Source organism: Vicugna pacos, chromosome 7 (assembly GCF_048564905.1).
Source record: "Vicugna pacos chromosome 7, VicPac4, whole genome shotgun sequence".
Taxonomy (NCBI): domain Eukaryota; kingdom Metazoa; phylum Chordata; class Mammalia; order Artiodactyla; family Camelidae; genus Vicugna; species Vicugna pacos.
Genome location: NC_132993.1, coordinates 43,960,290 through 44,095,201, shown reverse-complemented (window position 1 = coordinate 44,095,201; position 134,912 = coordinate 43,960,290). Strand labels below are relative to the sequence as shown.

Sequence of the window (134,912 nt, the reverse complement as noted above, 5' to 3'; positions counted from 1 at the left end):
AGAAAGTCTGCCCATCAAAAGACTATAATCTAACCAAAAAACCAAAATATTGAACCAAAATACGGATTAATAGGCAAAAGTAGCCTTTTGATAAAAAGATCAGAGTTTGAAAATGAACTAGTCCTAGATATGGCATTTGAAATGAAAACTCAAGGATATTAACAGTAAACAGGAAAGTTAATTTTCTGAAGATAACTTTTTAGTCTAATTTTAGAACTAAAAGAATCAAGGTTGTCAGATGTAGTATCACAAATCGAAATACTCTTTTGCTCCAGAAACACAGCATATGTATCTTTATCTTTTCCATTTTAAATTGGGTGTAAGAGTTTCAAACCCTAGATTTTGCTAGTAAAATGCTGACCAGTTTTGTACAATGGCCCCTTTTTAAATGTTGATAGGCTTTTTACAAGCACACCTCAGATGTCATGTTCTAAATAGAGCTCCAAGGCACATGAGAAATATAAAATGCTACAGAACCAAGTATCATTGGCTCACTTTGAGTACCTGCTCTTTGACTCTGCATTCTCCCCCAAACCCTGCACACACAAGAAAGTAAGATCAACTGGGCAAGAAAAGAGGCACACAGTGCAGAGCCGGGACTCATCACAACTGAAATGTAAACACTTTTTAAGTATAGAAGATATTTGCTGCATTGTAACCAAAGGTCAATGAACGCATTTTTCATCAGCCAGTTTTATCTCATCAGCGTTTTCTCTCATTTCCATTGGCTAGTTTCTTGACAATTATTTCACACAAAATTCACTGGGCTTGCATACAAACTGAAGCTGTGGAAATCTCACACCAAGCTCCCTATTTACAAATTAAGATAAACTGAGATTGACTAAACCAGTTTTTGTGGGTCCAGTGGCCTTAAAATAATATGCCATGTTTTACCATGAGTTGAAAGGAATAGGTGGAGTGTTGAGAAAAGACTTTGATTTTTATATACATTTTATTGTGTGGAACAAAGCTGTTAGGTGTCTGACCCATTACTTAAACATCAGTCTTCAGTTAATGTGAACAAGATATGGATCTAAATTGAGAACCAGCTTCATCAAAGGGTTAGGGGCAGGGGAAGACAGATTGTCTCCAAGTATTTGTCATGGGGTTTAAAGTCATAAACCTTGAGACCAATAGAACTGGACACTTAGGAACGATCAGTAATGTTTTACTCACTTACCTGATAGTTTGTATGTTCAAGTCTTTAACCTCTTGAAAGTACTTTCTTCTAGGCATCACTTACCCTCCTGAGTTCACCGTGAATTGGCCCAAATTTACATTCCATTTTGAAATGCTTAAAATAGTCTTACCTTCCTCAGCTACAGAAAATACTTACTCTTGGAATTGTTCGTAAAATTACATCAGCTGAAAAATCAAAATCTGGTTCAACAACCAGATGGAGCTTATCCTTTCCCCATTAAAACCTTATTCCTTTTGGTAGCCATCAACAGGCCATGTTGGAATATCCTCACAGGTGAAATGAGATCTATTATATGTCATCTCCAAGCAATGTACACTGAACAAAAACATCTGGGTGTTTGGGTTCCATTTCAAGGCTAGCTCCAGACCAGCAGTGACCTTTAGAATGTAGGAAGTCAGACCAACTTCTAAAATTCCAAACTCTCAACAGTCACCCTATGGAGTAATATTTTATAAATTATTTTTCATTTATTTTACTTTAAATAGCTGGAATCATTTTCCCCCTTCCCCATCATCTTCAAAGATCTGAATATATTCCTTTATTTGCAGTAACAGCAGTGTTGCATTAAGATCATATTCTGTGTATCACCCGAGAACATCATTTCCAAACTTTAAAGACTAATAAAAGTAAGCCAAAATGCACAAGTACTTTAGGTATAGTGTTTTCTACCTTTTGCAAAGGCACACACCCACACAGTATTAACAAGCTTTCATTCCTAGGGAACTGAAACACGATTCTTTCAAAGCTTCCCTCAATTGGCTCTCAGTGCTTTTCAATATTTGACCCAAACAGGAGTTATAATCAAAGTTTAGACCAACTGACTTGTATTCATTCACCTAACTGGGCTACTGAAAACCACACAGAATCCATTTCAAAACCTTTCACAAGAACAAATGCCAGGTATGGGAACCAGCCTCCGTGATGACACCCAAATGCTTGTCTTTTGGATCATATAAAAACCTCCCCTTCCCCACATCGTGACAAGACAGCAACCTTCACACCCTGGTTATATTTTGAAGATTTTGTCGCTTCAACTATGGGTGAAGGAAATAGCACCAACCTGCCAGTCCTGTCAGTAGGCCATTTCAGATGCAATTTTTTCCCAGCCCCAGTCAAGTTTTCTGATTCTTCAACCCTGAGCTTCAGCTAGAATCACACAGCTAAGCTGCAGTTGCTGACCTATGAGTAACAAGTTTACCACGCTCTACACTGCTCTAAGTATTGGGGTAAATGTGTTAATGCAGCAGTAAAGGGTTAAGTCCAACATAAAAACCGTAAAATGCTTTAAAGTATTTCTTTTTAGAAAAAAATTTCCTTAAACCTCAATTTCTAAAATTAGTAGCTCAACACACAACATACATAAAATTATTCAACATCTATGTTTCAATAAACCATTTCAGCCGATCATGTATTAACAGATGTTTCCCCTCATTTGTGCTGGTGTTAAAAGGCTATTTTGGCTTGTATTATATCAATTTGATTTGACTTCTTCCAAGTTCAACTTCTTAGTAGAGCTGGACATTTTTAAAACCTTAATTAGTTTTTCCTAGTAAACCCACATCCAAGTTCATAGCTGGTAATGGACAGTTAAAATTTTAAAACAAAAAAGCTCATCTTCTGTTAGTCATTAGTCTGACTTACCTGTGATAGATAGCCTTGTTATCAAAACCAAAAGTTAAAACAAGTATGTTTACTATTATTTTTCTGGTTTCTTTCATTGTTTCAGGTTAACATCCAAGTAAGAAAGTTGCTGCTTGCTATTTAATTGTATCCACCATGTCTAACCCTTTAATGACAACCACTTCATACTAAGTGTAAAACAAAAGAGCTAATTTACATTTGTGAAACTAATGACAGATTTTGTTTCAGTGCTCTGCATAGCCACTTAATTTAGACCACTCTAGCTGGTTAAAATCCATGACTTTAAAAACACCACCAGCAATGTTAAACATATAAAGCAAAGCCAGAAATCTGTAGCATTATTCAAACGCTGAATATACAATGTATAAAGAATGGCATTTTATTAGGGACAGCCAATAATGTCCACAATGCTTTTCTCATTTGTCTACCAATATTGAAAGGAAAATGGCAAGATGCATTGCTTTGTGAAACTGCTTTAAAATTCTAGGGGATGGCAATCCTTTAGACAGCTTAATGTTCATAGAACAAGATTCACACATTTTATGTGTAAACATTACACCAAGTATTTGAATACAAAAGTATTTATTTTATAAACTTTATATTTAAAATAGAATTTTAATCTGTCTACTCACAAAACCTAATTTAAAACATGATACATTTTCTCTCTAGCTGATTTGATGTTACTCTTTTACAAACAATGCTCAATTTGTAATTGTTTTATATTAAGAACCTGTACTAAATGAAGTCTATTATTTTATCAGAAAACATTTCCCTTTAATCTTAAAAGAGTGCTTTTTTAAATGAAGGCACCAACAAGAACTACTTTCAGATGGTACAGAATTTCTTATTTCTTGAAGACTCTGTGGTTGACCACTTCTTCATTAGTTACCTGCAGCAAGACACCTTCCTGCCAAAGGAAAAAAAAAGTATCTGAAGAAGTTTATCATGTTTGTCCAAAGAACCTAAATAACTTCAGTGGTGGTCTTAGGATCAAAGAAGACTCACAGGTGCATACAGTAGAATATGCCCTGGTTATCACATTCCTGAAAAGGCAATAAAGCCAGGCAATCAATTAGACATCTATGAAAGGAAATTTCAGCAGCCAACCTATATCTCTCCTATAGGGTAGGGGATTGGGAAAGAATTACCACATTTAAACCCATGTGTTTAGTACTGGATACATACAGGATTTATAATGTAGACACTTTATTCATAAATATAAGTTATCTGAAAATAGATTCAACCATCTTGCCCTACCTTCTCCTTAGCCTGATCCTGGATAAGCATGTAAAGCTAGAACCTTATCAAATAACAGAAGAACAAAATGTTTTTATTTTTAATAAAAACCCCCAGTTCACTCAAAATTCTTGATCCAAGAAATGTGAATACACAAGGGTGTAACGACTGGAAATTGCATGATTTATTGAACTTGCAGCCTAACTTTTACCTACCATTTTACTACCAACACCACTGAAGGAACCAAGAAAAGCTTTATTAATGATCACTTGGCTTGCCTCAGCTGTTGAAATGAAGCACTTTACAGTCTTTGTGGCAGCAGAATATACTTGTCCATGGTTCATATCAATGCTAAAATTCCAGCAGGGAAAAAAATGATATGTTAAGAACCTGAATCTTCATAGAAGGGGAGGGGGATGGGAAAGAAGGAAAAAAAGGGGGGAAAAAACAACCAAAATAATTTAAGTAAACGACAGATTGGAAAACAGGGTTTATAAAATTATTCTCTTGAGTTTATAAATTGTTAAACTCAATTTATAGCTATGTTAAACTACATGAGACCCACTATACTGAAAGACCATTGAAGAGTATTAGTTAATCTTTTGGGGAGGAAAATTAAGAAAGGAAAAGTAAATAAGATCTTACCTAAAGAAGTTTAACTGAAGCTTAGAACTATTTTGCTCTACACCCTCAGCTTTCGTTGGCATCCTTATAAACTACTGTAGTTAAAGCTTTGTAGAAACAGCACAGTTTCTTAAGACTGGCTGAACTTAGTAGCCGCCAAGAGTTCTCTTGTACTAGACCTGTATCCCTGAAGAGTACCTCGCTGGGGTTATTTCCTTTCCTTGCATTGAAGCAGCAGCATCTAAAAGATCTAAAAAGGTGTTTCTCCTTGCAGAGATATCCCTTAAGTTATCTAGGTAATTTAATCCTGATGAATTGCAGACAACACACTTATATCTGACCAGCATTTATCTTATACAAATATAACAACAGCTTTGCAATGGACCTTAATTATACTACCCACTCCTTAACTTATTTAAAATAAAAAGTCTATAATTACACAATTTCCTTTAGAATTATTTTATTAAATCATAAATGTACAACAGCTTCTTAACTCTACACACGCACTTAAATTTTTTTAAAGGAAAAACGTTATGTCTTATTACACCATGATCCTGGCTAATAGCTTTTCAAAACTTTGAGAAAAATCTTAAAAAAGGTTTCACATGTCACCTGAAACTTACAAATTTAACATTATCAAAGAAGGAATGCTTCTACACTCTTACAAAGACCACTAGAAAGAAACAACAATTAAAAAGCTAAGAAACTGTCTCAAAGGCATTTTTTTTTACAATCCTTCCTCCACAGTAAGGTAATGTTATTAAATAATCCAATCCATTCACAAAATGGCTCTCTGCATCTGCTCTGGTGTCTTCTGCCATATCACTGCATATTTATGCATGACTGAGATAAGAGTTTCCTTAACATTGTTATTTCGATAACCTGAAGCTGTTCTGTTACCTCTGGGCTCTCATCCTCTCCTATTTATACAGTGAAGCCTGTTTCAACAGAAGTAAAGAGTAAAAAAAAAATAGGTTATGAAATTATCCATCTAACCAGATTTTAAGGAAAGATAACATGATCCTAAAAAGCTTTTAACTCCTGGCAGCTAGGTCTCCCAAGATAATAATAATGTGAAACTTAAAAGCTACTTACCCATGGCAAATAGGAAGAAGCTCAGTATCGGCTTCTCCCTCCATAACCCCCACTTCCTCCACTGCCTCCTGGACCATAATTTCCTAGAATGTTGAAGCAAGAGAAAGCAAACTTACTTTAATTTCCCACGATAAGCCTAATTCTATAGCTGATTTTATTTTTGTAGCGATACACTACAACAAGCAGATTATTTGACAAGTTAACCTAAGTATTCAGGAGATAAATTATCCAGATTCAGAGATACTACACTTTTGTCCTTTAAACTTGAAAACATATTGCTGCTTTTTTAAGGAATCTCTTCCATAATTACCTGAACTTAGATTGGTATTTTGTTTTTAAAAAGTATACCAAGCATAACTGGTCCTCTTAAGAATAACAATGGTTTGAACGAAAGCTCAGATTTACTAAATTTGCTTTCAAAGACAACTCGTAAGACTCAAAAATGTGTATCACTTGCAATCCACTGAGCAATTTAATTTGGCTCTCCCTTAATCAGCCAAAGGGGGAAAACACCCACTGAAAGTATCTAATCCATTTTGCCACTGAAAATTCCACCTCCACCACAATCCCCCAATATATATTTGCTGAAATATTTTCCCCAAATTTATTCTTAGTAACACTGTATATTTCATGGGAAGTGTTACACAAGCATTAATTAACAATGTTATGTTCCTTCAAGTCATGGAATACTAATTTTCAAATCACACAAATTTGAAGAATCTAATAAATTACCTCCACCATATGGTCCCCCCATGTTTCTGCTACCACCAAAGTTTCCACTCTTCATTGGACCGTAGTTAGAAGGTTGCTGGTTATAATTTCCAAAATCATTATAATTTCCACTTCCATAATTTCCTATAAAAAATTGGTCATTTTTGCACAATGAACCTCAACACAAATATTAAACCAGTGATACATGTTAAGTATTTAGCACAAATCTCCCATAAAAATAAATCAGAACAAATGCAAAACACCTATCTACAGTTCTACAGTTTTTAAAGGCAACTATTGACAACATTGAAATGAAAAAAACCTCATGTGTTAAAAGTCATTAATTGCAATCCAAATTCCCACATAAAGGTTGCAGGTGAATTACCTCCTCCATAGTTGTCATAACCACCTCCGTAGCCCCCACCCTGGTTGCCATATCCAGGTCCTCCACCACCATATCCTCCTCTTCCTCCTCCATAACCAGGGCTACCTCCAAAATTGCCACCTATTATAAAATAAGCCTTTAAGTAATTACTTAGTATTTTCAATGCCATTTGAACTGTCTTATCAAACTCATTTCCAGCTTTCTGAAACACACATATTTATAAGTAAAATACTTGTTCTATAAAATCTCTAGAATAGCCTCAAGGGCAGATTCTGAGTATCTCTCATTGGTAAACAGTTGGGGGTGGGGAGTACCTACCCATATCCAACTGGATAAAACCTTTAGAAACAAATACCTGTAATGCCACAGACCTCCCCTAATACTAAAGATATTAACGATTTTCTTGAAGATTATCTTGAAATATTATTTATATTTTGTGTAAGGTTGCGGGGGGTGGGCAGATAAGGTGTATAGGCTAACGGGACAAAGTAGAAGTGCCACATCTTACTACTGGTCCAAAAGATTATTCCCAACTCATGTTTCCCTGTGAATTACAATTCTCTCAAATAAAATGCCCACCACCCTTCTCCTGAGTAGAAATGGGGGGGAGGACCAGAAATTAGCAAACTTGCACGTAATTCACAATCTTAAATTGGTAGTTAGTCTCAGATTACTTGCAACAAGCACAAAAACTAATCTTTATCATAAAACCAAATCAGTATTTGGATTTCAAAGCAAAGTTGGAAATAGTGAGGTGTAGGAGTAACTTAGTCATGCCCAATGAGTGCAAAACCAGAAGTAAAGTCTATTATTTGGTCAGTTTTTAATGTCCTGTTTCCTTCTTAGGACATTGGTCAGCAAGTATCAATCTTTTCTGTACTCCAACAGAACGTACACCTGATACATCACTTGATATTTAACAGTGGCTCACAACCTTAGCTAGACACAGGAGCACACTTTTTGAAAAGTTCCCTTCAAGACTTTTGGGACATTATCCTGGGGGACTTGTAAGAGCTAAGACAATGCAATGCTTACATATTGATATTGGTCATATCCACTGTTCTCTACTTTTTCATAAAAAACACAGGATACAAAATATCACATGTCCAATTGTTTTGCTTGAGAAACAACCAGATATGATGGCATCTTAAAATTTCTCATTTAAAATCTACCCAATTGATTTTGCAAAGTATACTAACACCTACAAGTATACTTTTCTCAAGCTATACAACAGCTAAGATGAAAATTATGAAACGAAAAACAAATAATTCAACCACCATCAGGTGATCACTTTATAAAAGGTTTTTTTAAAATAAAGTAAAACATTAAAAAAAATCTCACGTACAATTGAATGGACAACATGCACCAGTGTGATTAAATCTAAAGACACATAAACCAAAATGTAGAAGAAACTGACCTCCAGGTCCTCCTCCATACCCATTATAGCCATCCCCAAATCCACGACCACTTCCATATCCATCTGTTAGGGACAGGAAAAGATTATGATTATTTTACCGTGATTCAGGCTACTCATTTTTTACCCTCCTTTCCCCACCCCCTTATGCTGTAACACGTGTTACTCGCTTATTCTTAAAAAACAAACATTACTAACAGGTAGTTAAACCTCATCAGGGTAACTGCCTGATTTGGGGGCTTTGAATTCGCAAGCCTCATCTTAAAATATTCCATTTATTAATACATAGGAATGATACTGGAAAGGGGCAGTGATTTTCCTGTTGGCACCTCACTACAGTAATTAACATACATAAACTGTAAACCACAAACTTAAAAAATATAAACCTTTTCAAGTCTACAGGTGAAGGTGCTACAGGATTTCCACCCACTATTCAGGAACATCTCATAAATGAGATGGTTGCAATGTCTTTTTAACTTTTAGACCACAAAAGCATCTCTACATTTGACCTTGATTAGTTACAAGACTAGGTAAGTAATACCTCTTGCCTAACTGAATCAGAATATCCCACCAGAAGAGAGCCTACTTTAAAAAGTTTTAAGGATAACTTTTAAAAATTAGATTGGATTTCTCCAATTCTAATAAAAACTTACTCATTGCTTTCAAGCACATTCACCCTTCTAAACTTAGAAAGAAGGTGGACTGACTTACCAGATCCTCCTCTAAAGTTACTTCCTGGTCCTGGTCCAAAATTTCCACCACCACCACGAGAATCTCCAAAACCAAAGTTGCCTACAATAAATACTCTGGTTAGCAACCAACACTGACACAGATGAATCTTAAGAATAAATGAAACTGAAGTTACCTCCTCTTCCACTTCTAGAACTTTGGACTTCCTGCATTTCTTGTCTAGACAAAGCCTTTCGTACTTCTGCATTATGACCATTGATGGTATGGTATTTCTGCACTGGAATGAAAAGTTCAGACTCCATGAATTCCCCATTCTATGCTGGCCAACTTAAAAGTTTACTTTTTACTTAAAACTTACTTTGTGAAAGACCCACAACACTTAACATTTATTAGACACTTACACACAATCTTATCCACAGGATCATGGTCATCGAAAGTAACAAATCCAAAGCCTCTTTTCTTCCCAGACTGCCTGTCAGTAATTATCTCAATGGTATCAATTTTCCCATATTCTTCAAAGTAATCTCTAAGATGATGTTCCTCAGTATCTTCTTTAATTCCACCAACAAACAGCTTCTTCACAGTTACATGAGCCCCAGGCTTTCCAGATTCCTGAAAGAGAAAAAAAGTCACCCTGACAGAAGAAACCACAAACACAGATGGCTTCTACCTATGATCAAATACTAAGTAAGGCAACAGCTTATAACAGCCTAGTCTTTGAAATAAGCTAGCCTTGAAAACTAAAAATACACAGAAACCCAACACAGCTTTCGTAACTGAAAAACTCAGAGCTGAATACAAATAACTTTCAAAATTCACTTTTCTAAACAGAATTTTCCTCAAATTATTTACTGTACAGTATGTACTTGCTCACCTCTCTTGCAACAGCACGTTTTGGCTCAACCACTCTCCCATCAATTGAATGAGGTCTTGCAGCCATGGCAGCATCAACCTCAGCCATGGATGAAAAAGTTACAAAACCAAATCCTCTTGATCTTTTGCTTGCAGGATCCCTCATTACCTTTAAATCCAAAGGGGTATGGTTACCATTTAATCTCAGTACTTCACAGCATTTTAATATAATGAACATACTTAAAAGTGATTTTCTCCACCATTCACTTAACATCTTAAAACAGAGAAACCCAACAGTTGAAGGACTACCCGTAAACACGTTCACATTTAACGTACCACACAGTCTGTAAGTTTTCCCCATTGCTCGTAGTAGTTCCTCAAACTTTCTTCTGTAGTTTCAAAGCTCAAGCCACCAATAAAGAGTTTACGGAATTGTTCCTTTTCTCTCTGCAAAGGAAAACATCATTTCAATTTTTATTTACATTTTCTCTTTGTATGCAGGAAATTAAATTCTTAAATATGAGGTGACCTGCTGGCAGAGTACCTTTTTCCTCTCCAAAGGAACAGTTTCTAAAGTTTTCTGGGGGGGAAAAAAAAAACTTACATCAAATTTAAACCATATGTTAAACTGCATATTAGTTGTGTTACACCAAAAAAATTGCCTCAGCTGAACTACACAAGTTTCAAAGTCATTAATGCTTGATCTAAATTTCCTCGACATTAAATTATTTTAAACAAATCTAGTATCATTTAGTTAAAAACACTTTCTGAAGAAAAAGGAGCAAATTCATTCCCTGGTAATTGAAAAGTTAATGGACTCTTACAAAATCTGCATTCAATCCTACATCGTAGAACAGAGAAGTTAACTTTTGAATATTCATTTTAAATATACTTTTAAAACATAAAAACTGTTAGCTTCTTACTTATACCCAATACTTGCCATTTTTTTCAGGATTCAGTATTTGAAAAGTGACATTTTCTCTTCATTGCTCCCTCTGGTGGTGATTGTAATGTAACTCAATGTTTTAAAAAATGTTAAGAACCTAGTTATGTTTGCCTACATGTCCACATTGTCCATTAGAGAAAAACTTTAAATGTCCACTATATGTACTAAAATATCCTTAAAGTTTACTTCTGACCAAGGCAGAATGATTTCTGTGACTGTCTAAAGCTTAAAAAGTTTTAATGCATCCGGGTTTTGGCATTTGGATGACAACACTGATATAATCTTAATTGTTACTGAGCTAAAAAAGCAGTAAAAGACACTATAATCATCTCACTTTTCAAAAACCATAAAAACATTTCAATGATCACTGTGACTAACCAATAGCTACATACTATTACCACATACACTTCATGTTGAACTTGGTGACCTTCTGGCAAATTACACTGTATAAACATTTTTACACGTGAAAAGAAAAAATCTAGGCTGAAATCTCAATCCTTATAAACTAGCGAGTAACTAAACTGCATTCCAGCTCTGCATTTTGCACTATCAGTTAAAGGCTGAGTTTCAAGTTACTAGGTTTTCAGTTGACTAAGTTAAAAAGCCAAAAATATTCAAAAACGAAAATGTCTTAATTTCCTAGACCAACCGCTATAAACATAATATAAAAGGAATGATCACATGTAATTTTTGAGACAGCAGGTATTTTATCCCCTGCAAATAACATTACAACTCTCAACCCATAATTATATTGAAGTTTCTCCCTCCATGCATCTTCTCCCAACAGGTCAAAAAATAGGTGAGCAATTCAGACTTCCTTGCAGTTAACTTTTCAAGATTCTCAATATGTAAAATACATGCCCGAACTAGTTCCTGAGACATTTTCACTCCTCTGACAAATTTTTATAACAATCTGTTAAAACGGTTACATTTAAGTTTTTAAGCAAATTTTATTTACTCCAAAGTCAATAAAAAGCCCTTTTAAAACCCAAATAAAGAGATTTAAAAGACATCTACAACAAATTTTACAAATCACTAACAAAAGGCAAAAACTCGTTACTTACCTCAGTATTTTTCCAAACTTACCCGCTGTCCACTATCGATTACAAAGTTATTTAATAAGCGTGCTTAGGGTCAAAGAAAATACCCAGGTAGACCCCCTTCGCTTGACACTTTATGCTTATCAATGTAATCATCAACCATGATTGCAAACATAAATGAGAAAAGCAAGTGACAAAGTTCAAACACATAGTGGCCCAGCCTAAAACAGTTCTGTATACAGTAATACACGCATTTAAGGACTGAGCCACGTTTTAACCAGAGTACAATTAAACTCATCTTTATTTCACTTTCATCATAATTTCTAGCTTATCACTTACAAAGATCCGTGGCCTTGTCGAATAAAGATTAAATTTCCGAGTAAAAACAGTATTTTAAAAAACGAATGCATTTTACGATTCAAAAGGAATCCACGAAAATAAAGGATTCGAACCGGAATACCGGCCCCGTAAAGACCTCTTTACCCATGGCCTCCCACATAGTTGGTAGTAATCTGATCGCTCCAAATTTTGCTTTTTCATTTCTTAAGTTTCCTAAGTTCCAACTGCCTTTTTAATCACCCCAGATCCAGAAAAAAATCGTTACTCAGAAGGGGGGGGCCCAGAAAACAAAATGTTTTCTTTATACTATGGCTCGCCTTAAAACCCGGCCCGACTCCCTAAAGCATTTGTTTTACCTCTTCTTAAGCCATGAGAACCAGCCCCGGAGCCCGCCGCCCCCAACCCCCCCGCCCTTCGGTGTGGCTCCTGAACGCAATGGCGCCATTTCATCGAGGGGACGGGAGCGAGCCTCTAATGAGGTGCGCAGGACTTTAAAGATCCAAGCTCACAAAATACTCGGAATCCACCTCGAAACGGCATGAAAACAGCCCGAAAAGGAAAAAACATGGTTAACCACTTCTACTTTATCTCAAACGGGTCAAACTAGTTGAATTTAGAGAGTTAAAAGGAAAACGCTGCGAGGAAGGAGAGAAACGAAAATGGCGGCCGCCAAATCCGGTTCCCGGGAGAGGGGGGAGGGGAAGCTCCGCAGCCTCGCTCGCGAGGACCCGAAACCCGCCGAAACGCTCAAACGCCGGGACGCCGGGGCCCCCAAACCGGCGTGCTGTCAAAGGGGAGTAAAAATTCCCGCCTCCGCGCCCCACTTTCACTAAAGCGGGGCTGCGTCCGCCATGTGGAAGTTTCCCATCCCCCACCCCCAGCAAAGGGAAATGGCGCCGGGAGGCTGAGGGTGGGGATGGCGCTATACAACCAGGCCTCCGCTAACAACCCTTCCTCAAAAACATCCCGAGACCAACCGCTTCTGAAGTGGCCCCATTTCGCTGCCTCTCTCCCACAGAGGCAGGCGGCCGACTTCCAATAAGGCGCCAACGGCCTCGCCATGCCCTTTCCAACAACTCATTGATTTCAAACCCGTTACCTCCATCGCGGACTCAGTCGCTTCAGCCCGATTTCCCGCAGCCGAGCGAGATGAGAGAGATCTCCGCGGACGAACACGAACCGGACTCGTCCTGGCGCTGTAGTGAGAACTGCCGCTGCTCGAGAAACAACACCGCTAGGAGCACCTCCACTCCAGACCCCGCGCTGCTGCTACTGCCGCTAGAGCCGCTGCCGCCGCTTTTCTAGAACCTTCCCCCCGACTAACGCGTCTTCCCCTACGTCAGGCCGTTACGTAAACGCCCTAACCGCCGCCAATGGCGGGAACGCTCTACACCCTCCTTACGCCAAGTGCGTGCCCCTCCCCGCCTTGCGGCCAACACTGGTATTAGACGCCACTTGCGTAAAAGGGCTCTGTGAATTGCGGAAGGCTCGAGTCCTGCATATCTGTCTCTCGGAATTGGGTCCAGCCCCCGCCGTAGCGCAGGGCAGGTGAGAAACGGTCGCGCAGTTTGAAATTAACGCTGTCGGGAGGAGCTTAATCCTCAACCCTAAGGCCCAGCCCCTCAACCCGGGAGGTGGTCCTTATGGCAACACTGTGATAATCTCCCCTTGGCCCAGGTTCTCCAGCTATAAAAAAAAGTCTGTTGTCTCCTCCTGCGTTTTCCCTCCCCCACCCTTTCCCTCTCGCGCTGAGGACTGACTCGGCCCCTTCCGGAAACACCCGAAGCGACCTGTAGTCCACAAATAATTACACTTAACACTCCACCAACCTAACAGTGGCCAGTGCCTTTGGGGTCGACCTCTAGGGTTCAGGAGAGGTCTGAAGAGGGCAGCCGAAAGGGCACTCGTTCTTAGTTCCCCATTTCCCCGCCCAAACGTTAGGAGGCCCACAACCCAGGGGCGAGGAAGTGGGCGGAGTCTGGTTTTGGCGCCAGCCGCTACTGCTGCAAAGCAGAAACGCCTCCGCTAAGGAGACTCTGGTCACGGTCCTCGCCCCTCCTCTCTCCCTCCCCTCCTGGGACCACCAGGCGCCACGGCGCGAACGGTAAGTGCCGTTGTCGCCGCCGCCTCCTCCCTCCGCCCTTCTCCCTCCCTTCTCCCCCCGCCCCCCGGACCCGGGCTCCCGGCGGGCACAGCGCGGCCCGCGGTCCCTCCCCCCACGGGGCGCGCGCCCGTCCCGCCCCTTGCAGCCGCCCGTCGTGGGCGGTGCCACCTGCCCCTCTCCCCCCGGCGGCGGCCCCGCGCGCAGCTCCCCAGCCCCCTCCCCCTCGGATGTGGCTCGAGCTTGAGGCGCACAGGGCCGGAGACGCCGCAGACTCGGGACGCGGAGCAGCTCGGAGGCGGTGAAGTCTGTGTCTTTCTTTCTCTCTAGCTTTCACTCGGTGGTGTTGCTTAAGATGCCACATGCGCCCCAGAGAAACCCCAGTTCCCCGCTTCCCATCCTTTCCCGCCCGACCCCGAGTCGGGAGCTGGTGGGAAGAAAAGGAGAGGCGAAAGGAGACCCCGCTACAGGCCTGGCCCTGGGCCGGTGCCTGTAGTTGGTTAAGGGATCGAGACTGTTCTCGACAAGGCTGAGAGCTATGGCGACAGCCGCCTTAATTTAGACAAAGCGTATTTCTTTTCTCCCTTCCCCCATCCCAGACCTAGATGAGGGGCCCTCCTCCCCCTCCCGGCCTTGGTGGACGACTTGGGCCTCCAGGGAGGGCGGTGCATTCTCCCGCATCCGCGAGACCCGATTTCGGGAGACTGCGGCGGGCGCTCCGTTACGTGGCCGCCCCGGGGTGGTGGGAGGCCCGGTCCCCGTGGCGCAGTGCCCTTGAGCCCCCGCGCAGCGGCCTTTGTTTCTCCCCGCGGATGCGCTGACCACGAGGCCCGCGCTCCCGTGTGGGGGGCGGGGGCCGGGCGCTAAGGCCTCATTAAGCCGGGTAGAGCCTGAGGTTTAAGGGGAGCGGAAGAACGTGCAGAAACAGGTGATTTGTTTTCAGAAGTGGCACAAAATGGGATTGGAGCATCTCGGTGTGTTTTGCCTTTAGTTTTATAACTAGTGATTGGAAAGAGGGAGGTTTCTAAGACGAAACCGAGTTGTGATTACATAGGCGTCTCTTGGGACTGTTAAAAGATACAGAGGAAAAATTCAAAATAATTTATTGTTGTGATCCTTTAGGCAATTGTTTGATTTGGAACCAAAATATTTGGCCATTTCTTAAAAATGCTAAATACAGTATAAATGGGATTTGGATTGTAAAAACACTTGTCTACTGTTTGTTACCCTATAAAGCTTTCTCGGGTACCAGTTTCCCCAGTAAGGTTTTCTAGATACACGTGGTTACAACACATATATTCTCAGACGTATATCACCAATTTACGCAGAAATTCACATCTGCTTCTCTTTGGATTGGTATACATGTTTGATAACGAGCTCTTAGGTGGGGGTTGGAATGCAAACTAAACTGTTTGCTACCTTTTTTGTGTGTCTTGCAAACTTCTTTTTTAACTGTCATGCGTTTTTCTAGTAATAGCTCTTCAAGTCTGCAATAAAAAATGGCCTCCAATAAAACTACATTGGTAAGTTAATGAAAAGCTAAAAATATGTAAAGATCTAACTCAAACTTTCTTTCCAAAAATTATAACTTTGCATCTCTGGTTGAAAAATATACATCCCTACAGTTATTATGGGGAGAATTAGGGGCAGAGGCAAAACTATTACTTTGAGATACTTATTGATTTGGCTTGTGTCTTAATTCATTTAAGAAACCTATTCTTGGGAGGATATCACAATATGAATTTTACCAAGTGTTTTCATCTTGAAATAAAGATACACAAATGTTATGTGACATGGAGGAATGTTAACAAGCAGAGACACACAAAACAATAAAGCTCTTGTTGATTGGTATACTATTCCTAAATCACTCTACTGAATTCTAAAGAAAGCAAGTATTTTCACTATTGCCCAGGTTAAAGAATGGGTACCTTGCACACTTAGATTGAGACAAGTCATTGAATCTTTCAAATTACTTTGGTCACTATCATATTTCAAGCTTGCTTATTCTAAAATACAGAAGGGCCTTTAAATCATTGCAGTGTGTTGTTGTTGTTGTTTTAATATATACACAAACTGAAAAAAAAAAATCACACATGTCCACAAGAGAAGACTGGATCTTTTGAGGAGTTAAATTTTTTCTCTCCAGAAGTTTCTTAAACCCACAGTTTGCATTCTTAGGCTTCTTTAAAAGTTCTACAAATACGCATTCGCACAAAATACAAGTGTGTATTCATTCATGTTAAGTTATAAGTTTCAGTGTAACCACTGAAATAATCACATAAAAATTGTGAAATTCAAAGTTATGGTTCTCACAGTATTTAATTCTAACACATTGTGTTAATTGCAAATATATAAAGGTGTTAACATCTAAGTAAAGTAGAACGTTTGGTTTTGGTTTGTATATTCTCCTCTTGGGTTTCAACACTAAAAAGGGCAGATTGGTGATTTTTAATTTGTTCCATCATTAGGTTGCACTTTTTAAGTCAAATATACTGGGAAACACTGAAATAAGACATAAAAAGCCTGTCTGATGAGTCTCATAAATTATTCCTATCAAAGCCATCAATGGAAAAAGCACAAAGCATCTTCTGTGCTCCCTCAGGATTGAACTGTCCTTCAAATTCCAAAATCAGTAAGCCAAAGTGTAGATAATTAAATTGGCTTTACAGTCCCAGTACCCTTAAAGTATTGAATGGGGAAGAACTTAGCTGTCCATGAGGATCCTGGATATAGATAAAGAAAGCAAACAGATTCTTCTAAAACAATTCTTTTGCATATAGTTTGTTTTCAGTAGCTAAGATTCCATTTTAAAGTAATTTTGCTAATGAGATAATGTGTACTGTAATTTAAATGGGAAAGTGGGTGGGTTTTCTTTTAAAAAGGAAAAGATAAGCATTTGAAACTAGCTTATGAATGGCATAGTAGTAAATACTGCATTTTTTTCTCTTTCATTTTCTGTGTTTATTTTGTCATCTTGTTTACTCTTTTAGCCTCTTTCACAGACATAGTTACTTTGTTTTTCATTTGGGATTGGTATTTAATAAGCTTTTGTCTACAGCAATTTTGCTTTGCTCTTCCCACTACTATGCTTACCTCCTTGTACTGTACAGAGGCAGAAAGCTATTTAACTGGGTGCAATACCCAAGTATCAACTAGTAAAAGTTGTAAGGCCTGACTTGGAGATGATGGTATCCAACAAAATGAGATGTTTCATTTTAAAATGAACATAACGTGTTCCCCCATTAGTCTCTTTTAATTAACCATTTCAGCTTTTTGAAAATTTATCCATTTTCAATCCTTATAACCAGTCTGTTTTGAGTTACCAGAAAATAGGTTGAGCTTGGTATCCTGCTCTCTCAAATAGTGTTCTACCAGAAAAAAAAAATACCTAGCCTAAAAACTTGTTTAAAGTGAGTTTCATTTGCTATCAGTTTAGATTCTTTCTCTTGAAAAACCAAGAAAGAAGGATTTTTTTCACATTGGAGAATTAAAATGATCCAGTATTTTGTCCTCTTGAAGTGGCAACATTCTAGGTTTGTTCCAAGTGGTCAGAAATATTATCTACAAAGATTATGAGAATATGATCTTGTCCTTTTTAACCTATACATGGTCTCCTTGGTTGACCCTGCAATTGATATCAGGATTCTGAACCAGGTTTTCATTCTGTAGTTATCTTTTTTTCTGTATTGTTGAGGCTTTTTTTTTTTTAACAGTGTTTGTTTGAATTGGGAAAGGGGGTCTTAGTGTTTGAGGGCTGTAGTTTTAATGGGTCTGTGATTTTCACTTAAATCTGTCACTGCTAGTTACTCCCCTCTGTATCATTCTCTAACAGCTTCTAGTTGTTTGTTGCTGTGTTGTAGTTAAAATGAGTGAAAACTACTAAATTTGGTCTTGTAGACTATATAAAAATAAGACCAGGAAAAGATAAAAGAGTTCTCCAAATAATGTTTTTAATTTTATTATCTCACTGAAGGATGGTGGGTGATAGGTTTGAACTAAACCCACAGTATCAAGCATTTTTTAAAATATTTTATTGGTTATCAACTTTTATGTTTTCAAAGGGCGTCTGCCTTAGGATACATAAGTGAAAATTCAGGTGGGGGAGAATATAGCTCAGTGGTAGACTGCATGCTTAGCATGCACCAGGTCCTGGGTTAAGCCCCAGTACTTCCATTAAATAAATAAGTAAATAAATAAATCTAATTATCTCTCCCCAAAACAAAAAGAAAGAAACAAAAATAAAAATTTTGGTGTTGAATGCAACAATAATATAAGGAATTTACCCTTTAAACTGTACTTACAATTTTTTTTAATTTCTTAAATCTCTTTTTTGTTTTAGCAAAAAATGGGAAAGAAACAGAATGGAAAGAGTAAAAAAGTCGAAGAGGCAGAGCCTGAGGAATTTGTGGTGGAAAAAGTGTTGGACCGTCGTGTAGTGAATGGGAAGGTGGAGTATTTCCTGAAGTGGAAGGGATTTACAGAGTAAGAAATCTCAGTGCTTTTATCATACGTTTAACTGCACTTAAGTAATACTTAAAATCTGTTTAGTCTGAGATGTTTTTATCAGTTTTCCCATAAGTTCTTTAAAGACACCTTTATTTAATCCAGGGTTATCTTGTTTGAGATCTACTTAAAAAGAGCCCAGTGTTTGGCCTACAGTTGTAACCTAGCATGTTTGAGACTGGTTGATTACCTTGGAGAGCCAAATTTATAGAATTACAGAGTGCGGTTTACTTTTTAATGTAGTTGGATACTGTACCAATGAGAATATACCTAATCTACATTATTTCCTTGTGTACAGAGGACATTAAAAAATATTGAAGCTATCTAATGTATACTGGTCAGTTTGATGCAGAAGTGCTCATAAATTCAGTATCCAGGTCCTACACTCGGTTTACTGTATTGTGATCTCTAAGAAGTAGAGCCTGGGCATTTTTTAAGCTCCCTGGTTCCTCCTGTTCCGTGATAACTAATTGCTCTCATAATCACTCTTTATAATGCTACTGTTCTGTGAATAACTTACACGCAGAAATTATACTCAAACATGTTTATTGTGTACAATCTACTTGGATTCTTCTGTCTTACACCACAAAAACAGCAAGGCTCCATGGACAGTGACTATTGAAAATGGATAGGTGGAGATGGACAACAATTTTCTGAGCATGGTAGAGATGGGAGAGTATGATAGTCAAATAATTAGGCTTCAAGCATCTCTTAACCTACTACTCTCACCATTCACATTTAAAGCTATCTTCATAGCAATTTGGGAATTATGAGTTGAATAGAAGATTTAGGTTTCTCTCTCACCCTTCTAGGACCCTTAGTTGACCTTAAGTATATAAGTTCATAATTTACCACTAGAAAAAAAAAAATTCCTACGTTAAGGAGAATCAAGCAAGATAAATCAGTTATTTTAAATAAGATTTCACCAGTTTGCCAAAGAATTGATTACTTTCATATGGCAAGTTTTTTTCCTTCACATGAGATACTAAAAAATGTTTGTCTCTACATCCTACCCATCAGCACACTAAAAACTCTTACCTCTTTCTCTACACAGTTAAGGTCACTAGTATGATTGAGAACCTGCTGTGTGAGGTATAATCTATTAGGTAATATATGATAAAAATAACACTGCAGAATGGAAGTTTCACTTCAGTTCTTTTGTCCTCCTCCACCTTCTTAATTTAGGTTTGCCAATTTTGGAGTCTCAGAGTATCAACAGACTAAGTTGTAAACAGAGGTTAACAGCTTCCCAGCCTCTCTAAAATGGTTAATTTCATTCTGTCTAGTTCTATAAAAGGTTTCTGGATCAGAGCACACAAAGTTAGCAAGCTTGTCACTAGTGTGGGATGACCTTACTTTCACATTTTGTAATTGATATTCATTTTCTTTCCAGCCCTTCTGAAAAACACATGTAAGTGGTCATCTTGGTCTTGTATTATATCAAGGATTGGCAAAACTTTTTCCCTAAAGAGTCATATAGTAAATACTTTGAGCTTGGTGGGCTGTAGGTTTCTGTCACAGTTGCTTAACTCTGCAAATGTAGTACACAAGCAGCAACAGACAGTACATTAAACAAATGAACATGGCTGTGTTCTAATAGGTAACACTTTGTTTATGGGTCCTAAAGTTCAATTTCATAATGATTTTTATTTTGAAATTTTTCCCAACCAATTAAAAATGTTAAAAACCTTTTTAATTTTTAAAAATTTTTTGTGGTGGACTAGTTTAGGGGGGTTGTTTTTTACAGAGGTACTGGGATTGAACCTAGGACCTTATGCATGCTAAGCACATACTCTACCACTGAGCTATACCCTCTCCTCCTGTAAAAAAAAAAAAATTCTTAGTTTGCCTGCCATACAGAAGGCTGGATGTGACTTGGGTTTCCAACCCATTTTAATGTAATTTTCCAATTTGAGCACCAGCAGAAATTGAAAATGCTGTCTCAACATTTGAGAATGCCTCTGAATTATTATGATTTAAAACATAGTATTGGTGGTCTCAACTCTGGACACAATCTGATAAAGTAAATTGAGGTGAGAACCAGGAATCCACATTTTTTAAAAAAGGCTCTTCCAGAGAAATTCTGAAGTGAGTTGTCTGCATAACTTGGAAAAATATCTCATTATCCTGCTGGAGTCAGGTTCATTAATTACTTGGAGATAATAAAGAAGATTGCCCACTTAGCAGGGACTGTGTAAATACAAAAAAGTGTAAGAGTCTCTCAAAAGAATGTGGGAGGTAGGGAGGAATGGTTAGTATCTGCAATACAGAGAACTTTTTGTCAGGTATATTAAATGGAACTGGATGATAGTGATGACCATGTTTAATTGAATGAACTTTTTTTTTTAACTGAACACAGTGCTGACAATACTTGGGAACCTGAAGAAAATTTAGATTGTCCAGAGTTAATTGAAGCATTTCTTAATTCTCAAAAAGCTGGTAAAGAAAAAGATGGAACAAAAAGAAAATCTTTATCTGACAGTGAATCTGATGATAGCAAATCAAAGAAGAAAAGAGATGCTGTAAGTACAAAATATTTTTCAGCAGACTCACTTTTTCTAAAAGGATGGCTTGATTTTTAAAATACTTTTTAAAACGCAGGTACTTTTAAAATATCATTTAAAAGCCTTTTTAAAATACTTAGTATTTAGGACAGCAAGGATAGGCATGATTTAGCCTACACTGTGTAAATGTTCAGTAAGTGCTTATACCACTTAAAATTGTGCTAGTATTATTTTAGGTAGATTCATAGAATTGTTGTGCTAGTGTTATTTTGGGTAGATTGATGGATTTGACTTCTGATCAATCTTCTCTGACCTAAGACCAGCCGTCTTGAATATTAACACCGTAAAATTAGATTATTAAAATCCCTTATAATACTATGAAAATTTACATAGCACGTTTTGATTATAGATCGTTAGTGATACTAACCAAAATTTTGGCATGTGATTCTTAATATTGGCAAACAATATTTTGAAGTATATAATCTTTGATAATAATTTACTAATTTTTTATTGGCATGAATTGATATAGTTGGTTCATTCACTATGTGTGTATTCTGAGCCAGTCTTTGCTTCACTGATTTCTCTGTGGCTTTGGGCAAATCACATAACTCCTTGCTTCTACCCTCAACTTCAAAACAGAGTATACTTGCCCTGCCTTCTGGCCTAGCATGGCAATTTGGGGAAAAGCCCTGGGTCAGAATTATATCTAGGCTTGGGGACTAAATATATACAATACATATTTATTGATAAGGACTTTGGATTTTAAATTTTATTGTTTAAAATAGATGCTAAGTACTTTACAGATAGTCCATTAAATCTTCATGACAACTCTATTAAGATTATAGGTATTATCCTCATTTTTACAGATGGGAAACAGAGAGGTTGGCTACAAATTTGGTTCTGGATGCTTTAGCAGCCAAAGCAAAAAGGTAATAATGTTAAAAATCAGTGTATGTAAATTGAAAGTCAACCACATGCTCAATATAAGCATTGTTTAGTAACAATAGTTATCCTGTATTGAGCCCTTGTAATGTGCCAAGCAGTGTTTTAAATAACTTAATTAGCATTTCATGTGCTTTGAAATGTATGAAACAGTATTAATTATTCCTATTTTATAGATAATGAACCTGAACTATAAGGATATTAACTTGCCCAAAGCCACACAGCTAGTAAAGGTTAGAGCCATCGTTCTAACCTAGACAGTCTGACTCCGGAGCTTGAGATAATGATGTAAAAGTCTCATAGGGAGAAAGGATTTGTTTTTTGTGCGTATGTGGTTTTTTGGGGGGGATGTGATAGTTAGATTTATTTGTTTATTAATGGAGAAACTGGGGATTGAACCCAGGACCTTGTGCATGCTTAGCATGCAGTCTACCACTGAGCTATATCCTCCCCTAAGGATTTGTTATCTAAGCAGTTCTAAATTTTTTTTTGGCTTCAGGTCCTCTTTACACTCTAAAGAAATAATTGATCCCAGGAACTTTTATTTATATGGATTATAACTATCAATACCAACTGCATTAGAAATTAAAATAGAAATTTATAAAATTTGTATATTCAGCTAAGGACAGAAACCTGTTGCATGTTATTCATAACTTTCTATGAAAAATAACTGAATGAGAAGAGTAGCATTTTACATTTTTGCAAATCTTGTCAATGTCTTACTTAAGACAGTTCTACTTAATGTTTGATTTGCAGTGGTATGTTGTTTGGCGGAGGTATGTGAAGACAAAGTCACAGATACATGAAAAAAGATCTTCCAGATAAACAGACACACTGAAAGGTCTTGGGGACCTCCCAGGGGTCCTCAGACCACACTTTTAAGGTTTATACTAAGTATTTTATAAGGTCTCCTGTAATTAAGATTGATACAATTCTAATTAGTCTGAGTTTAAAAGTTTTTACTGTTTTGCTGTTTATACATTGTGTGTGCTTTAAAAAAATTATGTAGACTAATGCCTAGAAGTAATTTGAAATACTAACTTTGAAAAATTTATGATTATGAATTAAGAGTTACCAGGGGGAAAAAAAGATGAGGTTTTTTCTGTAGCCCCCTTCGTTTTGCCTTTTGATGTCTTTGAATGAAGAAAGTTTTGTCTGTTTTCTTATGATTCAGAATATTTTTAGACATCCAGATTTGTTTTTTCTACTTGTAAGGTTAATGGAATTAATACGTGTTTTAGTACTATATATGGGCTCTTGCTCTAGTCATTTCTGTTTCACAATTGGAAGGTTTATTTAAAAGTTATGTATCATGAAAATAAATTGGAAGTTAATATTATTAGTATGCCCTATGGAAAAACGTATGGAAACATTTATGTAAATGATCAACTTCCTCTAAACAGGCTGATAAACCAAGAGGCTTTGCCAGAGGTCTTGATCCAGAACGAATAATCGGTGCCACGGATAGCAGTGGAGAATTAATGTTTCTCATGAAATGGTAAGTGTGAGGTGATTGCTGTTATATTTTAAACTAAGAATAAATATTTTTTTAATTTGAATTTTTAAAAAACGTATCTAAGTTTTATAGTTTCTATTGTTAGGTAGAGAGTAATAATCTGCCGATAGGATGATTCTAGTTACTTTTGCTAATGATGTTTTAAAGCAAAGCTTGGCAAACTGTGGCCTGTTTTAGGAAATGAAATTTTATTGGAACACAGCCACAAGTAACCACATAACCCTCTTGAAAGCACTTAAATATTTTCTTGACTGAATTATGATCTCTTAAATGAATGATTATCAGTTGACAAAAAAAGCAGTTTAGACTTTTTGACCGAATATTTTTTTCCTCACAACAGGAAAGATTCAGATGAGGCGGACTTGGTGCTGGCAAAAGAGGCAAATATGAAGTGTCCTCAAATTGTAATTGCTTTTTATGAAGAGAGACTAACTTGGCATTCTTGTCCAGAGGATGAAGCTCAATAATTGTTTGCATTGCTTTTTATATATATTTATATATATATAAAATCTGGGTCTTGGTTTTTTGATTTATTAGTGTGAAGAAATAACTATTCTAATGAAAATCAAGTTTGATATGTTCGTTTTGAAGTAGTATTGGGGAAGTTGTTGGGGGGGTTTTCTTTGCATTCTATAGCACTGGTTACTTTGAACAAATAAAAGCTTTCTGTAGTTGCTTCCTTTAGCAGAAAAAAAGATTTGATACCATGGTATATTCCTCTGCATTAGGGAACAGCTTTTCTAAATGTTGGGGGAAATCCCCAGTCATTACTCAATCAATTTACATTTAACTCATATGCCTAAGGACCATTCTTGGTTTTTTGTGCATATATACATAAAATACATATGTAAATGGATTTCTTTTCATTCTTTTTGTTTGTTTGGTTTTAATACATTTACCAAAACAAACAGTATTTCACAACCGTGGATAAGCCCATGTTTCTAGGATTCCATTATTTTGAGCAATCTAATAAATCACTTCAAGTTAAGATGAAAATTTTTGGAAGTCTTAACTTTTCAAATCAGATAAGTAATTTTCTAATTAATTGGACAGTTTAAATAGAATGTAAACGATTTAAATTGGACAGTTTTTTAAAGCAGCCATATCAGAATCTGTATCCATATCTGTAGTCATATAAATGTAATTTTATATGCAAAACCCCTGAAAGAAAAGTTTTATCACTACTGACAACGTCCCCATCATCCAAATGAAAAAATTAGACAAATTCTGTTACGTTTTAATTAGCCAAGCAAGACTTAGTTAAATGGACATTTAAGGGTTCCTTCTGGTGAACTGTTCCTTTACAGGAAATTGAAGTCCCTGTGCTATGTTTACTGAAAGCTCGTGATTCATGGAATGTGTAAGACTTGTTCATGGAAACGTAATCATATGGTTAGAGATGTTGGCAATTTAGGATCTGCAGGAATAAATGAGTGAACAGACTTCTGTAATCTAAACTCTTGACCTGCATGTTTTTTCTTTACTCTAACCCATTCCTTACATCATAGACTCAGTCTTCTCAGTATTTGGGCTACTGGTTCAGCAGAAGCCAGGAAAAACAATAACTTTGTAGTAATCAGAATGTTATTCAACTGTATATTGTTTACTTTATTGTAAATACTGGTGAACAGTGGTCAATAAATAGTTTTATATTCCTCTATGTGATTAGACTTTTGTTTTTTCATCTAATTGCCTTTATAGTAAGTAAAAACACACACCTTGTGCATTGAATTGGCTTCTTATTTATAAATAGTATGATACCACTAAGGCATTAGAGTACCTGTCTTAGATCGTTTGAGTTTAGGAGTTTCCAACTTAACTAGAATATATATTAACACAAAAAGGGTTTCTTGTGGGGAGTTAAAATTAGTTTCAGGTAATACCTAAGACGAACTTGTTTCATTTGAATTTTGATACTTAGACTCTAGTTTGTTGAAATTGCCATCTGAAAAAAAAAATCATAGGTATTCTGATAGGACTGATCCTATTGTGATACATACATTTCTACTAATTTCCAAACTCTATACAGAAAAAAAAGGAGATTGTCTATACTAAAGTGTTTCTTAATCTTTTTGTAGACCTAACACTGCTCTCAAAAAGGGAAATGATACAGAACCTTTGTGCAGATCAGAGATTGATGGCCCTACACTGAATTTTAGTTTAATTAAAGGCATTTCTGGAAACAATATGTTGTCCATATATTTTAATATCCCCTGTGTTATATCTGTTTCTTATTGGTGCTATAAAAAATTGTTACAAACTTAATGGCTTAAGATAAATTTATTATCTTAGTTCTGGTGGTCAGAAGTCCAAAGTAAGTCTCACAAGACTAAACTCAAGGTATCAGCAGAGCTGGTTCTTTCTGGAGACTGATGGCAAAATCTGTTTTATCGTCTTTTTCTGTCTCTAGAGGCCGTCTATATCCCTTGATTCCTGGCACCTTCCATCTTCAAAATGAGCAGTATAGCATAGTCTCTCAAATTCCTTCACTTCTCTGTGCCTCAGTTTCCTCATCTATAAAATAGAGATAAATCAAGGCTTCTAGAAAGATGAAATATATGCATGTGAGACACTTAGAACAGTGTCTTGTGTGTAGTAATAAATAATTTTTATCTATTTTTAATAGGGACATTGTAGGCTGTTACATGTAGGTTCCCCAACTTAATCAATTGCTGGGTATGAGTACTTAGGTTGTAGTTTTGTGCTGTTTAATGTAATAAACATTCTCTTACGTAATGTACAGTGACACTTCAGTAGATAAAGATGAGTTCCCAGAAATTAGTGAAGTCAGGCTTGTACTGGTGTACTCTTCCATCAGTAGTCATTACCCCATATCCTCAGTTGTGCTACAAATTAAAATACTAAATCTGATTTTTTTTGCCAGTGCCATCTTGTAATTTGCATGTCTGTGGTATTTTTGTTGAGCGTTCTTTTTATGCTTGACAACTGTTTGCATTTCCTCACCTATAAACTTATTGCCAACTTTACAAATTTTTTAATTTGTAGGATACCAGATTATTTTTGTGGTCAACTCTTGTCAGTCTTTACGTCTTGTTTAAAAATACCTCTCCCATCCTAAAGATGAAGTTCAATGGATATTCTTTTAAACTTTCTTCTATTTATTAATTTCATTTTTGTAGTCAGGTCTTAAATTTGAGATTTTTGTTGAATATTGTGATGAAGTTTTCTGATTTTTGTTTCTCAAGATGGACATTCATATCTCTGTGAAGATACAGCAAAATTTCCCTAATCTTATGGATCAAAGGAAATAATCACTATGCCACTAACAAAAAATTTGGCCAATAGATAATACTGAAGTTTTTCCTTTTCATAAAAGCCTGAAATCTTTTCAAATGCCTAGACAAAAGTGTTGGTTTGGCAAAGCAATCATGAGTTTAATACCACTGAGAAGAGAATAAGAAGACACATTGACTTGGAGTTTATTACCAATAAGCTACTTTTAAAACCTCTCAAGTTTTAGTACTGTGATCCCTCACTGCTTTTTTTCCCTCTCCATATGCTTTCCTTTTGTAATTGAGGTCAAATGAATATCCCTTCTTTATGAGCCAGAGATCTGGTTCTTGGTAATTCTGACAGGGCCTGATACAAGTTATCTCCCACATTGGGAAGTTTGCTTTATACCAGCCACTTTGCTTTTACAAAAGACCTACTTTAGTGCCTGTTTTCAAAGCTAACCGAAAGAAATCTGAAAAAGATTTTCACTTTGATGAGAACAGCATTGAGCATTTGTTTTGCACTGAGTGGCGGTAGAGGCAGCAGGCACCCTGAGCTGTGAGAGTGGCAGCACCACGCTCCTTCCCCTGGAACCACTCAGCATCAGGCTATAGCTTTGAACCATGTCTGTGCTTCACCTTGATTTATTTTGTGCACCTGTTAGCAAGATGTATCCTAAGGTAATTGCTTCTTAGTTTTACACCATTTCAACTTAACAAAAGGTTTCATAGGAATGCTGAACTTTCAGATAGTGGGGAAACCTGTACTGCACAGAGTGCTTGTGTTGTAAATACCATGGATGGTAGTGGAGAGGTATGAAAATCAGTAATGGGAAGAAGTCCTTCTGGGTAACTTAAGACATTTTAAAATGTGGTCACCCTATCCTTTCAAGTTCTTAAACCTTAACTAGGCAATGAACATACGATGGAAAGGAAAATGTGAGGAAGTCATGAGTTTGAACTTGATCATTGTATTTTTACTTTTCTGTGTCTCACACAAATAACAGCTCAGTTTTGTCTTAAACACCCACCCACAGGCTCCTAGCTGAGCTCATGCTGGCTACATTCCCCTAGAAGGCTAATGAAGACAAGTGCTTAATTCTGCAATTTCTGAGTGTGCAGTCAGAATGGCCATCATCAAAAAGTCAATAATAAATGCTGGAGAGGATGTAGAAAAAGGGGAACCCTCCTACACTACTGGTGGGAATGTAGACTGGTGCAGCCACTATGGAGAATAGTATGGAGAATCTTCAAAAAATTAGAAAGTTACCGTAAGATCCAGCAATCCTACTCCTGGGCATATATTCAGAAGAAATTAATTCAAAAAGATATACAAACCCCAATGTTCATAGCAGCACTGCTAACAATAACTAAGACATGGAAGCAACTTCAATGTCCATCCACAAATGACTGGATAAAGAAGTATTCCATTTAAACAGTAGAATACTACTCTGCCATTAAAAAAGTGAAATGCCATTTGCAGCAATATGGTTGGGCCTAGAGATTATCATACTAAATGAAGTACATCAGACAAAGACAAATATCACAGTATCACTTAGATATAGAATCTAAAAAAAAACCCAGTACAAATGAACTTATCTATAAACAGAAATCAACTCAGACACAGAAAACAAACATGGTTACCAAAGAAGAAAATAGGGTGAGGAATAAATTTGGAGCTTGGGATTAACAGATACATACTGCTATACATAAAATAGATAAACAGCAAGGTCCTACTATATAGCATAGGGAACTATATTCAATATCTTGTAATAACCTATAATGGAAAAGAATCTGAAAGATTATATATATATATATAAATATATAAATAAAATATATATATATATAAATAAAATTGAATCACTTTGCTGTACACCAGAAACTAACAACATTGTAAATCAACTTCATTTCAATTTTTTTTAAAAAGCCTGAGAGCAAGAGAATACAAGACATTCAGAAAAATACACAATTCTTTTATATACCTCTGCTACTAACTATAAGCAGGAATTGAACCTGTATAGTCAGTTAGTGATGCCTACCTTACCTGCCTAATTCCCTTCCCTCCCAAATCTGTTTTAGGAATAAGTACATCTTACATCAGCAATAATAGAATTTATCTAGTTTAAAGTTTGTTGATTATAAAATAAATACTTTGATATCCTAAAGAAAACCATTTCTGACATGCAGTCATTGTATTAACTTTTATGGAAAGCTCAGGGATATAAACTGCTTCCACGGATCTTTTTTAACAGTGGATTGTACAGAAGCAAGATCAAAAGAAACAGGTCGCTGATTAAAAAAAAATTTTTCTGAGTGTGTATTTTAATAGATAAAGCTGAATGGCTATCTTACATTATATATTACAATATACTTTATGTTTTATTAAACTAATATGGAAATTGGGTATCAAGATAAAGATAATAATCTCTAATATAAAGTTGAATATGAATAGTATGTGTTCTTGTATGTAACCTATATGATACACAGACCCTATTAAATGAATTTGTACCTTTGAATATTCACAAAAGGAGGAGAGCAGTTTTTAACAACTTAACGCTCCAGTAGTTGATTTGCTATAGTCAAGGAAGTAGTAGCAGGTGCTGATATCGCATTAATAATCCTTCACAGATTGATCCTTCTTCTGAATGTAGTATCTCCTGTGAATGTGCTGCACTTTTCAGATACATGACAATCATTAGCATATCTGCTAATAGAGAATAAGAAGGGGGGATTTAGAGTTATTGGGTTTTTTGGTGGGATTTTATGTGTGTGTTCTAAGAATTTATATTACATTAAAAGACTTCTGCAAGCAATCATACATGTCCACCTGGAAAAGTACAAAAATAAGTCATATTCATTTGGAGTAGCTATTTTATATAAACAAAATAAATAAACAATGCAAAGAATTTCAGCCAATTTGAAAATAGTTTAAAATACTCTTTGTCCTTGCCTTTTAGAAAACTTCAAATGTGAATATTTTCAGTGTCCTAGAACATCCTACCAACTCTACTTTTCAAGTGAAGGTTGAAATCTACCCTTTTCCTTAAATTTAAGTATTGTGGGGTGGGTGTTGACCTGAGAGCAGGACAAGAACAATTTTTATTTAAAACTGCTCTTGTAATTCTATGACTGCATACAGAATTTTCACTCTTTCCAGTTTTACTGAGAAGTACTTGACATACATTACTATTTAAGCTTAAGGCACACAGCATCATGATGGTTTGATTTATGTATATTGTGAAATGATTACCACCTTAGAGTCAGCTAAAATCCATCTCATATTGATACAATAAAAATAAAAAGAAAGAAGGAAAAAAAATTTTTTTCTCCTTGTGATGAGAAATTCTTAGGATTTACTCTCTTAGCAACTAACTTGTATACCCTCCAGCAGTGTTAGCTATAGCCATCATGTGGTACATTACATTCCTAGTTCTTATTTACCTTTGGACTACCTTCCTCCAGTTCCCCCTCGCCCATCCTCCACCTCTAGAAACTACAAGTCTGATCTCTTTTTCTATGAGTTTTTTGTTTGTTTTTGTGTTTTAAGATTCTATATATAAGTGAACCACAATTTCTTTATCCAATAATCCATCAATGGACACTTAAGTTGTTTCCTTGTCTTGGCTATTGTAAATAATGCTGCTATGAACATGGGGGTGCAGATATCTTTTTGAGTCTGTTCTTTTTTCCTTTAGATGTATTCCCAGAAGTGGAATTGCTGGATCATACTTAGTTCTATTTTTATTTTTTTGAAGATCCTCCATACTGTTTTCCATAGATGCTGCACCAATTTACAATCCCACCAATGGTGCACATGGGTTCTATTTTCTCCACATCCACATCAGCATTTTTTTAATCTCTTGTCTTTTTGATGACAGCCATTCTAACAGTTGCAAGGTGTTAGCTCATTGTGGTTTTAATTTGTATTACCCTAATGACTATTTCATGTACCTGTTGGCCTTTTTGTACATCTTCTTTGGAAAAATTTCTATTTGGGATCTTTGCCCATTTTTTAATTGGGTTATTTGTGGGGTTTTGCTATTGAGTTCTCTGAGTTCTTTATATATTTAGGGTATTGACCCCTTACCAGATATATGGTTTGCAAATATTCATTCCATAGGTTGTTTTTTCACTTTACTGATGGTTTCTTCTGCTGTGCAGGTTTTTAGTTTCATGTAATCTCACTTGTTTATTTTTTTGTTGCCTGTGCTTTAGACGTCAATCCAAAAAAATCACTGCAAAGACCCATTTCAAGAAGCTTTATTCCTATGTTTTCGTCTAATAAGAGTTTCATGGTTTCAGGTCTTACATTTCAATTTAAGTCTTTCCTCCATTTTGAGTTAATCTTTGTAAGTGGTGTAAGATATGTGCCCAGTTTCATTCTTTTACATATGAATATCCAATTTTCCCAGCACTATCTACTGAAGAGATTGTCTTTTCTTCATTCAGTATTATTGGCTCTTTTGTCAAATATTAGTTGACTATATGCTTGTATTTATTTCTGGGCTCTTGATTCTGATCCTTTGGTCTATTTGTCTGTTTTTATGCCAGTACAATACTGTTTTGATGACTATAGCTTTATAGTATAGCTTAAAAATCAAGAAATGGGTGCCTCCTGCTTTGTTCTTCTTTCTCACTTCTTTGACTATTCAGGGTCTTTTGTGGTTCCATATAAATTTTAGGAGTGTTTTTTTTCCTACTTCTATAAAAAAAATGTCATTTGAATCTTGATAGGGATTGCATTGTATCCATAGATGGCTTTTGGTAATACTGACATTTTAATAATATTAATTCCTCTAACTCATGAACACAGGATACTTTTCCATTTATTTGTGTCTTCTTTGATTTCTTTCATCAGTTCTTGTAGTTTTCAGAGTAGAGATCTTTTTACTTCCTTAGTTGAATATATTCCTAGGTATTTTATTGTTTTGGGTGCTATTGTAAATGGGATCAATTTATTTCTTTTTCAGAAAATTCGTTGTTAGTGTATAGAAAGGATACTGATTTTTGTATGCTAATTTTGTATCCTGCAACTGTACTGAATGCATTGATTAGATTTAAGTTTTTTGGTTGCATCTTTAGGATTTTCTATATATGAAATCATGTCATCTGCAAATAGACAATTTTACTTCTTCCTAATTCTTTATTTGTGGGGCAGTTCTTTTTTTTTAATTGAAGTATAGTTGACTTACATTCTAATTCTGATTGCTTTCATATCTTTTTTCTTGCCTGATTTCTCTAACTAGGACTTCCAGGACTATGCTGAATAGGAGTGGTGAGAGTGAGCACCCTTGTCTTGTTCCTGGTCATAGAGGAAAAGGAAAATCAACTTTGCACCATTGAATATGATGTTAGCTGTAGGCTTGTCATATATGGCCTTTATTATGTTGAGGCATATTCCTTCTATGCCTAATTTGTTAAGATTTTTTTTATCATGAATGGATGTTGAAATTTTGTCAGATGTTTTTTCTGTGTCAATTGAGATGATCATATCATTCTTTTCTTTCACTCTATTAATGTGATGGATCACATCAGTTGTCTTGCATATGTTGAATCATCCTTGTATCCCTGGGATAAATCCCACATGATCATGGTGAATGATCTTTTTAATACGCTGCTGGATTTGGTTTGCTAGTATTTTATTCAGAGTTTTTGTAACAATATAATGCTGGCCCTAAACAATGAGTTTGGCAGTGTTCCCTCCTGTTAGATTTTTTGCAAGAGTTTGAGAAGGATTGGTGTAAATTCTTTAAATGTTTGGTAAAATGTACTAGTAAAGTCACCTGGTCTTTGCCTTTCCTTTGTTGGGAGATTTTTGATTACTGATTCAGTCTCCTTACTAGTAATTGGTCTTTTCAGATTTTCTATTTCTTCCTGATTCAGTCTTGGTAGGTTGTGTGTTTCTAAGAATTTTCCATTTCTTCTAGGCTGTCCCTTTTGTTGGCATCTGGTTATTTATAGTAGCCTCTTAATGATCCTTTGCATTTTCATACTATCAGTTGTAATGTCTCCTTTTTCATTTATAATTTTGTTGATTTGGGTCTTTTCTCCTTCTCCCTTGGTTAGTGAAGCTAAAGGTTTGTCAATAATGTTTATCTTTTTAAAGAACCAACTCTTAGTTTAACTTTTTTTTTTTTTACTGTTGTTCTGTTCGCTATTTCATTTATTTCTGCTCTATTCTTTATTATTTCCTTTCCTCTGCTACCTTTGGACTCAGTTTGTTTTTCTTTTTCTAGTTCCTTAAGGTGTAGAGTTGGGTTGTTTATTTGGGATCTTCCTTGCTTCTTAATGTAGGCATTTATTCCCTCTTAGAACTGCTTTTGCTGCAGCCTGTAAGTTCTAATGTTTCCACTTTTGTTTGTCTCAGACTTTTTAATTTCCCCTTTAATTTCTTCTTTGATCTTTTGGATGTTCAGGAGAGTGTTTAATTTCCATGTATTCATGAGTTTTCTAGTTTTCTTTTTGTTGCTAATTTCTGTTTTCATGCCATTGTGGTCAGAGAAGATATGTGATATGATTTCTGTCTTCTTGAATTTGCTAAGCCTTATTTTGTGGTCTAATATATGATCTATGTTTCATATGTGCTTGAGAAGTATGTGTAATCTACTGTTGTTGTATAAAAAATTCTGTATATGTCTGTTAGATTCCATTTTATCTATTGTTTATTTAAATCGTATATTTTCTTATTCTGAATGACCTATCCATTGTTGAGAGTGGGGTATTAAAGTCCAACTATTATTGTATCATTGTTTATTTCTCCTGTTAGCTCTGTTAGTTTTTATGTTGTATATTTAGGTGCTCTGATGTTGGGCACAGAAGTAGGCTCTAGGGCCAGGAAACTCCTCATTTGAGGACCCGAATCAGGCAGATCTGCACCCTGCCACATTCTCTAGTCAGAGTACACCATAGACTTGGTTCTGCAGATAAGCAGAGCTGCTGGTTGGGATTATTACCTGGGCACTGCAGGGATAAACTTGGTCTGCCAAGATCTGTGGCTTGTTGTTGCAAGTCCTTTCCTCTTCCCCATCACAGTCAGATTCCCAGTGGTTGAGCCCCACAAATTGTCCTGCAATCCCCATGGGGGCAAGATCAGAGTTGGGGGTCCCACAAAGCAACCCCAGTGCTAGAGGGGCTGTTGTCATCACCCTGGATTTTTTCCCACTGCAGGAACTGGAAGTTCAAGAGAGACCTCTCTGCATGGCCCTGTGGTGCTTCAGCTTCATCCCCATGTTCTAGGATTCTCTCTCTGATGTCTTATTCTCAGATAGTCGTTCTTCTTGTAAGGAGGGGCAAGGTTAGGAATGACCTATTTTGCCATCTTGGTGTCATCTTCCTTACTTTTAAAAAATAAAACCACACACTCAACCTTTTATCCTTATTCAGAAGTCCTACACTTTAGCTTCTTAAAGGAAAAAGTAATGTCACTGAAACTAATATTAAGTGACCTTTCATAGTAACCTTTTTCCTTATCATAATATTTCAATGTCTACTATAAGGATCAAGCTCATTGGTATCTGCCAGCTCCTACCTATTGCCTGATGCCCTTATTGGATACTGAATATGACACCCTAATATAATATTCTGAAGTGGTTGTTGTGGTATGTTAAGCTAATATTTTTAGAGCTCCAAGGCCACTTTTGATATCTCAAAGCTCTTAGCCATTTTGAGGAGCAGTAGGAAAGAATTAAGTGAGAAAAGAAATGAGGAGCAGATATCCAGGGGAAAAGTCTAGGTGAGAATGGGCATGAGAAATTTGAGAATGAGATTAGTAAGCCAAGGAAGATACATATTACATTCAGGATCCATGCCACCACTTAACAAGGCCTTTTTGGTATTTCAGTAACTGAATACCTTTGGATAGACCCCAAGGTAGACTCACTTTAAAGTGAATTCATCTTTCTAGCAAATAATGTCTCAATGAAGTTCCCTTTATACCTTCTCACTCCTCTATTCTGTTTAGCTTACATGGATATCTGATTCCTCCGCACCAGGAAAACTATCGGAGTAGTAGAAACTTATCTCTGATGTGCTGAAAGGAATAACAATTTGTAACTTTTGCTTAGGGAATGCTGGAGCTCTCTTGCAGTTTGCTATACAGAGTAGCCACACTATGAAAAACCCAGTTTTATTCTTAAATTCCAGTTGTTCACAGAAAGCCATGCTCAGTAACTTTCTAGCACCAGAGCATTCCACCTAATAGGAGAGGGTTTTTAAGTTATACTTCTGTCTCTCTTATATTATTATAGGTAAATATGATATCCATCTATCTACAGGTTGTTATGTAACTGAGGGCAGAGGAGGACTCTAAACTTTTGCTTTCTCCTCTTTTAGAATGTAAGCATCATGGGAGCAAGCACACAACTTTCTCACTGCGTATCCCTAGCACCTAGAAGAGGGCCTGGTATCAATTTCAGGAAGGGAGTGATGGAGAGAGAGGGGACCCTGGATTTAAATTTAGACTTGTAATATTGTGTTTCTACCACTCAAAAATTCAAAAAGGATCTAGCAGAAGAGTAAACCCCTAACACAAAACAAGCTCAGTATGTAGACCTCATATTAAGGCACGAAAGGGCCAAATTATATATTTTAAACTTTAAATACTGAAGTTTGGGTGAGTGAAGTGCCCGAATTAATAAAATAGATCTCGGAATGTTCACTTTTTTTTTCAAAATCATGAAGCCTACTATAAGTTACTTCCACATAATTTGCAATGGCCTCCCTTGTGCTTACTAATGTTTTCTAAACTGTCGATAATTTCTCCTTCTATTACTTATTAGTCTAACTAAAAGCATAAGTATTTGTCTTCAGTAGCAAATATGTACTCCCCATTCAGCATATGTATTCCAAGAAAAGTGGACTAGAATGATCCTATTTTGCTATTTTGACCTGAAATAAGTGAGAGTAAGGAGGAGAAATGAGAAGAACTTAGACATTGTGAGTACATGTTCATTTTCACAGATGAATTAAATCTATGATGGAAATCTCTATCATTCCTTCCAACAGTTTCTAATTTAAAATGGTGTAATTATTATGAAATAAGTGTTGACCATTTGCTCTGTTCTTGCTTGGTACTGTCCTAGGTGTTGGACCCAGGTCTATTTCGACAGACATACTTCTTTTCCTGGTGGCATTTACATTTTTAGACAGACACTGGTGAGAACACTCAGTCAGGCTGACCTGAAAATAAAGGATTGAATAAAACAGACTTGCAGCTGTGACACCTTGTTCAGCCAGCCAAAAGGAGGAATGTGCCACATTGAAGAGTCATGCCTCTGGTTGCACAAACCCATGAATATATTCAAAGCCATTCAATTGTACACTCTATGTGGCTTAATTTTATGGTATATTAATTATATCTCAAAAGTTTTTTTTTTTAAAGACAAAGCTGGGGTATGAAAAAGCTCTTAATTGAAAAAAATACTTTTTAAAAAAGTCATGCCTCTTGGGTTTTTTTTCCCCATGAACTATTCAATTTGATCATGCCATCATTTTCTGTCACCTCCTTGAAACTTTCTCTCTCATTCTTGCCTCCAAGTCTTCCTTTCCTCATACTTGTGTGGTGTCACATCTCTAAAACAGTCATGACATTATCCATCTCACAGAGTTGACAAGATGATTATGAGAGTGTTTGGCACACAATGACCTGAACTGGGTAAATATCTTGGAATGCCCTCCACTCCACAAAGCTGGGCTGAGGTTAAGAGACGTTCTTATAGGCAGATTTCCCAGTCAACTATTGTGGAAAGGTCATCTGTTAACTTATAACACTGAGACCCTAGATGCTGTATATGGGTGCTGGCAAGGGGGCTCTGCATTTTGTTTCATATTCTCAGCCACATCTTTGGCTATTGACTCTGGGATTCCAGGTTAAGTCTTTTGGGGCCCTTGTTAGACTGTTTTGATTCTCCTGGGGTTGTAGTGATTTCCTACAGACTGAAAACCTGAAAGCCTTCACGAGAAATAAACCAGGATGAAATGGACCTTCTGAACAATTCCTGAACTTTAGCAGACTTTCCAGGTTTTGAACAGAAAGTCTGAAAATAACTCCCACCTTTTTTTTTTTTAAACTATTTGTTTACTGATTGACTTTTACTGGTTCCTCTTTGACTCCTGAAAAAAAATTCCAAAATCAAAATGCAAAGCAATCGCTAAAGTAACCCAAAGAAAAATCCTGCAATAAATTACTTTTAAAAAGCTGGTGAATGTTTAGAATAATTTCTCCTAATGTGTCAAGTTAACTATTATTACCAACTTGTTCCTATACAGCAACAAGCCAGCAGTTTAATTCTCAAACACAAGAAGCAAATATTTTTAGGATAAAGACTCTAGTCAGAAGACTGCAAATCATAGAAGAGTCCTTAGACCTTGACAGAAATTTTCCTGAGAGGCTTCACATTTCATGCTCATTGAAAGGACTCTTGCAATAAGTGGCCAACTAAATTATAGAAGAATTATTTTAAAAAGCGGTGTGACTGTTAGAGTGCTCTGATTTGTAGCATCAAAGATGCTAGTGATGCTAAAATAAATACAACTGTACTGAAGTCTGGCAGAATAGCTACACATACCAACCAGTGAACAGACAATTCCAGTAAGGGGTGGAAGGTAGACTGACTTAACTATAAAATTATATCTTGACTTTAATATCCCTTGTTTTTCCCCTTTATTTTAAATAAGCAATCACCCTAGATTAATACTTCATATGTAGATTTATTCCATATTTTAAATCATTGTAGCCTAACTGACATGTTCCCTAAAGATGAATACAAAGGTAAGTACATGAGATCTTTGTAAAAAGCTATCTGTAGTTGAACTGGTATATAAGAAATTAAATGACCTGTTTTTATGAGAATAATTATTTCATTGATATTAGCTGCAATTAATTCGTATCACCACTTAGGTCTTCTGATGCCTACTTGCTTTATTTGAAGCAGAGGATGGCAAACTTTGCCTGTAAAGGACCACATAGTGCATATTTTAGACTTTTGTGGACCATATGATTTCTGTCTTAACTACCAACTCTGCCACTGTAGCAGGAAAGCAGCCATAGATGAACGAGGGTGGCTGTGTTCCAATAAAATTCTTTACTGACACTGAAATTTGAATTTCATATGCTTTTCACAAGTCATAAAATATTCTTTTGCAGATATTTTTTCAACCATTTTAATATGTTTACATTTTTAACCTATTCTTTGCTTTTGAGTCACAGAAAACCAGGCAGCTGGTCATATAAAAACAGACAGATTTGGCCCAAAGGCTGTAGTTTGCCAATCCCTGTTCTATAGGATTAGGTGTATGGATAAACCTTCCCTCCAAAAGAATAGTTTGGGATCTTTCCCTTACATTATCAATGTGGCACATCTTCTTGTACCACCGTACACTACTACCTTCCAGGGCCAATGTTTGGAAAATCATGAGATTTCTGCATCCCTCCTTCTCACTTCCTAAGATTCCCCTTCCCCTTCCCCGGTTCCCCTACAACTACCCAGGGTCTCCTCCATGGCCCTCCACTGGGGACTACACACATCTGTGCTTTAAACCCGTGTTCTTAACCTGATGCCAGAGGCCCCATGAATTTAATGCAAAACTGTGTGTGTGTGTGTGTGTGTGTGTGTGTGTGTTTTAACTGTTTGGGGGGAAATGGCCCATAAGTGGAACATATTCTCAAATAATTTTACGACTAAAAGTTGGTTTAACACTACTGTTCAAATTCTTTTCTGCAGCATTTTTCAAAACCACAGGTCCTGTTTCCTATCTTTCAGAATCGTATCTAAGTAGTATTTGCAGGCATGTTAAATAAGATGTAGGGGGTAGGGTATAGCTCAGTGGTAGAGTGTGTGCCTAGCATGAACAACGTCCTGGGTTCAATCCCCAGTACTTCATTAAAAATAAATTAATAAAAACCTAGGGGAGGTGAGTATAGCTCAGTGCTAAGCATGCACAAGGTCCTGGGTTCAACCCCCAGTGCCCCTGTTGAAAGGAAACAACAACAACAATAAAAAACTTAATTACCTCCCCCCACCAAAAAATATCATCAGAGTAGTCACAGGGGGCTTCCATGACATCTGTGGATGGAAGAAAGGCAGTCTCCTTGCAGAAGGAAGTATTTTTACTCAATTGTATTTGTTAAATAGAAAAAAAAAAAAAGCAAGAATCTCATAGTGTCTTCTGTGGTGGAATTTAATTATTGTGTTAAAAATAATGATATATTCCCAACTGCCCCCCCCCTTCCAAGGTGAGATAGGTAAACTAGGGAAAATACTTTGCCCTCCTTCCGCATCCTTTTAATACATGTGCACTATAACAGTGTCATTAAAACGATGCCCAAACACAGAGTAGGCTGGAGGTCTCATGGTACCCCTTAGAATGTTCATGTAGAATCTTAGACGTGCCCTACCCTTCTGTGATCTCTCCCTTCTTTTACTTACCTCCTCTATTTCTTACCTACTTCTTTCTGCCTTCAATTATCATCTACCTACTAATTTACATTTTTCACCTAAAAAGAAATGTATGAGTTAGACTTCCTGCTGTAAGCCTCCTGTCTCTACCCCATCACACCTCTTACCTCTCACAGTATTGTCATTGCTAGTTCATTTTCCTGTCTTCCTATGACAAGCTCCTAGGCGGCAGGGACTGTATCTTGTTCAGTTTGAGCCTCAGTGCCGAGCACACACACAACTGGTTCTGACTACCACTTAATATATATATATGAATAAAATCTCAACCAGTTACCTATTCAAGCACCAGACACATCCACATGCTCCCAGAGCCTGAAGACCATTTCCATATAAACTTTTAGGTTTATTCTTTGTAATGCCCTTACCTGCCTTTGGCCAAAAAATTCAACTCACTTCACAAACCAGACACTTCCAAACCTAGACAGATGCAGTTCATGTAGGTATATGACATCTCGTAAAATTCCAAATACTATCTCTAATATATCATAACAGTGTATCTGTACCACACAGTGTTACTGTATCATAGCAACAAAGGAAGCACTAGTCTGATTATTTATTGACTCCATATCAATAATTCATAGCTCATTTGCTCCTACCTACAGAATCCATTGTTCATCATCTATAAACATGAGATAGACGCCCAAAAAGCTATAAAGAAATCCACTCTTCAGAAAACAAATTGGGAAGAAGGACAAATTGCTTGAATTTATAATATTTTTAACTAGAGGGCTAAAAGCTCTCTGATTTATTTTCACCTCCTGATGGCAATTCTAAAGCATCTAAACAATATTTTAAATGCTCTAATAAATAGTAAAGTTTAGGGATTACATTATCCAGTCTCTCACTCATTCTCAGCCCTCTTCTTTCTTTAATTTTTCCTGTATTTAAATTCTTTGCGCAAGGAGGCTGATAAATGCATGGATTCTGAAGGGAGATATGAACTGGAACCACTAGAAACCAGGGTATAGCCTGTGAATGGAATGGCTGCCTGGAATGCTCGGGGAGGAAGTTCCCAGGAAGATATCAGCTCTGACAATGATTGCAGTGTCTATTAGGTGCGTCATTTCTCTTTGTCTGCGCATCTGACTGTTGCCTGCTTTCCCCCACCAGAATGTAAGCTCCATTACAGTGTAACTGTTTTGTTCTCCACCGTAGCTTTATCAGCTAGAACGGGCCCAGGTAGAGCAGATGCTTAGTAAATATTTGATGAATGAATGATTACTGGGGAGATAGTGTCTCCAGTACATAATTAACCCAATTTCACCTTTTCCTTCCTATTCTCCATGGCTTGTATTAAATTGGCTTCAAGATCCTCGGGGATCATGGCTAAAGATTTCTCAATGGGTTATACTCACAACTTAGCAACTATACGGAGCAGTTTCTCAAACATTTTGATGGTGATTCTTAATAAGATAAAACTTTTACATTAGCATAAAGTATACACAGCCACCCACACACATAACTGAAATTAAAGTTTCACAAAATAATACTGCGTGTTTTCTAATCCTTTTTCTTTTTTTATTATGACAATTATTATTGTTTTGCTGGTCCAAGATCACCACTACTTTCATGTACAACCCACTAATAGATGGGAACCTATAGTTTGAACAGCACAGGCATAGAGCATGCTCAGTCCTGCCCAGCTGTTCCTGATCAGCAGTCAGAAGAGCCCTGCTCGAGGCAGGAGATAGTAGCAAAAAAGACCACCGTCTTTCTAAGCTGAAAGACACGAGTTCCAATTCTCCTCCTACCACAAGGTGGAACTAGGGCAAATAACTTCTCAGCCTCGGTTTCCTGGATAAGGAAATTGAGAAAAGGAAAAGGTTCCTTATCTGGAAAAAGAAGATAATATCCTTGTGGGGCTTTTGTGAGGGCTACATAAGACAGGCTATAGCATGCTTTCTCAATCTTGCCACGACTGACATTTGGGGTCAGATAATTCTTTGTTGTGGGCCATTCTGTGCATCATAGGATCTTAAATAACATCCCTTGCCTCTACCCACTAGACACCAGTAACACCCCCTCCTGCAATGACAACCAAAAATATTTCCAGATACTGTCAATTCTTCCCTGGGGAGCAAACCATCCCTGGATGAGGATCACTGGTGTTATATTAAGTGTCTGCCACACTCCCTGGCCACCATTATTCCTTAATGCTTCTTGCGTTGAAGAGACTGGTTTAGTTTATGGGAGAGGACATACATGGAACACAACATCACGCTGTGTGTCCATCATTGTAAGTGAGGACATAGCACTGTGGTAGCAGGAAGACAGGCATGGACTTTTCCTTGGACACTGTGCAGTAATACATGACTTGTACAAAAATCCTAGTAAGCAAAAAGAAGAGAAAACTATGCCATACAGCAAATAAAATGTAGGTTTCTCTTTATAATTCCTTTTTTAACTGTAAATAGCAGTTACCTAAGATGGTATCATTACCATCACAGTTAATATCTTTTATTGTGCATTTGTATCCTTTATTGAGAAACAGAATGCCTAGAACTGTATGACACAAGGGGAAAGCAGAAGTGTTAGTATTTTTTCCATGATCTTTCATCCTTTTTTGTAGAATATTAGTTGCAAATACTTTTTATCAACAGACTTTTAAGTTAAACTGTAGGCTAAGTAATAGAAACTTTTATTTAGGCATAGGAAATTTAAGAGTAAATTATACAGCTGTATGCCCACAATGCCCACAATGGTATGTGTGTTTCTTTTATAATATATGCTGAAATATGTGAACTTGAGCTCACAATAAAACAAAGATTCTGTGAAAAGATGTCATAATTATTAAAATAAAGTTGGAAACCTTCTGGGGAAAAAAAGCATTTATTGTAAAAAAAAAAAAAACACAAAAAAAAAACCACACCAGCAATCTCATAAGTAGAGAGCTGGTAGAATGTTATATAAAGTTAGTTACTTCAATAGGGAATAGAGACCTACAATGAAGCAACAAATACCAACAGTGCATTGGTATACAACATCCATATCTCAGATAAGCACATGTGCAGATTAAATACCACCAAGAGAACTAGGAAATTTCCACTCCCTGCAACATATATCCCTACAAACCACATGGGGCTTGGTAAACCATGGGTAAGCTTAAAATTCCCAGAGTGACTGAACAGGAAGTGCATTGTTTACAAGTGAATTGCATTCCCCTGTTTCTACTGATCTTCGAGAGGCACAGGTGGGTCGCAGTGGCAGGAAGTGTTGGTTAGATGCTGTGGTAGCCAGCCTCCAAGATGGCCCCCAATGACCCTGCCTCCTGGCATTCACACCTTAGGGAGTTCTCTTCCAAACTGTACCAGCCTTGGTCTGTGTGACCAAAAGCATATAGTAGAAAAGACGGTATGTCTCCTCCAAGATTAGACTACAAAAGATTGCAGCTTCTATCTGCTGTTCTCCAACCACCCTTCCACCCCCGCCCCAGATCACTTGCTCTCTGGTGAGCAGTCCTATGGAGAGGCCCTCCTGGCCAAGAACTGAAGCTTCTAGCCAACAGCCAGTGAGGAACTGAGGGCTGACAGCAACCTCCTGAGTGAGCTTAGAAGCAGATTCTCTGGACAGTGGAGCCTGGGGATGACTGCAGCTCCAGCTGACAGCCTTACAGCAACCTTCTAGAGAGACTCATCGAACCACTGTGCTAAGCCACTCCCAGATCCTGGACCCTCAGAAACTAGTGTGAGGTAATAAATGTTTGCTGTTTTAAGCTGCTAAATTTTGGAGTAATTTGTTACGCAGCAATAGATAACTAATACAAATGTCTTCCTTATCTTTCACAGAGAGAACTCTCAGAAAACTGGATGAAGCTGGTTTTGCTAATCTGACAGACCACTAGTATGGGAAAAAATAAACCTAGGAAAGAAAATCAAGCAAGATTAATTTTATAAATATGGATGGCACTGATATGCTGCTAACTAAAGAAGACGCAGCTGTGCATATACCAATGGAGAAAAGTCTGTAAGGATGCATGCCAAAATATTAACAATGGTTATGTCTGAGCATTGCTGTTTCAGTAATTATTTGAATTTTTGGCTAATCTGGATTTCTGATCCTTCTACAATTAAAATGTACAGTTTCTGTAATTTTAAAAACGGGGAGAAACTTAGGCAAGCAACTATGCTGCATATTCTTTTCTTATCTTCTCTCCTTGAAGAACCAGATGCCAGTTTGATGTCCAGGTGGCATATGGACAGTTGCATTGAGCCCCAGTATATACCCGTGTCAGATGCACAGATGGGAGCAGCTATGGAAACCTGTGGCCCAGAGGAATGAGCAGTGATCCCAGAGTTAGTCTTAGTTCTACCCCTACTTCCTCAGGGCTTTGGACAAGTCCCTTAACTGCCACCTTTTAATATTTTTGGAAGCAAATTGAAAATAAACCATCATAAGTTAGCAAAATCAGTTAACTTCCCTGAGTCTTATTTCCCTTTATTTACTAAATGAGAAACTAATACCTGTTTTTCCTATTTTGCAGGGTGGCTTTAGGAATCAAGTGAAAGAACAGGAAAATATTTCTAAACACATCAACATCATCACTTCAGAATAACAAATATGCACATTATAAAACAACATGGGGAAATGTTTCCAAAGTGAAAAAATAAAACATCACATCCTTGCACATACACACTGATGACAGTGATGTAAGACAGGTATTGGGTTGAACAGTGATATTTTTGCAGTACTTTCTTGAGATATAATCTATACAATAAAATGCCTAAATCTTAAGTGTACAGTTCAATGGCTTTCTTCACAGGTATACAACTACAGGACCATCACCCAGATCAAGACACAGAACGTTTCCTTCTTCCCAACGAGTTCGTTCATAGCTGTTTCCAGTCAATCCTCACCTCCCACACCCCAGAGGTAATCTGACCTTCATTTTCATAATAAAGTTAAGGTTTAAAAGTTGTTCAAAAAATGCATTCAAGGATATTTGACGTAGAACTCACAGTCCTGGGTTCATGCCTGTTATTTGCTGTTTCCTAACTGTGGCCTATGGCAAAGTCAAAAAGGCTTTTTGTACCTCCCATTCATCATCTGTTTAATGGGAATAATTCTCCCTCAGCCTTCAAGGCTGTGGGAAAAATAAAAGCATCACAAGTGAGTGCCTGCTACAGTCCCTGCTCACAAAGGCACTTTACAAACATCTGTTGCTTGTGTATTTTTCCTGTAGTGATTGGTGCTCCAGGGGCTGGAAGTTCTGGGTTTGGATCTCTGCCATCTCCCAGACCAGCTGAGCCATCTTGATCAACTTTTTACTCTATATCTTCCTCAATTTCATCTTCTGTAGATTAAATACTTTATGGCTTTCAGAATATATACCATACAGAGAAAGACATAAGAACCCCCATGCAAAAAAGATTTTGAAAGCTGGGGCTAGGGCACTATTCCGGACACTGGGAGAGCTTCTCAGGTCACTGTTTTAAACTTTTTTGGAAACAGGCACAGAGGACCTGGGACACGGTGGATTAGTGATGGAAGTAAGATCAGCTTTGTGTCACATCCACCAGGTTTGACCTTCACACCAGCAGACATTTCTCCTCGTGGCCATATAATTTAAAAAGAACAATGAACTGACCATACTTCAATTAAAAATGTTTTTAAATTTTTAAAAAGAACAGTGAAAGCATAAAATATGGAAACCACTGTCAAATTTTCCTTCACTAACAATTTTTTTTTAAGAAAGGACTATTTTGTCTTAGAGACTGCATAATTACTTTTTGTTATCTTGGCATCACATACTTCGAAGCCAACTTAGTGTCATCTATATCCATGACAACAACTTCCAGTGCCGACTTCTGCCTTCACCATGGAAACATGGAAGAACATAAGCATAACTGAGAGAAAAATCCCCAGAAACCCGGGTTTAATTCGAAGTAAAAAAGATAAGCTTAGCAAAAGCAATAGCTATTATAGTAGAAACACCTTGACAGCAAAAGCAAAGTGGAAACTGAATAATAACAGTAGATTATTAAAGGCAAACAGTAGAAGTTGAGCTCAGAATCACTTCTAACAGCACTGTTTTATTTTTCAATTCCAAAGGTAATTCTTATTTATTCTTTAAAAAAAAAATGAAAAGAAATGCCAAAGTTGCAAAAAATTCACTATGTAAATATTTTGATATATATTCTTCAATCTTTTTCACGCATACTTTTATAAAAATCTTAGAATCAATCATTAGATACAAACTCAGCTGTGCAAGAATTATAACTTTTTAAACTCTTGTGTATAATTGACCTTAATATTTTTTTCAAGACCTCTTCCATCTAGGAGTAGAAATTAACTCTCAGTTGATTAAATGTCCCTCTTTTTTCTCTGCCCAGAGTTGAGGGAAAGGAAGAGAAGGTTGGCATCTGGTCTGAGCTCATTTTTCTCTTGTCTCCACTGGGTACTTCATCTTTGAATCTTAAAAGTATTTTTCTCTTCCCCTTAGATAATGACTACCACATACTGAATGGGAGAGAGCAAACGGTTCTAGGAAATGTGGGGGGCCATTTCTTAATATCTCAAAAACGTAACTGTATTTTTATAGCTGCATACTATTCCACCACATAGATATTATAATTTACTTAACTACCTTCCATTATTAGGCATTTTAATGGGAATTTTTATTTGCTTCCTTAGTACAAATTCCTTCAACTTATTCTCAAATCATTCAGAAAAATATACATGCAATATAAAGATAATAATAAGGCAAATATAATAAAATGTTAGCAGTTGGGGGAACTGGGTAAAGGATATACGGGAATTCTTTGTAGTGTACTTGCAACTTCTCATCATGAACATGGGTGAGAAACCCTAAACAAAATATTAGTAAACTGAACCCAGCAATGTGTAGAAAAGATAACACACCTAAACTAAATTCAGTTTATCCAAGTTTCATTTAGCATTAAAAGTTTCATAAAGGTAATTCATTACATTAATGGGTTGAAGAAGAAAAATCCTATATTCTCAATAGTTGTAGAGAAAGCATTTGTGACAAAAACCTGGGCAAACCAGGAAACAGAGTGAAATTTCTTTAGCCAGATAAAGAATATCTACCAAAAAACCCTACAGTCAAAATAATTCTTATTAATAAAACATTAGAAACTTTCTCCTTAAAAACCAGGAACAAGAAAAAGATGCTATTATCATTTCTATCCTACAATGTAGTAGGGTTTTAGCCACTGCATCAAAGAAGGAAGGGAAAGAAGGAAGAGGGAGGGAGGAAAGGAGGAAGGACGGTAGGAAGGAGGGAGGGAAGAAAGGCAGAAAAACATTAGGGTTAGAAAGGAAGAAACAAAATTGGTTTATGTCTACACAGAAAACCCAAGATTCTTCAGACAACTTTATAAGTTTAGTAATATGGTGAATATAAAGTGAATATACCAAAAAAAAAAAAAAAAACCCATTATACTTAGATACACCATTCACAAAGAAAATTTAATTTCCAAAATACCATTAACAATAGCAAAATATAAACCCTAGTAATGAGACAGGCTGGGACCTGGGACCCTTTACCGCAGTGCTTGCACTTATGTAAACATCTCCAGCAACAGAATACAAAGAAACCATAAGGGACTAAACGTAACTGCATGCGGGGGAAGTTGGGGCAAATTATGAACAAGATACAAAAAAGCCAAAACCCAACTGCCTCTTCTGAGGTGCGGGGAGCAGAAACAGGACCCTGTACATGGTCCCTGCACACAACACCACCAAGCAGGTAGGCAGACCGTCTAAGCCACCCCTTTCCCTTCACTACCCAACAATCTGCCGCCACCCTCATCCCTTTTAAGGGACCAGCTGGCCCTCCCTCCATGAGCGAGCAAGGGCGCCTGTTACTTGTTCTGGCTCCCTCTTGCAGCAGGAGTCCCAGTAAACCCTTGCCTGAATTCCTGGCCTGGCCTCTCATCAATTTCTATTGATTAAAGATCCAAGAACCCAGGTCGGTAATGGTAGTAAGTTTAATAAAAATGTCCAAGGAATTAAAGAACACTTCAATAAATGCACGTATATCCATGCTCCTGGGATAGGAAGATATCTTTAAAATGTGACTTCAGAGCATAAACTTTGGATCCAGATTAGACTGCCCCTGGCTCTGCCACTTTGCGGCCGGCAAATTACTTAACCTCTCCCTATCTCCGTTTCCCTCTCAGTGAAACGGAGGTAATAACAGCACTTACAGGATTACATGAAATAACGCATGTGAGAAGTTTAGAACAGTGCCTGCCACGTAGGAAAACTTTTGGACCACGTGGTGAACTTGGGATGGAAGCCAGGCGCCGTAGAGCAACAAAATTAAAACAGAGTCCTCTAACCAACGTGTGGAGAGCTCTCCACTCTTACCTGAGAAACTGAAATACACTTCCATCTTGTTCAAGTCACTCTTGTTTGGAGTATTCTGTCCCTTATCGGTGAGCTTTATCCTAGCCAATACACAGACTAACCTAAACGCCAGGGCCGGAGGCCCCACCTCTCCCCCGTCTGCCGCCGCGGTGCCTCTCCCAGCTTCTCAGCCGCGCAGGGAGCCCGCGTGACCCTGTTTGACCAATAGGCTGTAAGGGGAGCCTGCAGAGGCTGCTGGGAAATTCCTCCCCCCAACACCTTTCCGAATCGTAGAGCCCCAGGGTGATAGGGCTTCTGGTGCTGCTGTCCCTCACTTCTGACCTTCTGCCCTAGTGGGTTCTCCTAGGAGCGGACTTTGAAACAAGGATTTGAGCATCAGTGGTTTATTTGGAGATGTTCCCAGGAAACGCTGGTAGGGAAGCAGGGAAGAGAGACGGAAAAGGACCAGAAGCCACTAAGAGACAAGTTATTGTTACAGAGTCCAAGCTCGTTCTGCTCGCTGCATGACAGGGCAATAAATCAGGAGATGAGGTGTTGGGGCAAGGAATAACGACTTTATTTGGAAAGCCAGCAGACCCAGAAGATGGCAAACTAATGTCCTGAGGAACTATCTTCTCCAAGTCAGAATTCAGCTATAGGCAATATTCTTTTACAAAAGATGCAGAACAAGGCCAGAAAACAGAGCATCCTCCTGCAAAGGTGCCCCAGCTTAAAATCTTTACATTTGGGTCACAGACCCCCTTCCAGATTGCAGCCTGGGTAGTTTGTCCTGGCTACACACAACCCATCCTTCTGAGCCCTGTCTGAAAGGACTGGGTAGCTGTATTTCATTTTCTGGCAGGCCCAGGGCCCTGGGAGGCCTGTGGGGTTGGTGGTAACTTTAGAAGTCAAATGACCTCTGGGCTTTACCAGAGATCCTTTCTTCCTATCAGACTTGAAAGAGGCAGAGCCTGGGCTCTGAATCAATGGGTGATTAGGTAGTAACTAGGATAAATTGTTATCTGATGATCCAAGCAAGGCCTCCTTGGTACCTTGGCACTATGTAGGACCTTTGCCCAACCACAGCAGGCATAGTCCCAAGAATAACTAAGACTGAATTTCACATAAGTCGAGTGAAATGGAGAACCAGGGCCAGATGGTTGAATAAACCAAGTCAAGATATTTCTTACACACCTGAATTTCTAAAGTGTCATTAATATGGGTTACTTATAAACAAGGAAGTTAAAGCTCAAGTTAAATAACAAGTCCAAGACTACACAACTAATAAGTAGCAGAGTTAAAAATTAAGTGAACTTTTCCTTCCACAGTCCAGGCTTTTCCCATTCTAACTTGCTACCTCTCTGGCATTACGAGAATGGTGTTCTTTTCTGAAATTACTGCCAACCAGACCCTTAGAGTTAACCGAGACTGTCAATCTTGCTTTCTAAATACTTCTCAAAAATCTTCATGTTCTCCATATTCACTGCCAACACCCTAGGCCATCATCTCCTACCTACACTTTGTAATAATGTCCTAACTAGTCTCCTTGGAGTCACTCTTTTCCTTCCCACTCCCATTCCCATTTCAAATACAATCTGGAGTGATCTCCTCATAACAGAAAGCTGATCATATTCCTGTCCTATCTAAAATGCTTCCCTGGCTTCATGATGCTTTAGAATTTAGCCCCAAATCCCTAACCTGGCTATACACCTCTGCATTACCTATCCTATAACCACCTTTGCAGCTTCATCTCCTGTTGTCATCCCCAGCTCTGTGCTTCAACCAGAGGACCTTTGTACATGCCATTCCAAATGCCTGAAACACTCTCCTGTGTTCTTTCCCTACCCTTTCAGATCTTGTGTCAAATCCCATTTTCTCACTGAAATCTCCCTTGATTCCCCCAGGTTGGGTCATTTGGTTTTTACTTTCATAACATTCAATACTTTTTCTTCACAGCACTTAATACAGATGAAACTTAATTACTAATTCTTGTGATTATTAGGTTAACATCTGTCTCTCAGATTGTTAACTTGGTGAGGACAGGGACAATATCTAGTGAGCAAAGTAGCTTATGGACTGACACATAGTAGATGCTCAATAAATACCTATTGGATGAATGAACAAACTTTAAGAAGATAAATATAAACCAAAGCAGGGGCAAAGGAAAGGGTTGTGATCATCTATGGTCTAGGTTTACTTTGACGGCCTTTCAAACATAGAAGGAATTGTGGAAAATAAAGAGTGGAAAATAAAGAAAGACATTTCAATATTTTTTTAAAAATAAGTAAGTATGGAGGTGATGTTTTCTAACTGAAGTATTGATATACAGCTAAAGTCTATTAATTTCTATATAAGAAAAATACTCCAGGACAGCCTGTGACTGGCTTCATCTGGTCCACACTAATTTCCAGGAAAAGAGAATCACAGTGAGACTGAAGAAGGAAAAATATTCCAAATGAGGCACTGGAACGGGAGAGACTGTGATTAGCTTTGTCTCAATGCTGCCTCACACAATTCAGTGCCACTTGTATTGATTACAAAAGGAACTGAACGTTTCTATTGTTAATTTCATTTTCTCTCAACTGAAAATTGAAACAGGCTCTCTGGAGAGTAACACTTTGAAAAATTCCAGAACCAAGTTATAATTTCTTTAGGTCTTGACAAAGGTGTACCTGAGGAAGAAAAGAAGAGAGCCTCTCTTTGAATGACTCTTATCTTTGATTGATGCAAAAATCTGAGCTGTTTGTTTTCTTCTCATAAAATTTGTGGGGTTTTTTTTCCCCCAGGTTCCCTTTACTTTATGTAATGAGTATCACAGGAAAAATCCACAAATGCTATCTCTCTTCTTTACATGATTCTATTATTCAGTTGGAAATTTATTTCTACAGGGGAAAAAAAAGATTACCCCTATGTGTTACAAATACACCTAGAATTTGTTTTAATCAGGTGTAATAAGGCAACAGACATGGACATGATTGTCGTGAAGGCAGATGTTTATCCTCGCTGATCCCTAGATGCAGGAGACACACCACGTCTACCACACAGGGCCAGGTGGGAAAGGACCAGAGATGGTCAGAAGGCACAAGGGTGAGAGGGCAGAGCATGGCCCAGAACCTTTATTCTGATTCTCTCAGGAAGGAATGGGCCTGGCAGAGTAGGTTCACTGAATAGATTAAGGATGGGATGATTTAAATAAAATTGGGCAGGCTCTGGTCTATATGGGTGGTCCCTAGTTGCTAGCACCGGGCTCTGGGGTGACTTAGGGCGGGACGACTGGCTCCGTGTGTGAGAGTTTGATAAAGGGGAGGGTTGGGCGTGGGTTCTGGATTGGTTGGTTCGTTTGTACATCAAAGGAGCACTTGCAGAGGAGTCATTTGCTTTGTCCAGGAATTAGCTGCACCATTAAAAAAGAGAGAGAGAAAAAATTAGTCAATTCACCTTAGGATCTACCAACTGGGGCAGGGTTTCTTCAGAGCGTCCCTTTCAGTTTGCTTCCTTTCTTCTTTCCTCTCCTTCCCTCATCTCTTCCCTGCTTCCATCCTAATAACTGCTTATTGAAGACCTACTGCCTGTGTGTCAGGCACTGTGCCTGAAGTTATAGAGTCCATACAGCCAGAGTCCCTGCCCTCAAGATGCTCACATTCAGCCTTGGAGGTGGGTGGCTGGAACTTCCGGGATTTTTTCAGACTTGCTTTCAAATTTCTCTCTCCTTGCTGATGTTGTCATATCTACCTCTAACATTTCCCATCCCCTTCTGCTTTCTGGGCTACCAGATAGTCAAGAATTGCAATAAATAGACAAATGCTGGAGAGGCTGTGGAGAAAAGGGAACCCTCCTACACTGCTGGTGGGAATGCAGTTGGGTGCAGCCACTGTGGAAAACAGTATGGAGATTCCTCAAAAGACTAGGAATAGACTTACCATATGATCCAGGAATCCCACCCCTACTTTAAAAAGACACCTGCACCCCAATGTTCACAACATTATTTACAATAGCCAAGACATGGAAACAGCCTAAATGTCCATCAACAGATGACTGGATAAAGAAGATGTGGTATATTTATACAATGGAATACTATTCAGCCATAAAACCGACAATATAATGCCATTTGCAGCAACACGGATGCTCCTGGAGAATGTCATTCTAAGTGAAATAAGCCAGAAAGAGAAAGAAAAATACCATATGAGATTGCTCATACATGGAATCTAAAAACAAACAAGCAAACATAAATACAAAACAGAAACAGTCTCATAGACATAGAATACAAACTTGTGGTTGCCAAGGGGGCGGGGGGTAGGAAGGGATAGACTGGGATTTCAAAATGTAGACTAGATAAACAAGATTATACTGTATAGCACAGGGAAATATATACAAGATCTTACGGTAGCTCACAGAGAAAAAAATGTGACAATGAATATATATATATGTTCATGTGTAACTGAAAAATTGTGCTCTACACTGGAATTTGACACAACATTGCAAAATGATTATAAATCAATAAAAATGTTAAAGAAAAAGAATTGCAATAAATAAAAGGAAAAGAGGTCTGACTGAGTTTTAGGGGTGTCATACCTGTGAGCTGTTGGCTTTAGTAATGGGGTTTGTCCCTCCTTTGAAATAATTATGGAGCTTTGTTGCAGGCAATTGTGCTGGCCAGAATTCTCTAGGTAAGAGAGGGTATTATTCTTTTCTATTCCATCTCATATAGGAAGTGTGGAGCACTCTATTTTCCAAAGATGTCAAGTAAATGAGTTACTACAGAGGCAAAATAACATATAACAGGATATACCTGTATTTCCCCCTATTTGACATTTATGTACTTTGACCACTTGTATGGCAGGGGTTGAAGGATAAAGTAAGGTGGTTTATAAGAATGCCTGGCACATGGGACACCAACTCATGGCAGCTCTTTTCAGGGCCAGTGCATTTTCTTGGCAACAGCTGATCTCATTGTAGGCCAGAACTGTGGCTGCCTCAAGAGCCCTGATTTTGTCTGTTTGTGGGTAGGAAATTCCCTTTGTCTCTGTGTATCTCAAATTTTGACCTCACTCTTGAATGATCACTCAGCTGGATAAAAAAAATTCTGGGTTGTCTGTTGTTTTTGCTAAGCATTCTGGTATCTGTTGCTGCCAATGAGAAGTCTGTGGCCAGTATAAATCATTCCTGTCATCTGCTTTTTTTCTCTGGTAGCTTCATAGATTTGCTTTGATCCCTAATGCTTTGGAATATCGCTTTTATGGCTCTAAGTGTATATTTATTTTTATTTTTCCTTCTTCGATTTGAGAGTGAACTTTCTATCTGACGAATCACACCTTTCAACAATTGTGGATAATTCTCAACTGCCTTTACCTTAAACATCACTTCACTACCAGTGTCTTTTACTGGAGCACCACCTTTATGTATTTTGGAGTCTCTCAATGTATTATCCACACCTCTTAACTGTCTCTGTGATATTTTCTGGGCAAATACTGCAATTATGTTTTCCAGTTTAATAATTCTCTCTTCACTCATGTCCAGCTTAGAGTTTATCCATGTATTGAGTTTTAAATTTCATTGACTACAATTTTCCTAGGTGTTTTAGTTGATAATTTTTTATACTCAATTATTCTTCCGCCTATTTTGCCTCCATCACAGCAACCAGTGGGCGCTCCCTTGAAGTAGATTTATGGGCCATGGACAGCAACATGTGATTGTTGGAGCAGGAGAGGAAGAATATGGTGATTCCAGGTGGTAACTGAGGTTTACAGTTTACAGGCACACATTAAGACCCCTTTGGGGGCTTCCAAAGATAACTGTCAGAAAGGCCTGGGGAGAGGGAAGCTGAGGTTCTGCTCTCAAGCAGGTGACGATTCAAAGCATTATGCTTTGGTTATTAATGTAGATGCACCACTTTTTATGCTTATGTATGGAGCTCATTTGGGGGCCTTCATCTGGGGTTCTTTTTAAACCCTAGTGCATCTGTAGCACATTTGCACAAATTAATTATCTGAGAATATGAAACAAGAGGTATATGTGGTAAAGGTATATGTTATGGCCACTCAGAAGAAATAGAATGGATCCCAACCCAGAATCTGGTTGGGATGTTGAGACTGATGATGTCACATACACACATCAAAAGGACATGAGAAATTTTACTCACTGGGGAGAATAGGGTGGCTCCTAAGCAGGTTTGAAAACAGCTTGAGAGAGCAGGGAAAAGAGACTGGCTTGAGAGTGTAATGATGTCTGGGGATAAGGCCAAGGTGAGGATTCTGTGTGTGTTTGAACTTCCTGCTGGTTCCAAAGGAGGGAGCACCAGACTTTCTTATCAGCTTGCCCAGATGTGGGACACAAGGGCAAGAGCAAGGTGGAGACTTAAACGCTGTCAGAAAACATTAAAAAAAAAAAAAAGAGTTGAGCTCTTTATTACAGTATGTGACCCTGTCAACACAATTATCTTGGTACCAGCTGTTTGAAGCCGATGTTGATGTTTTGACATAATATACTTTTATGCAGACAAAAGAAATCATTAAATTTGAGTTTTCTTTTCAAAAAAAGGCTGAGTCACATACACAAAAGACACCATACTCCATCCCCCTATCCCTGAGCCTCTCTCCTTCCTACATTCTTTTCCTTTTGATTAACTCCAGGAAGCTGCCCCTGCTGCTGCTTCCACCAATTATGATAATAATGCCACCATGATCTACAGTAGGTTATCAGTTGTCTCTGAATCAGTCAGGAGGCCAGGGAGGCAGGGCAGCACGCACAAAACTGTACACAAGGTGTGTTAAATGAGAAAAATGCTTCACAGTACAGGAATTAATGCAATAGTCACATCTAGTTGAGATTGTAGAAAATTTTCTCACAAAATCCATTTATTCCACTTTGATAAGATTCAACCAAAGGAAGTCATTTGCTATTGGCTCAAGCATGCTTCACAGAGCTGTAAAGTGGGCTGTGTTGGCCCAGGGAAAATTCTACCTGTGGGGAATGAAGACCTTTACAGAAGTCACACTGCTCAAGTTCTTATTGCTGGGATTCGTGCTCATGTAAATGTCGAGCAGGGACATTCTTGAAGCTTCATCTATATTTTCCAAAGATATTCATAAGGACACCTGAGAGACAGTGAAAAGAAATTTCCAAATATTGAAACAATGAAAACATACTCTCATGGAGGGGAGGCCAGGACCATTATCAGGTCCTGCAAAACCATGGACTTGAAACTTCAGTGGTTATTCTGGGTGCCTAGGATGTCAGGGTAAGACATCTCACACAGTGGAACACTGCTTGGCATGTGACCCTCCCAGGGGACATGGGCCCTTAGAATTACCTGAGTGCTTCAGCTAGGAGCCAACAGTTTCCTATTCCCAAGAGGAAGTTCTGGGAAGAATCTTCATAGGAAGTATAAAGAGTTTACAGGAGGGAGATTATATACAGCAGTCTCTTGGCTGGTAAGAGCTGAGCTGCAAGATGTGTGAGAGAAATCAGATCAGACCTTTGTCTCCCTCTGTGAGTCCTGTCTCCATATGCCCCGGTGTGGACACCAGCCAGATCAAGAAATAGAATATTATCTCATGCCCTTTCAGTCACAACCTCCCACTGTCATGAGTCAGAGTGCTGCAGATGACTTTGACCCACTTTGTATTTTGTATACTCTTTTGTGTTTGGCTTTCACTAAACATTATGCGCTAAGAGCCATCCACGTTGCTGCGCTTAGCATGCATTCACTCTCAGTGTTACATGACTACGCCACAGTTTATTTCTCTTTCCTGATGCTGATGGTCATTTGGGTTGTTGACAGTTTGGGGTCATTTTGAACAGTGTTGCTAACAACCTTCCTATACATCCTTACGTGTATTTAGGAAACGTGTGTGCGTTTTTGTTGGGCATCTAGCCAGGAATGCATTTACTAGGCCATAATGGTATGTGTCTGTTCAGCTCAAGTAGATAACACCAAAGGGTTTTCCAAAGTGGGTTGTGAGAGTTCTAGTTGCTCTACATCCTCAGCAAAATTTGGTATCATTAGTCTTACTCTGGTTGGCAGTTTTAACGTATATTTCTCTGATAACTAAAAAGACTGAAGACCTCGTTACATGTTTATAAGTTTATTGTTTATTGAAGTATCATCCTCTGGGAAGTTCAAGGCTTTACTCATTTTTCTATTGGGTTATCTGGCTTTTCAAAAATTGATTTTAAGGAGTTGTTTATATATTCTGGATATAAGTCCTTTGTCAGGTTTTATATACTGCAAACATCTTCTCCCATTCTGGTTAATTTTTTTCACTCTGTTAATGATGAATAGAACTTCTTAATTCCAATGTAGTCCAATGTATCAAGTTTTTCTTGATAAGTAATGCTTTTCATGCCTTCAGTCCAACAAATAGGATTCTAAATATTCACTAGAAGCTTAATAGTTTTACCTTTCACATTTAGGTCTATGATACACCTTGAAATGATATTTCTATATGATGTGATACTAATTTTATTTTTTACACATGTATATATCTCCATAAATGTGCCCCTAATGTTTATAGGTCCTGAGCCAAGAATAAAATGAAGATGTGTATATCATATATCTAAATATTTGCAAGTTATAAATCAAGCTGACAAACTGTTAAATGAAATATAATCTATTCTTCTACTTTGACAGATCTACTTTCATAATGTCAGAATTGAAAAATATGTTCATAGTCATGTTTTTATGTGATTGACATTTAGTAACATATCAAAGATGACTAAATTTAATTATTATTATTGGACATGTCTGGGTGTTCTGTTGATGGGCTGGTGATGTTTTTATGAGTGATATAATAAATACACTCATAATTCATAAATTATTATATATTTTTTCCATAAAGTTATTTTTCTTAACTTTATTTTAGCTAAGTCATTACTTTTAATATCACAGTGAGGTTGTTTTATGTAATTTGTCTTCTATTGACAGTAATGATCTAAAGAATTAAAAATAAAATGTAGTTATAGTAAAAATAAACAGTATGTATAGTTTGCATATATTTCTATCAAAAGTTTTGAGTTTTTAAAGTTATTCTAAGCACTCACTATCACCTATTAAAATTAAAAAGCAAAATTAAATTATATTTAAAAACATAAATTAAATTATTTTAATCTATTAAGTTTAATTATACTTAAACATAAATTATTTTAATAAACTGATAATTTTCAATTTGATTCTTTGGAAAAATTAATGAAATATTTAATATTTTCATATAAACAAAATTCTTCACAATTTTAACATTCACTATCATTTGGGATCACATTTCACCCATGTGGGTCTAAACCCACAGGTAGAAATTTAACAGTAATTTTAATTAATATTGCAAAAATGTTTTAAGCTGCTCTTAGCAATGACAGCAAATACCTTAGCAATTTCTATTGCCTTCAAAACAGGATTTGAAACATAAATAGAAGCAAGAAAATGGATGCCTGATGCTACTGAGAAATGATAACTTTGTTATACAAGAATTTTATTGCATTCCTGCCATCTAAAAGGAAGGCTTTGAGAGGTAATGAATGTGTCTTGTCTGGTACCCAAGGTTGCTGCTGCTCAAATCCTCCCTACACTTGGAAGCTTTAAGTCTCTGATGCTGGCAGTGATATAACCCAAAACCTTACTGCATTGGCACTCAGCTGCCTTTGTTTACATATTTCTTTTTATTGATGTATGGTTGGTTTACAATGTTGTGTCAGTTTCTGGTGTATAGCATCATGTTTCAGTCATACAAATACATACTTGTATTCCTTTTCATATTCTTTTTCATTATAGGCTACTACAAGATATTGAATATAGTTCCTTGTGCTATGCAGTGGAAATTTGTTGTTTATTTATATATAGTAGTTAGTATCTGCAAATCTTGAATTCTCAATTTACCCCTTCGCACCCTCTTTCCCCCCATAACTGTAAGTTTGTTTTCTATGTCTGTGGGTCTGTTTCTGTTTTTGTTTACATATTTTTGAATGCACTCTAAAATATCTGAAAGTTTCAGAAGGATATAAGTAAAAGGCAATCTTGACACCCTTGCTCCCATCCCCACCCATTTCTCCTTTCCAAAGTGTATCTTTTCAGAGATATACACAGCCTAGTTGTCTTTGAAAATTGAGGCCTGTGCATATCCATTCAAAGAAAATGTATAAATGAGTATAAGCATATCCTCTTCTGCAAAAGTTGATGTAAGAAATTTGGATATTAGGCAACCATTTATGCAGGAAGGATGAGATGCGCATTTATGAAGCTCTTTCTTACTCTGTTGCAGCACTGGGTCAAGTTAGTTATATACATGATCTCCTAACGCCAACCCTGTGGGTGGGTCCTTTTTCACAGATAAGAAAACTGAGGCTCGAAGAGATGAACTGACTTGTCCAAGGTCATCTGGCTCCTAAGTAAAATCTTTGGGATTAGATTCTAGCATTTGGCTCTGGCGTCTTTAGCCACTGCCCGCTACTGCCTCCAAATGGCTATTGGCTGTACTGTACCCACGATCTAGAACCAGTAACACGTGTATAAAAAAAGGCACCTGGCACATGCAGTGCAGGAACCTATAGCTGCTCTGTCCAAGAGGATGGGCTTCCAGACTGGTCTACTGCTTTTTGGTTGACTGTCGGTGCTAATTATATCGCAATGCAATTTCTATCAAAGGCCTAGAAATTAGAAAATTTGGGACTGGATTTATGTTAAAGATATGCTCAGTAATGCTAGGGAGGTATTGGAGAATTAATGGAGGTACTTTAATGGAGGAATTGGGATTGAACCCAGGACCTTGTGCATGCTAAGCATGCACTCCACCACTGTGCCGTTACCTCCCATGCCCCTCGTTTTTGGTCAGTATTAACCAATAAATTTGTTATATTTAGTTGGTAATACTAAAATAAAACCCCTGTCCTTCAGGGGGAGAAGAGCGATCGGAGACTGAATTAACAATGAATCATGCCCATGTGATGAAGCCTCCATAAAAATCCTAAAGTCAGGCTTTAGAGAATTTCTGGGCTGGTGAACACATCTACATGCCAGAAGCATGATGCACCCCAATTCCAGGGAACAGAAGTTTCTGTGCTCGGGGTCCTTCCAGATCTTGCCCCTTGTACCTCTTCACTTGGCTCCTTATCTCTACTCTTTATCACATCTTTTAGTACCTAATACACTGATAAATGTGTTCCCCTGAGTTCTGTGAGCCATTCTAGCAAATTATTGAACCCAAAGAGAGCATAGGCACCCCAATTTACAGTTGTTTGGTCAGAAGTACAAGTGACATTCTGGGACTTGAACTTGGTGTCTGCAACGCAGGCAGTCTTGTGGGACTGAACTCCTAGCCTGTGGGATCTGATGCTCACTCCAGGTAGATAGTGTCAGAACACTCCAGCTAGTGGCACAGAATTGCTTGATGTGTAGAAAACCCATACATCTGGCGTCAGAGGTGTTGTGAATGTTGTAGTAGTGTGAGAGTAAAGGAGAGACACAAGAGGGTTTTTTTCTTTTTTGTCTGTTACAGTTGTGTAAAGACAAGTGAACACGTAGCATGTCTCATGCAAGAATTCCCATTCTAAACATAACAGCACTTATTATAAGCATTGGTCTTCTTACCTGCATTTTCTGTTTGCAATAAAGTGTCAAAAACTGTTGGATATTCTTAGATATTGTTAGTCTTTTGTTTCATCTTTGAAAAAAATTGGCTTTCTTTAGCTCAGTCCCCTGGATTCAGGTTACACATTACAATTCTTAAACTAGAAACCCCACTAAGCTGCTGCCCAGATGAAGTGGATTAAAATCCAGTATTGCTTCATTCTATTCTAAATTACTTTCATATTTTTCCTTTGTTAAGACCATAATTCTAACAGATATTTAAATAACCTTCTATAGACTCTCCAAAGGTTTTTTGCTGCTGTGTCCACAGTTGTAAGGTTGTGCTCTTGCTGATAATAAATCCAGAAAGAAGTTACTTTTGCAGACTCTCTTAAGATCTTAGACACATTTTGCTGCATTTTGTTTTCCAGTCAATGCTTTTCTTTGTGGAGCACAGGGAAAATAATTTGAAAAATACACTTTAATTTGATTTCCAAAAGTGATCATGTTTACATTCACTTGTGTATTATAACTTGGCTGCAATTTTAGGAAATTAAATACAAATGATTCAAGCTTCAGCAATGCAAGGGTCAGAATCCAAGTTGCTAAGACACAATATTGTAGATTAGAAGCTTTGTTATGTAAAACCAATTTAAGTGTGGAGGATAAACATGTATATTTTCAGATGGGCCTGGAATGGCCCTGAATGGTCATCAGCAGCTGATTGCATCTAAAGGGAAAATTTGTGCTTAAATAATGAAATACTACTCTGCTGTTAAAAAAGAGACTCCAAATGGAGTCACTTATGCTAAGACATCACCAAATGGAAACTTAGTACCTAACTTAATTACAATTTCAGCCTCTCCCAGTAACAAAATGCAGTTAATCTGCAATTACCTGGTCAGCACTAGTGAGATCATCTGCCTGATAGACCCCCGCCTTCTCCTGGGAGAAGATGACCTTGCCATAACCAATCTGCTTTTTGCTAAGATAACTTCCTTGTCCTGCCCCCTTATGCCTGTAAAAGTCTTTCATTTTGTACAGCTCCCCCTTAGAGCGCCTTTCTATTTGCTAGATTGGACGCTGCCCAATTATGAATCATGAGACAAAGCCAATAAAATCTTCAAAATTTACTCAGCGGATTTTTTTTTGAACACTACCTTTATTATTCCGTCACGTTGTCATCTATTAGAGGTTTCAGCGGTTATTGGGGTTTTCCAGGCAAACAGGTGGGTCAGGCGCAGCTCAAGGTGCCATTTGGGAAATAGTTTACTGATTCAGGCCCCTTGGTAATCTCATTTCTTTTCCCCCCAAATTTTGAGAAAAACTTCAAACATACAGAAAAGCTGAAATAGCTTTGCAGTAAAGACACCACCTAGGTTCCACCATTGACAAGGTAGCATTATCTATCCATCCCTCTCCCTACTCATCAAGCCTCCCCAAACTAAGGCGGTGCGGCGGGGTGAGCAAGCTCAAGGTGGCTTTCCAGTGGCGATTCCCAAGGGTGCGGCTCGCACGCCGGCAGCCTCAGCGTGGGGCCTACCGGAGGCCTCGCCCGCGGCCCCGTCTCGCGGACCCGGGAGGCGGAATCGGGCACCGGAACCGCGGCGCCCCCCGGCGACAGCACCGCTCTCCCCAGCCCCTCCGGCCTAGGGGCGGCCTCCGGATCCACCGCCGGGGGCGGGCCGGGGCGGGCCTGCGCAGGGCGGCACCTGGGCTGGGCGGTGCGGTGGCGGCGGAAGCGGGCGGCCGGCGCGGAGCGCGGGCGCGGGGCCGCTACGTGCGCGGGGAGCGCGGGGCTGCGCTCGTGTGCGCTCCTGGGGGCTCGTCGCCGTCGCCGCCGCGCCTTTGAGTCAGCAAACTCCGCCGCCCGCCTGGCCGCCCGCACGCTAGCTCTGCCCTGCCCTGCCGGGCTCTCCCCCGAGGTGCCGCCCGTAAGTGACAGGGGACCTGCCGCGGAGCCTCCCTCTCGCCGCCGGGGTGGGGACCGCGGCCAGAGGCGAGCCAGCCACCCTTTCTCTCCTTTCTTGAGTCGTGGGCCCTTCCCGCCGCGCCGGGGTGCTGCTGCCTGCGGGCTGGGAAGAGGTTTGGGTCTCCTCGGATGGGAGCCCGGAGCTGCCTCCTTTGCATCCGAGGTGCACCGGGGAGGAGGGAAGGGTTGGCTTGTTTGCCAGGGGAGGGCACCGATCGCATCGATCTGGCTAAAAAGACACCCCAGGGAGAGGTGGGGCGGAGACGAAATCCTGGATGCCCGGAAAAGTGCTGAGGCACCTTCCACCAGGCCGAATTGGGGTTGGTGGGTTTAAAAAAAATTTTTTTTTTATTCACGAAGGAGAAGGTTTGAGTTTAGAAATTGGGAGGAGTAGGCAGGGTTTTTGTTTTTTTTTTTTGTGGGATTGTGGGATTGGGGGAAAAGGTCCGAGAGAAAATCCACGTTGACTGATTACCAGGTCTGGTGCCACAGGAAAGCAACAGCCTGTTTTTCAGTTCTGATGCATCATACTTCTGTAATGATGCATATGCGGGTAATTGAGGGGCATGGTCACGGGGATGTAGAGCCACATGTCCTGCATGAAAGGAAGGCTTCTATTTCTACAAGGCATGTTTCTATGTAAGAATAATGGAATTAGAAATTTGGAGCAGGAAGGAGGCTTCATGTGATCTCCTTTAAACCTTTTATTTTAAGGATGGGGAAGCTAAGGCCCCAGGGTGGGGAGTCATTCAGCCAGGTGAGAGCAGAAACAGGCCAAGATTCTGGGGGCTTCTGACTCTCGCTGCAGAGTTCTCCCCACCTTTGGGGGCCTGGGGTGGGTCGAGGCTTGGAATGCATAAACTTGCTCTTCTCCTCTGGGGGTGGGCTGGGCCGGAGGGTGAGTGCAGCTCCTGATGAGAACTGGCTGCTCCATCTGTGGACCAAGCTCAGCTAGGGCTCCTCAGTCTGAGAATGGAGGTGAGTGAGGCGCTCCTGGTGTTTCTGCCATCACTTCCATTGATGCCTAGTCCTAAGGCCTTTTTTTTTTTTTTTAAAGGCATGGTGGATTTCAGATTGATTAATGGGACTGTTTGGAATAAAGATGCAAAATAAAACGCATCCGGAAGTGAATATATGTAAGATAAGGTGATTAGCACTGACCTGTATTTTACCAGATGATCCTGTTTCTTCTGTTGGCCTATTTCATTCTAATTTCTGAGATGACTTTTTCACAAATGAGGAAATTGGTGTTGCAAGCGTGGGGACTTGCTCAGGTGACTCTGCTCCTCACCAGGGGTCTCTTGCCGGGCTGGCACTCTGCTTCTCCCCCCACCACAGTGGGCTGTGATACGAACTTCCTCTTATTTTACCTGGGGGAAGGCCTCCCGGAGCTTGGTATCTGAAACACAGAATTAAACACCCTTTTTCTTTCCCATGTAAAAGTATTGATTAAAGACTAATGTTTGTGTTCCACTACAGCATTTCTACGGTTTTGGAGCACTCTTAGTAATAGCTTTTCTCAGCCTTAGGGGCAGGCACTACTTTCATTTTAGAGGATTCACTTTGTTAGTTCAGCTGTTATGGGAATTGCTTCTTTTTCCTCTTTTGGTGTCAGGGCTGTGGTTTAACCACTACTTGTGAGGGGTTTAGAATTGGTTGAGATTGGGGTCCAGCCTCTGCAGTCTTCCATTTCTAAGACTGGCAAAGGAGGGCTTTTGGCCAAAGTCATGGTTGAGCTCTTTGAAGAACATCCTGCACTTTGTACTGTTATCACCAACCTCTTTTTTTCTAGAATCTAGTAGGTATGACTCAGCTTTTTTGTTCTCTAAGCCCTGTTCAAATAAGAGATTGTATGTGGTAGTGGTTACAACTTCTGGTTTCGGACTCATTAGAGTTGAAATCTAGGGACAGTCATTTGCTGGCTGAGGTACTATCAGCAGGGCACCTAACTCTCTAAGTCTGATTTATCCTTTATTCAGATATTAAAAAAGGTACTGATAATCCTTGCCTCCCAGAACTGTTCACAACAGTAGCTGACATTCATTGATTGCTGACTGTGTGCTAGGGGTTGTGAAAAGACGATGTGGCAGCCTCACTAATCCTCACAACCAACTTCAGAAGTAGGTTTTATTTACATCTGAGGGAAAATGAGGCTTCAAGATATTTGTGACTTCCTTAAACTCTCTAGCTCACATTTTATCCACCCAGCAAACATGTCCCAGATTTCTGTAATAGCAAGTAATTATTTAGGGCTTAGTGTGGGCCAGGCCCTGTGTCAAGTCCATATGTATATTAACAATCCTTGAGATAGGTATTGTTTTTATTCCCACTCTCCCTTTTTATTTTTATTTATTTATTTATTTGTTTATTTATTTACAGATGAAGAAACAGGCACAGACCCTAAGTCAGACAATTCGTAAATGATGGAGCCCAGATTTGACCTAGGCCGCCTGGCTCTGGAGTGGGTACTCTTCCTCAGCCACTCCTCTGTGAATCTGTGTAGAGGGCTTAGCCAGACCTCAATCAAGGGCAGCTCTTAATTGGCATTTTCATTTATTTTCCCTAAGTGACCACTTCCTACTCCCAGTCTCTGCGGAGGAGATGCTTTTAGTTCTGGAAATGATTCAACTTTGTGTAAGGTTTTGTGATTCTGCATACATTTCTGTTGTATCCTGTCTTATTTTTTGAAAGCATGTCATAGGTCTCGGTGATCTCGACCCTGGGAATACAGAGATAGGCTTTAGGGAGTCTGTGAACTCCCTGAAACTGTATGAGCTCATACTGGTGTGCAAAAGTGCATTATTCTGGGGGTGGGAATCCACAGCTTGCTTTTGATTCTTAAAGGGTTACCCATGGTTGTAAGAAAGGTTAGTAATGACTATGCTGTTGCAATAATCTCGTTTTACAAATGCGGCAGCTGAGGCCCATTGAAGAGGCACAATAGCTTAATCTGAGCTATGTAGCTGATTAGACATAGAAAGGGGACTAAAACTCAGGTCCCCTGACTTCCAGTCTAATATTCTTTCCATCACACCCCAGCACTTCCCTTTAGTGCCAGGTGAGTAAGTTCTGAAATGCCAAAAGACTCCTGACTCTCCCTTTAGGCTTCCTCAGTGTGGGAGAGACCAGCAGAGCTTCCTGAAAGCCCTATCAAAAATACATCATCCTTTGGCCTGTCATCTTGTTAGCCAAACCACTTTACAGTGATTTAGGATGGGAAGCTACAACACTGAAAGATACGAGCTAGGAGGATAAAATTTGGGGAGAAGATGAGGAAAGATTTAGAATATGCATTGGTTGAGGCACAAGGAGGCCTTCAGGCCTCTAGGTAGAACTGTAAGATTGGAAAGTTTTTGCTGAGAGATTTGTAAATTCAAACACAATTCCATGAAACCTGAGCTTTCTGTGTAATGTGTGAATCACTGGGAAGTAGGGCCACCTCCTAGCCAAAGCTTGATGCTCCAGTGACTGAATAAGACTATTACATTGTGGGTATAGGTTGGGGTTAGGTATAGCTCAAGTGGTAGAGCACATGCTTAACATGCATGCGGTCCTAGGTTCAACCCCCAGTACCTCCTCTAAACATAAATAAATAAATAAACCTAATTACTCACCCCCCAATAATAAAAATAAATAAGTTAAAAAAAGACTGTTAGGTCATGAGACCTCTATTAGTGTAGGCCGGCCCTTTAATTTCACTTACTTTTTACAAACTGATAAAGTTTTCCTGGGAAAATAGGTTTGTACTAATAGGCAATGCATTTTGGAATGTATTATTCAGCCAGACATCAAAATGTGTAATGTAGGACCAGGAATAAGAAGTCCAGAGCTGGCTCCACAGTAAAGTTGGGAATTAAATGTGTGATTCAATTGACTGCAGTAAAGTCTATTGGGACAGATACGCTTAGGAAAAATGAGATCCATGCCTCACACGGTTCACAAAAGTAATTTTCACTTAGATGAAAGATTAAATGTCAAAATCAAAATTATAGATATTAAAAAACATAGACATGTATAAGATGGTTTTAAAAAACAACTTTGGAGTAGGAGAGACCTTGCCAAGTTTAGTGAAACTGAAAAACTCCAGAGGAAAAGAGTAATCTAAGGTTGTGAAACATTTTACGTCTATAAGGAAAAAGATTCCATAAACAAAGTTAAGACACAGATGGTAAAGTACTTAAGCAAATAGTTGCAATATATATAACATACATGAACTCTTAGAAATCAATAGGAAAAAAATAATCCAGTAGAAATATAGGCAAAGGCTATTAATAGGCAGTTCACATTTGTATATAAAAATGCATAACCACATTAATAATCAGATAAGTGTGGATTAAAAAGAACCATGAAACCATTTTTGCTTAGGTTGATAGCACCCAGTGTTGGTGAGGGTGTGGGACAATAGATTGTCGCCATCTACTTTTGTGGGGAGTGTAAATTGGTACAACTTTCTGGAAAGGCACTTAGGCAGTATTTATAACATTTAGAAATTTGCATACTTTCTGATGTATCAGTTCCTTTTAGGACTTTATACTTCAGAAGTACTTGCCTACTTGAACAAAGGAGGAAATTGCTATGAATGAGCTGATACAGAGAGTATCCTTTATATGTTAAGTAATGAATGCAGAGTGCAGAGCCAGAAGTATAGTGTGATCTCATTTTGGGGGGAAAATAAAAGTCTGTGAGGAGATGCCTCTAATCATAGTGCTTACCTTTGGGAAGTGGGATTAGAAAGGGGGATGGTAGTTTGGAGGATTTCATCAATAGATTCCTATTTTTAAAAAACTTTAAATTTTGAAATAATTTTAAACTTACAGAAAAATGACCAAAGTAATAAATCCTTTATTTTTAAAAATTGTGAGTATATGTACTGAAAAAAAAAAAAAAAGCAGTTCTTAAGAATGCCTGTGATACATCCCAGTGTTCACAGCAGCACTATTTAACTAGGCAAGACATGGAAGCAACCTAAATGTCCATGGACAGATTTATGGATAAAGAAGATGTGGTGTATATTTACATATATATGTGTATGTATGTATGTATGTGTACACACACACACACACACACACTCACACAATGGCATACTACTCAGCCATAAAGAAGAATGAAATAATGCCATTTAAAGCAACATGGATGGACCTAGAGATTATCATACTAAATGAAGTAAATTAGACAGAGAAAGACAAATATCATGATATACCACTTATATGTGTAATCTAAAAAAAAAATGATACAAATGAACTTATTTACAAAACAGAAAGAGACTCAGACACAGAACACAAACTATGGTTACCAAAGGGGAAAGCGGGAAGGAGGGATAAATTAGGAGTTTGGGATTACCAGACAGAAACTACTACATGTAAAATAGATAAACAACAAGGTCCTACTGAATAGCACAGGGAACTATGTTCAATATCTTGTAATAACCTATAATGAAAAATAATATGAATAAGAATATATATGAATCACTATGTTGTATGCCAGAAACTAACACAACATTGTAAATCAACTATACTTCAATAAAAATTTAAAAAAATTTAAAAAAAAGAATGCCTGTGAGAAACAAAAATAAGATAAATGACTTACAACGTTGATAAGGCCCTCCTGCCTGGTTAGGGGCTGGCCTCCCCGTGTTTGGAGGACCCAGTGCCCTGGATTTCCAGGTGAGTATTCCCAGCTGTCCTTTCTGTTACTCATTCCAAAAATGTGCCCCCAGCCTCCGCTCCTGAAGGCAGGAGTTACATGTATCAAGGAAATTGCTCAATTTAGAAGCACACTTGCCCTAGATTATCTGTGGTCGTTAAGCGTTTAAAAAATATCAGTATTCCTCTCTCAGTATTTAGTTTTATTTCCTGGGTATATTGTGCAAGACTAGTTCCTTTACCCTTTCGCCGGTATTTTCTCAGCACACCCCACCCCCCACCCGACCCCAGTAAAAGTCTGTCCTTGGGCTTTCTGACTTTGGCAGTCCAGATCTCATATTACCTGGCCATGCAGTCAAAAACTGCACTGAAGAAATATATTCTCTTGAGAACATAATCTCTTGTAGAAGAGAATATATAAAGGAAGTATATTCTCTCTCACTCAATGAGTCTGGCTCATTAATAGCAGAAATTATAATGAATTGTATATGTAAATATCCTTGATTTCCCCTACACTTACCCCGCCCCAAGACAGCCTGGATACCTTTCAGAAGATAAGAAAATTAAGTCTGGAACCCATTTCAGATTCAGAGTGGGAATTCCTAATTAAATTCCTAGTAGCTGGTGTCCTCTTTTAGGGAGCCCTGGGTTCCTGGAGATGGAAGAACAGAAAAGGGGAGGGGGAAAGGGAATACAAGGGGGCACCAGAGGACAAGGCAGACTTCACCCAGGACCAGTCCTGTGTCCAGGCTTGTGATAAAGCTTTCTGACTTGTTTCCAGGAAAATTTTATATGTGTTTGGCACGATGACATGTTTTAGGAAAGTGATGGAACATACACAGTGCTCACCAAGTACCACACACGGCTCCGGGCACTTTGATTTACATCATGTCATTGACTCCTGTGAAATGGGAATTATTACAGCCATTTTCTCCTGTTGAGAGAGATTTCATGACTTGACCAAGTGGAGGAGGCAGGATTTGAACACACAGCTGCTTCCATGCCTGATTTTTTTTTTCTGTCTAGTGCTCTATTTTAAGATTCTCACCATCGTGTTTGCTTTCAGGGCCGAAATGGCGTTCTCTCTGATAAAATGATTGTGGGAAAATTTTGAAATCCATACTGGGTGCATTATTAGCTATAGGACTCTGAGGTTCCCACTTCTGATCCCCAGGCATTCCCCATGCAGGTGATAAAAGGCTGTACTTTGGGGGCTGCATTGTCATAAATTTTTTCAGTGATGTCACAGGCAGCCAGGGCTTTATCCTGGTTACTTATGAACTAGGAGGTAGATGGTAACACTTCAGAGCATTTTAGCCTTGAAATCAGTGACTTGAAGTTATTTTCTTCTCCCTTTTTCCACCGTCCTTTCCCATTTTCCATCTCAGGTGTGTATTTTCATTCTTTAGGACTTTTTATGCATCTCTGATTCCACTAAGGCCCCTGTAGCATTAGGCCAGCGTTTCCTGGGCAGCAGATTAAACACTGAAGGATGCAGTTCAAGCCTCTGGGGCCCAGAACCTTTTAACCTAGGTGTCATGGAGGGGCCTCTCGTTCTTAGAGAACTAATTAACCTTGGTGGGAACCCACAAGCCCAAGGCCCAGGGAATTCCAAAGGCCCCCCAGGAAGGCCCAGGTGCTCTGTGATCCTCAGGAAGAGACCATTAGCTTTCTGCTAATTCCTTAGGATGTGGGTGGAGGAGAGGGCTCGCGTGCTTGTCCTGTTTTACCTTGGCATCAGCCCTGACACGGTGATAGAAGAATCCCTCACTGATGGGGAAATCCGCCCCGCCAGGTGCTTTGCTCGCTCAGAAGATTAGCAGGGAAGTCACCTTGTGGTGCTCCTGACCTTCAGCTGTCTCCTGGGTCCCTCTCTTGGCCTTTCCGCCCTGCCTCTCCCTCCCTCCTTTTCCCATGAGTTCCAGTATCTTTTCCCTTATGACTGTGGATGCTCCCCAGTTCCTATTCAACTTGCAAATCCAAATGGTTCCAAGTGCAGAGCAGAGCAGGAGGCTTTGTATGTAGGGAGCCTATGCACCTTAGAAGTTATAAACACAGTTTTACACAAGGAGTTTTCTATCACTGAGAATTATCTTCTCCTTTCTTACTGATACAGCGGCTGACTGTAGAGTGGCATTTGGGACAGCTGGGGAGAAGGCAGGTGTTTCTGCAGCACCTCGGGGCAGTGTTAGCCCAGCTCTGGGTTCTGGTGTCTCCAAGCAGGAGACGCGGGGCCTTTCTGTCAGCTTTCTGTGGCCGATCAGACCCAGAGAAGCTGGGCTCCTTCTGTCCAGGTGTATATTGAAGATTCCTATACCAGGAAATCAACTTAATAATTCACAGGGAAATGCAGACTGGATGCTGGCTTTTCTAGGCAGCTCATTTTCATGATGGTTAGGAAACCTTGAAAAACTGTGACCTCTGTCTTGAGAACTTTGCCAGACCCAGTCTATGGACAGACACGAGTCAAATGTCCTTGGATTACAGTGAGTGCTTTGGGCTGATAGTTTAAGGAATGATAACTTTGGCATTTTACCCACTTTTAAAAGGACTTTCTCTCATGTCTTATCTTGGGTCACGGCCAGGGAATGGCCAGGGTGTGAGCTTCACACGTGTAGGCTGTTTCAGAGCATGTAGGTTTAAAATATTCTGTTCCTGTCAATATACTGTCCCATTTGACAAATCAGGTACTTAAAGGGAACATTTTTAAAAAGGCACAGGTGTGCTGTGATCGTCAGGAAGAAACCTCACCATTTCCCCCCTCAGCGGTCCTGGAAAAGTATAGGATGAAAATGGGCAGTGACAGTGGCTGACAGTGAGCTCCAGGCAAGTGCCTCCATTTTTGCTCATTTGATCTTTTTTTTTCTATATCCTCCCTCACCGCTTATTTGATCTTTACAGTAGATCCATGAGGTCAGCTATTAGCCCCATTTTACACAGGAGGAAACTGAGGCACAGAGTGAAAGACTTTCTCCCGGCAAAGGACAGTAAGAATTCACAGCCAGGCTGTTTGGCGCCCACCAGGCCCTTCCTACTCTTGTTATGGGGACACTCCTTGCTCAAAAGTGAAATCTCCCTTCTTGCTGGTCCCTCAGATGACTTGCTAGCTCTTCTCATCTGGACTGATGTCACTCTGGGCAGAGCTGAACTTGACCAACAGCTCACAGTCCCTGGTGCTGCTGTCCTCCCACGTAACTGAACTTGCCTCCCCAGCTCTTTGTGACAGAGGAGGTGAACTCGGTGGGCAGGTTGTTATTTCCAGTGTGTTGCAATGATTTTCCTTTTTGAGACTGTTTGTCACTCAGTTTAAAAGAGGAACATTTAATGCTGACTTTTGTGTCCACCTTGCATGCCTGTACCCTTTTCTTATCTCAGCCCCAAACTGTTCTCCAGGTGCCTCAAGACTGTTCTGTGTGGATGTCCGTCATCGTCCTACCTTGTTCCCAAATGAACTCATCTTCTTTCTCTCTTACCTCTGAAAAAAGGTCCCCCTTTCCAACTTCCCCATTCTACCCCAGTCTTCTTCCAGTCACCTGGCCGGTGAGTCATCCTTGACTCCCTTTCCACCATCATGCTGTCTCCAAGTTATTCTTGTTATATATATATTTTTAGAAGACTTGATTTTTAAGAGCATTTGTAGGTTCACAGCAGAACTGAGGGAAAGTACAGAGAGATCCTGTACACTACTTGCCTCCCCTCCCCATGACCAACCCCTGCAGCAGAGCAGTACATATGTTATTGCCATCAGTGAACCTGTATTGACACATCATTGTTACCCACAGCCCGCATTTCACATTAAGGTTCATTTAACTCATGATGTTGGACACTCTGTAGGTTTTGACAAATGTCTGACGTGTGTCCTCCATTGTACAGAATGGTTTCTCTGTCCTGCTAAATCCTCTGGGCTCTGCTTCTCTGTATTTTCAAATGTGCCTGGCCACCCCCTGCTCATCTTGAGTCTGTGATCTCTTCTGTGGGCTGGTGCATTCCAGCAGCAGCTCACAGCCCGTCACTGCATCCTGCACCCTATCCCCACGTGAGTCATTGCCATCACGGCAGGCTTCTGCCTGCTGCATCCCTGCCTTTGGACAGAAGTCCATATTCCTCCTCTCATCATTCAGGGACTTCCTCATCCTAGAATGACCATCAGAGCCCTTCCAGACTTACCTCCTTGTGATATTCTGCCAGTGCAGGCCCTCCACTTCTGGGGAGCTGGCCCCTCCAACCTCCAGGTCTACTGAAAGTGGTACTGCTTCTTCATTACCCCAGGCCAGAGCTGTTTCTCTGCTTGTCCTAATTAAAGCATCGAGGACTCGTCAAATCCCACCTTCTCTGTGAAGTTGCTCCCTCTCCACTCTCCTCCTTCCTACCACCCCATATCAGTGCTATTTCTTTGGGCACGTAGAGTGAGCTCTGCATTATGAGTGAACTGTTTCATATCTGTGTCTGGACATCCTTAGGTCTTAGCACTCAGGGAGTGTGATTCAACCATTAAATGCATACTGCTCACCAGGACCAAACCTAGAACTATACACAATAGGCTCTCAGTGATTGCTCATTGAATCAAATTGTCATTGTCCTTTAGTTATTCTTAGGGCGTCCTTTAGCGCTAACGACCCTAAAGAGGTCTGTCATGTGATGGCACGAAACTTCTCTCAGTATTACCATCTTTCCAAGGATGCAAGTCCTTTCCAGATGTATGGCTGTCCCTGTTCATATACTACTACTTGCCTTGTGGGGCTGCCTTGAGGATTAGATGAGATAATTCATGTTGCAATCTTCGCACAGTGTCCGGCCACGTAGCTAACTTATTTTTAATTGGATTGTTGTTTTTGATTATGAATGGTGTCACTTTAATATCATTCTCCAATCTCACCTGCCACAGTCCAGTGGAGGTAGATCAGGAGGAAAGACAGAAAACAACAGAGGAAGACACATGGCCTTGAAGACATTCGCCTCTGGGCTGTTGCTGGCTAAAAGCTTTCTTTTCTCCCAAGGTGAATGATTAACCACGAACAAGAAGAGGTGGGCGGCAAGGGAGGCCTCGCACGCTGTTCTGTGACCCTCCTCCCGGCCCACGTGACTGGGCTGCTGAGAAACTTGATGGTGATGCAGAAATGGAGAGAATTTGCTGGAACTAATTCAGTCAAATGTAATTGGCCCGGTAGTTATTGGGCACTTACTGTATGCCAGGCACCCTGCTGAGTGCTAGGGTTATAAAGTGTGAATGACTTGGACATGCCCTCATGGGACTTTTGAGAGGACAGACAATAAACAAGAAAACAGATTCATAGATAAAACAGCACAGAATGTGATGAATTCTAAGGAGAAAAATAAAAAGAGCATTACTGGGGGAGTTTGCTTTAGTGGGTGGTCAGGGAAGCCCCTCTGAGGAGGTGGCGTTTAAACCAAGCCCTATGTATGGGAAGGAGCCACTTTGCGGGGTGGGGTGGGGGCGGTGAGGGGAACGTCAGAGGGAACAAGACGCACCAAGAAGGGCCTGAGGGGGCAGTTTCAGAACTGACCTGGTTAGGGCGAGTGGACGCCTTGAGTGTGCAGAAGCGTCGGGGTTGGTGGGAGCACCAAACGAGTGTGGTTTCCCGGGATTGTGTGGATACAGACCCTGTCTTCTGGACAGTGATTTTCAAAGATTTTCTACCATCCATACACTTGCAGGAGCCCGCACTACTACGCTCCTGGGGCGGGACTGTTGGGGGCTGGGTGATGTGAAAAGAGCCCTCCATAATTGATACACGAGGCACCTTCTCCCTCTCTGCAAACTGAGAAGCACTGCTCCTGGTGATCCACTCAGAAGCCTTGGGATTTGGGAACATTTAGTCTCTTTTCAATTAAATTTTGCAGGGTTATATAGGCGCGCTATAGGAACATGGAATTCTGTCCATTGCTGAGAACATTGGCACGGCATTTGAGGATGAATCACCGTTTAATTGGATCACTGTGTGACCCATTTACATAAATAAATACTGTTTTTTGAATAGAAAAGTTATTGTCATTCTTTTGAAGTTATTTAGAAGTGCCTTTGGAGACATTCTTTAAGATTTTAATGCATGGGGGTGTTGTCCTTTGTGAAGAGAGGCAGTGGAGGGGAGAGGAGAGAACAGCTTCCAGCTTTCCAGAGTCCTCCGTTTGAGTCTGGACCACACTGTGTGGCTTTGGGTGGTAGCTTAACCTCTCTGAGTATTGGCGTCGGGGGGCTATCTTCTGTAAAATAAGACAGAGAAGGCTTGCGCTGCCTGTCTCTCCGACGGTCATGAGACAGTGCTTGATAAACTGCAGAGTATCAGAAAATAAAAGTTACTTTAGAAAAATTAAAATTTGTTTGCAAATGTTATGGCCAGTAGCACATTATGGCTAGGATGTAATTCATGACCATAGAAAAGAACTTTTCACTGATCATAAATGACTGGTTTCTAGAATAATCCACAGGAGAATATCTGTATAACTTTGCAGTAGGAATGGTTTTCTAAATATGGTGCAAAACCTAGAAGCCATAAGGAAGAGATTGGTAAAATTCATTACCTAAGAACAGCACGGAAAAACCGTTGTGAGCAAAACAAAAGACAGATTACAAACTGGAAAAATACGTTTGCACTTCATTTTATATATTAAGGATTAATTTCCCTAATACGTAAAGAACTAAAAATCAATAAGGAAAAAACAACTCTATAGGAAAATGGTCAAAGGATGTGAACAAACAATCCACGCAGAATACAGTGCCCAAAGCTCCTGCCTTTTGCTGCCAAAGTCGCGTTCCTCTCCCCCTGCCGGGGGGAAGCAGCCCCACGTCCAGGGAGCACACCCGGGCGCCAGGCTCGCTGTCAGCTGTAAGCCCCGCAGGGGGAAGAGGACCCTCACCGTGTGGCGAAAGGAAAAGCAAAGCGCTTGCAGGCGGCTCCCCACCACCAACTGCCCAGGACCGGGGAGACGGCTAGCCCAGGCTGCTGCTTCACGAGGAGGCCTTGGTCCTGGTCAACAAAAGGCCACCATTTAAGTTAACAACTTGGCCCTGTCCCAGACCTACCGTGTCCCTGTAAGCCGCCATCACGTGTGCTTTTGTTTCCTGTTAAGTGTCTCCGTAAGAGCAGGGCAGCATTGTGTCTGGTCTGGTTGCTAATTTGTACGGGTTGCTTGGCACAGTCCCTGCCACCATGTAGGTCCCCTATTTCAGGGACAGATCCCTGAGGGGCCCTGGGCATCCCAGAGTCAGAAAGAGGAATCTAAGCAGCTGTGAGGGAAGAAGCGTTTCCAAAAGGCAGCGGGAGAGCACACGGCAGAGGCCCCGGGTCTGGGAAATCAGGATTCCCATTTCTGCTTTGAGTGCCCCAACCTCAGGGCCATTCTCCCCAAGAACCCTGAAGAGCCCGGTGGCTCATCTGCTCAAGAAGCAGCTCTTCGTGTACAGTTGATTTAAAATGTTAAAAAAAAAAAGAAAAAGAAAGCAGCTCTCCATGCTGAGGGGCCACAGCCCCAAATGGCCAAGGCTGAAAGGGAGCTGGCTTCTGAAAGACACCACAGCAGGCCCAGGCTCACCCCGAGCCCAGCCTTCAGCCCTGGGGAACCTGCCAAAGCCACACAGTTGAGGTTTCTGCTCCTCCTCTGTGGGGACACAGTAGAGGCAGAAAACTGGCTTTGAAGGAGCAGGTAACCGTGAGTGTGCACACAGGAGAGCCAGCTGTAGGCACCAGCGTGTTCTCTCTCCACTGACACTGAGCCCTGGTGGGCTAGGACTGATAAGGTGCTAGGTGGTGAATCCAGACCCAACCCCACGGTGGCCCGGGGAGCAAAGGGGAGGGTGAGGTGTGATCATCCTGGTTGGAGGGCAGGCTGCTCAGGGTGAGGGTGTAGAGAAGACAGGGGAGTGGGAAGAAGATTCTGAAGTCAGGGCTCAGGAACTAAACCCTCATGAAGAGCTGCTTGCTTGCTGGCTGGCTGGCTGGCTGGCTGGCTGGCTGGCTGGCTGGCTGGCTTGCTTGCTTGCTTGCTTTCTTTCTTTCTTTCTTTTTAATTTTAAACAAACTCGTGAAGCGCAGACCTAGGGGTTAAGAAGTGGAAGTTAACTGGTAAAAGAAGGAAGCTAGTAGGGTGTGTGTGTGTATGTATGGAGGAGGCCTAAGGGGCATTTTAGAGACACTGGCATTTCTTTCTCTCAGTCCTTCCTGAAGGGCTAACTAGAAACCCACTTAGTGGACACCTGATCATTTATTTTTTTTTTTTTTTGCGGTACGATCACTTAACGTGAGATCTACCCTCTTAGTAAAGTTTGAAGTGAACACAGTGTTGCTAGCTGCAGGTACAAGGTTGTACAGCAGATGTCTACAAGTTATTTCTCTAGCAGACCTTGTTAGGAACTGTAAGTGGAATTCTTTCCTCCCCAAGGCTATTGTTTCACTCACCTGAGGCACTTTTCTTGGTCGAGAGGTTGCTTAACTGGGATTTTCAGGATTGCTTGGCCTGTCTAGGGGGACCTGCTATATCTGTAACTCTCTGAAAAGAATATGCAGAGAAATTATGTACCTGTAGAGACTGTGTGTTAAAAAGGGGCAAGCAGTCTGGGCCTTATGTGAGTCTGGGGCTCTGCCAAACCAGTGTGGCTAAGTGTGTTAGTTTCCTTTCTCTCCTGAACGTTCATGTAACAAAACCCCACCTCCTGCTTGTCTCCCCTGTCTCTGTCCTCTTAAAGTTCACTGTTCTCTCCTGGAATAAAAATAAAAACATTGTGAAACTGAGCCTGCCATCGACTGACAATCAAATCCTGAGCTCCCAAGAACCTCACTTTTTGACAGGTAGCAAATAAAATTTTCTTTCTCCTTTTTTATCTTTTTAGACTAAAATTGCTTGGATGTGTTTTCAAAGGGCAGTCCATTCTCATAAAGGATTTAATGCTTCTCTTGGTTTAATATTTTTGTATTATGAATGAATATAATATGGAATAGTGCTGTGTGACTTACTTAAAATTTATTGCTTGAAACCCTTGGGCTTTTCCTTGTGACAGTGACTTGTGACCAAGTGCTGGTATTTGATAACTCTTTTGTTATGTATGTAGCTTCCTTTATTTCAGTTGCTTTCAGTTTCACAGTGAAGTGTTAAGAACCTAGCCTGTGAATGGCAGGTGATTCTGCTTAAAATCTTTCAAGAAAAAAGATGTTCAAGGAAGGGACTAGAAAGCAGATTAAATAGCAGGAAAAATAATCAAAACAGAAGTAAGCCACATAGAGAGGAAAGAGTTGGCCAAAATGAATCAGAGAAACATTTATTGTTAATAATATATTAATTGGATAAAAATATATATACACAAAAATAGTATATTAATTGGGTCGATGAGGAGTCCAGACCTCGTACTGCTCTCCTTCAAGTGCAGAGATGCTGCTTTGTCTGTCTCACCACTGCAAGGTTTTGTACCTGAAGTCCTTCCTCTTGCAGTTCTGAAGACCTCTGTCCCAGCGTTATCCTGTCCTCTCTGCCCCCTGAGTGGGCAGCTGGCTTGTGGGGCCCACACATGGACGAGCACCAGCTGCCTGTGCTTCCTTAGTGCAGTGCCCAAGCGGCTGGGTGATTGCTGAGCACGGTTTTTCCCCATTTATTCATTTAATTGGTGTAAATGTGTGAGGAGAACCCATTATGTGCCTGGTACTGTGATAGAGGCCAGAGATCCGAAATAAAGAACAGTGAGAGCTGTGCTGTCCCCAAGCCTACTGTTGAGTGGGGACACAGACATTCATTCAGTTTCTACACTAATAAAGGTAAAACTATCACTGAGATCAGAACTACAGAGGAAGACGATGGTGCAGGGGACGTGTCATGAGGGGGATTTGGCTTTGCTGGAGGGAGTCAGGGCAGGGTCCCCTGAGTTAGTGAGATTGGAACTGAGATATGAAAAGTAAGTAGTTATCTGGTGACAGATAGGTTTGAATTGCAGCATTGCCCTTGAGCAAGTCGGTGATCTTGTAGTGGTGACCTTGAGCAAGTTACTTTACCTGTTTAAGCTTTAGTGTCTTCATCTGTGACCTAGATGATTGCGAGAATTAAATTAGATGATGCACATAGTGTCCTCAGCACAGTGCCAGCGTGTAGTTGACGCTCGTAAATGGTAGCTGTTTTAATTACTTTCTGTGCTAAATACCTTGAGAATAGTTAACTTGGAAAATGGAGACTAAAGGGAGATTTAATGATGGTCTTCAAATAGGCCAGGTGTCCTCAGCATCCAAGATGTGGGGAAGGCTCTTATGGAGCCATTGGTGTGAAGTCACATTCAGAATGGGGCTGCCTTGGAAGCAACTGTAATACACTAGGATTTTAAGACACAAGTATTATTAGATCCCATCTCCTACATTTCTCATGGCAGTTAATCAGAAATCGCTAGGCTATTGCGTATTTTCAGTACCAACACCATGTTTTATGTGCCCAGTGATTTTTGCCACAGTGTGTGTAGTTATATGTGGCTATTTCCTGCAGTTAAATGTGCAGGGGTCCTTTTGCATCCTTTGAGAAAGGCAGGTCTTGCTTTTCTCTCTTCGATCTGCGGAGATGTACATGTATATGGAAATATCCAATTCGACTTTTTGTTGGAGTATTATAGTTTTTTGCACCTTCCATTGTTCTTAAATTTTGAAGAAAAAGGTACCAAGACTTAATTTTTATTGAACACTTGCTAAGTGCTTTAGATACATTATCAGATTTAATTCTTACAGGAACCCTACGAAATAGGCACTATTAAGAATGCTTTTTCCCCGTTTACAAGAAAACTGAGGCTCAGAGAGGTTAAGTAACTTGTCTAAGGTCAGAACAGCCACCAGTGCCATAGTTGGGATTTGAACTCAGATGTTAATACCTCCAAACCTGAATTCTAAACAGTTTGATGCTGCCTTTTAAGCTAGTTTTTAAAGATTATCAAATCCCTGTGTCAGCAAAGTAGGTATGTGTCAAAAAATTTATTATACTTACATGGTCATGAGAAAAGCTTATAAAAAATGTTGGTGGCCTTCGAAGAGCACGGGGAAGCTTGTTGAATTTAGATCTATTTGTTCAATGAATCAGAAGTAGATACTGTAGCAATGCCTTTCTGGATTATTTTCTTGATTGTTATAATCCTTGGTTTTGCAGTACAGACCTTAAGAAGTATTAGTGCACGCCAACCAAAAGTTAAATATGCTTATGAATGTTAGGAGTTTATACTTGAAATAACAGTTTAGCTTCTTCCTCATTTTTACCTCAGTTCCCAAGTTAATAGCTTTGCCATCTTCAGGTTAGCTATTGTTTGCTGCCTTAACTCTATTGGGGAAATACTTCACATTCATTTGGTAGCAAGGGGAGGGTGTATTGTAAATAAATAATATACTTAGAGATGGGTGCAGGCTGTGTGGGTGGAGTTGGACAGGCATATCAGTGAGACCTTTGGCCAGTAAAGCCGGTGGCTGTCAGTGCCTAATGCTGCCACATACGGGGCAGAGCTTGTGCCCAGTGCATCTGGAGTTGCTCTGCACTTCTTGCTTTGTTTTCTGCTAATGCAAACCCTGCTTCAGGAATTAAGTGTTCTTTTTGATCCGAACTAAATGAAAATACAACCTGACGTGTCAGCTCAAGGAGGGAGAAATATCAAACAACTGCTGGAGAGAGTTGAGAGATCACTTCTCCAGGCTTGTTTTCTTTCCTAATAATTGATTTTTTCCCGACTCAGCAAGGGAGTAAAGATGACTGTGGGGGCGCTTGTTTATTTTATATATGTTAGATATATTTACATACTTATTTTATCTATATTTTCAAATCACAAATGTAATATATTAAAAATAAAAGTTGTTAGCAATTCAGGAGTGTATAAAGGAAAAAAAAACCAAACGAAACACGAAGTCCTCCCCTGTCCCAGTTGCATGCACTTTGGCATGTATCCTTCTGGAATCTTTTTCTGTGCATCCCCAAGCATATCCATGTACACACTTAAACAGTGAGATCACACTGCACATTGTTCTGCAGTTTGTTTCCACTTGTGGACATCCCCCCACGTCAGCACTTACAGATTTCCCTTTTTTGAACAGCGATGAGGTAATCCATGAATACGTCCCACTTTATTTAATCATTCCGTTACGAATGGGCATTCAGTTGTTGCAACTTTTTCAGTTATTAACACGGCCATAGTGAGCAGTCTCACACTCAAAGTGTGGCTTGGCACCTGGGTGCTGGCCTTTCTTGAGGATCCCTTCCCAGAAGTAGGGATGCTGGGTCGAAGGGTGCATGCGCTCTAGACTTTAGAGCCAGTAACCCTGCGTTCCGGTCAGGGTGGCAGCGTGAGCACTGACCTGACTTGGGTCGGATGGTGTCTTCTGTTTCCACGAGGCGGGCAGAGCAGCGGCAGCCCGGAGCCCCGTGCCTGGACACCGCTAGTTGGTGGGTGTGATGATTCTCCTAGCTGATTCACCCTTTTCAAATTGGTGAAGGTAGCAATTTTCAATTTTGACTTTTGCTTCAGTCCAGATGAATTCACAGAGAACTCAGCTGTGCCAAGCCTGCTCCTAGAATAAGGCCAGTCTTGGTTTTCTTTCCCACTCCCCAGTATTTGTTTTCCTTCCCAGTATTTTGTTAACCTTTGGACTTTAAATCGTGGACAAGATCACAAGATGAGCCTTCTTTGAAAAAGACTGCCACTGGCTTAGTTTCATTTGGTCCATTTTGTGACTCCTTCCCCTGGGCCCTCTCCTGGCCGGACCGCCTTGGCCAAGGTTCCTTCCCTGGGGCACCTCAGTCCCGTGAAGTCAGAGATTCAGCACTGACCGCTTCCCCCGGTTTTGGTGAGGCAGGCAAAAATAACATATAGACAAATAATATGGATTCAGATTGTGTTGAGTTCCATAAGGAAAACAAAATAGTGTAATTGAAAAAAGAATGACTTCGGGAGGAAACCTTAGTTAAGGGTTTGCAGCAAAGATGACTCTGGTGACATTTGAGCTGGGAACACAGTCGGAAAAGATCTAGAGAAAACCATTCTAGAAAGAGGAAGTAGTAAGTACTGAGGGCCTGGGATGGAACGAAGTTGGTGTGTATGAGAGATGGGGAGAAGGCCCGGGGGCAGAGCGTAAAGAAGAGAGTGGAAGGCGGTGAAGCAGGAATGTCGGCCAGGATCAGACTGCGTGGGGCTTATAAATCATGACACAGGATTTGGACTTTATTCTTATTGCAGGGGGCAGCCGTGGGGGGGTTTTAGGCAGGAGAGGTGTTTGATCTGAATTTTGCACTGAGAGGATAACTCTGCAAGTCTGGAGCATGGGTTGTATGGGCAAGACTGGAAAGCCATGTGGGAGGCTGTGTCAGCAGTCCAGTGGAGAGGTGATGGTGACCAGAACTAGGTTCACCGGCATAGATGGTGATGAGATCAAGGATACCTTCAGAAGTGGTGCCTACAGGCTGTGTGTCTATACACCTCCTACCATGGTGCCTGGAAATAGTGGGTGCTCGATAAGTATTTGTGAAAGGGAATATGATATTGTGATTTATAGGAGAAATATATGTTTGGTCATTCAGATGACCACAGTTCCTGGCTCACAGTTCCCAAAACTTTGGAATTTCATTAGTAATAAGAGCAATGGGATAATATTTAGTCTCTTGTACTTGGTTCCTGAAAACATTTCAAGGAAGGTGACTTTTGGATCCTACCCAAGGGTGGGGGCTGTTTGCCAGGAGAGCCAACTGCCTGATTAGAGGGCTGGAACTTTCAGTGTCACCCTTTGATTTCTAGGGGGTGGGGAAGAGGAGCTTGAGATTGAATCAGTCACCATGGGCCAAGGATTTAGTCAGTCATGACTATGTAGTGATGCTTCCTTAAAATTCCAGATAGACAGCCTGTTGACTTTTTCAGACACTTGGGAACCAGAACACTTCCACGTGCTGCTGTGCCAGCCCCAAGCACCGCTTGGACAGAAGTGCCTTTGGTTGGGATCTTGCCCTATGTATCTCTTCATTTGGCCGCTATTTGTATCTTTTAATATCCTTTTGTAATAAGTTGATGACCTAGTGAGTAAATGGGTTTTCCCAAGTTCTGTGAGCTATTCTAGCCAATTAATCGCACCCGAGGAGGGAGCCATTGGAGCAGCCAGCTTGCAGAGCCAGGTAACAGAAGCACAAGTGACAGCAAGCTGGGCTTGCAGCTGGCAGCTGAAGCGGAGGGTGGTCTCGTGGGGATGAGCCCAGTTCCTGTAGAGTCTGATTCTCTCTCTGGGTAGATTAGTGTCAGAGCTGAGTTGACATCCTACTGGTGTCCCGGAATTGCTTGTTGGTGTCCACACACGTATGCTGGAATTGGGTCCAGGGACCCTTGGCCAGGGAATAATGAAGTTAGTTGGTCTAGAAGGGAACAGGGGACTACACTGGTCATAAAAATAGAATTTGTGAAATTCGCTCCTAATTATTATTATTTTTTGCCTCTTCCTCACTTGGTTTGGAGTTTCTCTTGAGGTTTGAACACTGGTCCTCTAAGTACCCAACAAAATCATTTCCTTTAAAACTATCTTGAGGCCACCTAAGTGTTCAATACTAGAGGAAAGGTAACATCTACTCAGTGGAATCCTGTGACTTATTATCCAGGAACATGCAATGCTGTTGTTGTAATGAAAATGGAAGAAAAGAAGATATAGGCTTGTGAAACCATTTATGATGATAGTGCTAAAAAATATGCACATAAGAAAAGGAAGAAATATACCAAAATTATCTGTTTGGTTTGGTTTTTTCGTCGGGGGAGGTAATTAGGTTTATTTCTTTCTTTATTTTTAGAGGAAGTACTGGGGATTGAACTCAGGACCTCATGCATGCTAAGCATGCGCTCTACCACTTGAGCTACACCCTCCCCCCATACCAAAATTATGATGATGATCATTTATGGTGGTGGATTATGCCAGGGTAACCAGAAATAACTGACCATTTTAACCATGACACTTTTGAATACTCCTCAAGTGTCTGTGTGCGTGTGTGCAAGCTGTTACTAATTGCATAATAAGTATAAACCAGGGTTGCCCTGACTAACCTGGGCTTATATGGTCACCCTAGTTATGCGTGATAGTTTGACTTCTCTTTTTTTCAAACTTCCTCAATTATTCTATTTTAAATCTCATTTGAATTAAAATATATGAAAATAATAATTTTCTGTAGAATATTTACTTTCAGAGGTCACAGAACATTTCTTTGGGCTCTTTTACTTAGTCTGTCCTCCTGACCATGGGGAATGACCATGTTGGTCTCCTTCGAGCTGGGAGGCTTTGAAGCTGTGACCATCCCCCCCAGCCAGGCCGGGGTTTTCATGAAGGAAGGAACTGGAGTAGCACTTGCGGATTCCAAGGTGACCTTTTCCTGTGACTGATGAGATTACAAGTCTGGTAGGTTCAAAATGGCCTAAGGGCTTACTTAGATGACTTGGCAGACTTGCTTAGATGACTTGGCAGACTGGGTCTTTTTCTTTCTTTTTTCCTCCCCTCTTCCCAAAAGCAGTTGGATATGCCTTTTCATTTGTTTTTACTAAACCGTTCCTAATAGAAATTTATATTTGACCAACTTGTAACCTCATAGAAGTGAGGCAGCGCATTGGCTCACACTTACAGGACTGTGAAATAAAATCAGAGAAAGACTTAAAAAAATATGCGTAAGCTTTCCAAGCTAGAAGTGTGTCAAAGATCCATGCCCAAGAGTCAGGACGCTGGTGTTTACCTCATGGACTATAGGGGAGGTTGTACTATCTAGTAGTTAATAGTAAGACCTTGAACAAATCAGTTATTCCTTTGCCTTTTTAGCTTCCCCACCTTCAGATGCAAGAGAATTAAATTCCTTGGTTAAGAAAACAATGAACATGCTCCTCCAGCTGTTCACTACCTTGTGGAGGAGGGAGGCACTTTACACATCAAACAAGACAGGCCCGTGGCCCTGGACCAGGTGACAGGAAGCTGCGTGTCTGATCCCATCTTTTCTCTGGGGTCTCACTTTCCACTACCCCTCGATCCCAGCCACAATGAGCCACTTCCTGTTCCCAAATGTGACTTGCACTTCTTGCCTCCCTGAGGCTAATGGTACTGTTCCCTCCACCCGGAGCCCACCTCTGCTGTCTTACCTCCATCATTAAGACAACACAACGTGAGGTTAATTCCATCACATCCATGGCTGTATGACCTTTGACAAATTACTTGTTAACTTCTTGGTACCTTTGTTTCCTTAACTATAATATGGGGATACTATTCATAGGACTTTTTAATGAGGATATATGTAAAGTGCTTAGAACAGTGACTTGGTCAGAAGCGCTCTCTGGGCGTTGGCTATTATTAGCTTTCGAAGTCTGGCCTGTCCTGTAAGCCTGTGTCCACTAACCAGCATGAGATTTGGGGCCTGCGGAGGTTCGAGCCTGAACCCTGCCCCTTATGAATTGGGTGACCTTGGATGGTTATTTAACTTCTCTGAATGTCAGTTTCACCATCTGGAGCACAATATATCACATGGTTGTTGGGTGAGTCATGTGTGGACTATGTGTGAAGTGCCAGGTTTAGTAGCTGACAACTGGAAGGCAGCCTGTGTTGTTTTCCGCCCCCCTCGCCCCACAGCACCTCTGTCACCTGATGCCTTGGGCCGCCTGGTTGCCTCTCCTCCATTACACTATATATTCTTAGTTCTCTTGTTTCTACACAGCGTGCATGATTCTTTTGTTTGATTTCCTCACTCATCTGTTCACTCAATCCTTCTCTTCATTCATGCACTCTCTCATTTGTTCAAAAGTCGTTTATGAGCACTTGCTATGTATTGGGCTCGGGAATCTACCACTGTTCCAGCTCGAGTCCAGGAGAGCAGTGAAGAGAGCCTAAATTAGGCCAGTGACCTTGGAGGCTGAGGGGCGGGGATGGACTTAGGAGGCATTTAGAGAGGATGGTCAAGGCTTGCTGACCAGTTGGATCTGGAAAGTAAGGGAAAGGAAGCAATTAAAGACAGTCTCTGCGATTCTCACTTGAGTCCAAGTGTGGGTGCTGAGACCATTAACTACAGTGGACAACATAGGAAGTGGGCGAATTGGCTGGTTTCTAAAGAGCCAGGAAGAGGTGTCACGTGACAGCTAGCCTGGATTAGACACGGTCAGTTTGAAGTGCCTGCAGGATGTCTGGATGGGGATGTCTGACAGGAGGTGGCCAGGCCAGCCTCCAGGGCCCTTCTGGTTCTGAACTCCTTTGCATGGGGTGTGAGGGTGATGGCCGAGACGGAGACTGCGTGTGGACAGGAAGAGGGGAAGGCTTCCAGTGGCCCTTTGGGGAACTGCTCTGACTAAAGCGGAAGATGACAGTGAGTCTTTGGCTTCTGCCGAGAAGCCACGTGTGGTGCCTCACCACGGAAACTGCTCACGTCCCCCAGGAACACGACATCACTGTCTGCAAGTCAAGACGAGCCTTTGGGGTGTAGTCAGAGGTGGGGAGAAGAATGCCCTCTCCCTCGTGTGGGCCTCACTGCAGGCCCGGAGCGACAGTGAGTGTCTGTCTCCTTCCCCTGCGGCATGTCTCACAGAGCCCTTCTTGAATAGATGCTGTGGTCCTCTCTCCTAGCAACCGTGGTCATCACTTTCTCTCTCTTCCAATTGGATAAGCACAGGTGAGGGAGCACCATCACCACGTCCCCTCATGCACATCTCTGCTGCTACTCCTGTGTCTGAGCCACCATCACCTCTGCTCTGCACCCTGTCAGTAGCCCCCCAGCAGGCCTCCCTGCTCCCTCTCTGGTCCCATATAGACCACTCCCTGCCCAGCAGCCAGAGGGATCCCATTAACACATAAGTCAGATTATGTCTCTCACCTGCTGAAAATGTCCCCATGGCTGTCAGATTCTTCACTGTGGTCCACAGGGCACCTGCCTCCCTCTCTGAGCTCATCTCTCTCATCTACTACACTCCAGCCCCATGGCTTCCTTGGCTCCCCAATTAAGCCAAGCGCATTCTGCCTTGGGGCTTTGGCACCAGCTGGTTGCTCGTCCTGGAGTGCTCTTACCCTAGACTGCCTTGTACTGGCTCCCTCCTGCCTTTCAGGTTTCCGCTCAAATGTCACCTCTTCAGAGAAGCCTTCTCTGATGACCCAAGTGTGAACCAGTCCCCACCAAGTCCCCGTAGTCACTCTTGATCACATCATCCTGTTTCATTTTCTTCATTAAGCTCTTCATTATTTGTTTTCAGTAGAGGTGTAGTTGATGTACAATATTATATGTTTCAGGTATATGATAAAGTGATTCACAATTTTTAAAGGTTATGCTCCATTTATAGTTATTGTAAAATATTGGCTATATTCCCTGTGTTGTACAATATATTTTTGTAGCTTATTTTTTTTTATTGTTGCATAATGGTTTGTACCTCTTAATCCTCTACCCCATATTGTTTCCCCCTTCCCTCTCTCCACTGGTAACCACAAATTTGTTCTCTGTATCCATGAATCTGCTTCTTTTTTGTTATAGTCACTAGTTTGTTGTATTTTTTAGATTCCATATATAAGTGACACCATACAGTATTTGTCTTTCTCTGTCTGACTTATTGCACTTAGCATAATGTCATCCAAGTCCATCCGTGTTGTTGCAAATGGCAAGAGTTCATTCTTTTTTATGGCCGAGTAGTCCATCTTAGAGAGTTTGGTTCTCTCACTCTGATGTAAGTGAAACCCGGGCGCTGGTTGTCTTGTTCATTGCCCCATCTCTGACGAATGCAGCAGTCCTGGTCGTTCATAGGTTAATGAATTAGCCAGGGCTGCCCATCTACACTGGGGTAAGAAGAGCCTGAGCTTGTTTGTTGGAGAAGGAGGAGGGACTAGTGAAAAGAAAGAAGTTGGAGTTCTTCAAGGGGTGGGATAATGGATAGACTGAAGTCTTGGAGAAGGTAGGGGAGAAAAGATCATGAAAACAGGAGTTTGTTGCTTTTCTTTGAGACCGAGGGAAGTGGGTGAATATGTGGGTAGATTTCAAGAGGTCAGAGGACCAAGATGAAGAGTATAAACCCCATGGTCTTTCTGTTCCATGAAGTGGGAAATGCAGTTCTCAGATGACAGAGGAGGAGTAGACTGGGAGGAGGGAGGAAGCTGGAGGTGAGAGGTGAACGCCTGAAGCTGCCTGGATGAGTGGAAGGACTCCTGAACCCTGGAGGGCCCCACTTAGGCTGGAACTCACAACCTGGAGATGGAGCCTGTCATGGAAACGACCAGATTTTTCCTCAGTAGTGGTCAGGACAAGAGAGAAAGTGGAGGAGACAGGCTCTGCAGATATGTGTCTGGGGACTGACAGAGCAGCTGTGTGTCAATGAACAGGAGAGTAAGGGTGCTGGCAGGGAGAGTATATGAATGGCGGAAGGAAGTGCAGCCCAGAGAGAGACTAAGAAGGGCAGGATCAAAAGTTCTGGAGGCTTTTCCTTCAAGTAAAGAGCAATGAGGTGAGAATGAGGAAGTGAGAACAGGAAGGTGGTCAGAGGGGACTTTTAGTTTTCCATTTCCGAGAATAGTTCCTGGTTTGGATGTGGCCACATGGTAAACACGTTGTTGGTAAACAAAGGGTCAGGTCACAGGAAGGAAGGAGACAGACTAAGACGAGACCAGGGACTGTTGGGTCCTCCCGGTGAGTGAGGTCCTCCTCGGGGGGATCAGGAAAAGTGGGGAGGAGCAGGCTGGAGGAGGAGGACAGGAACCTGGAGGGAAGGGAGTCATGCCAGCAAGTGAGGAGAGAGGCGTTGGTCACATTCCTGGGTCCTGGGTACTGTCTGGTGGGTTATTGTCTGGAGATAACAGTGGCCAGGGGAATTTGATTTCACCTGGTGCTGAGAAATGGGCGTGCTGAGGAAATGAGCACTTGGATGTGGGACGGTTTCCAGGGAAGGTGAGGGTGGAGAAGCCAGAGCCTTAGCTAAGATAACAGCTGCTGAGATGGGCAGATGTGGGGCATTAGCTGTCTCCAGGCTGAGAGTTCCTGGGGCACAGTGGACATTTACAAGAGGAGATGGCAGAGGAGGGATGGGGTCAGAGACAGGTAGTGATGAGAGAACCCAGGGGAGGGTGATGCCTGGGGAGACTTCAGCTTGGCAGACGTTGTGGTTTGCAGTTTGAGGGACGCGAGGGATCTTGAGTGAAATGGGTGGGTCTCAGGGTTTCAGATAGTACTTCCTTTTTTTTTTTTAAACAGCTTTATTGTAATATCTACACATTGTACAATTTCCCAAGTAAAGTGTGGAAGTCAGTGGGTTTTAGTATATTCACAAATCTGTGTAACTACTACCACAGTCAATTTTAGGATATTTTGATTACCTCATTTCATTGTTCTTTAGCTGTCACCTCTGTTCCCTCAGCCTCCACCCCTCCACCCTCCGCACCCAAGCCCCAAGCATCCTGGAATCTATTTTCTGTCTCTATAGAATTCCCTATTCTGGACTTTCATGTGAATGGAGTCATTTACTATGTGAATTTTTGTGACTGGCTTCTTTCACTTTAACATGATGTTTTCAAGGTTCATCACCGGTGTGGCATGTGTCTACTTCATTCTTTTTTATTGTTGAATAATATTCCATTGTATAGCTATACCACCATTTGTTTATCTGTTCATCCACCACTGGACATTTGGTTTGTTTCCATCTTTTGACTATTATGAATAATGCTGATATTTATATACTAATTTCTCTGGGGACATATGTTTCATTTCTCTTAGGTATATACTTAAAATTTAAATTGCTGGGTCAAATGGTAACTATGTCTAATTGTTTGAGAAACTGCCAGACTATTTTCCAAAGTGGCTGCACCAATTTATATTTCCACCAGCAATGTATGAAGGTTCCAATTTCTCCACATTCTTGCCAACATTTGTTATTATCTGACTTTTTGATTCTAGCCAGCCTAGTGGGAGTGAAGTGTTACCTCATTGTGATTTTGATTTGCTTTTCCCTGATGACTGACGAACATCTTTTCATGTGCTTATTGTCCATTTGTGTATCTTCCTTGTCTATTCAGGATCCTTTGCTCATTTTTGAATTGAGTTATTAGTCTTTTTTTATTATCATTTTTCCAGCTTTATTGAGGTTCATTTGACAAATTTGTAAGATCTTTAAAGTACACAACGTGATGATGTGATATATGTATTCATTGTGAAAAGATTTCTCCCGTCAAGTTAATTAGCCCATCAATCTTCTCACTTATTTACCTTCTTTTTTTTGGTGAGCACGTTTAAGTCTACTCTGTTAGAAACTTCAATTACACAATACAACGTTATCAACTGTAGTTACCATATTATACATTAAATTCTTAAGTCTTTATTACTGAATTGTAAGGGTTCTTTATGTAGTCTGGTTACCAATCTCTTATCAGATAAATGATTTGCAAATATTTTCACCCATTCTATGCATTATCTTTTCCCTTTCTTGATAATGTCCTTTGAAGGACAAAAGTTTTTAATTTTTGTGAAGTCTAATTTCTATTTTTTTCTTTTGTTGGTTATATTTTTGGTATTATATCTAAGAATCCTTTGCTAAATCCAGGGCCATGATTTATCTGTTTTCTTCTAAGATTCATAGTGTTTGCTATTAAAGTTTAGGTCTTTGATCTATTTTGAATTAATTTTTATATATGGTATAAGGTAGGGGTTCAACTTCACTCTTTTACACGTGACTGTCCACTTGTTAAAAAGACTGCTCTTTCCCCATTGAATGGTTTTGGCATCCTTGGTGAAATCAGTTAACCACAAAGGTATGGTTTTCTTTCTGGACTCTCTATTCTATTGATCTGTTTGTTTCTCCTTGTGCCAATTCCATACTATCTTCAGTACTACTGCTTTGTAGTATTTTTGAAATCAGGAAGTGAGAGTCCTCCTATTTTGTTCTTCTTTTTCAGGGTTGTTTTGGCTGTTTTTGATCTCTTGCAATTAGATATGAATTTTAGAATAAGCTTGTCAGTTTGCACAAAGGATTCAGCTGGGATTCTGGTAGAGACTGCATTGAATCTGTAGATCAGTTTGGGGAGAATTGTCATCTTAACAATGTTAAGTCTTCCAGTGCATAAGCATGGGATGTTTTTCTGTTTACTTAGATCTTCTTTAGTGTCTTTCAGCAGTGTTTTGTAGTTTTCAGAGTGTATGTTTTACGCTTCCTTTGGTAAATTCAATCCCAGTTATTGTGTTCTTTTGAAGCTATACTTCAGGTAGTATTTTGATGGGAAGTCATCATGGTAGTAGTTCTGAAAAGTCCTCTTACCAGGTGAAGGGGTAGAGTGAGTGGAGAGTTGAAAAAATGTCTCTAACTGTTGGCAGGAAGGAAGAGCAGGGAATTTTCTGCTGTTCTTCAGAAGGTGTGTTCTTAGGTCTCTCATAATCCTGTGGCAGGGCACTGAGGGACACATGAGCCTGCAAAGAACTCTGTAAACCCCAGAACCAATGGTTTTGTGTGATGATGGAGGTGCGGGAGGGAGGTGAGTAGCTGAAGATTTATCGTTCTGGGTTGATAAGAATGCAATCTCGTTGGACTAATTTACACTGACATTTAAATTACTAATTCCTCTCCCCCAACTTTTGAAATTTATCTGCTTTTCTTAAAGGGGAAAATGAGAAGCCCAGATGAATCACAAATTAGGAGACACTTAGTAGCATAAAAAAGGAAGGAGACTTTTCAGGAAGTGTAAAAAGTGTTTTTGGATTTGATCTGGGAGGTTAGGGTTGTTTTGAGGAGAGAGGATGTCACAGCCCAAGTTAGGAAGTACTGCATTACCTGCCCGTCTGCTGTAGTGGGCAGCTCCTGTCTCCTACATCTGCTATTTATGGCTTCTTTCCTTCAATTCTGTTTATTCTCCTCATGCTTTGTCATGTTCTGGGCGGCTCTCCTTAGCATGTATACGTAGGAAGGTGGAGGTCGGGTCCAACACACACATGCCTGCATCCAGAGCATCTGTAAGTCCAAGATAGCACTTTTTGTAGATGCCACCAAAATAGTCATGAGGGTAAAATTCTCTATATAATTTGTCTTGTTTCTAGAGTTGAAACCCTAAATTTGGCCTAGCATCATATTCATGACCATAGATGGAACCTGTGTAGAGATTAGCCAGTTAACAGTTTTTATCTTATGTGTTGTGAACCAGCATTTTTTAGACTGCTTACCCTCTTTAATATATTTATGTGTGTGTGTGACAAATGCTGGAAAAATTTAATGGTGATTTTATTTGTCTTTCCAACTTTAACTGAATTTCAGATTTCTGCTTGTTTTTCCATTTTGGTTTGCGTTTTTAAAGTTCTGAGATCAGACTGAGGAAGAACTGCTTGCGCCTAGTTTACAGATGGTTCTGCACACCTGGCCGGCCCCCCTCAGAAGTGCGTGGCTGCCCCACTTCAGTCCAGTGCTCATGTTTTCTTTTGCTTTTTGGTTGAATTCTTTTGATCACACAAATTGGCATCTCCTCAAGCTACCTCAAGTAAAGGGGTGCTTATCATAAGGATGCTGTGCATGGGAACCCAGGAGACACTGGGCACTTAAACCCCTGAGGAAGTAAGAGCTCTGTGCGCTGGCTCCAGGCTGCCCTGCCGACATCAGCAGCTGAAGCCGGCTTCTGTAATTCAGCCTTTCTGGTGGCCAGTTTCTTTACTATCTCAAGAGATCTTTTTCCTACATCATGGCTTTTGTCTAAGTTCTGATCCCTCAAAACTCCAGCTAAGGTGTCATTATGTCTCCATTTCCTCATCATCGTTTCCTCGCTTCAAGACCCGGAGAAGCCAAGTCTCGGTGTTTCCTAGTCCACCTGCTGGGAGGGAGCCAGTGCCCAGCCCTCCTTGCTTTCCGTTCCATGCTGTGCCTCAGTCACCTGACTGAGCTGTGGAGGGGCTTCCCTCCAGTCTGATGCCTGTCACTGATGCTGTCTCTCGTGTCTGGGGAGGATCCTCTCAGGTGATAGAAAACAGGGCTACCTGTAGAGCTGCCCCTCCACCAAGACTCTGGCAGAGAACCTCCCCGAGAGATTTGGGACGGCCATGCCACCGCCCCTCACCCCGTTCCGACTCCTTACCACAGAAAGGACATAGATAGCACAGAGAGAATATCTGGGGAAAACTGGCACTAAATTCTACTTTGAATTTTAAATAACTTCGCTGATGGCATATCCTTATATAGATGAAGGTAAGAAGTCAGTGATTTTTTTTATTTAAATAGAAAAATTTCTGAACATCGTAGGAAGAAATGAAATAAACATAGAAAGTGAAATTAGCTGTTTTTGGTTTTGGGAGGGGGAAATAATAAAAGTAATTGAGTAATTAAGTTTTACTTTCTTTTTAAAAATATATGGTTTTCTGTAACCTATAATGAAAAAGAATATATGTATGACTGAATTGCTATGCTGTACACCAGCAGCTAACACAACATTATGAATCAACTATATTTCAATTAAACAAAAGAAAAAAATGGTTTTCTGACTTTAACAAACTCTTGGAAAAATGCAAAAAGGAAGGAAACAAAACCAACTAGAATCCCATCACTCAGAAGTGACCACTGTTGACTTGTCTTATGCAGGCTCCAGGTCTTAAATAAATAAGTAAGAAATAAAAATATACTTAAAATATCACTTAATACTTCTGGAACAGTCCCGATTATTTAATATTCTTCTGTAACGTAGTTTGGAATGTCTACAAGGTGATCTGTTAATGAAGTCCTACCATAATTCAGTTTTTCTAATCTACTATTTATGGACATTTAGGTTTCTATTTTCTTTGATTTTTTTTTATGAAAAATACTCATTGTGAATATTCACATAAAATTTTTTTGCACGTCTGACAGGTTTTTTTAGGTTGAGTTTCCAGACATGGAATAGTTGAGTCAAAGAACATAAGCAATTTAAAAATGCGTTCGAAATATATGGCCGAATTGTCTTTCGGAAATATTGAAATAGCTCACATTCCTACCAGCAGCATTCAGTCCCATTTCCCATGATTCTTGCCAGCAACAGCTGTCATTAAAGAAACATTCTAATTCCATGGACAGAAATGTGGTATTTCATTTTGATTTGTACTTGTTTATAGCAAGGTTAAACTTTTGAAATCGATTGTTGGCTTTTTTTTCAAAAAATTTTAAAATATAAAATTTACCATCTTGCCTGTTTCAAGTGTACAGTTAGGTAGCATTAAGTATATTCACATGGTTGTGTGACATTGTAGATCTTTGGATCTTTTTCATTTTGCAAAACTGAGACTCCATACCCATTAAACAAGAACTCTCCATTTCCCCTTCTTTCCAGCCCCTGGGAACCACCTTTCTACTTTCTGTTTCTATGACTTTGACTACTTTAAAACCTTATAAAGTAAGTGGAATCATAAAGTACTTGTCTTTTTGTGACGGATTATTTCACTTAGGGTAATGTCTCTAGGTTTATCCATGTTGCAGAATGTGTCAGAATTTCCTTCATTTTTAAGGCTGAATAATATTCCATTATATGTGTAGACGCACCACGTTTGGCTTATCCCTTCATTGGTTGATGGACATTTGGACAAATAAAAGTAAATTTGCTGATGGATTAAGTTTTACTGGAACACAGTTGTGTTCATTTGACTGTTTATCATCTGTGGGGACTTCCTTACTACAAGTTGCAGACTTGAATAGTTGCAGCAGAGTCTGTTTGACCTGCAAACCTCAAATAGTTACCATTTGGCCCTTCATAGGAAAAAATGGCTGACCTCTGCTCTGGAGAATTCTATGTTTCACAGTCATTTTCTATTTTATAGAATATTTAGTCCAAGGTGGATAGTGGAGGCAGGTTTCTCCCAAAGTTTCTGGTTCTGGCGAGTCATGTCTCAAGGCAATGATGCAGTTACGAAGACACATGTTGGGCCTCTTAGACGAGTCTCTGTAGCTGCCGTGTTCCCCAGGGTGGGGTTGGGGGGCCCCATGTAGATCTGTCATCCATGTGTGCCCAGCTCTAACTTGAACAAGGTTTCAAAAATCATCCCTGTTGTTTGGGCTGGTTGTGAGATTTAATAATTCTTCTGTTTATTGAAGTATAGTTGATGTACAGTATTGTATAAGTTACAGGTGTACAGTATAGTGATTCACAATTTTGAAAGGTTATACTCATTTATAGTTATTATAAAACATTGGCTACATTCCCAGTGTTGTACGGTGTATCTTTGTAGAGATTATTAATTCTTGAGAGGAAGGGAGATGGGAGGGAGGATGGATTGCAGTGGGTGAGCATATGTGTGCACTGTGGCTCCCAGTGGTGGTGAGGAGAGAATATGCTCCGAGGTCAGCCTTGCTGATTGTCACTTGGAGGCAGATTTCCACACTCGTTTGTGTAAGCCTTTCAGTGAGGCAAGAATTCTCCATGTCCGTTATTATGACAGACTCATAAGCTAGCCTGGGGAATTTGGAGATCTAAACAAGTCTAAACTTTTACAAGCCCTCAGAATGGTATAGTTGTCAAGGGGGTAACTTCTGATTAGCGGCTTTGGTTTGCTAAACTATAGACAACTGACCTTTCATCTCAAACCATACTGTGCGCTATCATTTAATTTCCTTCTCCCCGCCAGAAAATGCCATAGCAAGGTCCAGTACCAGGTGACAGTTTCTCTTGTCTCATAAAAGTAGTGCCTCTTTGTTCATTTGAATCTGCTATTATATTTTACATGCAATAAAAATCTTTCATAATTTATGCTTGGGTCACTCTTTCTTCTGTTGAATAACAAAAATTCAGCCGAGTAGATTTTAAAGATCTAATCCGCATTATTGAACGATCATGAATTGGGCAGCAGCCCCTCTAGCAGGTAGAGGGGAGCTCCAAAGGGCTGCAGAAAGGAAGAAGGTTTCAGAGGCAAAACAAGAAAGTCACAGCAAAAAAAAAAAGATTTCTGGCCTAGGTAACATACCTGTGGGGGACAGACGGGGTCATGTGGTAGATTGCCATATCTTCCTTTGAGGGGTGGGAAGGATGACCTCACTGGTGCTGACTAGAAAATTCCACACTGACTGGCTGGGACTATATTCCTGGGGAAGGTTGTAACTATAATTAGGTTAGGGATTAAGTCTTGGTTTTAGCACAGGTGTCTCCATTTGGGGTCTATCATTTTTTTTAATACTTCTGATAGAATTGTGTTTATTTTTAAACAATCGTAACTTCTAAAAGTGTAAAATAAATTTGTGTTCACTGGAAAAATTCAAACAGTATGGAAGTGGATGGAGTGAACCATGAACGCTTTCCCCTCTTCAAATTCACCCCCATCCAGCTCTCGAGCTTTAAATTATTAAAGGTTGACCCTGTGTTCTCTGTGATGTTTTGGAACTGTTTAAAGTTTGCAGCTCCCTGCTTTGGCAATTTGACTTGGTCTCTAGCATCTCAGGGTGACCAACACCTTGTGAGAATTGCAGAGTCCTTCTGCCTGGTGGGGGGGGGAGTGAAAGCCCTTTGGGGAGAATTAAGACCCCAAGTTTGTCACCCAGTCATGGAGGCACCTTCAGTTAGTGGGAAGACCACTGTTGAGAAGCAGACCGGTTGGCTTAAGTTAAAACTGGACCTGAGCTCTCTTCCTCGCTGTGTGACCTTGGGCCACTTAATCTCCCTGATCTTCTGTCTTCTTACCTGTAAAGTGACAAGGAAACACAACTGTGCTCTGCTGGAGAAGTTCAGTCAGTGGGGGGAGACAGAGAATGTATAAATGTGATGTGCAGGTGAGGCTAATGCCAGCAGGTAATTTGCATAACACGCTGTGTGATGGTGGCAAAAAGCTGGGACAGGAAGAGGAAAGTGGTTGCTGAGCAGGATTGTGGAAGAGGAGTGCGAGTTAGTAGGGGGATCTGGAAAGGGTGGAGGCAGGGGGGTCGAGGACCCACCCGATCAGTGTGTCGGCTGTGTGTAGGGAACATGGCCAGATCCCGAGATGGTGCAACCCATGGCCTAGCTTGTAGCCAATACAGGAATCCCTTCAGTACCCTGAACTCTTCCAGCCCCCACCCCTTTGCACATGCCTGTCCCTCTGCTTAGAATGCCTTTCTCCTGTTGCCTTCCTGGCTGACTCTCACCACCTCAGGCCTCAGCTCAACTGCCACTTTCTCAGTAAAGCCTTCCCAGCTGACATCGCCCCCCACCCTTCTTTAGTCTCTCCATTCTTCTAAGAGGCTGTCCTTTCCTTTCCTTTCCACATTATAATTATGAAGTTATAATATTATGTATTATGTATTATATATAATAATGAAGTCATCTCGTAAGCTCTGAGTCTGTTCTACCCTCCATTGTAAGTCCCAATCCTAGTCCGGCACATGGCACATAAATAGTGAATGAATGAATGAATGAATGAATGAATTCCCCCCTGCCAATTACCACCCCAACCTATCTTTCTGATCTAATCCCCACAGAGCTTCTCTGAATTAGTTAGTGTCTTGTGGCTGCCGTAAGGAATGACCACAAACTTGATGGCTTAGAACAACAGAAATTTACTCTTTCACGATTCCTAAAGCCAGAAATTTGAAGTCAAGGTGTTGCCAGGACTGGGCTCCCTCTGGAGGCTCTAGGCCAGAATCCTGCCTGGCCTCTCCCAGCTTCCGGTGACTCCAGGTGTCCTTGTCTTGTGACTGCATCCTTCCAGCCTTTGCCTCTGTCTTCACACGGCCTCCTCTGTGTGTGGTTGATCTCTTCTGTCTCTTATAAGGACACTTGTCACTGGATTTAGGGCCCACCCACTGACGAAGACCCCTTTTTCAGATAAGACCACATTCACAGGTTCCAGAGGTTAGGATACAGACATGGCTTTTTGGTGGCCTCCCACCCTCCCTGAACCCTTGCCATCAGCTGCACTGGCCTCGTCACCATCTCTTGACTGTCCATCATGCTTTGTCTGTATCCTGTGTGTAGGCCATCCTCACACCTCTTCCTCTTCTTTCCGTGGACACTGAAATTCCCCTGCAGGTGAAAGGAACTTCCTTCCCCTTGGAAGCCCCACCTGCAGCTCATGGTTTGCTCTCATCCTGCGGGACCGCTTTCCTCTGTCTGCTCTGCTCTCGGTTGGCTCCTCCGCGATGCCACATGGGACTGGAGGCTGGAGCTGGGGTTCTCGCTTCCTAGTACTCCTTACAGGTGGCAGAGACATCAGTAGAGACTGAGGAAATACTTGTGGATGATAATAAGTATCTGGAAAATGGGTCAGATTATATTATCAAAAAACAGGCAAATCGCGACTATGCAGCCAAAGCCTCCTTTCCATAGGAAGACACATCTGCATGCATGTAGTCAGGGGGGTTAAATTTTTTTCTTTTTCTTTTTTTTGGCGGGGAGTAAGTGTTAACTCTAACAAGCTTTGGTAATAAATGGGGTTTAAGGAACAATAGACAATCTGAGGGACATGGAGGGCCTGGAATCAACTGTACTGACTTGAGGGTCAGAATCAAGGTCCTGACCTTCATCGCTCTCGAGGCCACACCATCTATTATCTAGACTCTGGAGCAGTTTAAATGTCACAGTGGGGACCTGTTCCTTGAAAGTGTCAGTTCCTGGTAGAAGAGCCGTTCTCAGTGGTGGGTCTCTGGGCACCTTTTCCATTCCTTCCATCTCACTGCCAGCCAGCAGCCCCTGAGGCCTTCACGGCCCCTCCGCTCCCCCATGTCTCCAGCCTCATCTGATTTCCCCAAGGCTCCAATTCTGGCCTGACTCTGCCTGGCCTTCAGTTTGAGGGCCTGTCATCACCCAGCTGCCTTGGCTTTGCCATGTCCCAAACTCCCAATCCCCAGGTGGGCCGATGTTCACCTTAGTCTGGTCAACAGGGGCCGGGCTGGGGAGGATTGGAGGTACACTCTCTCGAGACGGTGGGAGGGCAGGCTCTCAGAGGGGATTTGGGTGGGAGGCCGGAGAGGCGTATCTGCTCCTGTATGGAGGTTCCAAGTCACCGAGTGATGTGTCTTATTTTTCAGGTTGATCGTTTTCTCTGTTGAAGATGTTTCCGGAACAGCAGAAAGAGGTATGGCATCAGAAGTCCAAAAATAAATAATCCATGCCCTTTGACTCACTGCAGGTCAGTCTTCATTCTCTAACATGAATCTGTAGAGAAGTCAGAGAAGGGGACTAATGGAAGAACAAAGCCGTGGCCCTCCAGCACCCGCTGGCCCCAACCCCGGCATCGGTGCCTCCCTGGTCCTTATTCCTTGCTTCCAATGACTGAGCTGTCTCTCTGCTCACTCCCACCCACTGCTTGTGAAAGTATCTTTTTCCATGAGTCAGAATTCTCCCAGGCTCTGCCCCCCCTTTGCCCTGAACAGGCTCCCTCTGGCGGCTGACTTGGTTTTCTGCTCTCTTGACTCATCCCCCACCAATGGTACCACCCAGTGATGCTGGCTGCCAGGCTGTCTGCTGCTAGTTTCAGCTTCGCCCTGCTCGTGTCCTCTTGGATCTCTGGGCTGGGTAATTCAAGGAAGGCTGCCCCTTCTTGAACCCAGCCTGGCCTCCCTGGCTTCCTGCCCCAGCTTCCTGAGGTGCCGTCTGACTGGGAGGACGGTGGCCTGACCACCACACCAGCCCTGCGCTGAGCAGCCTCCCTCAGAAGTACCCGTTTGTCTACCCTGCTTACTGTGCCCCACACGTCGTTACTTGGGGAGCTGAACAAAGCTCAACAGTGGCATGTGGGCCTTTGTGGGGAATGTGTGCACATGCGCGTGTGCACACACACACAGTCATATATGCACACGCCCGTCATGCATGCAGACACACATAGTGACAGACACAGTCACACGGCCACATGGGCCTTCATTCACCTTGCCCAAGTGTAAAGCACTAACCAATCCATTCAGAGAATCCTTCCAGAAACTTCTTTGCTACAACTCTCACCCTTTCTTTTAGCCCTGTTTGGGTTCAAGCTCTCCTTATAGTCCAGCCTGCCTTTAATTCTAGGCTGGGCTCCCCCATTTTCAAAGGCGGTATTTTTGTTTGTTTGTTCTTTAACTTCTAAAAATTGAGTGTAACACACGTGCAGTAAAATGCATAAAAGGCCCTAATCTTATGTGTACAGCTCAGAAGATTTTCACTTATGAATACACCTGTGTAGACAACACTCGGCTCAAGGTGTGGATGTTCCCAGCACCCCAGAATGTACCTTGTGCCCCTTTCAGGTCAGCCCCTGCCTGTGCCCCACAGAGGGAGCCCCACACAATACCAAGATCAGGGGTGCTGTTTCCCGTCCCTGTACTAAGCCTCGCTGGCCTCAAGCTGCTTTCTTCAGGAATCACCTCCTCTGAGAAGCTGGCCAGACTGCAGGTCCCTGCACGGCTTCCCTCACTTCTGACACCAGTTTCAAGTTTGGGGGTTCCCCAGACCGTCCTCAGTTTTGATTATTCACAGGAAGGACTCACAGAACTCACTGAGAACAATTATACTCACGGTTATGGTTTATTACAGGGAAATTATACGAATTAGAATCAGCCAAAGGAAGAGACTCAGAGGACAAAATTGGGGAGGGGTCCAAATGCGGAGCTACTGGTTACCCTCTCCTTATGAAGTCAATACCCACAGTGTCTGGTGTCCAGTTTTATTGAGGCTCATACTGCCTGCAGGGCTGATCTTTATTTAGTCTCCACTCCTTCTGGATCAGGCTAATACCTTTAGTCTCCAGTGTGGCCCTAAGCTTCCACCATATTCACATTGTGAGACTATTCGGTGGCCAAAGCCCAGGCAAGCAGAGGTACTCCCACCAGGCAGGGCACTCCAGGGGCTGAGAGATCGCCTCCCAGTAGCCGAGGGCAGAGCCAGCTCTCCTTTTGGGTAAGTTCAGTCCTTCACTACACACCTGTGTCGGCCTGAGCCCTGGGCAGGCGGTACCAAGGGAGCAGGGTCGTACAAATTACATACAACTATTCCAAAGGCACATTTTAAAAATTGTTCTCTTGGGAGTAAAAAGCTACTAGTGAAAGCAACAAAGATTTTTTTTTCCAATTACAAGGTTTTTTTTTTTTGGCTTGGCTGGTTTAATCACTTGATTTTTATTTTCAGTTCATTTCAGTTAATAAAAACTAGACACAAATTTTAACCGACTACATAAAGAAAGCATTTTATTATAGTGAACTGTAGTCAATAGCTTGTAATAACCTATAATGAAACAGAATATGAAAGGAATATATATGTATAACTGAATCACTATGTTGTACACCAGAAACTAACACCACACTGTAAATCAATAATACTTCAATAAAAAAGGCATTTTATTGACCTTGCAAAAGTCCTTTATTATAAATAATTACATACTAATATTATAACATTAAGGAATTTTAAACTGGAAAGTCCCTCAACTGAAAAGGAAAAAAAGTCCATAATGCTCAGAAATTCACTTTGGCCTCTGTCAGCAAGAAATAAGGATAGCAAGGTGAGATTCTGGTTGTGCTGTAATGTACTACTGTTCATCACATGTCAGTTCAAACTCATTCAAACAGAATGATTTCCTGGCTTCTAACCTGTTGCTGTCAGAACAAAATCCAAGGTCCTAAATGTGCTTTCTACAGCGTTGTATGATCTGACCTGCTTCTTTCCCCGGGCTCACCTTCTGCCCCTTCCTCCACCCTGAGCCCTGCTCATTCCTTATTTCGGAGACTTGAATGCCCTGTGCGCTCCGGGCGCCTGGGCTCTCACAGATGTTTTTCCCACTGCCTGGAATAATCTCTCTCCCCCAGCCCTCGCACCCTGTTGACTGGCTAACTCCTCCTTATCTTTCAGCCCTCAGCTTAGAAGTGAACGCAAGGCTTTTCTAAAGCCTCAATTATCAAGGTATTTTTATCTCACCACCTACCCCAACAGCACCCTGTAGTCACTGCCAGTTAGAAGGGGAGGAGGTTTTGATCGAGACTTTAAATATCTTAGTGGCTGGCGGTTGTTTAGTGGCAAATAATTCAGGTCCCACCTAACTGTGTATGTAAGGGCTGAATGCAGTATCACTGATGGTCCTAGAATCTAGACCAAGGCGGGGTAGTGTGTGCGTGTAAGCACTTTGCACTTGGTGCCCCCAGGAGACATTCCTAATTAACCACAAGATTGGCACATGAATTGAGAGCTAGTTACTACCATCCTTGTTCAAGACGCAAACGGCTCAAGACTGACATTTTGTTTCCACCTAACTGGTAGTGCCAGCCTAGAAGTTTGGTAAATTATTAATTTTTTGAAAAAGATTTGGAGGAGGTGGTGTTGTGGAATCAATTGCAATCTCTCTTGGTAAAATAGCTTTATTGCTGCAATAAATCTAGAGAGTGGAGAACAGGCTGGGAGAGGCTCCCTTGTTAGTTAAACATGTTCCATTTGCGCATTGGTTTGAATTCCCAGGAGAGCAGTATCCGAGCTGATGGATCTTCTCCATAAAAAGGCCTTGGCATTGGGCCATTGTAAAATTAAAATGAATTCAGAGTCATTCATGCATGCAACTTTAATTTACAATTAAAATATTATGGTTACATATTTTAATAAGAATAATTAGATGGACCCAACTGAATCAACTCTTCTGTTTAATGAGACAGAACCCCCAATCCTAATGGAAAGTCAGGTGGCTGTGACAGGAGACACGGTTCAGGACAGTGTCTTTTGTTGGAGTCAGGCATTTTTGTTCTTTTTCTATTTGAATGTCCAGAATGAACACTGTGATTTTTCTATATTACTAAGGACCTTTGGGCGCAGTCATGTTGAGCTCATCTTACGTGATGTGTGAATAAGCAGTTTCATAGAGTCTGACATTCTAGCCCCTCCAAGGCACTGGATTTGTTCCTCTGCCCATGGCTCACTTGGTATGAGTGGGGTGGTCCTACATGCGTGATGTGACTGGAAGGGTGGGCTGAAACCTCGTGTGTGTGTGTGTGTGTGTGTGTGTGTGTGTGTGTGTGTCTGTCTTGTCTGTCTTGTCTCCCCAGCTCTCCTGGATCATGATGGCTGAATTCTACCTTTAAAGATTCATATCTCTTGGGTATGAGTTTTTTCTCTTTCAAAATGTACATACTTCATATTGGATATAATGGCAATGACTGGTTATTGACGTCCTAGTGACTGTAAATTCATCAGCTCCATGGCAGGGGATACCCTGAGTGGAGCAGACCCAGTGGGTCCGGGAAGTTTCCAGACACTGTGAGGTCCCTGCTGCGCAGGGCCCTGCAGGGAGGAATAGAAGGATATGTTGGCTCTAAGCTTAACATTTACGTGTTGGAGATACGCTTATGCTGACTGACGGTAACGTTTCGGGCTTGCTCTCGGAAAGTATGATTTCGGTACTGATTTTCTGATTGGAAACCAACTGAACTGGAACCATTGAATGTCATTAGAGAATATCCCAGAAGCCAGGCCTCCACCTGGTGTCTTGTGGTGCTGGGGACTTTGAAGGGAAGTGACAAGACCAGACCAGACACTTTTCCACTCCCCAAAACTCAATTCATTGTTGTTCCTTCCTCCTTCCCTCCCTGCCTATGTGATGTGATGTCATAATAGGGAAAACTGGGTATGGGAAATTCTCTACTATCTTTGAACAATTTTTCTGTATATCTAAAACTGTTCTAAAATAAACAAATAACACTGAATTATATATGCTCACATACAAAGATTTCTAAAAGATTGTGCAATGAATAAACCAAGGTACGAAACAGTTTAGTACACTCTCATTTACCTTAAAAATTATATATATACACACACATACATACATATATTTGCCAATTATGTACATAACATTAAACATATATAAAAGCCCTGGATAGGTGGACAAGAAACTGGAAGTCCAGGAGGGTCCAGTAGGAGGAAGACTTCATTTTCATGGTGTACTCGTCTGTATTTGAAATTCTCTCTCTCTCTTTCTTTAACCACATACATGTTTTATTTTTATAATAATGAAAAAATTCTTGTTTTTTAAAGGTAGATAAGTGTTAGGATACCATTACATTAATGGTGTCAGTACACGATGAACTCACAGGTAATGCGTTTAGGTCCATGTTTGTGACTTACTTTCACTTTCAAGTGCCACACGTGTCTCTTTTCGTAAAGCAGTCCCCTGAAGATGGCCTCCCCCTCTTCTTCCCTTCCTCCTTTCCTTCTTTTCTTTTACTTTTTCTAGTTTTAACTTTCCATTATACATTTTAAAGTTACACAAAGTAGAGAGAATAATGTGATGAACTCTTCTATTCCTAAGGGTTCACAGTTAACACATTATTAATTCACCACCAAGCCATCTCCCCACCTCCACCCATTTCCTCCTGCTACCAAACAGTGAGTAATTTGAAACAAATTTTAGACCTGGCATAATTTCATCTGTAGATATTTCAGTATGCACTTCTAGCAAATGACCCTTCTTAGAAGCAAACCACATAATGACACCTTAAATAATTAACATTAATTCCTCATACCATCAAATATTCAGCCAGTGTTCAAGTTTCCCTGGTTATGTTGAAAAAAGAAGTATATACTTGGTTGTTCTAAGCATGATCCAAATAAAAACTATGCATTGTATTTGGTTAATATATTGCTTAAAATCTCTTTTTCTGCCCTTTTTCCCCTTGTGCAATTGATTTGTTGAAGAAACTGCATCTTTTGACCCATGGAGGTTTTTGCATTCTGGATTTTGCTGATCATGTCCTCTAGGTGTAGTTTAGCACAGGTTGGCAATTATTTCTTGTTGCGATAGAGCTTTTTCCACTGCAGTTTTCCTAATGTATTATGAGATACGAAAGGGTAACTCTCCTTAATTCTGCGCAGTCCTTGTGTAAAGAAATTTACAACATCATGAACTATTATAAGTCATGTAAAAGGCAGGTCTAGTTGATGCTCGTCCACAGTTATTTGTCCTGAAGTAATAAGAGCTCTCTTAAAAATCATGATTCAAAACTGCCAGAGCAAGGCATTTAAACACACTCTGAGCTATAGATCGTCAAGTGGCATCCCTTGTAGTATGTCTTTTAGGTTACTTGTCATAACTATTATCAGGAAATAAAGGAAGGTTACTTGATACATTCCTTCTGCTTTTCAAGCTTGTTATTTATAAAGAATGTAGCATGTGTAAAATGGGCTCAGTTTTAGTTTTAAGATAGTTACGTGGAAGTCCTGTGTGGAAGCCTGGTGAATGAGGTATTGGTTAAATCCTGTTGTCACTACTTGTGCAGAACAGTGCCTAGCACCGAGTCAGGGCTCAGTGCATTTTGATTGAATGAATGAAACTCCAGTTCAAATACATAAGCATGTAAAGCTGTATATACTTTGGAATAGGGGAAAAAAAAAAGTCCTGAGAAAGTAAGCACGAAATGAAACCAGTTTTCATTTTTGTGATAGAAAATTTTCATCCAGGCTATGAAAAACTAATAGCTCGAGAATCTGCTTTGTTAGCTTTTGTCTCTACTCCTCTTTTTGTAATTTGAGTTAATATTTTAACGGCACAGAGTTATTTATTGTGCTGTAAGGATTAAAGCTAGATTACACTGGAAGCTTTTAAAAATACACATATCAAGATGACTAAAATAAAAAATAGTAAGAATTCCGCTAGAAACTGGGGTAGTCAAGGGGGAACATCTCATTGTGATGCGAATTTGCATTTCCCTAACGGCCAGTGATGTTGAACATCTTTTCCTGTGCTTGTCTGTCATCTGTATGTCCTCCTTGGTGAGATGCCTCTTCATGTGTTTTGCCTATTTGCTAATTGGTGGTTTTGTTCTTTTCTTTAACTGTTGAGTTTTGAGAGTTCTTTATATATTCTAGCTGCAAGTCCTTGAGGGATGAGTGAGTTGCAGATATTTTCTTCTGCCTGTAATTTGTCGTTTCAGCTTCTTCACAGGATCTTTTGCCCAGCATACGTTTCTCGTTGAGTGAGGCCTCATTTATCTCTCTTTCCTTATATGCGTTGTCTTTGTGATGTCAAGTCTAAGAACTCTTTGTCTAATCATAGGTTGAAAGTTTTCTTTTTTTTTTTCTTAAAGTTTTATGGTTTTATATTTCCATCTAAATCTATGATCCATTTTGAGTTAATTTTTGGATAAAGGGCAAGGTTCAGGGCAAGGTTCATCTTTTGGCCTGTGGATGTCCAGTGCTCCAGAATCACTTGTTGGAAAGGCTATCCCTCCTCTATTGAATTGTTTTTACACCCTTGTCAAAAATTGGTTGGATAGGAGGAGGGGATAGCTCAGTGGTAGAATACCTGCCTAGCATGCACAGGGCCCTGGGTTCAATCCCCAGTACCTCCACTTAAAAAATAAATAAATAGAATTAAGAATTTAGTTTTAAATAAACCTATAATATTTTATCTGGAAAAAAAATAAACCTAATTACCTCCTCCCCTAAAAAAATCAGTGGGACATGTTTGTAGACGTCTATTTCTGGATTTTCTATTCTGGTCCATTGATCTGCCCACCTCTACCAGTACCACACTATCTTGATTACAGTAAGAAGCTTTGACATCAGGAAGGAGTCCTTCTTCTTTCTTCTCTTTCACAACTATTCTGACCATTCTAGGGCCTTTCACTTTCCATATACATTTTAGAATAAGCTCATCTATGTCTTCAAAAAAAAAATCTTGATGAGATTTTTATGGGAATTGCTTTAAACCTATAGATTAATTTGGGGGGAATTTATCTCTTTACTATGTTGAGTCTTCCAATACATGAACACAGTAGAGAATAAACGTATTTAGATTTACACAAAGAAGTAGATACTTCTTTGATTTCTTTCAATAGCACCTTATAATTTTCTGCATACAGAACCTGTACATCCTTTGTTTTTGAATCTTCTTCAAAACAATAAATTGGTTAATTAATTCTCAAACATTAGCACTTACAAATGAGCGCCAATACTGTGCTTGGTGCTAGAAATATAAAAAGGAAGACAAAGCCTTTGAGAGGCTAGTGGGACAGAGTTTTAGGAGAGTATGTTGTTTGAACTGAAATTTTAGCTAATAACAAAGAAGGTCATTTTTTTCTCTCCAAAATAATTCACTGAACAGTGAAATTGGAGATTTATGATTGCTAAAAGAACCACCAGATAGAACATGTTTGAGAGCACAGGCTTTGGAGCAAGGCAGGCCAGATTTTGAAACCTAGCTCAGCCTATTGGCCATTTGACTTTGGGTCAGTTGCTTAAGCTTTAGAAGCCTTATTTTCATCTCTAAAATGGGATGATAATCTTGCTGACCTCTTAGGATTGTTGTAAAGATGAAAGGAGAATGTGTAAAACTCTTACCACCATGCCTGGTGCCTGTGTGTGCTTCGTACAGTACGGTTACTTTTATTGTTAATTTCATCTTATATCAGGGCTAAGTTAAAAAAGACAGGGTAGCTGGGTGAATAGTTCAAGGCTGAACCTGGGGTAGGGGTCGGGGAGGGAATAGGGTACACTGAAATCAAGGAGTAATTATTATAAGACAAAACAGGAATTAGATATTTCAAAGAGTGTAGCAGTCTCTCTTTTTTCAGAAGCCTGTTTTCACATGGAGAACAGTAGGGATAAGTTAGCTTAAATTTTTAATTCTACTCTGCCTGGCTTCTTCCTTCATGCTAAGTATAGTCATTAGGCCCAAGAAGTCATTAAAGTGTTTAATAAGGTTATTAAATTGACTAACTGCAGCTACTGAAGCAATTTTCATAGGAAATCCATATGATTCTAGGTATGGAACTTGGAGCTGTCCTTTGTGGCTGACAGACTGTCAACATTCCTTTGAAGGATGGCAGGCAGCTTCATGAGGGATGCGTCTAATTAAGAGATTGTAGGTGAACCTTGGCTTCCTGGGTGTGCTATTCGTAGCTGGAAGTATCCTGAAACTTCCCTAATTCCTACTAATTGCAGAGTGGGGGAGGGGAGGCCCATCTGAATTATAGAATATTTTAAAATAAATGTACTTTTATTACTTTCAAGGACGTATTTTAACTCCAACTAGGCAAACAAATTGTTGTCTGGTACAAGTCTTAGGGGGCTCAAGTTATTGGCGCGATCAGAATGATTTTCAATTATTTCTATGTAAATAGGTGCTTCTGGTGTTCTTTAGGGTGCTCGGAAACAGTTGGTTCTCACAGATCTTCAACGCTGCTCTTGTGGCCATGTGCTGTTAATTGGCACACCCTTAGAAGAAGGGGTTTGTTAAATGAAGATAAACTTTAGACCAGCTGCTAAATTACATCATTAATTCATGGGGTCCAAGAACCCAAGTTGGTGAGGTTTTTATTTCAATTGAAGTTTGATCTTGGTTTTTTTATTTTCCCCTGAAGGCAGTTTATTTATTCCTGTAGGCATTCATTTATTGATTAAATGATATTAATGGAATGCATTGTTTGTTTCAGGCACTCAAGTTGTACCGACAGCCTAAGTTACCCTATAGGAGCTTAGCATCTGGGAGAGGAGGCCGACATGAGTTATAGTCCGGTAAGGCCTGCCCAGAGGCAGTAGGGGCTTGGAGGAGAGTCAAAGTAATCAGACTGGGTGAATCTGAAAATTTCCAGACGAATTCCAGAACGATTTCTAGAGACTGATTTGCACTTTGAAAATGGATTAGAGTGAGCAGAAACTGAAAGAAGGAAGACGATGACCACGACGAAGGAAAAAGCGGAAGGTGGGGGTGGAGACAGCAGTCCAGGCTGAGAGAACAGCGTGTTCAGAGGCAGAGGCGTGGAGGTGAGAAATGGCATGTTGCGTATGGGGACCTGAGCTTGGCCTTTGGAGATAAGCAGAGTGAAAATCATGGAAGGCTGTATTGTGCTGCCTCAGAAGCTTGAACTTGATCTTGAAGGTTATGGGGCACGTTTTGTAGGATTTTCAGCAGGAAAATGACATCATCACATGTGTGCTTTGGAACCATTCTTGTTTTAGTGTGGGGGGTGAATTGGATGCAGGCCCAGGGATCAATTAGCAGACCTTGTGTTGAGGTTGGGCAAGCAGTCCTTGAGTCAGTGCTAGCAGAGAGAATGGAGTTGTAGGTGGTTCACAGGAGGGTGAATCTGGAAGACTTAGTCAGTGAGCCAGAGATAGAACCCCAGGGACTCTGAGTTTCTGGCTAGGGTTGTCAGGGACGAGCTGGGCAGCAGGATGATGTGGGAAGGGTGTGGACTCTGTGTGCTTATTGGACTTCCAAGTGAGCTGTCTAGCAGGAGGCTGGATGTGTGGAGAGATGCCTGGGGGATAGAGAGAGAGTCATCAGCTCATACTGAGCGCTTGAAATCCCATGTTTGGATGAGGTCACCCTGGAATCGTGACAGGGCGAGAACTACAGCCGGATGGCTCCCAGGGCCGCTGCAGTGTTGACGGGAACGAGAAGGAAGAATTCAGCAGTTAGCACTCCAATCAAATCAAAGATTTCCAGGATTGAAAAAAATACTTGGAGCCTTAGCACCATAGTTAATTTTGAGTGTACATTTAAAATGCACAGCTGTGTTCTTAGAAAAAAATTTTTTCCAGCATGTCTTTAGAGTATGTATTGAATATGTCCTTCCCTACATAATGATTAGCTGTAATGAGTAATAATAATAATGGTAGAATCTGAGCCCTCGACCCATGGAGATGAGGAAGATAGATCCTTTAATTTGTCATTATGCCATCCATTCCTTTTACGGGTAATGTGAGGGGCCTGCTCTGAGCAAGTTCTATGAAATCCTGAGGTCACTTTGCTTCAGTTTTTGCTGAAAAATTACACTGTAGAATGTTTGCTACTGGGTTCTTAAATGAATAAATTATGCTTAAAAAAGATATACAACTGGTTTAGCGTTTGTGAATTGCTTATGGCCAACGCCTATGGGAAGGCCTCCATGCTTTGGATATATAAGCATTTTTCCCTCTATGTAATAATGCTTTACATTCTTATAGCACTTAATGACAAATTTCCTGGTGTGCTCACAGGTAGTTTATAATTTGATCCTGCTAACGAACAGCTGAGATAGGTGATAGGTTGGATGGGCATCATTCCTATTTTCCAGATGTAGAAACTGAGGCTCAGTGAGTAAGTTCATAATTTAGGAAGTAGGTGACTCAGAATTTACCCCTTGTCTTGTGGCCATAAATCCAGTACTTCTTCCCCAAAAAGGAACATGTTACTCAAAGTTTATGTGTTAATTCTTGGGCAATAGCAAACAAGTAGGAAGATAAAAAGCTCTGATTTTTTTTTTGAGAACTATTTGTCATTTCTACCATCAGCAATTAATAAATTAATAGTATGTTTTAAAAATCTACTTATTTACTTATTTTTTTAATTTTGGGAGGAGGAAATGAGGTTTATTTTTATTTATTTTCTTTAATGGAGGGACTGGGTATTGAACCTAGGACCTTATGCATGCTAAGCATGTGCTCTACCACTGAGCTTTATCCTCCCCTCGCCAATTAATAGTATGTTGAGTGGTCAAGGGGTCTGTGACGCTGTAGTAACCCTGAATTTTATAGTTTTAGTTCATAAACCTTTTTTTTTTTTGGAATGACAAGTTTGTAGCGAATTGACAAATGGATTTCTTTGTCTTTTCATTTTGTTTAACCTGTGTGAAGGCCCACAATTTCAGTAACAGGTGGATGTCTTCTCCTGTTAATGTGGAAGATGGAGCTGTTGGAAATACTTAATTTCCTTGTGGTCTGCCTCTCCAGTGGAAAAATGGAGCTGCTGGCACCTTGTGAGGGAGCGTGGCTTCCATGTGACCTGATGACTAGGAGCCTTCTCCCTTGATCCTGCTTGCAGAGGACAAGATAACCTTGTCAGCTATTGTCAGCATCCTGCCCTGCTCAGAGTGTAGGACCCGGGGCCAACTTCTCCACCTGGCTCCGTGCCCAGCACCCAGACTGCTTTTAGGGGCCCATGAAAATGTTTGAATTTCTTGCAAAGTCAGAAGAATGAAATGAACCTTTATGTCAAAGAAAAGACTTTACTATATAATAATATATTATCTTTATGCCAGGGCAGTTGTAAAGTGTGATTTTTAATATTCTTTTGTGGAGGAAAGGGACCATGAAGGTCAGACTGCAGCCCTGAATGTGTGGGGGCATTTGGAGGGTAGGGGTGGTCTACCGTTGCCTCTGGTCTTCTGTCCTATTCTTAACCTTTTGTCCTTTGGTTCATTGATTCATTGATACTTGATTCATTCCTTCTAAGACCTATGGGTATCTGAGAAGCACTCCAGCAAAATGAGTCACACACAGACACACACAGACGCACACACACACACACAGACACACACACACACACACAGACACACACACACACACACACACACACACAGGGTGCCTGGGTTCTGTTTCATTTCCACATCTGGGCAGGATCTACTTATCCTGACCCCATCACACTGTATGTAATGAGGAGCTCTTAACGATATACTTCACTTGAACAATTGTTTCGCTTGGACAATTGTTTTTAAAGTCCTGCTTGAAATGTAGAAAGCACTTTTAAGAAATAATGGCCAAAATGTTTAGAGCATTGCTATGTTGTGTCTTGTTTTTATGATCTCTCTGTCTTCCAAATGACTTTAAAAACACATAATGAAAAGATGTTAAAATAAGACTTTTGGGAATATTAACTTGTAATTCCTGTCTGTAAATGGAGGTCGAGCATTGGGCAGAGGTCGTCGATGCAAGAGCGAGGCGCTGCTTTAGAAGGTGAGACTTGATAGGTGGCAAAAGCTATTTAAAGGAATGTGGACTCTTTTTCTCCTTTTCTCTTAATCTTCTGTCCTGGAAATTCTCATTTGATTATCTGCATAACAGAATGGAGATGCTCTGTCCAGAAAACCCCATGATCTTTCTTCCTCTCCTGCTTTAGAGCGTTGATGTCCCACTTCTCAGATGTGCCTCAGCAAATCGGGAAGGCCTCAAATTTCAGCCCCGAAGCCGTTTTTTTGTTTTTTTTAAAGAAAGAGTTAAAATATTTAAAAATGAAATTCAATTAGCAAATTTATAATCATCAAGTGAGTAAATGATACTTTTAAAGTTTATTGTGCCACAGGGAACTACGTTCAATATCTTGTAATAACCTTTAATGAAAAAGAATATGAAAACGAATATATATATGTATATGCATGGCTGGGACATTGTGCTGTGCACCAGAAATGGACACATTATAACTGATTGTACTTCAGTTAAAAAATAACTAACTAAATAAATATAGTTTATTGTGCCAAACCTAACACTTTTTTGTTGTACCTGTTTTCATATTTTAAAACTAAGCTAATTCAGTAAAGAGCACTTTTTAAAAAATAGTATATTTTAAACTTTACTCTGTATTTCCTATTCTTATTATCTTTAAAAGGGAACAAAATGATCTACTTTGTATTTTTTTAAACTTCTCTAACTTTTAGCTATCTCATGAAATTGTTATGACGATGAAACGATTTAGTATATGGGAAAGTAGATTTAAAAAATAGAAGTGTGTCAAAGGTGCTCATCTTTCTGGTCCTAAGTTAGTGCTGCTGCTTCTCAGAAAGCTGGGGTGCACAAAGTCATTTCCAGCGCTCACGGCTTGCTTTTCATATAACCTTTGCCACTCTCTCTTATTTGTGTTCTAGCAAGTGGTTTATCAGGCAGGACTGAAGTTTTAATTCAGAGAGTTGAAGAAAGTAAGAAATAATCGCTGTTAAAACTTGATGAAAAATGTGAGCCTATTTTTCATGCTTAAAAATTAAAAATCAGGGGGAGGGTATAGCTCAGTGGTAGAGCGCAGGCTTGGCATGCATGAGGTCCTGGGTCAACCCCCAGGACCTCCATTAAACAAACAAACAAATAAACAAATAAACCTGATTACCCCCCAAAAGAGAAAAGAGAAATAAAAATTAAAAAATAAAAACATTAAAACAAAATTAAGATAGTTTTAGAGTATCCTTTCTCATTGTCTTCACATAACCTGTAAAACTGTCCCAAAGCACACCCAGCTCAGTTTTGCGTTATTCTAAAAATTCCATTTCTGGCAACAGTGTTTTTTGGACTTCCTGTGGTGCCTGATTCATTAACTTTACTTCTTGTTTTTTTAAAAGATTGCAACCATTAAAGCTAATTTCAGTTTTATTCCAGCCCCTTCATTTCTTCCAGCTTCTTCCAGCTGCATGCAGTTCTGAAACACGTTTCTCTGTTTGCGATGCCCTTACAGGAATTTGTAAGTGTCTGGGTTCGAGATCCTCGGATTCAGAAGGAGGACTTCTGGCATTCTTATATTGACTATGAGATCTGTATTCATGTAAGTATGCCGTCAATAGTCCAGAGAAGTCACAGTCATTTTTAGGTAGCATACATTTGGTGTGATACTATGATATAATTGAAATTTATAAATAATTTTCCAATTCACAGGACTGAATTTGAATGATTACAACTAATGCTTGTATCTTAAATGAAGTAGTACGATGATTCCGAAGTTGAAAAATTAACTTATTTGAATTCCTTATTGTACCGTTGTTAATATTAATGTTTTAATGTTTATTGCCTTCATATATGAAGATGTGAATACATCTAAAATTCACAGTTTTTATAGCTCATTAATGATATCTTTTTATGATCTGTTGTAGCATATTTCTGGACACTGTATTACCTAATGAATCTTAAGTTTTGAGAGGATATAGAGTTCTTTGGAAAAAGAGATGTGCCGTGTTTTTTACGTAGAACAAGAAAGTAGGAAATGGCTCTGTGCGATTATTTTACCTTAGCCTAGATTCTGGGTAATTATGATAAGTAAATAACTAAAAATGACTTATTTTATTTGGAAAAATACTGTATTGTAGTCTCTTGAACAGTGTCATGTGGTGTGTGGCCTCCTTTAATTATTTTGAGTAAGAATCAGCAATCTTCTCCTGAAAAGGGCCAGATAGTCAAAGTCTTCAGCTTTGTGGGCCATATGGACTCAAAACTACTCAGTTCTGCTGTTATAGGGCGCAAACAGCCATAACAGCACATAAATGAATGAGCATAATTGTGTCCCGATAAAAATGTGCTTATAAAGACAAGTGGTGATCTGAATTTGGCCCAAGGGCTGCAAATAGTTTATTGGCCTTTGATCATGAAGATCGTCACTTCTTCTGTCTGATTTAGTCCAGACTTGAGAGCATAGAAATGGGCTCAGATTTTATCTGTGACTATATATATAGCACAAATGGGACAGAGTTTAACCATCCTTTAAGCTTCCCATTGTTAATATAGCTAAATTGGTATATTAGTCACCCAAATACCACCCACAAATTTCTCTATTTTTTTTCTCTCCTTCTGAAGTTCCCCAACTTAGAAAATAAAGTAAAAACTCAGAACTGCTTTCGTGATGATTGTATTGTACAGGGATATGCCTTGTATTTCGATTTTGTTTTGGTTTTACTCATAACGTCACACCAGATGTACATTCTGTGTGGAAAATTATAACATGGGTATGTAAAACTAAGCATTTGAAAATGAAATGAAATTCTTTAGTTGCCTTTTAACTTCCTCTTAAAAAATGTGTGGGTGATGGTACATTTTAGAGGAGATATGACATTGAATTATCCTCAGGGAGTTAATGGAAGTCTAGAGCCTTCTCTCCTACATAAATAATATGATGTGAATTCAGAAGTGTCCATCTAGACCCAGAAATGATGGGTTCCGCAAATATTATTTGGCGGTGCTCTGAAGTGCTAATAAATTGACAACCAATAAATCTGGGCTTGATAGGTAGCAGAAACAAGCCAAAAGATTTCGAAGAATTTCAAGTAGTGATCGCCATGTCATTTGATCCCAAGGAGGCTTCAACCTGCTGCATGGTTAGGGCTGGCTGGGGAGCCGGCAGAGTTCTCATCAGCCCCATGTACATGTATACTCGTAGGGCTTTGCAGGTAGGGAGGCTGGGGTTTAACTCATTTAAATTACCCTCAAGGGAAATGATGCCAGGTAACTCTGAAGTCTTCGCATTTACTTGGGATTTTAACCAAATGGACTTGAGAGGTAGGTTGTCCTTAGTATATACTCTCCTGAGCTTGTCCTGCAAATGAAAGACTTAGATAAGATATATCCTAGTCTGGTGTGGGTACCAGATGCCAGTTATTGGCATCCAGTGATGCTGAGCAGAGAAATGGAAGGGAGTTAACTAGACCTGGCTGTACCTGAGGTGGTAGCAGTCTCTGCCGTGGCCTTGTCCTCTCTAGGGAGGGCGCACTGAGAGGAGGCCTGCCCAGGCCTTGTTAGGGCAAAAATTCTAGTGTCTCAGCGGCCTGCTGTCTGAGTCCCCAAGGATCACATTAGAGGGAGGCCCTGGTGTGTTTTGAAACCCACACAGAACGTTATTTTGCACAAACTCCATCCAGCGTGTCGCGCTGCCGTATCGTCAGTGATGGGATTTAGGTCAGTAACTACTTTGGGGGCAAGTCTCTTAACCCTCTGCATCCTGAGGCTTTTTTGCATTTTTATAAAGTTCAGGAATACCAGGAAACATGCCATACATTTCCTGGGAATAGTTAAGAATGAATGCACGTGATCACTGACATTTCCTAAGGAAAACAACTGCTGGGTGTGTGTTAAAGGGTAGAATAATAATACAGGTTTTGAAATAATCTGTGTCTTGGAGGCAAAAAACTCTTCTCATTTGGCAGTGTAAAGATGATGAAATAGAACTTATGCAGAATAGAGATCTTCTTACAAAACTGATAGACAAATACTTGCCAGTCTGTTGTTTTACCCAAAGGAGAAACACACATATTTACCAGCCTTGTGTTTACTCAAAGGAGAAGCATCGATGTTTTGCTTCAGGTAGGGACTCTGAGGGTGGCTCAGAGTCCGCCTTAGGGTAGCTGGAAGGAAAGCAATGTCTACTAACGGATAATAATATCAATAGATGACATTTGCTACCTGCTTATTGTGAGTCCTGACAACCGGCCTGTGAAATAGGAAGGTACAAACCCCATTTTACCATTCAGGCAACTGGGGTTTAAGTGACTTGCCCTATAGCAGAGGCAGGACTGGAATTTGGGTCCCCCACGCACATGCTTGTGCTGGGCACCGCACGCCTCTTTTCACTCGATCACACTCCTTTGCACCTCTGGTAGAGAAAGGAAATGCTGTTCTCGTGTTTAAAAGTGATTGATGGGTTATATGCAAGACTTGAGTCTGACATCAATGCAAATGTATTGTTGGTTTTTAAAATCCTACTTTAAATGGATATTGGAGCATATGGTGAGTTATAGATATAAGAAAAGCATTTTTTTCTTCAAGTGAGGCTTATATTTTTCATTTTCTTTAAACAGACCAATAGCATGTGTTTTACAATGAAAACATCCTGTGTACGAAGAAGATACAGGGAATTTGTGTGGCTGAGGCAGAGACTCCAAAGCAATGCTTTGCTGGTGTAAGTGATTTAAAGAGTGTATTGAGGAGACTTTATTATTATATTCAATATTTAAAATTTTGACACACTACTATATATGAAATAGATAAACAAAAAGGATGTACCGTACAGCATGAGAACTATATTCAATATCTTGGAATAACCTATAATGGAAAAGAATCTGGAAAAGAATACACACACACACATATAACTGAGTCACTTTGCAGTACACCTGAAACTAACACAATATTGTAAATCAGCTATATTTCAGTGAAAAAATTGACGTGTGTTAAGATATATAAAATATGAAGTATTTTGTAGTATCTAGCTTTAGTTAGCTTTTTGGCTACTACATCTGATTTCAAAATTTGTCACTTGAATTGTACATACATTTATGAGCATTGACTATGAAAGACCTCAAAAATGCTTTAAAATGTTTTTCTTTGAGTTAACTGATATCCTCATACCCTTATTATATAACCATATAGTATATATAACTGTATAATAGTTGTGTCATAATTATCATATGTAATTTGCTTTCATTTTGAGGGATTTCTGTAACTAAACCACTTTGATTTGATGACTAATTTTTTTTCTTTCTCCTAAGACAACTGCCAGAACTCCCATCTAAAAACCTGTTTTTCAACATGAACAATCGCCAGCATGTAGATCAGCGCCGTCAGGGTTTGGAAGATTTCCTCAGAAAGTAAGTATGCAGAAACTCTCGTGGGCAGACAGGAGATGTGAGTGAAGCGTTTTGCAAGAGCTGAGTGTCCCATGGATGATGGCTGGGCAAGAATGTTTCTGTTTCTGAAATGCTAATAATCTGCTCTGGAGCGAATCTCAGTGATTCATTTCCTGTATTAGAGCTCCATCTTGTGGCTCCCATCATACAGTGCATATTCAGGACCAAACCTTCCAGAAAGAAAACAATGAACTGAGTCAGATAACAACATATTCTCCCTTAAGCTATAAAGCAGAGCCAGATTACTTGGGAGTTTAGCTGACAAAACTAAAATTTGCCAGGAAATTAATGTGCTTTATTAAAAAGGCACTTCTTAAAAACTGTATTTACAACATTTGGGATTGACAGACCAAAACCAGCTCTACAGTGGGCTGCTCTAAATGAATAGGTGAATGCTGTGCTTTGGAGGGAATGTTTACAAGGGAGTACTTAGTGGTGTTTGAATGGTCTCAGTGGGTTATTGACTCTGGAGTACTTGGTGATGGTTGGTACAGCAGTTAAGGTGATGTGAATTCACACTACCGTAATCCCTCTTTCCCCCCACTCTGGAATGCTGGAATACCCACCCCATGGGATGGCACACTGGTTTGCACACAGACTCTGAGGCCGGACTGCCTGGGTTCAAATCCTGCTTCTGCTACTTATTGTCTGGGGTTTGGGCAAGTCTTTTATCTCCTCTATGCCTGTGTTTGCCCATCTATAAAATGGGTAGCAATAGTATCTACTTCATAAGGTTGCTGAGAGGATTAAATGAGTTAACGAACTGAAAGCACTCACAACAGACTGACGTCTAACGTGTGGTATCCAAGTGTTGGCTATTATTTTAATATACTTAGACATGAAATAGCTTGGAGCTGATTTTTCTGTCTCCCTATTTTATAGATAAGGAAATAGGCTAAGTCTTAGCACTACTAGTTAGTGGCAGGGCCCCATCTCCGGAACTTTCTTTTTCTACTAGCTTTAGGATCTAATGTAATCTCCTTTTGAGTTTACTATGTGGTGCCTTGGAACTCAGCTGAAATAATATGTTGCCCTGTCCCCATATGGCTCAGTCCTAAAGGGTTGGAGTATTAAGTATGCACATGAATATTCATATTTATTCCTATTAGATTGACATCACTTCTTTCCTTTGAAGGGGTCAGGGAGACATACAGAAAAACCCAAGATTATAAAATGTGGGAGGGCGGGAAAAGAAAAAGCAGCCAGAGGAATAAAAATGACAAGACACCAGAAGAACCGATTAACCGAGCCAAGTCATTGGAAAAGATCACAGTGTACTACTCTTTGCGGTATCATAGACACGACGGAACAAAGACCTGGCCAGGTTTTCTCTGCCCTTTCCCTTTGGGGGCAGCTCCAATTTAATTGTCTGCATGAGACCCAGGTGGCTGATGGCCTTTCCCTTAAGATGTGGTCCCGGCAGCCAAGTTGGTGGAGTGGGCTGTCACTGCAGATGCTGCTCGGGGAAGCTGCAGACTGACCATTGCCCGTGAGACCCGGGCAGGGCTAGTGAAATCCCGCAGTCCCCGTAAGCACTGCGGATCTGAGTGTTTTCTCTAGAGAAGCCTCCTGATTTGAGGTCAAAGGACAGCTTGTATCTCTGTGTTTATGTTGTTGGTTAAGCGTAGGGCATATATTTTTTTGATCAGGAATCACTTCATTGTTTTGAACATGACCTTTCCTTACAGTTGATCAACCAAATTCATGATGGAGTGTCGTTGGGCCGCAGGGGTTGGGGCTTCCTTGAGGTTATTTTTGGATGCTGTGTTGTTTGGCAGTTTGCTGGTTGAAGATGATGCAGAGGTCACAATGGAGGGTGTCCTGGGTCAGGGGCTCGAGGAACTGGGTTCCAGGTCTCCCCTAATCTTGGCTCCTGATGTTTGTCTGGCTCTGTGACCTTGGACAGGCCTCTGAATCCCGTGGGCCTGGGTTTGCTCTAAGGAGTGTGAGAATGTAACACTTGCATTGCCGACCTTGTGGGTCATTGTGTCCCTCAGATGACAGCTCAGAAAGGACTCAGAAAACCTATTTATTAAATGACTTCTTTGGACCAGGCTGGGTCCTGGGGTTATAGGACTGCACAAAATGGACACATATCCTTGTCTTTCTGAAGCTTTCCTTCTAGTGGGGAAGCAACTGTATACATACCAGGGGATGGCTGGATTCAATAAAATTGGATCTGGATTATCATCCAGAAGTCAAATCATGGATCAGACAGACACCAAGTTCTCTTGTGCTGTTTGTTCCACTGGGGTCTGTGAAGATTAGTCTCCAAGCTGATGAGTTTCACAATAAAAATGAAAGCTGGTGCTTCTGTGTGATTTGAACCTGAAGGAAGCGAACAGTCTAATACCACACAGTTGGATTCAGTCCTGACCTAAATGCCCTAAATACTGTGGCCCCTCCAAATCCTTCCCACCCTTTTCTGTGTCCCTCAGATATTTATGCGTCATCCTGCTGTTCTTAGTCTGGTTGGTGTAGAAATAGCATCCTTGCATGTCTCTGCCTGGGGCACCCCGTTTTCCTCCAGCCCAAACCCACTTTGGGAAACTGGATGTGATATGTGACTCGGCCATCTTGACACTGTGTCCTGTGCCCTCTGAGGCCCCGCTGGTTATCCGTTAAGTAGGGCCACCATCAGTATCCTGTGTGCCTTGTTTGTAGAGCCCTTGGGGAACTTGAGAGGGAAACACCATAGCATTAAAATGTGAAACATGCCTGTGTTGTAGATATTCAGCATGTACTTTTAAAACCTGGGTTTTAGGTAAGTTTTGAAGTTATGAACCAAGAGTACTATATATGTTCAAACCCTTTGAAACCAAAATGCTGCTGTCTCTGTGCATATGTGTGTGTATATAATATGTATTTTTTCATTTTAAGATCATTTGTGAAATAATACATATTCAGTAGCAAAGTGCATATCCAGGCCAGTTTTCATAGAGGAATTAGAAACTTGATTTTTTTTGGCAGGGCACCAAATAAGAATAATTTATATACCATTTTATTGAATACTGGCTATATGTTTAGCTTTTTATGTTTTAACTCCATACTTAACAACAACATTAGGAGTCAAGTTTCATCTCAGTTTTTATTGACAAGGAAATTATAAGAAAGGTGGGGGCACTGTATTAATCCCAGGAACTGGAAGGTTTATAATTAGAAGAACTCTGAAATGCTAGCTACATTTGGTCAGTATGATTGTGAGATTTTCCAAACATACTCATTTTTCTTCCATCTTGGCCAGAAACTTTTAGATTCCACCCCCCCCAGGCTAATTATAAATTGTAAGTCACTTTTATTAATAGTTGTGAAAAAAATTGTAGACCAAATTGTAAACTCTGGCATCCTACTAATTTTTTTACATTTGACAGCTGTCACAAAAGGGAGCTGGGCTTTCCTTCTTGACTGAATTCATCCCATTCATGTAACTACATGTACTTCTATATTACTGTTTTGTATTCCTTAAAAATTTAAGGAATTTAAATTAAAAATTTTTTTTGCAAAAGGGTACCTTGGAAACACCACAGCTAGTTTTACACACACACACACACACACACACTTTTTGTTAAGTCTGTGTTCAGTAGAGGGCACCACAGCACAGATCATGAATGCCTTCAATGAAGATTTGTATGTTTTATTTTTTTTTCTCATGGTAACAGGTAAACAGGCTGAATTAAATTTTTTTCCTACATAAAACCACTAACCTTCCACATGCTAAACAGATGTGTATGTATATCATTACATTGGGTTTAGCAGACTCAGGGCATCCTTAGTTAGGATTACGTGGTTTTGCACAGCGATATATGTTCTCAGCTGAACCAATATATAATACACCTAATAAAATCATCTTGAGGAAAACCAGATTTTCAACTGTGTTTAATTCAAGGAAAAACAGGTTTTGCTTTGTTTAGTTTAAAGTTGTTATGGAGAAAGGAATAACTTTTGACTTATGTTGTAAATATCTCTTCAGAAATTCCCTTAAAATTCTAGAGGCAATTTTTGTTCCTTGTATAAAGGCTTGAAAGTTGTATACATTCATTTTTTATGGAGGCTTATAAAGATGATGTTTTATTGACTGTTTTACAAAGTACTCTTTATATTAAGTTTGAAGTTGATTTTCTGCTGTTAGATTTGTGGAAAAAGTGGCACAAACATGACTAAAGTAAAAAAATGATTTAATATTATGGTGGCGCTCATAACTCTCTGTGATATACAGTAAGCCAGATATTACTAAAAATGAACTAATTATGCTCACTGAACTGGATGGGAAAACACTCCCCAAATTTTGTATTTTGTATTTTTAATTTTGGAATGAAACACTTGACTGAAAATAAAAATCATAAATACGATAAATTATTTCTGTTTATTTAAAACTCATATCCGTGGAGTCTGGTGACGTAAATTTTGCCAGCCAGAGAGAGGGAATTTAGAAAACCTAAACTGTGCCCTGCAGATGTACCGTCTTTGAACTCTGGGCCCGCATGGGTGTTCAGATGTCCCCTCCCCAGCCACATCTTTCTCCGGGTTCATAACTGTGAGCTGGGTGATGTGCCGGCTCCCTCTGGCTGTTCACCTGTGTGTCCTCCAGGTGGCAGTATTCAGCAGAAAACACTGGGAAATAATGAGTCTAATGTACGGTAAAATTGGAAATTGAATTATAGCTCAAGAAAAAGGACGGTAGCCTTGAGGTCCCGATCAGCCTGGACTCTGATCACTTTTGTTTGCTGTACCCATGTGTTAGGTTACTAGCAAGTCAGTAACAGCGCGTGAGCAGTTCAAGGCTCGGTAGAATTGCTTTAGACATGAAATAAAGCTAAAATGAATTTGTGTCCAATATCATTGGCATTAGTGCTCATTACTTTTGTGGTGTAATGCCTCAAACCATCTAAAATCAATTTTAAAGATTACCCATTATTTTATAAGGAAAATAAAACACATTTCCAACAGAAACAAAGCAGTAAGTATAATTCTATGAACAGTTACTTGTACCATTGCTGGCAGGAAACCACTAACAAAAGGACACAGAAAACACTCCGTTCAAACTTCACAGCGAATGCAAGTTAATATTAATGGCTTGTTGCTATATAAATCTTCTCTTGATTTGAAGCATTTAAAACAAGAGCGGTAAACATCTGTAAATGCAGAAAATAAATCTGAGAGTGCAGTGAAAGGGACTTACTGCTTCACTACTTGTACTTGGCAGATTAATCTTTATCATGTGATACGGTCATCTTCTGGGAGAACCCAGGGCGGAGGACATGGAGGGAGTGGAAGTGTTTAGCTGCTTTGCTTGAGATTCTGCCTTTTAAAAAAGCACAAAGGTTTTACTTTTCCTTTCAGTAGGTCAGTAAAGAGTATTTTCTCATACTACATTTGTAAGCCTATTTGAAGCAAAGGCGACAGCTAGATTTTGGTTTCGATACTGTGCATTTTTAGACATTTGCCTTCTTGAAGAAATAATTCTATTTTGTTTGGAAGAGAAGGAAATAGGATTTTAAGTAAATTGGTATTAATGGCCAAAAGAGATTTACATTTCTCATTACTTATTTTAAAATGAAGAATATAAGGTAAGTTTCGTTTGGTCTGGAATACATAATCTATTTTTCATAGCTCTCTGTATGAAAAATCCCATGTTGGGCAGAAATATACTTGAATTTCAGTGTTTCAGTTCTGTCCCCTACATCTATCTGGTCTTAGTGTCTCATGTTATATCATTATTGAACTGTTAATAAGAGACTAAATGATCATACATCAAAATCTTGGCTAAAAAGCTGAAACCAGTTTTTATTTAAATACAGAATGTTCTTTGACTTATTTTCCTGTTCCAAGACATGCATTTTGGAAAAAGGCACATTCACGGATAATATGAATTTGAGCCTACGTAGATTTTGCTCCATGATGGTTTTTAAATTCTCCATGTAGTTCTGATGCCCTAGCTGAAATCTGTACTCTCTTTGTAAACTTTGATCTTGAATGTCGGAAAGCTAGTAGGTACTGATTACAAAATTACCATATTTGAAAGATATGTATGGTAAAACTAGCTGAGAGCAATTTTATTTAGTGACTCATTTTAACAACATGGATATGCAATACTGCTGAAGCTTTTGGAGAAATGTCTAGTCAATCTTAAGTATTCAAAAAAAAGCCACCTCTCAACTGAGCCCTTGTAAAGATGTATATAAGCATACTTGTAAAATTTTAAAGTGTAAAACATGCTGAGAAATGTATTGATTTTTTAATAGTAGTTGAAAGTTTTGATGTTTCATGACAGCCTAGCCAATAAAGATCACAGAATTGACATGCTGCTTGGCAGTAAATTTTTTTTAAGTAGAATAAATTTCTATGACTATATAAGTAAAATATTTCCATAATTAATCCACATGGTCATAACAGATGGTTAAATTGAAGAAATGCCCTTGAAGTTATTCTTTTAACAGATGTTCTTAACTATTAGTTTCATGTTTTTACTCACTTAAATTTCCAAATAATTGAATAAAAGTTAACATATGCTTTCATCCCTTTACTAGGCAGAGTCTATAACTGATGCAAAGTTTGCCATACTAGAGAAATGACTTCGTTGCCACATTTTAATGTTTTTCTCTCTGCCACCCTCTAGCTGTCCATCCCTGTCCACTGATTATTTCTCCTTTCGTCTTTTACGTAGGGTCCTGCAGAATGCACTCTTGCTTTCAGATAGCAGCCTTCACCTCTTCTTGCAGAGCCATTTGAATTCAGAAGACATCGAGGCGTGTGTTTCTGGGCAGACTAAGTACTCTGTAGAAGAAGCAATTCACAAGTTTGCCTTGATGAACAGACGTTTCCCTGCAGAAGAAGAAGAAGGAAAAAAAGAAAACGATATAGATTATGATTCAGAAAGGTATTTCCTGGCATTTTGATTTACTGTACACGTATTTATATAACACATCGTGCACATATGCATGTGTATAGATATATACACACACTTCACTCTTTTGTTGATGTAATACTAAGATAATGAAAAAATTAATTGACTGAGATTTTATTGAGCTGTGACAGCTCATCATAGTAGTCTTCACACACACCTCCACACTGAATTAATGAATGCAGTAGAAATTCAATTATCTGCATTCTGATTATGTGACTTTCATTTAGTCAGACTTGAATTATTCGCGTTTAAATTATCTAGCTAAAAAAATATCCAACTGCACTCCAAATGGCTAATTAAAAGTCCAAATTTCCTGTCTCTCTTTGTGACTGGAGATAATTAAAGTTCTCCTCTGCTACTCAGGCTTTGAGTGTGTTGTGAAAACCAATTTCCTCTTTTTATTATTTTCCCCTCTCTTCTTTTCCAGTTCATCCTCTGGGTTCGGACATAGTAGTGATGACAGCAGTTCACATGGATGTAAAATGAGCCCAGCTCTGCAGGAATCCTGAAAAATAATTCTAATGTTACCATTTTAGGAATAGCCAACGATGTCCAGTCATAGAGAAAAAAGCCTGCAAACAACATATGCTTACCTAAAGCTTACCGTCATATTAAGTATTTAAATTTGTAAAGATGTGTTGTTTATCAGTGGTATTTTTATGTTGTCTTCTTGTGCCTAAGCTTCTGTAAACAGCTAAAAGCCTGTGGGTGCAGTATCTTCCTCGACAGGCATACATTGTTGGTAAATCAAGATCCTGCCCTCAAATGACATGATTTATATGTTTTAAAAAGCCTCGTTGGTTTTATCGAATTTTAAAAGATAGGTAAGTAGATAGCATTTAAAATCCAGATAGAGCATTCCTTCTTGTGTCACTGGGGCAGAGTCAGTGCAAACCCAGCAGGTATGATCCTAACCACTAGGAAGACTTATGGCCCAGGACAGGCGGCTGATATTTTGTGGGTGCCTCCCCTGCACTGGGAAAACATTTTGCTTTGGGGTGTTGGCTTGAAATATTTTAGGCGTTTACCATTTCCAGTATTCTCTCTCATACTTAGACAGAAAATGTATCTTATGAATAGAGACATGTTAAAATAATGTTGACATCTTAGGAAAAAAACCCAGAATTAGTGCTAGTCATTTTGCTTCTATTTGCAACATATCGATTCAGAAATACATTTTCATTGTCCAAAATCAGCTTTAACACATGGTTTCTGGAAGCAAATCATTTGTTTTCATTATCTGTGTGTAATTAGAATTATAGGTTAATGATTTATTTTCTCACTTAATGTGCAGTTTCTTATCACTAGATAACTTTCAGTGTCAGTGGTGGTTGCTTGTTACTTATCTTTAAGTTAAAGTAGGAACTTATAACAGTAAATTTTGCCAATAAATATTCCCATAATTTAGAAAAGGATATGAACTTGCTAATTTCAGAATTAATTACTCATTTTTAAAAAGAACTTTCTTTTAAGGCATCTGCTTGAGGATTGGTATAATTTAATAAAATGTCTTTTTTTTTTTTAGTGGTCCAAAGATAAAATGTCTTAAACTACATTGAACTTCAAATTTCACATGAGGCAGCATTTTTTTTGAGATAATTGTCCAAGTTTCTTCCTTGTTGAATGGTACAGAATAGCTCTGAAATTAAAAGGAAGATATTGTTACATAACTGCGATAACTTGTTGCTTTAACTAAATGTTTCCTTGCCTCATTTTATTTTAATGAGGAGTTTAAAATTATTATATTATTTAAAAAGTTCTTGAAATGCTTGTAACTAAGAACCTACAGGAGAAAAATTAAATTTAGAATACAAATGATTTCCTTAATTTCGCCTTTTTGTTTTTTGTTTGGTCTAAAACATTATTGAACTTTTTGTAAATATTTTGATTTAATGTATCTTGGATCTTGTTACTTTGTCATCTAAGATTAATCATTTAATACAGGGGGAAAAAGACTTAGCCATTTCTTTTTATCCTGCTAGCATGTAAAGTTTGCCATCTAGTTGTTTAAGCGCGATCTCCAGCTCCTTGGTCATATGCCCGTGCATTCACATTATTTCTGTTTTACAGCAGTTTTGAAAAGCATATAATGTGCCACCAATTGTCATGTAATTTTAGATGATGTAACTATAGCCATCAAATTGATATTAAGTAATGCCTAATACTACACGTTGTAAACTTCATGCGATCATCATTTTCACATTAAACATAAAAAAAAACTTTAATTTGTTGAACTGCTTATTTTATACAAGAGAGTATATGTCTTCTCAGATCTACATTCAGTGTGTTTCTGAATGATAAGTAATTTTTAATGAATAACTGCTAAAATTTGTTTTAATATTCACTATAGTTGTATATATTTGAGGCTTTTAGCCTTGGTTTGGTTTTGATATCTAAGCACTTGCATCTTAAAACTGATTTCCTGCAGCTGAGATATTTAAATGGGCTTCAGCCCCCAATGGCTTTCTTGCTTTGTTCAAGTCTCTTATTTTTCTCTGGCAAATTTTTTTTTAAATAAAGCTTTCTTTAGAAAAATGAAACAATTACTTAAATAACTAAATAGAATAGATATTTATTCAAAACTATTTTAAATGTAACAAGTTTAAAGAATTCTAAATCCTGGATGCTTTTTCATTTATATATAGCAAAACTACTTCCCTGGCCAATTCTGAAAGGGCAAACTATTCACCTATAAAGCTCATTTATGTGTTTTGTTTGAGAACTGGTTTTATATGTAACCCAAAGATGTCAACAATGAAAGTCAACAACCTGTTACGTAAGGCTTTTAAAAAGTCTCCCCTGGAAGAAAGTGATTTAAATTGTAGTTAAAATTTCAAGTTTTAAAAATTACTAAGGAAAAACAAAAATTTTAATCTTCCAGTAGTTATGTTGCTGAAGATATCAAATATCTTGCAGCTTTTCGAGCCTAATTCACATTTTACTTAGTAATTAAAAACAAACAAGTGATATGCAATAACCTTACTATAGTAAGGTAAAAGTATAAAATTTCTCTTATGGCTATTAAGAATTTAAATAAATTCATTTAGCCTAGCCACAATTACCATTATATTCAACAGTAAATTGAATATAGTCTGGAACTCAGTTTGCTTTTTAGTGCCTTAAGGATTCTTCATTATTGAGCTACTGTGGTACAAATAAGGTTTTCAGTATTTCAGCTGTAAAGTAAGACCCTATTTCACAAAAGGCCTCTAAAATTTTAAGACAAAAATAACGAAAGCTTATTCTGTTTCTAAATAATTTTCCTTTTAATATTTAAAGCACTTAGTTGGTATCCTACGAATACAATGCAGCAATCTTTTAAATGGAAGAAACAATTTATATCAATATAATTTCCTGCTTTTGTTTGGAATATAGACCTTTATATCTACGTATATAGATATACATATTTTCAAATACAATATTTCAAATACAAAAAGCTATCTGAAATTAGTTATTGCGATTTAACATTCAAAGCATAGTTAACAATTTTCTTTGTACATGAAGGTCATAAAAAATTAATACGTTTTAGTAGAATGGAGTTCAGAAATTTCAGGATATAAATAAGCAACAATTTCTTTAAATTTGAAACATTTACAAAGGATTTTGGCACTATTCTTTGCCATATGCATCTCACAAACGAGTCACCATTATCCCTTTAAGTCAGACACAATTGCTCTTCACTCTTGCTGGAAACTTTTCTAGATCATTGTTATGAACAGTGCATTGGACACTAATTTATTTTAGCTGCGCAAACTCTGGTAGTTAATGTCCCTTCTCTCTTTCTTCGAAATTCCAAAGACTTCTTTCAAAAGATAGAGAGGAAACGAGAAAAAAAAATTAAGCTACAGTTTTCTGCTTAATTTAAACTCCAGTCTAAAGACACTATGCAAATGGCTTATGCTAAGAGGAAAATACCCTTCTCCCCCGACGAGAAGTGTAGATGCATCCAAAACCCACACCGCTTGTCTTTGCTGCCAGAGGCACAGTACGGGCATAACTTGTGGTTGTGTTTTGGCTTGTTTCTTACCTCCGGGCCTTCTTTATAGCTCTGTCCCCCACCCCACCGGCGGCGGCGCTCCCGCGGCGGCACCCAGGCCGCCTGTTGGCTGCGGCGCCCGGCCGGCTCGCGCACACTCCCCGCGCCGCGGCTCGCACACGCGCGCTCCCGCCTCTTCCCGCCCGGGCCGCTCCGCCGGCGGCGGAGGCGGCGGTGACTGGGTGGCAGGTAGCGAGCCAGCCGGCCTCGGTCCGGTAACCCATGGCAACCGCTCTGGTAACCCATAGCAACTGCGCGGCGGAAAGAAAGAGCGAGGGGAAAAAAACCCGGGTGGAGGGGGCGGCGGGTGGTGAGTGGGAACAACTACCGCAAAGAGACAGGATTTACTGCACCGACCCGCAGCACATCCCCCCCCCCCGCCCACCTGCCTCGGACGTGGGTACCGCGAGGCCCTCTTCCCAGCGTTAGAATGACAGCTTGGCGGCTTGAAAAAAAAATAACAATAATGCAGAGGGGTCTTGGGTGGTGGGTTTGGTGCGGGAGGGAGCTTTGAATACCGATGACCCCCTGGGCCCCGCTGGTTTGGGAGCGCGCGTGGAGCCGGCCCCCGCCGCTCGGGTGGGTTTCGGGCTTGGCTGGGTCAGGGCGGCCGGGCCGGAGCCGGGGAGGCGGCGGCGGCAGTGGTTCCCAGTCTCGGGCTGGACCCGAGTCTTTGTTCTGCAGATGCTTGCGCGGCGCTGCGGGCCTCGGCCCCGCCGCCGGGACCGAGAGGGGGCGACGACGCGCCGCCGGCCCGGGTGTGACTGAGGCCTTGAGGGGCCCGGGAGCGCCCTGGGGTGGCGGCGAGGTGGGCGAATCCCACGCATTCTGAATGTTTTATCGGCGCCCGCACTGCACATGTTAGTTAACCCTTTTCCCCTCTAGTCTCCCTAGAACCTTAAAACCTGCAGGTGGGCGCACTGGCGCGTTCATCCACCCCCCTCCCGCTCCCGGTGGCGGGACTGGGTCGCTAGGGAAGAAGCGCGTGCCTCTGGGTCAGGGTTTAATGTGTGTATGTAGGTGGGGAGAGAGGGGGTACGTGCGAGGAGAGACAAGTTCCCCACCCATTAAGGCCGGGAGTCCAGAGGCCGAGCTTTCTTTAACTTGGAAAGAAGCAGGCGGGCGGTGGTAGACCCTGTGCAAGGCCACTAGAGGACAGAGGGGGGCGCTGCCGGGCCAGAGCAGTGGCCGCGGCCGTCTGCGGGAGAACGCGCCGTTTGGGGTCTGGCTAGCTGTCTGCGCGGTGGCTTGGTGTTAGGGCGCCCAAATGGAAAGAACCGACGCCTTACCTAGGTTTCCGTAGCTGTTTGGGAGCATCATCTGCTCTCTCGTGTACTCGCGAAACACCCAACCCTCAATAAGATGATGCAGGAAATAACCGAAACTGGTTCCCTTCTACACAGAGCATAGGTACATAAAAAGTCCACTCCTTGAGGAAATGTAGTGCGGTGAAGAGAGATTGCACTAGAAATCTGGACACCTATAGTCCTAGGTGTAGATCTAATTGGTTGTGGTAACAGGTGCATTTTGATGTTTTAAAAAGAATAAGGTCTGGATAATTTTTGAAATCCGTTGAGATCTTTATCCTCAATTATTCTCCCTCTGTAGGTGTGTGCCAGTTACAAATGCAGATGGCAAAGCCATCAGCGACATCCTGCACAAAGACCTGCACACACATATTTGTACAGTTTATGTTCCGGAAAAGGTGATTAGATCAACAGTGTTTTATATATCGAATACTTACACTGGTAAACAAAAGGGAAACTGGCTATGGAAAGAATCCTATTTTAATCCTTTCATAAAGAAAAAAAGTCTTCCGACTATATATTTTTGCTGCAACAGATCTTAGGGAGACTTAGTTTATTTTCACAAACACGCACGTTCTGGGTTCTTCTGCCTATCGGGCACCAGGTACAGAGGGGGCTGTAAACTATTAGACCTGTGTAAACTGTAAAAGACAGCTAGCTACTTGCTTGCCTTGGGATCCATTCAGTACCAATCCCAGCCCTCTGCATAGTGGTGTACTGGGAGCCTTGTGCTGTAATTTAATTTTTTTTTTTAACAAAAGCAATTACAGAAAAGTGCAAATTTAACGTGTGACATTTAACATTTTGCCGTGGCAGGCAGCCTCCACTTAAATGGGGCCTTTCTGCAGAACAACAGGAGCCAAAAGGCCTTGTGTCATGGAGTAATGTAAGACACAATCTGGGCTGCAAACGCACAATGAATCGGGAAGGATTTATGTAATTAATTGACCAGTCTTAACCTGTTATCGTGATGTAAGGAATTTGGAACTCATTAATTTGGGCTCTGACAGATTTCATATTAGAGCTGGCAAATATGGATTGAGCCTCTTATTCTTGTAGCAGCTGGAATTTCCATGACAGTGAGGATTAGTGAAGAAGACCTATTGCTGGAGTCAAACTGCCTCTTTGTAATCAGTAGCCCTGCTCTGCATTAAAAGGATAATGAAAAAAAAAAAAGAAAAAAGAAAAAAAGGGAAAAGCATATTACCTGGTGGAAGGAGCAGAAGGGGCTAGTGCTCGCTCTGCTAGTATGTGTGTTGAGCTCAAGCATCTGCAGTTGAATGAAAACATTAATTTCAATCATAAAGTTAGGTGATTTCTCTAGCACCTTGAGAAAATGAGAAAGTAGGAGGCTCCTGGGGTCAGGTTTAGTATTGTAGTCAAAGTTAAAAGGGATTAAAAGACAGAGCCTTTGAATTTCCTCTGTGTGCACACAGAGATGTATGAAGAAGGACGCAGAAATCTTATGAGGGGCAAATGACATTTCTTGAATGTCATATCCACAAATGAGCAATTCAGAGCCTTGAAGGAGAAACTGGCTTTCTCGGGAGCCACTTACTGTCTCCTGGTCAGAGCTTCTTCGTGGATCCCCATGAACACAGAATGCACATAATGAGCACTTCGTCGATAATCTCATCTGTGTCCTTTTCACAGTAGATGATGTTTAATGAATCACCCATTTGGAAATGTCTAGTTTCTTCTGTGATTTTTAAGAAAACCCAGTAAAAAATCTAATTTTCATTTTCACCCTCCTTGACAATCAGAAAATTGCTAGGTTGAAAAAAAAAATCCAAGATTAAACTAAGTGCTTTTTCTTTTCCTTCCTTTCACAATAGGTTTCCCCTATTGCTGTGCAACATGATAAGGTTAATATAACAACTGCCATAAGGATCATTAATACAGGAAGATAAGCAAAGTTGCACGTTTAAAACATTTTCAGGGTATCATTTGCCTCCTTCTGCTGATAAGGGGGACCTTGGTAACAAGTGCAGAACGCAGGCACTGAATATTTAACTTTTTAGACAGAAAGCTCAATTGACCTTTTCTAGTATTAACATACATTATTATTCATAAATACTCTTCAAAGTTGGGTACTGACTGCTCTTGAGATATGTTTTTAAATTTGCACACTACCTTGAAAAATTTCCAAACAACTTTTTCTAATGTCTTTTTTAAACTTTTTTTTTAATCTTCTTTTGGGGGGAGGGTAATCAGGTTTATTTATTTTTAATGGAGGTACTAGGGATTGAACCCAGGACCCAGTGCCAGCTAAGCATGTGCTCTACCACTGAGCTATACTCTCCTCCCAGTCAAACAACTTTAATTTTAATACAAGAAATATTGTTATAATGTGAATCTTTGCAAAAAACAAAAGGATTTCCAATCTTCTCCCCTACTTTTTTGTTGTTGTGTTGATTCCAGTCAAATTCCACAGTAGTTTTTTTTTTTTTTTTTTGTAGTTACTGATACTGGGAGTTGATCTTGCAATGAAGTGCTTTGTACAGAGATTTGTGTTGTGATTATCTTGTTAAGGAATGATTTCTTCAGCTTTGGTTCCATGCAAATGCGTGCATAAAGGTAAACACTAGAAGTTTACATCAATATATTAATGTTATCCTTCACACTGAGAGCAAAAAAGAGCTAGTAGTTGTTTATTGGTATTATTATTTCAGTGAGAAGACTGATGATAAACAGTTGATATCAGCAAGACTTGGGTAACTAATATAAACCATGACAAGGGCGATTAATAGTGTGTATAAACACACTTCAAATTTGTATACATGATCTCAGCTCTCACCTAGGGATTTCTTTGTATTTTTTAAAAGGGTAATTTGTAAGTTGACAATTACAAGGTTATCAACTCACATGCTGTGTGTACTGTTTATATATTGGAGGTATGGAATGGACACTTTGAAGTGTGATTTACCGAAGAGGGTGTTGACAGGACGGAAGTCTGGTGAATGGAGTTCTGACTCTGCCACTAACATATACCCAAAGGCAGCTCCCACCCTCTGTGGACTGCAGTTTCCTCATCAGTACAATAAGAAGACTGAATGCAGAGTGTCCTTAAAAGTGTTAATAAGTGTTACTAAAAGAAAAAGATAGAAAAAAAAAGGGAGGTAGGGTGGAAGTTTACACGGTCTATTACATTATTTCTGCAGGACTTCTCAGTGCCTTTCATATGTTGATACACAGTGAGTGAGTAGGGGTGTGTGTGTGTGTAGCAGGATACTGAATGCAGTTTTCTTAAACTGTATACAGAAAGATCATAAAAATGCTGTGATATTTTGAATCTATAATACTTTGGATTCCTTCCCAGAATGATTAAGGGACATTTGTGTTCACCCTAAGTGTTTTGGAAGCCAAAGTGTGAGGGATGTGTGGATATCGCCAAATGAAGAGGATTCCCCTTTAAAGACCAGGTTCTATAAAGAGGCAGGGAGCGTGGTGCTAAGTTCACTGCTTAAAGATGAGTGACTTGGGGCAGGTCCCCCCACCTTTTGGAATTTGTTTCATCGTTGACAACATGAGGATAAGAATACAACATGAGAGCAGGTGTGTGCTGCTGATGAAATGACTGCATGTTCCCCTGCTTGGAAGGGTTTTTTCCTTTCCCCTCCCGTGCCTTCTTGCTTGGCTAATTTCTCCTAGTTATGCAGGACTCTGATGAAAAGGCTCCTGGCACTGATGCCCACTGTGCCCACACCCCCTGCAAGGGGCAGGTCCGTCCTGGCAGCATTTTTACTGCAGGCCCCACCGCACGTTCGCACATGTCTTTCTAGCAACACTCATGCCCCTGCGCTGCAGGGTTGGTCACCCATCTGTCTGTCCTTCTCTCCAGGCAGTAGTCCCTGTAGGGCGAGGACTGCATCTCATCTCTGACCCGCCCCGCCTCCTGGCACCAGCCACCGGCACCTTCTAGAGTCAGTGATGAATTACTGTCCTAAGGTAGGCAGAAGGCCAGCAGACCCTTCTTAAAACCCCTTTCCTGTGACAGAACCAGCAAGAGTAGCAGAAGAAGAGCTTCGGGAAGTGTAGTAGGTAATGCAGAGATGTCTGCCTCCTTAAACTTGAAAACGCTGGTCATCCTAAGGATGTGTGAGACCCCTCTGTTACCATGCCTCATTTCCCATCTCTCTTCTGCTGTAGACCTTGAAGTGGTCATATAATTGTCCGTTCTTGAGGTCTGCATAGCAGTCAATAAATGCTTTGCCCAGGAATCCTCTCTTAGTTGATCAAAAAGACTAGTTGATGAAATACTTTGGTAAAATACTTCTTTTGGTCTACTTGCGTATAAGACGCACTGTGCCTAGCACGGTGTGTATATAATGAGTGACATTCAATAAATGGTATAAATGGTTGATGATTAAGTTGAAATATTTGACTACGTGGACAGGCTAGCATTTTCTCCACATGCATGCTGCTGGGTCACATAACCCCATATAAAGCTGAAACCCAGTCTGACTTCTAAGAAGCAATTGAATAATGATTTAAAGCTTTATTAAGTTCTTCTTAAAAAACACCAAAAGATTCTAATTTTTTAACATTTGCATTCTTTTTTATTGAAGTATAGTCAGTTTACAATGTGTCAATTTCTGGTGTACAGCATAATGCTTCAGTCATACACGAACATACATATATTTGTTTTTATGTTCTTTTTCATTATAGGTTACTACAAGATATTGAATCTAGTTCCCTGTGCTATACAGTAGAAACTCGTTGTTTATTTATTTTATACATAGTAGTTAGTATCTGCAAATCTCAGATTTTAGCCTCCAAAACTTTCTTCAAAGCCTCAGTCCTCTTCTCTCCTGATCGATCGATTGATCGATCTATCTATCCATCCATCCATCCATTCTTCCATCTATGCTCACCTCATATGTCTTGTCAGCTTTTATTCAAACTCCTGACAGCTTCCAAATCCCAGCCGACACTGGCTCTAGTCTTTCTCCTCCTTTTCTCTAACCTTCCTTGCTCTTCTCACGGTGGCTCTGGCTGTAAAACCAGTCCTCCCAGTTTCTGCCGGCACTAATTCCAGCCCTGCAGCCACAGCCCAGGAACTAGCCTGGCAAAGACAGATCTGTCCTGCAGAGTAGGGGCCGGCGGGCGGGGAGGGAGCGTGGAGTGTGGAGTGTGCTGGGGTTCCCGGGAGGGAACAGGCCAGCTGCCCTCACGGGTGGTTTTTCTCTTCCCATTAAGCCCAGTCTATGGCCAGGGTAGCTGTGGAAGGAGGCTGGTGTGAGGCCACAGGGAAGGGCAGAAACTCTGCCGGACTGGAGAGCACCTTTCTGCACGCACACTGAAAGCCACAAGACCCAAAAGCACTGTGCTGGGCTGTGCCCGTCCTGGAGAGGCGGAGACAAGCACCGATGGGTCAGAGGCAGCCCCCAGGGTGGTTTAGAATACAACTACAGTATATGTGTAGAAAGTTCAATTTTTTCTTAACCTTGAATAATTTATGGTTCTTTTCTGAATCAAGTTTGTCCACAACTGTATTAAATGGTAGACCTCCAAACTCAAAAGCGACATTTTTGTAAGGGTTTTGACAGTGCGTTGTATTGTGAACAATTTAATTTAAGGTTGCCTTAGTGCAATCTAGGTATTTGTGTGGCTTGTGGTTGAGCCTGATCTCCAGAGGAACCAAAAAAGTAACCATAGTAAACATTGATTGAGTTCTTATACTCTGCTGACCTACAAAAGAGCCAGAGAAAAGGAAAGATATGGGGAAGGCAGGTGAGATTATACTGTCTGTTAGAGTAAAGGAGACTGTTCTGAAATAGGATGTAAGTAAATAAGGAGCAGGATGGAGGTATGTAGAGAGCTCTGTAGCTATAACAAAGAGGCCCCGAAATGCAATGACTCAAATGACAGAGAAATCAAGTTCTCTTTCAGTCGGTCCCCAAGACAGGTGGGGCAAGCCCTGCTCCAGGACGTCAGCCAGGGACCCAGGCTGTTGGGGGCTCGGTCACCCTCCACAGGTGCTTTCCAGGGTGGTTCTAGCCATTGTTGTTTTCACCCAGTAAGAAGGAAAGGAGACTCACAACTGGGGCAATCACCTCTGAATTTATTTTTCAATAGAAAATTCCAAACAGCTCCGTATCAGTGTAGGGATATGTAGTGATAGTACATCCCCATGTGCCCATGACTCAGCTTCAAGTTGTCTTCACATGGTCCAGCTGGTACTATTACATCTCCCAGATATGCCCTCCTTTGCTAGATTATTTTAGATCAAATCCCAGACATCTTTGAGCAGATGATCTGGAACTGGTACATGTCACCACATCACTTGGTAACAACTCAGTCATATGGCCAGGTCTGGGTGCTACAGGCTGGGCAAAGCATCTAGATGGGCGGCTGTAAACCCAGGAAGGAGGAAAGAATGCTGTACTTGAGATTACAGGCTTTGATGGGAGTCCTTGAGAAAGGCCAGAGAGGTGGAATTTCAATGACTCCAAGACTAAGGACATTTCTACACGGCAATAAAATCCAAATGATGACAACTGAACAAAAACAGAACAGCAAAAATGAAGTGGCTTAGAAAGGCACCAGAGAAGCTTGATTTTTCTCACCTGTGGAAAATTAGCCGAGAGAGTGATTTTAGAGGAGAGTCAGTACATGTATAAATTATGAACATAGGTTATTTGCTTCTGCTGTTGACATCCAGTCTCTGAAGGTGTTAAAAGGTATTATGTGTGTTTGAGATTTTATGTGTTTCCATGTAATAAAGGGAACAAGAACCACAGAACTTAAAATGAGTAGGAGATGAACTTGTTTAAACTAGTTTAATGAAACAATAATGTCAAGAATCGTTTATTGAGCATATAGTATATTCTGAGGGTTGTCCTGAGTCCTCCAGGAGATACAGTGATAACAAATACACAGTTCTTGTTCCCAGGGTCTCTCAATCTAAGGGCAGATACACAAGAAAACATCTAATCATAACAGCAGACAGGATGAATCAGGGGCCATAGTTGAGGGCAGGAGACATCGTTGCTTTCCTTGCCCACTGTCTGCTCTCTTCCCACAAGTCTCCTGATTTTCTTCAGGCCACCCTTCCACTCTCAGTTCACAGGGGAGCTGAATCAGCCTCCATGTCCAGGTTTCTTTACCTGTAAAATGGGTACAATCCTGACCCTACCTTTAAGCATAATTTTGAGGACAAATGGAATTACTGTATGTGAAAGGCATGTGTATATGAGTTATTACCATTATGACTGAATTGCTGTGAGCAGAGTAAATATATAAGAATAAAGAAAGTCTTGAAATGTTCTATAACCATTATTGCTTGGGAATAATTGATTTCAAGATGAAACAAAATACACAATGATTCTTGCTGTCATTTATAAACACCATGCCTATTCATTTGAAAGTGAGCACTTTGTATTTATGAATTTGAATTGGAGTTTCCCATGCCCCTTCTCACCCAGGCTATTTATGCACATGCACCTCCCTGAAGCCAGGAGGCAACACTTCAGTCCTCAGACAATTGGGCTGAAGAGTGACATGCAGTGATGGCCTCCCCACTGCCCTCTCCCAGGGCATCTTGTTTTTCCACCCTCTGTAGCCAGGATGTTGCATATCTCGTGTCTCCCTAGAAAATCATTGATGGTATTTATGCGTTAGCCTTTTATGTAGTAGGTTTTGAGTTGGATTGAGTCCCAGTGGCTGAAAGTTCAACGTTTCCTGAATATTTTCCTCCAAATCCACAACCATATTTGGCAGTGAAGAGCTGAGGGATGAATAGGCTTCCATGTTGCTTGGTTATAGATAGGGAGATGCTGGCAGAAATTTGCAAGCATTTGCATATATACAATTGTCTGTCTGATGTTT

General features: G+C 40.2%; 3 protein-coding genes and 2 long non-coding RNA genes across 21 annotated transcripts; 2 read left to right on the top strand and 3 right to left on the bottom strand.

Moving 5' to 3' along the window:
• Positions 1-3,198: 3,198 nt before the first annotated feature.
• Positions 3,199-13,493, bottom strand: HNRNPA2B1 (heterogeneous nuclear ribonucleoprotein A2/B1). 7 transcript variants are annotated; one of them, XR_001458798.3, is made up of 13 exons: positions 13,274-13,475; positions 10,394-10,429; positions 10,186-10,296; positions 9,872-10,018; positions 9,399-9,609; positions 9,173-9,274; positions 9,019-9,099; positions 8,311-8,373; positions 6,894-7,013; positions 6,530-6,652; positions 5,798-5,880; positions 4,294-4,429; positions 3,199-3,749 (listed from the first exon to the last, which is right to left on the bottom strand). XR_001458798.3 is itself a non-coding variant. In XM_015237273.3 (12 exons), the coding sequence occupies exons 1-11, from the start codon at positions 13,277-13,279 to the stop codon at positions 5,819-5,821; spliced, it is 1,062 nt and encodes a 353-aa protein (XP_015092759.1). In that variant the 5' UTR covers positions 13,280-13,475; the 3' UTR covers positions 3,199-3,749; positions 5,798-5,818. The 7 variants fall into 7 exon arrangements, 4 of the variants coding, with proteins under 4 accessions (XP_015092759.1, XP_006201887.1, XP_006201888.1 ...); XR_004188099.2 differs by having other exon boundaries at positions 4,357-4,429; XR_012074401.1 differs by lacking the exon at positions 10,394-10,429 and having other exon boundaries at positions 13,274-13,478.
• Positions 13,494-13,621: 128 nt separating this feature from the next.
• Positions 13,622-25,400, top strand: CBX3 (chromobox 3). 5 transcript variants are annotated; one of them, XM_072964809.1, is made up of 7 exons: positions 13,622-13,722; positions 15,747-15,798; positions 18,615-18,757; positions 21,138-21,300; positions 22,149-22,211; positions 23,628-23,722; positions 24,081-25,400. In XM_072964809.1, the coding sequence occupies exons 2-7, from the start codon at positions 15,775-15,777 to the stop codon at positions 24,205-24,207; spliced, it is 615 nt and encodes a 204-aa protein (XP_072820910.1). In that variant the 5' UTR covers positions 13,622-13,722; positions 15,747-15,774; the 3' UTR covers positions 24,208-25,400. The 5 variants fall into 5 exon arrangements, with proteins under 5 accessions (XP_072820910.1, XP_072820911.1, XP_072820909.1 ...); XM_072964808.1 differs by lacking the exon at positions 13,622-13,722 and adding an exon at positions 14,132-14,278; XM_015237275.3 differs by lacking the exon at positions 13,622-13,722 and adding an exon at positions 14,426-14,581.
• A 601-nt stretch (positions 25,401-26,001) lies between these two features.
• LOC140697561 (uncharacterized) lies at positions 26,002-47,877 on the bottom strand. The gene is made up of 2 exons (XR_012074711.1): positions 47,760-47,877; positions 26,002-26,254 (listed from the first exon to the last, which is right to left on the bottom strand). It is a non-coding gene; the product is annotated as an uncharacterized lncRNA (long non-coding RNA).
• Positions 47,878-61,041: 13,164 nt separating this feature from the next.
• SNX10 (sorting nexin 10) lies at positions 61,042-122,530 on the top strand. Of its 7 annotated transcripts, none has more exons than XM_072964803.1 (8): positions 61,042-61,226; positions 96,797-96,843; positions 109,372-109,424; positions 110,908-110,994; positions 114,011-114,111; positions 114,698-114,796; positions 121,500-121,712; positions 122,167-122,530. In XM_072964803.1, the coding sequence occupies exons 5-8, from the start codon at positions 114,020-114,022 to the stop codon at positions 122,246-122,248; spliced, it is 486 nt and encodes a 161-aa protein (XP_072820904.1). In that variant the 5' UTR covers positions 61,042-61,226; positions 96,797-96,843; positions 109,372-109,424; positions 110,908-110,994; positions 114,011-114,019; the 3' UTR covers positions 122,249-122,530. The 7 variants fall into 7 exon arrangements, with proteins under 7 accessions (XP_072820904.1, XP_072820902.1, XP_015092762.1 ...); XM_072964801.1 differs by lacking the exon at positions 109,372-109,424 and adding an exon at positions 106,142-106,223; XM_015237276.3 differs by lacking the exon at positions 109,372-109,424.
• LOC140697402 (uncharacterized) lies at positions 120,600-125,888 on the bottom strand. Its single transcript, XR_012074400.1, has 2 exons — positions 125,767-125,888; positions 120,600-121,657 (listed from the first exon to the last, which is right to left on the bottom strand). It is a non-coding gene; the product is annotated as an uncharacterized lncRNA (long non-coding RNA).
• Positions 125,889-134,912: the final 9,024 nt, after the last annotated feature.

Coding starts and splice junctions, on each gene's coding strand:
- SNX10 (XM_015237276.3), top strand. CDS start 96,820: ATGTTTCCGGAACAGCAGAAAGAG. Junction 96,844..110,907: donor TTCCGGAACAGCAGAAAGAG/GTATGGCATCAG, acceptor ATGCCCTTACAG/GAATTTGTAAGTGTCTGGGT. Junction 114,112..114,697: donor CAAAGCAATGCTTTGCTGGT/GTAAGTGATTTA, acceptor CTTTCTCCTAAG/ACAACTGCCAGAACTCCCAT.
- CBX3 (XM_072964809.1), top strand. CDS start 15,775: ATGGCCTCCAATAAAACTACATTG. Junction 15,799..18,614: donor CCTCCAATAAAACTACATTG/GTAAGTTAATGA, acceptor TTTTTGTTTTAG/CAAAAAATGGGAAAGAAACA. Junction 22,212..23,627: donor TTAGCAGCCAAAGCAAAAAG/GTAATAATGTTA, acceptor TCCTCTAAACAG/GCTGATAAACCAAGAGGCTT.
- HNRNPA2B1 (XM_006201825.4), bottom strand. Junction 9,610..9,871: donor AACGTGCTGTTGCAAGAGAG/GTGAGCAAGTAC, acceptor TTTCTCTTTCAG/GAATCTGGAAAGCCTGGGGC. Junction 8,374..9,018: donor TAACTTTAGAGGAGGATCTG/GTAAGTCAGTCC, acceptor TGTCCCTAACAG/ATGGATATGGAAGTGGTCGT.